At 36.2% G+C, this 121,896-nt stretch overlaps 1 protein-coding gene, 1 long non-coding RNA gene and 1 pseudogene across 3 annotated transcripts in view; all 3 read left to right on the top strand.

Moving 5' to 3' along the window:
* The first annotated feature begins 16,314 nt into the window (after nucleotides 1-16,314).
* Nucleotides 16,315-59,498, top strand: TRUB1 (TruB pseudouridine synthase family member 1). 2 transcript variants are annotated; one of them, XM_007478950.3, is made up of 8 exons: nucleotides 16,322-16,740; nucleotides 20,472-20,570; nucleotides 30,044-30,099; nucleotides 49,578-49,659; nucleotides 54,263-54,335; nucleotides 55,934-56,073; nucleotides 58,320-58,376; nucleotides 58,970-59,498. In XM_007478950.3, the coding sequence occupies exons 1-8, from the start codon at nucleotides 16,392-16,394 to the stop codon at nucleotides 59,224-59,226; spliced, it is 1,113 nt and encodes a 370-aa protein (XP_007479012.1). In that variant the 5' UTR covers nucleotides 16,322-16,391; the 3' UTR covers nucleotides 59,227-59,498. The 2 variants fall into 2 exon arrangements, 1 of the variants encoding a protein (XP_007479012.1); XR_460334.3 differs by lacking the exon at nucleotides 55,934-56,073 and having other exon boundaries at nucleotides 16,315-16,740; nucleotides 58,970-59,061.
* A 52,169-nt stretch (nucleotides 59,499-111,667) lies between these two features.
* Nucleotides 111,668-121,896, top strand: part of LOC130455177 (uncharacterized) — a 10,369-nt gene continuing 140 nt past the window's right edge. The window contains exons 1-4 of the long non-coding RNA XR_008913116.1: nucleotides 111,668-113,374; nucleotides 116,238-116,372; nucleotides 117,828-117,992; nucleotides 120,972-121,896. The exon at nucleotides 120,972-121,896 is cut by the window's right edge and continues 140 nt beyond it. This is a non-coding gene — a long non-coding RNA (uncharacterized LOC130455177). The remainder of the gene's footprint in view (nucleotides 113,375-116,237; nucleotides 116,373-117,827; nucleotides 117,993-120,971) is intronic.
* Nucleotides 116,467-116,615, top strand: LOC130456803 (U4 spliceosomal RNA; annotated as a pseudogene).

The following is a 121,896-nucleotide window of genomic DNA, read 5'->3' as shown; positions in this document are numbered from 1 at the left end:
AAAAAAGTCAAAGATGATCCCAATGTTTTAAAACTAGGTAGGAGAATGGTGGTGTAATTAAAAAAAAAAGTACAGACATTAGGAGAATGACTGTTTTTTGAGAGGATTATAAAAAGTTAAATTTTGGACATATTAAATTAGCTTATCAGCAGGACCTCCAGATGAATATACCAATAGGCTTTTGGAAATGAGAGACTGAAATTTAGGAGAGGAACCAGGAGATATAGATTATAGATGCAGGAAATAATAGATTTGGGAGTCATTTGCATTGAAATAGTAATTTAAAATATGTGAGTGAATAAGAGGAGGAAGAGGAGCTCCTGAAGAAGATGTAAAAAGAATAATTATAGAGGTAGGAAGAGAACTAGGAGAATATAGTGCCATGGAATACAAAAGCAAAAACATTAAGGAAGAAAAAGGGGTTATTATTAGTATTTAAATTCATTCAGTCTCTGGGGAACTATACTTTTGCATGTAAGACCCCCCAAAAACCTCCCCCAATGTCATAATCTCTATAGCTCTACATTCACTCTGTAAAAATGAATTTTTTATTCCTTTTTTAATTTACTAGGGGACCTGGAGGTCTTTTTACCATAGAGATGTGTAGGGATCAACTAGTCCACAGTGACAGGAAATAGAAACCATAGAGACAGGAAGGAGGAACCAGAGAGACAGGAAGTGAGGTAGGAAAAGGTTATAAAAGGGGGCTAGGGTAGTTGGTGGATCCATCAGTTGCTGACAAGGCTGGCAATTGTGGGGAAGTTGGCTGCTGGGTGTGTGTTGGGTTGGTGGTTGGCATTTAGTTATTGGAATATAAAAGGCAGGCCTGAGCTTACTGAGAGGGCTTTTTGACTTTAGCTTTTAGAGAGGTTTTTATCTTTGGGGGTTTTGGCTTTTGGTTTGGGATATTAGGTGTTTTTGTTTTTTTCTTTCTTGAACTTTTTTGGAAGGTGGCTAGTCTTCTTTGACAGACCTAATAGGGGTTGGATTAAACACTGATTGGGATGGATTGGGTTGGAACTTTATGAGGTGGTTGTTATTAGTGGTAGTTATAGGCAGTTATAGGTAGATATAGACAGTTTTAGGTAGTAATTATAGGTTGTTATAGGATAGCTAGTATAGACATTAGGGCATTTTCTTTATCTCTTTCCTATATTTCTCTCCTTTACTATATTCATTTTACTATATTCTTTTACTATCTCTATTTTAATTAAACTAAATTGTTAATTGTTAAAAGCTGCTAGAAGATTTCTCTGGCTTAAAGGGATAATATTAATTTATAATTCTACTATATTCTCATTAAAACTTAAATTATTAGAAGCTGCTCTCTTGTTTTATCAAAACTCCTAATTTAACCCTTACAACTCAAAAAACCTGAGTCATTATGAGCAACCACTAATGTGCTTACTTTTCCTGGCCAGGAAAAGAGGACATTATTAGTTGAAATAAAGGCATTTAATGAAATAGCATGTTAAAGAAAGTAGTAAAGGTATCTATTCTTGACTTCTCTCCTGCTTACACTGTATGAACACATGATCCCATGAATATACTTGCCATTCACAAGAAGAGTAGATAGAACTTGGGAATGCATGCTGAGAGGCACATATATAAGAAATACGTGGGGCCAGAGTATATGAATAGAGGTAGCAACTTATACTTACTACTTTTTTAGGCTTGTAGTGATGCTCTGGTGTTGGTCCTACTTGGTTTGTTCCCCAGTGGTCTCTTGCAAGGAATATCTCCTAGGAATATAATCTCTGCTGCATATATAAGTAGGGCAGGTAGTCAGTTTCTAGCAGGTATTATTCTCTGATTGTTTCATGTCAGCATTGACAGACAGAACTCTACTCTTCTCAAGCTTGTTTGAGCTTCTCTTTTGCTGTCTAGGCTTTATCCTTTTATGATGCAGGCCATCTTGTTTTCTGAGGAATAGGAAATAGAACATAGCCAAAGCTAGTTTTGGCTATTGTACTCTGGAAAGAGTCAAAAGACAGAGATGAGCTTCATTCTGAATTCTAAATTTCCTTCTTCCCAATAGGAAGATTCATGTCCTTGACATAAATTTCTATCTGACTTACAGTTAAAAAGTCTTTATACTTCTAACTTAATTCCCTTATGGAGATCTTGTGTATTGGGATCTTAATTCCCTTATGAAGCTCATTTTAGGGGTCTCTGCCAAAGAAACCAATAGAGCTATGTGTCTGAGCCATCATGTTTTGTTTTGTTCCTACTCCTCCACTAAAGCCCCTAAATTGTTTGGATTTCATCATGTACATATATTTGCACAACAAAGAGAAAAAGGTTATTGCCTTCCTTCTGTTAGGCTGAATTTGTGCTTTTACTGTGGCTTACAACAAGGCTCACAGACTTTTAGGCACCTTGTATTTATATAATTTTTAAAAAACTTTACAAAATGTTTTTCTTCACAATAATTCTGTACTTGACAATGTCTAGGAGGACTGAATTTGTTATTTACTATTTCTATTTATGGCAGCTAGGTGGCATAGTGGATAGAGTGCCAGGCCTGTAATCAGGAAGATTCATCTTTGTGAGTTCAAATCTGGCCTCAGACACTTACTAGCTGAGTCATTTAACCCTGTTTACCTCAGTTTCCTTATCTACAAAATGAGCTGAAGACAGAAATGGCAAACCACTCCAGGATCTTTGCCAAGAAAATCTCAAATGATGGCCCAAAGAATTGGACATTGCTGAGACAACTGCACAACCACACATTTCCATTTAATTCAACAGTAAAGATAAGATTAGTGACTTTGAAAAAAGCAGTTTTAGTAGAGTAATAAGCAAAGATGTCAGGTTGCAAGGATTTGAGGAGTAAGTAGACCCAATCAGCTATTTTATGACTTCCTCCAATATTGTTTGGTGGCAATGTATGGTATCAGGGTACATATATAAAGGTAAGGCAGAGATGGTAGATAGTGAAAATTAACTACCTGTGGTGTGGGCTACCCAAAAGAGTCAGAACAGCAAATGTCCAAGAGATGATGGAAAAAAGTGAAAAAGTAAATAATATTGAAATAGTTGTCTATAGAGTCAAGCCTATAGGGAGGAAAATGAATCCAAGAACAAAGTTGGTGTCCTGGCAAAAAGGTTAAATCAAGAAACCTGATGTCAGCCAGAGGGTAAAGAATATGATCTGGGGGAGTGAGTGAATAGAAGAGAAAGAAAGATAAGGAGATTGTGCGGTTCAAGGATGGAAATTTCTGAGTTAAGGATTGTGGAAATGGAACAATTGTGATTGATTATGAAGTCTAAAATTTAAAAAGAGTGAGAGAGAGAGAGAGAGAGGTCATTAACATGGAAGAAGTTGAAAAACTGAGAGTTAACAGAATGGGAAAAATGTAGTATATATGGGATCTAGAGCTACTCTTCCAACCTTTCCTTGCACTGGAGGTCCTCAGGGTTATCTACTGGTTTTAGAGAACTTTGAGATGCCTTGAGAGGAAGAAGGAGGGGTGTTTTCAATGTTCTATGTGGTAGATGAGCTCCTACCACTGTGTTTTCCTGATATCAATTAATCAACCAGATTTAATTAGCTTTTAGAAATGGTTATTTACTATGATAGCATAGTTAATATAAAATATCTCCCTAACCTGGCATAGTCTGCTAGGAAAATTGGTCTCATGCGAAGAGAGCATTGTAAACCTCAAAATTTCTTAGACTTATAAATGTTGGAAATTTCACCATTGGGAAATTTCATACTTGAAAAATTTCCTATTGATAGTGGGTCTTGACTATTGGAATGTGAACTCCATTGGCATGGGAGGTTCCTTCTCCTCCCTTCTTAAGATTACTTTAGGACAGAAACCTTTTGCTGAACAATGGAAAGGACTTTGACCTATGCTTAAGCATAGAACAGGAATTTCTTTGAGTCATGATTGATTTTAGAATTGATACAATGGAGATACTTGGAATCAATCTCCACCCTATTCAGTCCTAACAGGATTGAGTAAGGGCTGCAGCCTAGATCAAAATTTAATTATTCCAATCTCTACCCTACTCAGGTTAACAGGATTTAGAAAGGGCTGTAGCAAAGGAGCAAAGATTTAATCATTTGAAAATATGACCTTCAACAGACATGTGCAAAGCCAGAGACCTCTGGGCGGTCCTGGGTTAAGCTAGAGCCTCCATTGGCACAGGGAAATTGATGGACAGGTGATTGGTAGATGGGAGAACTGAGGGGAGGGAACTTGGAGGGTTTCCTTAAGGATAGGGGGGTCTGAAGAGGTGGTGGAGGAGTTTGTCGGAGTGGTTGCGGTGTGCTCTGAGAAGCTTGCGCTGAAGGAAGCTGAAGGTGGGGGCCCCGGAGACTGTTTCTCCATTTTTGGTCACGTGAGTAATAGGGACTGATCTCCTTTCATTGCCCCAGCTATCTAAGGGCTTGGGCCTTTTGGCCCAGCCTAAACAGAAGGGGTATTTAAGTCCTATTCCCTTCTCTCCCCTTTCTCTCTCCCTCTATCTCTCTATCTCTAATTCCTTTCTTCCTCCTGTTTGTAATTAAAACTCCAAAAAAGGCTGACGGCTGACTTGAGTTTTCATTAAGGAATTACATAGCTGAATTCCTTGGCGACCTTAAATTAATATATATCAGTCTTTTAAAAGTGATTTCCTTGTCACAGCACATGTGGCAAAAGGTGCTGCAGAGCTTCTGGAAATCCTTTTGCTATAATTCTGAAGATGTTCCCCTTATGCATGTTGCAACTTTTGTACTCAGCTCCTTGTAGGGGCTTGCATCTGCCTCTCCTCATCATGTTGTAAAGCCTTTGCTCCAGATGCAGATGCTGCCACCAACTGTTGCTATTCTAGGAACACTGCTTCTGAAAAAGACCAAATCTTCCAGGGCTCTGAATTTTATGTAGTCCTTCTCCAGTCAAAGCAAGGGTGAGGAGAGAAGGATTTGGGACGTTGCTCCTTGCCCCCTTCCCACTTGATTCCTTCTCAGAGATTTAACTAGAATGCTCTCTGTTCCCCAGTGCCAGACATTCAAATCTCTTGGATTCTGAACTGGTCTGCTCTTTAAAGAAAATCCACAAGACATGACCAAGTGTCTCAGCCAGTCTCAACAGGCTTCTTGTCCTACTTAGCTGACATGCCTTTTGATGACTGATCAATGTCCAGTCCTTGTTCAGACAGGATTCATACTTCTGATTGATTCAAATGAAATGTGTTCTTATCTGACAATATCTTCAGCTAATTTCTTGTCAATTACTTTAATTGAGATGGGGGGGTATTTGTCTAGGGCCAAGGGCTCTTAAAAGAAAGGTTAAGAATTCCTGTTCTATTGGCCATCACCTCTTCACAAGGAAAAATAAAATTTTGGGGGGTAAAGCAACATTTACTCCCTATTTCTTTTCCTAATTCTAGATTCTACATAGTCATTAGTATATAATTAGAAAGTAAAATAGTAAAAATCAATAAAATTTTTTAGCATTTCTGGTCTAAGATTTACTTCATTTAAAAATCCCACAAAACCACAAAAAGCAATAAAAGTTACAGAGATTCTTTGACTCAAACAGAAAAAAAAACATTATCTTTACGCTTAATGAAACATTTATATGTTTTTTAATTTGCTGAAGAGATATAAAATACAAAACAGAGTGAAGAAAGAATATAAATTACCTCCAGGCAAGTCTCAATTCCATATTTTAAAATTTAAGTTACTATTTTAAAAAAAGATTGTCTTTTTCTAAATTCAATTATGTAATGATTGAACAGGGTGAAGCCTTCAGCGGTTTGAAGACATCAAATAATAGGTTAGAGATTGTCTCTCTGCTTTCTAGCCCCTAAGCATAGTCCATGTTAAATAAGACAATTTTCATCCAGCTCCAAAATAAGAAATATAAATTGCTTTTGTAGTTTGGGGTAGTAGCTTTAAAACTGTGTGTTATATCTCATTAAAAGCTTGAAGGACATTTAAATGTGTATAATACATATATTTCCTATAAAAGTTTTTCTTTTTTATTATAATTAATGTATTTCCATTCCTGGGGACACAAGTTGTTAAAGAAACAAAGAATCTTCTTTGCCTTTGGAAGGTGATCATAGAATGGTTTTAGATAATTCTTTACCTCTACTGTTTTAAAAACTAAAGCAAATAGGGGGAGGAAAAGAAAATGATTTTTGTTTCCAATGAATAATGTTTGGAAATGATCAAATAAAATAATGTTTATTAAAAAAAAAGAAAAAAATTAAAGCAAATAGTGCTTTTGGCTATTTCAATCCATGGCCATGAAAATCTGTTATTTTATTATGGATTTGAGGTTTGTTTGCTCTTTCCTTTAACAGTAGGAATAATTGCAGTAATAGTTGCCTAATCCATCAAATCATCACATGGTCACTCTGATTTAGCTGTAAAATGACTAACAAAATAACTGCTGTGGCATACTTGGTTAATTTTGGCATGCTCAGTGACAAACTCTGATAGACTCTTCTGTACTTTAATCTGTGGTAGTGATTGCCCATTAACTAATTATGGATGGTAGATTCAATTAGGTCATTTATGCCTGACTACTATGCATGACTACATTTGGCTCAATAATTCAACAAACATTTGCTGAAGCCTTTGTATTAGGAGCCATGCCTGACTAGGTCATTGTAGGGAGAACCAAAAAATGAATAAGATACAGCACTTTCTCTTAAGGAGTTTTTAATACAGTAAAAGAGATAAGACATATTTCTCTAATACTCTATAATGTAGAAAGTGGTGCTATTACGTTGTACTATAAGGTGGAGAGAGAAAAGAACCATAAACAGGCACAAAGTATTAAAGGGAAAATGGGGAAGGAGGAGGCTGCTTTTAGTTGGTCCAAGAAAAGTTTGTGGAAGAGGTTCAAGATAGTTTTAAAGGATACAGAATTGCAGTGGGAAACAAGGGGAAGAAAAGGTATTCCTGATAGGATAAAAAACATTGAGGAAGGAAAAATACCAGACTTGCTTAGGAAATGGATTACAGTCTAGGGTAGCTGGAAGATAGGGTGTATTTGGGGAGTGGAATCCAGATGATAGAGGGGTTTGAATGGCATATGAATGAGTTTGGACTTTATTTTTGGAGTTTGTTTCCTAGGCAATGGGAGGTATTGCAGCTTTTGAGGCAAAGGAGCCACCTGATGAGAATTATACTTAAATATGATTGCTTTGATGGGCAAGCATTGTTCAAACTCCATTGGAATAGAGAAGGGAGAAAATGAAAATTAAATGAACAGTGAATAAGTTACTGCAATAATCCAGCAGAGAAGCAATGAAAGTTCTGAACTAGGGTACTAGAAGCAAGTCTCAGAGATTCAAGGTATTCTAGGGTAGTTAATGAAAGTAGGTCGAGCAGTCTTTGTGCATGAAGTTGTGAGGCACCTCCCTTGAGTCACTCAACAAGTATTTGTTACCATGTATGAGGTGCCATGTTAGAAGTGTGGCATGATAGAAAGAGCTCCCATCTAGTTTTCAGGCTCAATAAGGAAATGATCTGGGAGTATTTCAAGAGGGAACATATATAGAAAAGTAGCTTTGGGTGGTTTAAGTTTGAAGAAGTCAAGTAGTTGAGAGAAAATATTCTGTGTTGTGACAGGATTGAAAGGAAGGGATAAAATAGAGACTGTACATTTTATAGGACTTAGCGATATAGCATATAAGGGAGGGAGAAGACTCAAAACATATTTTGAATGGATATTGTCACAGGTCATGGGATTTGACCAAGGATGGGAAACTTAAAAGGTAGTTGATAGCATTTACATAGTCAACAAATATTTCTCTGTCTGTCTGTCTGTCTGTCTGTCTGTCTATTTTCCCATCCCCCTGCCCCCGCATCAAATAAGGCATCATCTGAGAGACAGACATGTTCATACAAATTATGTCTTTCGTGTTTTCACTTTTCAGATCACTCTCTGGAGGCAACATTCACAATTTATTCCCCAAGTTTTCAATCTGTAGCTGTGTATGATGTTTTCTTGGTTCTTTTCATTTTGCTATTCATTTATCTAATGTGGTTCTTTAGTTTTATTATTATAATTAACCTTTTTTTTCATTTGTTATGGCACAGAAGTATTCCATCACAATTAGATAACACAATTTATTTAGTCATTCCCCAATTGATGGGCATCCCCTCAATTTCTAGTTCTTTGCCACCACAAAGAGAGCTGCTATAAATATTTTGGAACATAAAGGTTCTTTTCCTTTATCCTGATCTCCTTGGGAAACAGAGTCAGCAATGGTATTGCTGGATCTAAGGATAGACAAAGTTTTATAAACTCTCTGGGTATAATTCCAAAATGCTCTCCAAAATGGTTAGATCAGTCCACAGCTCCACCAACAGTGCATTAGTGTTCCCATTTTCCCACATCTTCTCCAGAGTTTATCATGTTAGCCAATCTGATGAATATGAGATAAATCAGAATTGTTTTGGTTTGCATTTCTCTAATCAGTAGTTATTTAGAGCATTTTTTCAAATACCAATATACAGCTTTGATTTCTTCATCCAAAATTATCTGCGTATATCTTCTTGCCCATTTATTAATTGGGGATGGCTTTTATTCTTATAAATTTGATAAAAAATTTTTTATACACTTTAAATATGAGACCTTTAGCCAGCAGGCTATAAAATGTCCTCCCCCCCCCCCCCCCCCCAGTTTTTTGCTTTCCTTCCAATCTTGGCAACGTTTGTTTTATTTGTACAAAATTTTTCAAATTAAGGTACTCAAAATTATTCATTTTACATTTTACAATGCTGTCTATCTCTTGTTGACTCATAAATTCTTTTCCTATCCATAAATCTGGCAGGCAATATGTTCTCTGTTCTAATTTACTTAGGATCTCTCCGTTTATGGCTAGATCATATGTCCATTTTTATCTTATTTTTTTTAAACCCTTACATTCTGCCAAGGCAGAAGAATGGCAAGGGCTAGGCAATGGGCATCAAGTGACTTGCCCAGGGTCACACAGCTAGGAAGTGTCCTGAGGCCATATTTGAACCCAGGACTTCCGGTCCCTGGGTCTGACTCTCAATCCACTGAGCCACCTAGCTGTGCCCTCTTTCCAGTGATTTTTAATAGAAAAGAGTGTTGTTTTTGTCAAAGGCTTTTTTTCTGAATGTATGGATATAATAATAATGCTTTTATTATTTGTTATTAATATAATAAATTATGTTGATAGTTTTCTTTATATTATACCATCTCTGCATTTTTGTTATGAATCCTGTTTGCTAAAATATATAATCTTTGTTGTCTCCTAGTCTACTAACTAATATTTTATTTAGGATTTTTCCATTCATATTCATTAATAAAGTTGGTCCATAATTTTAGTTCTCCATTTTTATTCTTCCTGGTTTAGGTATGTCAACTAGAAAAAATGCAGAACTATTAAATAGTCAAAAATCACTCTTTAATCAAGGGAAAAGGGGTTAGCGCTACTAATACGACAACAGAGCTGCTTTCCAAGACTGCACAGAATCAAGACGCCCTGGTCACCAGCCCCTGGGAGTGCCACCGACTCAGGATGGACTCCGAGGAACAAAAGAACTTGGGGAACCTATATACCACTCTAGATGACCTGGGGGCTTGGAGAGGGACAGTTGATTGACTTTACAATGGTAAGAAAGGAAAATGAAGAGTTCCAGACAGGAATAATAGGGAGGGGCTGGGGCCCTACAATGGACGCAAAAGGGAAAGACTCAGCCCAGGGCTGGGACCTTAGCCTAGGGGGAGAAATCATTGGGTCAAAAGGGATGCTTAATATTGGATGGGATTAACTGTTCCCACCCAAACTACCAGGAAGTTCACTGTCTGGTGAAGAGAGACCTTCCCTCAGGGGGAAACCTCTCCTGTGACAAGGTCAAAACCTGGGGTTTCTACACTCAAACTAAATAAACTGGGGATCTCTAGATTTCCATGTTGACAGGTATCACCACTATATTTGATTCAGAAAAGGAATTTAGTAAACTCCTTCTTTCTTTCTTTCTTTCTTTCTTTCTTTCTTTCTTTCTTTCTTTCTTTCTTTCTTTCTTTCTTTCTTTCTCTTCTTTCTTTCTTTCTTTCTTTCTTTCTTTCTTTCTTTCTTTCTTTCTTTCTTTCTTTCTTTCTTTCTTTCTTTCTTTCTTTCTTTCTTTCTTTCTTTCTTTCTTCTTTCTTTCTTTCTTTCTTTCTTTCTTTCTTTCTTTCTTTCTTTCTTTCTTTCTTTCTTTCTTTCTTTCTTCTTCTTTCTTTCTTTCTTCTTTCTTCTTCTTTCTTTCTTTCTTTCTTTCTTTCTTTCTTTCTTTCTTCTTTCTTTCTTTCTTTCTTTCTTTCTTTCTTTCTTTCTTTCTTTCTTTCTTTCTTTCTTTCTTTCTTTCTTTCTTTCTTTCTTTCTTTCTTTCTTTCTTTCTTTCTTTCTTTCTTTCTTTCTTTCTTTCTTTCTTTCTTTCTTCTTTCTTTCTTTCTTTCTTCTTTCCCCAAGCCCAGACACCCTTTTCCTTTCTATCTTCAAGGCTAAAGACAAAAAAGACAACAGACTTCTTTCTGTCTTCAAAGTCAAGACCTCAGATTTCCTTTGGTCTCCCAAGCAAAGAGAGCCAGTTTCAGTTTATCCTGATCCTTTCCCAACTGTCCTTTATGGGCATCATTCCTCCCATGATTGGCCCATAATTGACTTAAGTATGTGATTGTCAAAAATTAGTTAAAATAGGAAGGTTCCAAAAGACTTTTAAAAAACTTAATTCTTATTGGGAAGGAAACAGTGAGCAGCTCCCTCAGCAATGACCTCATGACATCCTGGGTCTCTCTCTCACCCCAAGGATGTTTTATTCACCTCTAAGTAGACCCTTGGGGAAAGCCAGCAGGTAGGGATTAGAAAGGCAGTTTAAGTGACTTAATAGATAGATTGCTCATCTAGATAGCAGATAGAGTCATGGAGACCTGAGCTCAAATTGTCTCAGACACTTGCTAGCTCTGTGACTCTGGGAAAGTCTATCTTCTGTATCTTAATCCATTGGAGAAGGAAAATGGCAAACCATTCCAGTATCTTTGCTAAGAAAACCCACACTGGGTCACAAAGACATGATTAAATACCTGAACAACAATGACAGGTGTTGGAAAGAACAGGAATAGAGGAAAAGCCCAAGAAATTAGAGAATATAGTATTGCAGAAGTCAAGGGAGAAGGGTAGTTAATTGTATCAAAGGATGCTGAAAGAGGTTAAGAAGTGGGAAAGGTCATGGCTTATGGTGATTAGGAGGTAACAAATGAAAGAGTAATTAGGGAGGGTTGGAGAAAGCAGTGTTTCAAAGGTCCTTAGTACCATGATAATGATATTTTAGGCCAGGGCAGCTAGGTGATGCAGTGGTCCAAATACTGAGACTAGAGTTCGGAAAACTTGAGTTGGAATCTGGCCTTGACATTTACTATCTGTATGACTGCATCAGTTTCCCCAAATGGGGAATGGGAAAAGTAATAGCACCTGCCTCCTCAGGTTGTTGTGAGGATCAAATGAGATAATTGTAAAGTGTTTAGCACAGTTTCTGCTACAGAGTTGGCACTTATAAATACTTGTTTCTTTCTTTCCAGGAGCTCTTAACCTTTCTTTATCATAGACTCCTTTGAAAATCTGGACTATGGATTCCTTAGGATAATGTTTCTAAATACATAAAACAAAACACATAATTATTACAAAGGAAAGCAATTATACTGAAATATTTATCAAAATATTAAACAATAACAAATTCATCAACTCTGAGTTAAAGATCTCTGTCCTAAACTTTTCTCCCATGGTAAACTTGGGATAACATGAAATTTTAAGAATTACCCTGCTGCTCTTTTTTTGTTGTAGCAAAGAAATGGAATTAAAAAGAGTACTCGATGATTTGGGAATGGCTGAACAAATTATGGTATGTGAAAATTACTATACTATAAGAATGATGAAAGGGAAGGTTTCAGAGTAGCTTGGAAAAATTTCTATTAACTGATGCAGTAAAATGAACAGAAGCAAAAGCACAATTTATGCAGTGACCACAATGTTGTAAAGAAAAATAATTTGGAAACATAAAAACTGGGATCTGTGAAAAGACCAACCATGATAACAGAGAATAGATAAATGCAAAGTGGATATATTTTTGATTATGGTAAATGTATGGATTTGTTGAGGTGGAGAGAGAGAGAGAAAGAGAGCGAGAGAGAGAGAGAGAGAGAGAGAGAGAGAGAGAGAGAGAGACAGACAGACAGACAGACAGACAGACACACAGACACACAGACAGACAGACAGACAGACAGACAGATAGAGAGACAGAGAGAGAGATTGAAGCATCTTTTAAAATGTGTCAAAGGTAGGGACAGCGAGGTAGCTTGGTGGATTGAGAGCAATGTCTAGAGTTGGAAATTCCTAGGTTTAAATCTGACCTCAGACACTTTCCAGCTATGTGATCCTGGGCAAGTCATTTAACCCCAATTGTCTTGCCCTTACTTCTGCTCTGTAACCAATACTTAGTACTGATTTGAAGATGGAAGGTTAGGGTTTTAAAAAGTGTGCAAAAAGGAAGATCTGAGAAAGAGAGATTGGATAGTAGGGCAGCACTGAAAATAATAGGTTGACTTTATGATATAGGAGTATGTGTACCTATAAATTGTAATAGTGATATGTAATTTCACATATTTTCTTTTTAAGGAAGGAGGATCTTATGAAATTCTTTGTTTTTTTGCTAGAAGTGAATAGGGGGTAAGACTTGGAATCTCTATGCTTAGAACTGGTGTTAGGCAAAGGAAGACAGATTTAATTACATAGTGTAGTTTGAGGGGTGCCAGAAAAATCCCCTTGCTCAGAAGCATCTCTCCCACTGCCATTAAAGGGTATAATTGTTTACTATTAATTTTTTTTTTACATTTAGAGTTCATTATTTTATTAGACCTCATTTATTTGGACTCTTGGGTATCAGCCAGAGTCCTCTGAAAAGTATAGACCTTTTAGGTCTTAAAATAAGAATAAATCACATTTACTTCTTTTGGGACCCATATCCATAGTTACAAAATAAAATTAGGTTTCTTTTCTACCTTGGCTATTGTTTGTTTCTTTGTTCTTTGATGGTATTGGAAATTGTTTTATTTTGATCATATTTTATTACATACCCAAAGCTATCAAGAATTTTTCAAATTAAATTTGTGATTTACCCTACTATTCTTTAAAAATCTTTAAAATGATAGTTACTGTAAGTATGGAAAAGTTTTCTTTAATCTTAAATTTCAGTAGCATCTGGTATATGGAAAGATAAGAGATTCTAGAGCAATTGTCTAGATGAAAAAGGCTAATTGTGAAAAACAAATACAGCATTTATTCAACAAAGTTTAATATTTAGTTTTACCTTTTATAAAATAAAAAATAAAAGACAGCATGATATAGTGGATAAAGAAGCAGCCTCTCAGCCAGGAGAAGCTGGATTCAAGTCTTGCCCCTGACACATTGATTGTGATAACTCTCAACTTGATATAATGGTTGTATCCCTTTCTCAGTACGCTAGATAACTCTCTTAACACTCAGAAAAAGTTCCCATCTACCCACTGTTATGATTAAAATTCTCTATATCTTAATTTTATAATTATTTATTAAATAGCACAAAGGCTGCAGAGAAAGATAGAAAAGCTCCAGCCAAATGGCTGGTCATCTTCTCCACCTCAAGCAGACTGAATCAGAATGGTCATCTCCCTGAATCCCTGGTTCCAGGCAAAAATTTCAACTTCCTGTCCACCTATTCAATTTACACTCTGCCTGATGGTCCTTTCCTGAGCCTCTTTGATTGGAGGACTCACACCTCAATCAGGACAAAATGTTGGTCTTTTGAATGCCAGGAGTAACTCCTAGGAGAAGCATTGAGAATGGAGGCACAGCCCATGAGAATTTTTTTCCACATGCCTCTGCTTAGCTCATTTAAGTATATACCCACCCAGGAGACTTTTTATTATAGATAAACAAAGAACTTGTTTCTACCCTATCTCAGCTGGGTGCAGGAGCCAGTTTGTAGTTTCAGTCTAAGATCAAACTGAGCTTTAAAATAAAATATATCATTTTGAGGACCAAAACAGACTACAAATTAATATGAACTTGCCATGTTAAAGAATGGAATATTCCTCATATGAGAGTTCTATATGGATGGAATCATTCAATAACCATTTATTAAGCTCTTACTTAGCTGGGGATGCAAGAACAAATGTAAAAGACAATCCTTGCCTTGCAGAAGCTTACAATCGAGTGTGGGAAAGCAATACACAAAAAGAAGCTAAAAAGCAGGAGAGAGAGTGGAAAACACGTAGGAGGCATGATGGAGAAGGCCAGCAAACTCCAAAAGTGGAGAAACATTGGTGTGAAATGAGAAGACTATGCTGGGTTCCTTCTTTAAATAGAGGTTTCCTGTCCCTTGCCTTTTCATCAGAGGATCTGATCAGAGAGGGGACAGTACTGAGTGGATAGAGTACCAGGTCTAGAGTCAGGAAGACCTGAGTTCCTATCTGGCTTCAGATAGCTGTATGACGCTGGGCAAGTCACTTAACCCTATTTGCCTTAACATCATCATTTGTAAAATCAGCTAAGAAGGAGATGGCAAATCACTCCAGTATCTTTGTGGAGAAAATCCCAAATTGAGGTAGGAAGAGTTTGTAATGACTGAATAACAATATTGATAAAATGTGAATAGTTAGGTTGACTCAGTCATGGGAATGATCTCTATCCTTTAATTTATATTCTGCAACAATCTCTTAATTTTTTGAATATACTGAATGAGAATAAATTGCAAAAACAAAACAAAAAAAATCACCATTATTGCAAAATATACATATAATTGCTATAATTAATAGGAATCTAGAATCTCATTTATGGTAGGAGAATGTCAATGATAGTTTACTAATTTACATTGTGCTGGTTAAATAGTTTGACTTTTTAGCAAATTTTATATATTTCAAGATAGTCTTTTAATTTTGAACCCTTTCCTGATGCTCCCTCCAACTCTGTGTCTTACTTAATCCTTTAAATGAAATAACTTTTAAACCTTTGCGATTGATTCTAGGCCATAGTGTTATAAGATCTACCTATTGTGGAATTAAGGCTGAAACCCCATTTAGCAAAGTTCTGGGGACATGGAAGGCAAAAAGCCTGAGACCCTCAGAAAGGCTCAGGCCCTAGACCAGCTAATGTTACAGAGGCGAGTGTAACAATGGATTACATAAAGGACAGCTCTCTGAGAGGCAATAAGGGAGGAGTATTAGGAGAAATTTTAATGACATAAAAACAAAAAGCAACCTCTCCCCCTTTGAGACCAATAAAAATTCATCAAAAAACAATTACAGTGTTCTGAGGATCTTAGTGCAGTTTTGGACTTTAATAACTTCCTCAAGTATGGGTTAAAATTCTTTCTTCTACATGAATTCCTTCCCTATCAACCTTATTTCTAGTGCTTTCCTATGCTGATAATTGCCAGTTTATTCCCATTTATAACTTGTTTGTATATCCCCAGTTTAGCATGGTACTTGGCACATAATGGATATTTAATTAATGTTTACAAAAGAAAACTACTCAAATACTTTTGGATCACAAATGCATAGAGCCTTCAGGATGTAGAGAACTTTTGGGGGATGTTTGTTTCAGAAATAGAAAGACTGTCACTTTCACTGCTCCAGGATTTAAACTATGAGTCAAACTTTTCACTTGACTTTTAAAAAATTAGTCATTATTTGTTTAATTTTAACATTCTTTTTTTCGGAAAGTTTTAAGTTTTAAATTTTCTCTCACCTCCCTACCCTTCCTCTCCCAATGAGAAGGCAAGCGATATATCAAAAATATACCTGTGAAATTATTTGCGTCAAAATTCAAAGCATCAAAAATTAAATAATTTCAAAAAAGATGTGCGAATTTAATTTGTTTGGGGGAGATAATTAGTAGTTTGGGGGGTTAGTTTTAGTTATTTAGTAGTTATTAGTTTATTTATCACTGTGATTTTGTTACCTTTGACTAAAGTCTACTACTGTTTGCAGAAATAATGAATAGATTTACATGTGTGAAAAGTGTTAGGGGCAAAAATAAGGCATTTTAAGGGGAAAGATGAAGGGAAGCTTTTCCCACAGTCTGTTCAATGCATTTTCCCGCCAAATAGAGCCATTTGGTGGTGGAGTCTTCAGAAACCAATGAAAAACTACAATTCCCAGCAAACCACAGCGTTCGTGGCGGCTCTCCCAAGCCACCCTAGAGCAATGAGGGAGGTTTCGGGAATTCGCACTACAACTCCCAGCAGCCTCTGTGCCTACGGTCCTCTCCAGGAAGGTAAAGGAGTATAGTTTTGCCGAAACCTCTTTAGTTCAGTTGGTGGTGGGCGGGTCGCTTTTGGGATGCGTCATCAGTCTGCGCTTCCCACTTAAGGAGGAAGAGGTTTCGGTTGGAGCATGATGGCCGCCTGCGAGGCGGTGGCAGCATCAGCGACTCTGGCTACAGCGACAGAAAGGGCCGAAGAGGGGGCGAAAGCAGCCACCACGGGGACGGCCGCATCAGCGGCGGCCTCAGGCAAGGCCGCGGTGCCGTCTGCTGGAGGCACGACGGTGAAGGAAGCGGCAGCAGCGGTGACCGAGACGGTAGCTGTGACCACCACAACGGCCGCGATGGGAGGAGCGGGAGCCGCCCGATCGGCGGCGGCCGCCAAACTGCTGTCCCTGAGCGGTGTGTTCGCCGTGTACAAGCCCAAGGGCCCCACATCGGCCGAGCTACTGAACCAGCTGAAGGAGAAGCTCCTGGCAGGTAGCGCAGCTGGGGCTCGGGCGAGGCCAGGCGAGGCGGCGGCAACAGCGGCGGCCGAGGCCGAGGCGGCAAAGGAGGAGGCGGAGGCAGCGGCGGCAGCGGCGGCGTGTGGGGAAGGCGGAGGCGGGAACAGGGCTTTTCCTACATTAACCCTTTTTCCAAGTGCTCCTCCTTGAGGTGGGGGGGTTGCTCTCGTGGCCAGCCCCCTGGCGGCTCAGGCGCTAAGACAAAGGAGAAAATAAATAATAATAAACCATGAAAGGAAAAAGACCTCAGAACGAAAGGAAATGGAAGCCCACGGCCATCCTTCTGAACGAGGACCCTAGTCCTGGGAAATAATCCTTTATATCATAGGCATTTTATTTATATAGGCAATGCTTAAGAATCTGTAGTTTTTTCCACCTTGTCCGCACTTTCCCTTTTGTAATCTAGCCCACTAGAGCCTGTGGCCTTTAGTAATTAGCGTTGCCAAGTGCTCAAAAAAAAACAAGCCTAAAAGAAATGGACCTATTTCTCCAAAAGTTTGCATTCTTAGTTTAGATAGCATTTACTTATTATTTGTAACAGATTAAGACTCAGTCTTGAGTGGTTGGCATGTTTCATAGAACTATTTTTTTTCTGGCTTCATAAATATCATCATTCAAACTCAGGGTCCTGTGTTGCACAACGTAGTAGTATTGTAGTATTGCCTTGTGCATCTGGCATTGTTTTTTATAGAACCTATTTTTTCTGGCCGCATAAACACTTGAAAAATACCTTAATGGGTAAAATTCATGGTCCTATGTTACACAATTTACTGATACTGCCCATAGGCCATTACACTTAGTTTACAAAGCACTTTTGGTAATTGCTTTCTATGAGATTATCCCCACAGTAATATCTGACATTTGATATAGTACTTAGGCCCCATAGTTCTGGGAGGCAGGTACTATTATCCCTATTTTATAGTTAAGGAATTTGAATCAGACAGGTTTCTGTGACTTGCCCAGAGCTTTTGAAAGTTAGTTTTGAACCTAGGTCTTCCTGATTCCAGGCCCCAACACACCATAGTCACTGCTGTTTCTAACAGATATTTTGTAGGGATTCTATCCCCTTTTAATAGCAAATTATAGATGTATCAATAATGAATGTTTCTAATCCTCAAATTTTCTTGTAGTTTCAATTTGTATAACCTCTAATGATAATGTTTATCCAAAAATAAGACTTCTACAATTTACCTTTAAAGTACCATTCTCATCTTTAGATGCTAACAATACTTTTCTATGTGCTAAGGACAGAGAGAGATTCAAGAAATCATGAAAGTCTTTGTCCTCAATATTTTTATAAGTTGGAATGGAGATGTCATAGATATTAGCATTTTGAATCTTTTCTATACACTTTTGCATCCTACTTTGTGATGGATTTACTTGTATGTGGCTTCAGTATCAAAATTATAGGATCTTTGAATTGAAATACTTGAGGCCATTTTAGTCCAACCCATATCTGATCAAAAATCTCTAGTATTTCTGACAAGTGTGGTAGCATCTAGCTTTTGCTTGAAGATTTCTAAAAAGGTAGGACCCAGTATCTCCTAAAGCACCCCATTTCCCCCCATTAGGTGGTTAGGTTTTGGGGAACAAGAAGCATCTTATTCAACTTTGGGTCTTTCAGCATCTAGCAGAATGCCTTGTACATAGTATTTACTCAGTTAATGTTTATGGACTTAAAATACAAAGTAGGTTATCCTGTTAATACCAAGTAACCTGAGTTCAAATCCTGCTTCTGATATACATTAGCTTTGTAACCTAGTGACTTAACCCCCTCAGTGCTGCATTCAGTGATCTAAAACTGTTAAGGAAAGAGTTGTCACTCTACATCAGTGAAGGGAGTTTTGATACTGGTTGTTTCCCATACTGTTGAACTCACAGGTCCAAAGTACATTGTGCTAAAGTATATGAGAGGCATAAAAAAAGGTGGTTTAGAAGGAGAGATTTCTTTTATCTGGGAAGAGGTAATACTTTATAGGATCATAAATTTAGAACTGGAAAGGATCTTAAAGATCATCTATTGAGTAAGAGAGATTAAGTGACTTGTTTTGGGTTAATCAGATGGTAAGAGGAATAGCTAGAGTGAACCTGGGTAGTCCTCTTGAACTGAGCCTTGAAGGATGACTATGATGGGAAGAGAGAATAGGGAATTATAAGCATTGTAAAAAATGTGAATAGTGGAAAAGAACTTGGAAAGCATTTGATTTGTTTGAATTAGAGGGTGTGGTGGGATAGATGCAGGATGGTATAGTGGAAAGACATATTGCTTTTGATTAAAACCATTTAGTAATCATCAGTCCCATGAGGGTATTACTCTGGAAAATATTTTGGAATTAAGAAAAATCACTGAACTAGTCATAATCTAGAAATTTCATTCCTGGATTTATACCTTATGGAGGCCAAAATCAGAAATATATATGCCAAAATATTTATAGCAGGATTTCTTGTGATTGCAAAAAACTAGAAACAGAATAGTTGCCTGTCAATTGGGAAATGGTTGAACAATCACTTAAGTATTAAGCACTTATATGTTGAGCATTGGGGATAAAAAGGCAAAAAATCCCCCTCAGTATCTGTCCTTAAGATTATGTTATATTGGGGAAGCCTACATGTCTGGAAACACATTTATGAATATATGCAGTTAGGAAGGCTGCCAGTTATTCCTGAGTTAATCCAGTCACCTTGTTTTTCTTCTGCTGAATTCTTTGCCCTGAAGTTGATTGATTATTTAGGGAAAGAAGGCAGATAATTTGGGAGTAAGGGATACTTTGGGCTTAAAGGAGAAGTGGGTAAGCTTTTAGGTCTGCATGAAGATAGTAGGCATTTGGAAATTTGTGGAGAAGGTATGAGTGAGACCAAACAAGATCTGAGCTCCCTTCCAAATCTGATTCAATAGTTCAAGGCTTCTAAAAGGACAATTATTATAGTGTAATTACTATCCTACCTACAATATTTGCCAAACATATTCCTGACTCTCTCACAATAATAAGATAAAAGCAACATCTTAAGGGTGAAAATTTCTTAGCTTTCATTCAATATTAGTTTTGAGACTGTCTTTTCTTTGCATCTCTACCATCAAGGACATTTTTTCCCCCTAGGACTGGTAAAACAAAAAAAACAAAAACTTGCTTTGCCCTTGGGATTTGATGACCCCTCATTCTCAGAATGTCAAACTCAGCTACTTCTACTAAATACTAACGACAAACTTAGCCTTTCATTGTTATTTGGTAATGTATTAGGCAAATTCATGTGATATGTGCAATTATTAATTGGCTTTTTCCCCAGTGATATGTCTTTTGTGACTTTATGTTGAAATCTGGCAATTCTACATTAACCATATTATTGCAGAGAATATTAAAGTTCAGTGTGATTTATACCTTATAGTTGAGCTATATTATATTAAAATAGATTTGTGGAGAAATCTGGAAACTCAACAATTCTTTACAATAGTGTTTCTTTAGAAAAGTATCCCCAGGTTCATAGAACTGACTTTACAATTTAAGTTTTGGAATATTTTAATTTGATCACCTTTCTATTGTATTTGTGATCATCTTTTGCTAGTAGTGTGTATTATATTTTTGTTAGGATCGGTTGACTGTTGTTTTTAAATAACTTGTTTGGATTAATTGGGGAAGAAGCTCCTGTTGGTCTTTATATGAAGATACAGTGGGTAATTAACTTTTTTAATTCATTTTTCTTTAATAGAAGCTGGTATGCCTCCTCAAGATGGGAACAAGAGGAAGAAACAGGCATTAAAAATTGGTCATGGAGGAACTTTGGACAGTGCTGCCACAGGAGTTCTTGGTAATAGATAGAAACAGCATTTTAATATAATTTTATTTTTAACAATGGCTTTCTTAGGTTGGTAAGAGTTGTTTTAAAAGTAGATTCATTTAAGATAGTGTAGATTAATTTATGATTCATTCTTTGTTATTGTAGGACGCATTCCATTTTTTTGTTAAATAATAGAAAGGAAAAACAGCCATTTGTTTGCACAAATGGATCTTTAAAAATGATCTAACCTTTTTCTACCTAATCCAATTTTTGAAAAATAAAGTATTTCCTTCAATTAGCTTTTCTGTGTAGCAAGAACTACTTAGAGTTTTTGAAAGAAAGTCACTTTCTCTTATAGATACTCTGATTGAGTACATTATTTTTTGTTTAGAGAAGTCAGTAGAATTAATTGAAGGGGGGGAAAGTCATTAAAAGCTTTTTATTTCTTGTTCTGTTTCTTTTTTTTTTTTAAACCCTTACCTTCCATCTTAGAATCAATACTGTATATTAGGTTAAAGAAGAGTGGTAAGGGCTAGGTTAAGTGACTTGCCCAGGGTCACACAGCTAGGAAGTATCTGAGGCCTCCTGTCGCTGGGCCTGGCTTTCAATCCACTGAGCCACTTAGCTGCTCCTATTCTTGTTTTGTTTCTTGAAATTCGGTAGCCTATTCTGTGCATGTCTGTGGCTTGACAAAATATATTTGTATATACTATAGAAATAGTATATTTCTATTACAGCCATAAATACCTCAGAAGTTCAATGCCAAATGACAGTGACTTAAGAAGTAAAGCAAGAGTATACTAAGAAAAATTGGTGATAAAAAAATTTCAAATAGTTTTTAAAATGTGATTTTATACTTTTAAAAAAGCTAGCTGCAGTGGAAAAAAGTTATCACTGAAGTAGAAACTTTTGTTCTCATTTTAAATGAACCAACTCTTTTCTCTACTAGTCAGTTATTTAAACATTTCATTCCACTTCAAAATTAACCTTCTAGCTTATATACCTATTTCAGATATATTGCTTTTGATTAAAACCATTTAGTAATCATCAGTCCCATGAGGGTATTACTAAGATGCTGATACTAAAGATAGTGAAGGAGTCATAATTTTTGGATATTTACAAAAATAGTTTAGAAAGTAAAAATCTATTTTAAATGAATTATAAATCCTTGATAGGTATATTTTCACAAGTTGAAAAGTGTAATGTTTTGATCATACTATCTAGGTTAAAAGAAGACAATGGTTAAAATGCACTCATTTTTCTTTCTTTCTAAAACCCTTGCCTTCCGTCTTTGAATCAATACTGTGTATTGGTTCCAAGGCAGAAGAATGGAAGAGGCTAGGCAATGGGGGTTAAGTGACTTGCCCAAGGTCACACAGCTGGGACATGTCTGAGGCCAGATTTTGAACCCAGGACATCTTTTCTCTGGGCCTGGCTCTCCATCCACTGAGCTGCACCTCACACTTTCTATTTTAGATTAGATAAATTATTTCTACTTATAGTGCTATCTCCCATTATTCAGGAAATTGTGATAGATGTGATTCAGTTTAGTTCAATAACTTAAAAAAAAAGCATTTATTAAGCTCTCACTATGTGCCAATGGTTGTCCTTGATGGTAGAGATGCAAAGAAAAGACAGTCTCAAAACTAATATTGAATGAAAGCTAAGAAATTTTCACCCTTAAGATGTTGCTTTTATCTTATTGTGAGAGAGTAGAGTCAGGAATATGTTTGGCAAATATTGTAGGTAGGATAGTAATTACACTATAATAATTGTCCTTTTAGAAGCCTTGAACTATTGAATCAGATTTGGAAGGGAGCTCAGATCTCGTTTGGTCTCACTCATACCTAACATAACATTTCCAACAAGTGATCCACAAACGTTTAACATTTTTTTTAGTTAATGAGCATTTATTTTTCTTCCATCTTCACTCCCCCATCTACAGAGGGAAAAGTGATATTAATAAGTGGTTAAAAAAAGTCCTTGTAACAAATACGCATAGTCAAGCAAATCAAATCCCCCCCCCCCAAAAAAAATGTCTCATTCTGCACATTTACTCTGTCACCTACCTCTCTGTCATGATGTGAGTAGCATTCTTTATTTTTGGCCCTTTGGAATCATAGTTCATAACTGTGATGATCAGAATTAGAATTTCAAAATTGCTCATTTTTTCAATGTTAGAGTTTATATAGATCTCTTGGTTTTGCTCATTTCACTCTGTATAGCTTCATAGAAGTATTCCTGTTTCTCTTTTGTTTACTTTGTCTTTCTTTTGCTACCACAAAAATTGCTGCTGTAAATATTTTTGTATAGGTGTGTCATTTTTTTCTTTTTTTCATCTTGTGGAGTATAGGTCTTGAAGTGGGATTAAAGGTAACTTTTTGGGTCTAGCTGCAAATTGCTTTCCAGAATGACCATACTAATTCACAGTCACACCAACAGTGCATTACTGGTTTTGTTTCTTCAAAGTCCCTCTAGTATTTGCCATTTTCATTTTTTGATTAGTTTTGTCAATCTGAGGGATGGTAAGATGGAACCTCAGATTTGCTTTAGTTTGCATTTCTCTGCTAATGACTTGGAGCAGTTTTTAAAAATTGACTGTATATCTTGGATTTTTTTCTTTTACTGTTTATATACTTTGAACATTTACCAATTGAGGAATGACTTTTATTATGTTTTTGGATCAGTTCCCTGATTAGATATTGGAAATAAGAAATCAGAACTTGGAAATAAGACTCAGAAACTTTGTGCAAAGAGACTTTTCCCACTTGACTATTTATTTGACATTCTAGTCTTAGTTGCTTTGGATTTGTTTGTGTAAAACTTTTTAAAGATTTTATGTAATCAAAATTGTCCTGTAATCTCCTGTGATTCCCTCTATCCTTTGGTTATGGATCCTTTACCTATCCATAGATCCAAAAGCTAATTTCTTCCTTCCTACTCTAATTTGTTTACATGTAACCTTTTATATCTAGGACATATATCCCTTTGGAGTGATCAACAAACTCTTGCTTGCTGCGTTGCTGCTTCTCATTCCTCATCCTTTTGGGCCTCCCTTTCATCTTTGACACTGCCAACTATCCTCTCCTTCTGGATACTTCCTCATTTGACTTATGGCACTGTTGTTCCTAGGTTTTCCTCCTACCCATCTAATCATTCCTCCACCTCCTTATTTGGAACATTATCCCTCTTTTACCCATAAAGTATGGATGTCCCAAAGCCTCCATTTTGGGCTCTTTTTTCTCTGTTTCTCCTCTCTTTATTGGTATTCTAAGCAATTTCCATGGATTAAATTTTTGCTATGCAGATGATTCCTAGATCTATATATATGCTTCTAATTTTTCTCTTAAACTTCCTGCTACATATTACCAACTACTCTGTATATATGGTAGGTACATAGTTATTATATGTTAACATGTAATGGCATACAGAATACATTTAAAACATATAGAATGTAATCTTCCAAAGGGCAGGGACTGTTTTTACCTTACATTGTATCCCCAGCACTTGGAATAGTGCCAAGGAATTTATCATCTAATGACCAGCCTAGTGGTGATAAATCTCCCTGTATTTAGTTAGACAGGCAGCATAGGCTGTTACTGGAACCTTACTTGAAGGCTTTCAGCTTGGTAGCTCAGGGGTTGCTCCATGGCTATGATAAAGAATCAAAGTAGGATTTCTGTGGAACTTTTCAGCATTCCCCTTTCAGAAGGGAATACTGTACTTCTGATGTACAATTTAATAAGCTTGATTAGCATGTGCTCTTTGCAGAGCATTGTTTTAACTGTACCATCCAAGGAAGACATAGCCTCTGTTCTCATGGATGTTTTTGTCTAACAACTAGATCAGGTTTAGCATAGCATGACTTTAATCTCTTTTGTCCTAGATATTATGCATTGTAGCTTTAAGATGGTATTGACTTTTTTGACTTCATCAGAATGTTGTTTTATACTGAGCATGCAAGTTCCCTAAAATATCAAATTATCTTCTAAAATATATGTTTTATTGATAGCTTTAGTTTTTACATTGCTTAGTTTCTTCCCACATCATTCCTCCCCTCCCATAGTGCCATTTATTACAAAGATTTTTTATTTTTAAAATTTATGCTATTATAATTTTTTGAGTTTGAATAACCCTATCATGCCCAGCTGAAAGTGCAGTGGCTATTCTTGGGTCTTTGACATGAAGCTTTGACATGCTTAATTTTCAGTGTGAGCTGGTTTGGTGGTTCTTAGGTAGTCTCATGGCTCTGTCATTCCTCTCACATTGAGGTTGGAATTAGTGGAGATAGGAGTTTAATGTAGGGCATTAATGCTCAGAAATACTGAGCTTTTAGGGATTTACCATCCCTCAGTCTTTCCAGCTGTAGGGGTTATAGGTATGAACAACTACACCAGCAACAAAGACATTAAAAGGAAAAAAAATGGGAAGAGGAAAAAAATAAGTGAAGTAAAATGTCTGCATTGTTTCACACCAATGGATTCCAGTTGCCCCCAGGAAAGGCAGGGACATAATCTTCTAATATCTCTTTGGAGCTTAGGTTTTTCTTTACAATTTTGCAGCATTCAGTTCCAATTGTTTTGTGACTATTGGTCTTTCCATTTGCATTGTGGCAATCATTTTGTATGTTGTTTTCTTGGCTATGCTTACTTCACTTTACATTAGTTCATATAAATCTTCCCTTGCTTCTCTGTGTTTATCATGCTCTTCACTTGTTACTGCACAGTAATATTCCATTTCATTTATGTACTATAATTTGTTTAATCATTCCATAGTTTGTTGGCATTTGTTGGCATGGTAAAGAGATTGTGGAATTTAGAGTCAGGACAATCTGAGTTCAAATTCTGTGACCTTGGGCAAGTCAAAGAAAAATTTCTTATTTCTCAGTTTCCTCAGAGAACAAAGACTTTTAGGGGGACCTGGCAACAGGGAGAGTTGCTATTGATTCATCTCTTTTGCAGGATGGAGTTTTTGAAATTGGAAGAACAATGAGAAGACCAGTAAAAAATATCCAAACAGCTGCTAACTATTGCTATGATTAAAAAAGTTTTTAATGGGCAAGATAATGCAAAGACTGCAGTACTGAAGATTGGAAAAAGGTGATTTTTATTGATGAAACTCACTTTTTTATTTAGGACTATACCAAACTCATTGTTAGGAGAAATCTAGGTCAACTAATACTATGTAGACAGTTATATCAGATTCTAAAATATCCCCCCTCAAAAATGGGGGCCTTGGAAGTATTGTACTCAAGTAGAGAATGATGAATTCTGGTAAATATATTAATAATCAGAAGGATTGTTTAAAAAAATATAGGAATTTCCTCATCACAACTGGACTGTTGCAATATCCCTTTGATTGGTCTCTCTACTTCAGGTCTCTTCCCACTCCAGTCCATCCTTCACCCATCTGTGAAATTAATCTTATTGGAGACCAGATCTGGCCAAGTCAACCCCCACCTCCCCCAATTCATCCCCCTTAAAATAATCTCCACTTATTCCCTGTCACTTTCAGAATAAAATATGAAATCATTTATTTGATGTTTAAAGCCTTTCACAACTCTTTCCCCTCCTACCTGTCCATTCTTCTTATACCCTACCCTCAATTATTTCTGTGATCCAGTGATGCTGACCTCCGTGCTGTTCCTCCCTTATGTCACTCCATTACCCAACTCAGGGCATTTTTAGGCTCTTCTCATCTTTATCTCCTGGTTTCTCTAGCTTCTTTTAAGTCCCAGTTAAGACCCTAGCTTCTACAAGAAATCTTTTCTTATCCCCCATAATGCTGATGACTTCTTTATTGATTATCTCCAATTTATCCTTTGTATAGTTTGTTTGAACATAATTGTTTGCATGTTTTCTCTCTTAATAGACTGTGAGTGCCTTGAGAGCAGGGACTGCCTTTTTTGTAATATCTCCAGCACTTAGCACAGTTCCTGGGACATAAGAAGTGCTTAATAAATGCTAAGACTAAAAGATAGCAAAACACATCATGTTACATATCACTAAAAGTTATATAATTTATGCTGGAGATGGAAAGGAACATGCTTCAGTGGCCTGGGAGCTTGCCTGATTTAAACTTCATTGAAAACTTATGGGTTACAAACAAGGGTTGATTAGGAAAAATTGACTTTGTCAAGGGCTTAATATCCAATATGATAAAAGTTAGGTTTCATGATCAAGAATTAAAGCATATATATCAAAGTTTGTGAATTCAGTGTCAAATTATATAAAACAAGTGATTGCTTTGAAGGGAGAACATTGCATATTGAATTTTTTTAAAGTTGTAGGAAGTTATACGGTTTATTGTATTAAGTTTAATTTGCTTAGTTGATTTGCACAGCATTTTTAAGTACTTAAATGCCTACTGATTAAGTCTTGTCTCCAAAAAAAATTGTGTCTTTAGGGAAGGGCAATATCTAATGACAATGACAATATTCCCCTATTAATCCTTTTTTAGCCTGTATTATTTAACGTGAAGAGCATTCTTTTTGGCAGAGAAAACAAAATTGATTCATTGGTGAGATCATAGTGATTTTTTTTGTGTGATGACTTAACCATGATAACATATCAACCATTGTCCTAATTTCATCTGAATATCATTGCTAAGGTGATAGTGTTCATCATCAAGATAACTTGATTTCAAAGTCGTATATTTCTTAATGGAGTATTCCACAAAACAAAAAGACTAATGTTTGAATTTGGTTGTAGGAGGAGGCATTAGATATATGTGAGGTGATGGGAATTTCACTTTAAAATATTTCTGGATTGCTTTTGCCGATTTTCTCACAGGGCCAAAAGCAAAGATGTTATTAAAATTGAGCTAAGAGTTGATGATTCTGAATATTGATTTAATTATGTAGTTATCTCAAGTCCCAAAAAAATTTCTCATTCAAAACAAAATTAACTTTAATTTTACATTTGAAAAGAAATGTGTTTCTTTCTAATACCTTTATTGTGTGTGTGTGTGTGCGTGTGTGTGCGCGCGCACGCACATGTGGTCATAGTAGTAGCTATAAAATAACCAGATATCGTAACCCTACTTGCAAGCCTTCAATAGGCACTTTGCTAAATTTATTTAATACATGACTTTAGAATAGAAAAATGGGGATGACAAATGCTTTTATTAAAAGTTTTGAATATAAAGTATAAGCATTCTGAGATTCTATGCAGTTAAGTTGATTTGTAGAGAGAAAGAGTAGTTGCTACATTTGAAATTGGGTAAGATTGAAACTAACATTTTTACCCTCAAAGTTAACTCTCAGAATGGAGAGAATGCTCATTGGCAACAATTTTGGATTTTCTCTTACATAAACTGTTACCAGATTCATTTTCTCCCAACACCATGTAAATATTGTGTCTTACTGCTCAGAAACCTTCATTGGCTCTCCATTGATGGTGTGATGAAATCCAAATTCCCTATTTTATATATGGTATTCTCTGTAGTGTGCCCCTAAACTGCTTTTCTAGCCTGTTTCTAGCCTCAATATATTGGACAAACTGGTTTCTGCAGCATCTTGGGGACATTTGTTTTATGACACTTCTTTCTCCATTTATGCAACTCATAGCCTTTCTTTTAAGGTCTTGGTTCAAAATGGTGTTTTAGGAAAATTAACCTGGCAGTAGTATGTAGAAAGAATTGGGATACAGTGAGGGCAAAGCTTTCTTTCTGGCAAAGATACTTGATTGAAGACTAGCTTTAATACTGTAGACTATGAAATGGAAAGGGGCCATCAACATCATAAAGGAGGGAATTTGATTACTCTGGTTGTGGGGAGGAGAGAAAGAGAAAGGGAAGAATCATTGATTATTTAAGGTTTCATATCTAGGTGACTAGACAAATGGTGATTGATACTGTTGACAGAAATAGAGGGAGTAGCCAGAGTGAGTCCTTCCTGTTTGTCTTCTCTGTTAAGCAAGTTTATTATAAGCTCTAGATGTCTTTGTTTTAAATCTATAGGAGTATATTTTGTCATATCTTACATAAGGATTTATGTAAGACTTCACTCATGGAACTTATTTCTCCTTATATTTCTCATAAATCTGTTTGTACTGCTTGTCTTTATCTTCTATTCTTTTTCCCAACAGAATATCATTTTACCAAATTAATAACAAAAAGTACTTGGTTAAAGTGTAGAAATTATCAAAGTTTCTCCCCAGTCATACCTAACTTGACTATTGAAATGTGCTGGCATAAAGTGAACTGTTGTTTCAAATTGAAGAGCCTAATGAACTCTACCATACTTTTATATAGGGGTGGTGTCTAGGTGGTGCAGTGGATAGAGTACTGGACCTGGAGTCAGGAAGATGAGTTCAAATCTGTCTTCAAAGGCTTACTAGTTCTGTGACTGGGCAATTCATTTAACCTTTATTTGCCTCAGTTCCCTCATCTGTAAAATGGGGATGAACAGGGTTATTGTAAGGATCAAATGAAATATTTGAAAAACTATTTAAAGGATAGCCATCATGATTGTCATTCTTATTGTTATTTAGCACACTGGTTCTTAAAATGTAGTCTGAATTCTGGGGACCCCCTGAGACCCATTGGGGTATGACCTTTTAAGAGGTCAGAAATCTTTATTAAAATAGTAAGAATTTTTGTCTGTTGAAATAACTTCCTTGTCTTACTACCTAACGTTATGAGACTGGATTTTCTTCAGATACATAACCAAATAGATTGTAATAGATTGCAGAAGCAGATATGAGAATCTAGCTGTCTTCTATTAAGAGCCAGACATTTAAAAGATTTGGAAAAATGTGTAAAACAGTGCTACTCTTCTCACTTAAGTTTTTTGTTTTGTTAAATACAGTTATTTTCATAAAAGTATTTTTGTTAATATGTAAGGGGTTTATTTTTATTTTAAAATGAATAAATATTTTGAACATTTATACATTTTAATTTCTAATGAGGTAAATATTGAACAAATTAAATTGCATTTTAGAATGTAAAAAGAGAGAGTCTGAGAACCACTAATATAGTTTATAGCCTCTGTTTTTATATATTTGATCTGTAAAGTTGATTCCTCAAAGTGTTGCCTTTTTTCTTAATGGTTTACTTCTGGGCCCTAATAATTTTTAAATGGTCCATTAACTATGATGATGGTTTTGCATGCTTAATAATGAGCTCTGTAAAAGATGTCAAACAAACCCCAGATATTGCTTTGTTTGATATTCATAAGAAATTCTAGTAAGTCTTGGAAAATTTTTATTAGAACTTTTACTTATGTTAAATAGAATTATCTAAATTTAAGCCTCCATCATTTTAATATACATGAAAGATGAAAAAATTGCACACATCTTCCTGAAATAATTTCTCTCCCTTTTTGAAAAAGATTTTTTGTGGAATGACAAATTTAACTGATTGGGGTAATAGAAACTCTACCAAAATTGTGCTGAAATAGTGATCTTTTCAATTTAGTATAGTACATAAGAGACAGCAAGTGTAGATTTTAAAAAACAATTTCCACAAGAGAATATCATCATATTTTTTTCTTTGATTTGCAGTGGTTGGAATTGGAAAAGGAACAAAAATGTTGACCAGTATGTTATCAGGTTCCAAGGTAAGAATGATTAATTTTTATTAATTTTTAACTACTCTTTAATGATTTGTATTTATAATCTTTGATTAAAAATATATTAAGACTCTCTTGGACATTCTGGACAGAAAATGAATGATTGCATCCTTGAAAGCGTTTTTGATTACTTATTTAAAGCATCATAATTAAAAGATCCAGTTAGAAAAATGAGAAAAGCATTGTTCTCAAGAAGTTCTCATTTTAACAGTAGGATACATCACATTTAGGAGGGTTGCTACAAGGCATATGGGAAGGTCCAGTCATCCTTATGATACTGAGAGGCAAGGCAGATAATATGGACCCAGAGTCCTTAGGGTACACTGGGTTAGGCAGATGGTCTGAAGAGCAGGGGGATAAGGGGGGGGCGGCAGGCGTTGGGGCAGAGGAAGGGCAGATGGTTAGACACTGGTTCTCAGATAAGCATATGAATAGCATATATAGAAAAACCCAGTTTTAATTATTTAAATCTGTACAGTTGAAAAATAGTTACTATTTCAAAATATTATAAAATAGAGCTTTCTATTTCTGATAAACTATTTGATTGGAGTTTGGTGAAATCTTTGTTTTATCTTTATATTAAAGATAATATATTCAGTTATTAGAGTATCTTTTTAAAAAATAATTTAGATAGATAATAAAAATTTCATTTCTTTTGTAAACCTATTGTTTTGTATTTAGTAGTTGGAAAGGTAGTTTAAATACTTTAGTTCAGGGATAATTAACCTGGAGTTTGTGAAGTTTAAAAAAAATTGATAACTATTTTAGTATAATTGATTTCCTTTTTGATCCTAACTTGATTTTGTTTTATGAATTTAAAAATATTATTCTCAGATGGGGGCCATCAGACCAAAGTTAGTTATTTAAAAAAAAAAGTTAGTAACCTCCTCTGCCTTAGTACAATCCTCTAATTGGAGAAAATAATATTTACAATATCACAAATTAAATATAATAGACTAGTAAAATGCCTTTAAGAAATATTTGGTTTTGGGGGGCAACTGGGTAGCTCAGTGGATTGAGAACTAGGCCTAGAGATGGGAGGTCCTAGGTTCAAATCTGGCCTCAGCCACTTCCTAGCTGTGTGACCCTGGGCAAGTCACTTGACCCCCATTGCCTAGCCCTTACCACTCTTCTGCCTTGGAGCCAATAACCAGTATTGGCTCCAAGACAGAAGGTAAGGGTTAAAAAAAAAAAGAAAAAGAAATACTTGGTTTTCATTTTGAGTTCTTTAATTGGGGGTTGTTGGGTGGGTAGAGAGGGGGGGAGGCTGAGGCCCATGCAGTCATTTCATACTACTACCTAAGATGAATGGTCTTTGAAAGTTTAGGGATTTAGGAGCTATGGAATTGCTAATAGTGCTGATACTAATCAGGTGATTAGCATTTTTAAAGGACAAATATAAGAGGTAAAAATACTTTGAAGCCAACTTAAATGAATAATAAGGTTTGGCAGTTACTACACTTTGCTCACAATCAACTGATTTATTCTCTCACTCTCTGCTTATATATTCATAGCTCTTTCATTTCTTGTGGAGTTGTGTGTTTACTTGCTTCTTCCTTTCTCCATGCCCTCTCTCTTCCCTAATTTACCATGTTAAATTAGATTTTTAAAAAAATGTTAATTATATTTATTAAATTAAATTTTGTTTTCTTTGACAGTTTAGGCTTTCTGTAATCTGCTTTTATCTTTCCTCTTAATATACTGTTTCAGCCAAATTGCATTTTCATTCCTTACTGCCTCCTTTGCATATTCTCTTTCTTAAAAATGAAATATATTCTCTGTGTTTCTGTTGAATTTCTCTCCACCCTTTAAAAAGCACAGCTCAAATGACAACTTTTCCAGGAAACTTACCCTGATCTTTTTGGTCAGTAAGGACCCCTGATACATGTTGTTTCCTCCCTGCCTTAGGTCTCAGGTAACATTTGTTTTTACTATGCTCTAATGCATTTATCACATAATATTGTCCACTCTAACTTTGTAAACTTTAAAGAAATATGTAGATATGAGCTGTTCTTATTTTATTGTATTTGGACACTATAATAGCTCCTTATAAGTACACTTATATCTTGACTTCGTCTAAGAAGGATTTGAAAGCAACACAAAATGAAGTCCTAGTATTTTATCAGGGCCTCTAGGTTTTGTCAGAAGTACATATGTGTATTAGGACTGTGAATTTTAAAAATTATTCCACCCTACTGAGATAGTACTTTAGGGGAAGATAAAGTTGTAAACTCCTGATTGAACAATGAAGGTACTTAACTCTTACCTTATAGTGAAGCTAGAACTTTAAGCTAAGTCTGTTTTTAGATCTAATACAAAAAGATGTTAAGTACCTATAAAGGTTAAATTAATCACAAAAAGGTCAAGTAATTTACAAAAGGTGAACTTAACAAAGAAGTGTGAAATAGCTCAAAAGATAAAATCTAACCAGAGAAGGTGAGAACTGAAGAGTGGACAGTCCTGAAGAAAATCTAACCAAAGAAGATGAGAACTAAAGAATGGGCAGTTCTGGAGAAAAGCGTCTGCTGTGATTGGTAGATGTGAAAATTTAGGGGAGGTGACACAAGAGAAAAGATCTTTAAAAGGAGATCTAGATAGGCAGTTCACGCAGTTCAAAGGAGGAACTGAGCCTGGAGGATCTCCCTCAGACAGCTTCCTTGAGATGGTCTCCTGGTGTCATAAGTCACAAGACTGACTCCCTTTTCCTTGGGCTCAGGGAGGCCACTTTGGCCAAGGCCTTTAACTACTGCCTGGTTCAGCCTGAGCCGGAGCAGTTTAAATTAACTCTTTCCTCTTTCTCTTCTCCTTAATTCCTTCTCTCTATTAATTAAAATCACCATAATTTCCAGCTGACTTGGATAGTTTATTATTTGGGATTTTCCCTGGTGACCAATTTAGATTTTTTCAAGTCACAATGCTAAAATTATTCTTAGAGAACTAAGTAGGACAAAGGGCAAGTCATGCATGCTGTAAACTAAAAGCATTTGTTAGTATTTATCTTAGTTTTGATTTCTTAGATATAAATGAAACTTTAAAAAGTAAGAGCCAGAACCTATCACATGCCCTCAAGGACCTTACATTCTACTAGAGATCTATAGTCTTCAGCAATGAGAGAGCCACAGTTTATTGGTATAGTAGTTCTAGAAATACAGGTTATCACTTTCAGTTATATATAGCAACACAAAATAATGACTAGGGGAAAATTGCTAGTAAGATTATCTCCAGGCCTGGATCATTTGGAATTAAGATAGTTATTCTTTTGGAATTCAGCAAACATTTATTAAGCCACAACTTGTTCAAAGCATTATGCTAGGCAAGTGGTTTAAGTATTCCCAGGTGATTTTGTTTAGAATGTTAATTTGTTTAGTAAACATATTTTTAAAAGCATCATAGAAGTAAATTCTGGTAGAATTATAACATGAAGTTGAATTTTGGAGAAGTAAAAGTTTTCTTTTACTCTAGACTTAATGTAGCTGTTAAATCATTTGAGATTGTTAATTACCAGTAGGTAGAGCCAAGCAAAGAGTAATACTATACTGAACTTAGATTTGGGCCTTCACCTGGGGCAGGATTATTATAGCTTTAGTTCATAAACCTTGGGACTAAAAGTTGGTCTTTAAATGTAGTCTTGAGGTCTAGGGGCATAAGGAAGAGTACATAACACTGTTGCAAGGTGTTTACCCTTTTTTCTTCATGTGAGCTACTTTTTATGTCCCAAAAGCACATATTCAAGATTTAGTGGCATAGTGACTTAGTGTATAGATAGATGACTAGCTGTGGGATCAAGAAACTGTAGTTCATGATCTGCCCTTGAAGAGTCCTAACCATGTCATTTAACCTCTCACTACCCCCAAACAATTCTAAGACCTGTAAACTACTCTTGTTGCTATTGTAGTTTGGAGGGAGTTTTTGCTTCCCTTTGAGAATTCCCCAAATGAATAAAATCATGTCACTAAACAAAAAAAAAAATCCATCCACAACAAATAAGAGTGCTAATATGAGATAAAGTATTTTTTTCTGTGAACTTCAGAAAATGTACATTCTAAGGAGTCAACAGAACAACCTGGATTAAATAATAAGATAATGTGTATAAAGATACATAGTTGTATAAAGGTTAACTATTGATATAAACTATTACTGTCAACTATTTAAATTCCTCTGAACTAGATAATATATGAAAGGAAAGAAGAAACAGACTGGTATCTTTTGAAGGGAAATATGACTAGTGAAGGAGAGGGCATAAAAATATTGACTCCATTTTCTTTCTTTCCCACTCCATATGTAGTCTAGAAGATCACAAGGTATAACTGGATTTGAAAATGTTAGTTAATATTAAGTGATATTATTTTCATTTAGCTCTGCCAAAGTTAAGGGATGAATATTGAAGACCCTTAAAAATGAAGTTCTGAAGACATGAAGAAAAACAATTTTTTAAACTTGCATTTTAAATATTTTTTTCAAATATATGTAAAATTTTTTTTAACATTTATTTTAAAATTTTTTTGAGTTCTAAATTCACTCTCTTTCTCCATCCCTTTATTGGGAAGGCAATAATTTTATGTGTTATATTATGTGTAGTCATGTAAAACATTTCCATATTAGTTATGTTGTGAAAGAAAACACAGATATCCCCCCCAAAAAACCTAAGAAAAATAAAGTTTAAAAGAAAGTTTGCATTCAGACTCCATCAGTTCTTTGTTGATGAATAACCGTTTTAATCATAAGGCCATCAGAATTGTCTTATATCACTGTATTGCTGAGAATACTTGTTCTTCACAGTTGATCATTGTACAATATTGCTGTTAGTGTGTCCAATGTCCTCCTGGTTCTGATCACTTCATTTTGCATCATTTCATTTAAGCCTTTCTAGATTAAGAAAAATAGTTTTGAGTGGTAAAAAAAAAAAGGCTTTGATTCATGTACATAGAGAACTAATTGAGCAAACATTTTTCATCAGTGAATATTTGTACCTCTTTTTTTCTATGATCATTTCTACCTTTTAAGGAATTCTACTCTGATTCAGTTCTGATCCTGAGAATTGATTAGGATTCCTGAGTTAAGCAGTAAAGTTATCTAAAATAGGATTTTTTCTTCAATTTCCCCCAATTCCTTTATTCAAACCTAATTCATGGAGCTCATCTGAGTTAAACAATGGCAATTGCTTTCTAATGAGGCTGGAGTTTGTTTAGAGCTGCCTGACTACATGTAATAGTTTCAGGCTTTCCTTTGTTGACCTTAGTCTTGGCACCTTTCCAAGTCCACTTTGCTTATTTATGATTGAGAAAAAGCTTATGATTATAGGATTCAGCCTCAAGTCAGCCAATGAGATAATACTACCCCTACTCATAGGGCACCTTTGAAGTGGAGCATAAGCTCTTCCTATGTCACATTTTGGAAATATAAAATAGATTTTGGGGTCCTTTCCCTGTCCCTTATGTTCCTGTGTCCTACTACTGCTAATATTCTTCTGTCCTAAAGAAGTCATAGCTTATCTTTGGACATCAGAGCTATCCTTCCCCCAACTTTTAAATATCCACTTCCCTAAACTATAGTAGGTTAGAAGCATCTCCACCATCAAATACAGTAATAGAAGAGACTAATGATCTGGAAGGTGACACCAATGCTCACAGACCTTACTGGACCTTCAGTAGGCCCTCTACTAGGCTTGGTGCCAATTAGATTTTGAGGTACTAGCCTTCAGTTGTATAGCTTTTCAGAGCAAAGGAGTATGTTATGTATTCTTTATACAAAGAAGTATCAAAAAGTTTCCAAAAATATATCACTATTAGTAGCCATTTAAATATACTTTGAAGATTTTCCTTGGAGATTTTATTTAAAATGCTAGTCCTTTGTTGTCCTTTGCCACAGACACTTTCCCACTCCTGCCTTGGATTTTTCACAGATCTTCCCTCCTGTCTCTAATGTACCCCTTCTTCTCTACTTAAAGCATAGTCCAGCTGCAACCTGTGTGGTTTCATGAAATCTCTCCCTTTCCTTAAATTGTGAGTCCTCATTCTCTCTTGAAATTCTTTGTTTATATTTTGTATTTAATTACTTGTGCATATATTCCCTCCTTCTCCTGTCTCTTTCCCACATAATCTACTTTCTTTAAGGTCCTAGACGACTTTATATCCCCAGCTCTTAGCATAATGCCTTGTATATAATAAATATGAAGAGTTCCACCACTGGTCTAAGAAGTTCCATCAACATAGCAATAGTACTTTAAAGACTATTTTAGTGTCTTTTAAAGGGACCATCTTTCCCCAAGTATAGTACATTGTTTCTACATTAGTTTTTTTCAGTAGTACACTATGCACTTTTCTCAAGTTAGATTTCAAGATACATATTGGTCCAATTTGTATCTTTTTACATTTTGCTAATAGTTACGTTTTTATAAGCATATTGAAAATTTTGAAGTTTGTCTTTACAATATTGTTATTACCATATACATTATTTTCCTGGTTCTGCAAACTTTACTCTGCATTGTAAAAATGGAGATTTGAACCCCAGACTTCAATTCCCAGAAGTCCTTGGTAGTTCCCAGAATTCCCTGAAATCTCACTGGAGGTCCTCACCTGGGCTGAGAGCAAAAGGGGTATTTAAACTGACTGTACTGCCCAAACTCTCCCTGCTTCTGCTTCTAAGCACATGCTCAAGATGTAGAGTAAGTGAAATTGAATGGGCTTTTAGCCCTCCTAGGCACGTGCTTTCTTATTTTGTATTTTATTTATTTCTTAATTCTAATAATCTTTAATAAATCTCATAAAATGTAATACTTTTAGCAGAGAAACTAATTTTAATCTTAACAGCATCAATTCATGCAAGTCTTCCCAGGCCTTTCTGAAATTTTTTCTTATAATAATATTCCATTTCATTCATATACCAATTTATTTAGCCAATTCTCCGTTGTTGACTACTCCCTTAATTTTTACTTTTTTTGGCCATACAAAAAGCTGCTATAAACTTGTATGTTAAGATTCTCTTTAATGTCAGACCTAGAAGTAGTATCACTGGGTCAAAGAATATTCATAGTTTAATAACTTTGGCAGCAAAATTCCAAATTTCTTTCCAAAGTGGCTGGACCAGTTTTGAACCAATGACTTTAACAGACTAAATTAATCAAAGCCACTCTTAACATTCTTTTATTTCTCTCTTTTTTTTGGGGGGGGGTTCTCTTTGACAATGTGATAGAAATGAAGTAAAACCCCAGAGTTGCTTTAATTTGTAAGCAATAGATGAATGCTACTAATTAATTGTATTTAATTGATATTAATTTAAATGGCTACTGTCAATTATTAGTGATTTGGAGAATTTTGTAAACACCATTACATTCTATTCTGTTTTAGTAACAGCTCCAGCAAGAGCTAGCCAAACAAGTGACTTGCTCAGCTGGGAAGTACTGGAGGCTATATATGAACCTAGGTTCTCCTGATTCCATTCTGGTGCACTATTCATTGTGCCAACTAGCTTCCCCTGGAGTATTTTTTAAAATACCATATTAATAGCTTGACTGTTGATAGCATTTCTTCCTTTGAAAATTACCTGTTCATATCCTTTGACCATTTATTGGAATTTGCCACACATTTTTTGGTTTGGATGGAATGGCCAAAGGGATAAAGAACATTTATGTCTCCTTTCTGTAATATATTTCATTTTTTTCCACTTAAGATACAAAGATATTTTTGACAATTCTGTTTTCTTAATATCTGCCATGGAGGGGCTGTTAGGTGGCTCAGTGGGTTGAGAATCAAGCATAGAGATGGGAGGTACCTGGGTTCAAATCTTGCCTCAGACAAGTCCTAACTGTGTTAGGTGACTGGGCAAGTCACTTAACCCACATTGCTTAGCCCTTACCACTCTTCTGCCTTGGAACCAGTGCGCAGTATTGATTCTAAAAACGATGGTATAGGTAAATATATATATTTGCAGTGGGATTCAGAAAACATTTGAATGGTTCAAGAAGAGGTTTTTGCTATCAGACAAGGGGAAAAGTAATGATTGCGCCTACTTTCTGTAACATATTTAATTCTTTTCCACTGAAAACATAAGGATATTTTTGACAATTCTGTTTCTTACTATTTGCTGTGGGATAAAGAAAACATTTCAATGGTTCAAGAGGACATTTTCATTGTCTTAAATGTCAAAGTAGAAAGTTTCAACATTGTACCAGTTAAAAATCTTACAGTTGCTTTATTATAGTAGAATTTTGTTATAATTAAAACATTACTCAAACCCATTCCCAATTATTGGACTTGGAGGATAAACATTTTCTCTGCAGCAAACTGGAGAGTGACTAGAGGAGGATAACCACGGTGATCAAGGGAGGATAACCAGGGTGATCAAGGGAGGATAACCAGGGTGATCAAGGGTCTGTTGAAGAAACAGACTATGGTTAGCCTCTAGGAGAAAAATCCCAAGGGGACATGATAACTGAATTCAAGTATTTGAAGGATTGTCATATGGAAGAGAAATTGGAATTGTTCTGTCTAACCCCTAAAGGAAGTACTAGGATCAGTGGATCAGTGGATACAAGTTGCAGAGAAGCAGATTTAGGCTAGCTCTGGGGGGAAATTGCCTAATGTTGTATCCTATCTAAAAGAATAGTGAACTTGGTCTGGAGAGGTAATGAAAATCTCATTAAAAATATTGAAAAAAATTCTGGATGATCCCTTGTTATATATGTTACAGAGATGATTTCTTGTTCAATTATGGGGTATATAACCATATGGCCCTGAGGTTTCCCACCCGCCCCCCCCAGTTTTGATATGTCTTAATTCTCTGAAACAAAATACAAGTTTTAAACTCAGTAAAAAAATAAAAAAATAAAAAGGAAGACGTCACCTACACATTACTACTAATACTTTCTTTTTCCTGTTTGCTGTGTTTTTGATGGTAATGATGATGATTGTTTTGGTGAATAGATTGGGAAGTTGAATTGAAAGATAAATACTGTTAGCTGTCAAGATGGGAAGGAAGAAAATATTTTTCAATTTGCAATAAGATGAGGTTGTCAGGAAAACTAAGAATATTATAAAATGTTTCATTAAGCTATTTTTGGGAAAAGAGACCAAAGAGGGGATAAGAAAATGGAATAGCAGGTAATACAATGAAAATTGATGACAGAATTAAGAGCTGCTTAATTCTCATCTTGTTTCTATTTTCTTTGCTAACGAGGATAACTTCAGGCCTGGAAAAGACAACCAAAAATTAGGGAGTTGATACTCAATATAAATAAGGAGTAGTGAGAGAATACCTAGTTTTCCATGATAAATTCGAGATAGCTGACACAGATGAACTATATCCTCAGGTACTTAAAGAACTGATTGATGTCACTACTTACCTTTTGTCAGAGATATATGAAAGTTCATGGAGAATGGGAAAGTCACCACAATACTACATATAAGTAGGTAGGACACATTTTCCCAATTGTTAGTAAAAAGAAGGGAATATTTTATATGCTGTAGGCTAAATGAACTTAACTGATTCCTGGCAAAAGCTCTAGAATGTATTGTTAAAGAGATGATTACAAAGAGCCAGCATAATTTTGTCAGGAATAGTTTGGATAGAGTAACTATTTAGACCGGTGGGTCCTAGAGAATTCTTAGGCTCTAGGTTATATAGATTTTAGCAGTTTTGGGTAGACTATCTCATGTAATTCTTGTGGAAAGAATGAGAGAGAGAGTGAAATGGATTCCAGAGCAGGCCAGACTTAGAATCACTAATAGGTGATCACTAATCACTAATAAATTTGTGAAGTTTCCAGTGGACTGATTCAGGAATATGTGTTTAATGTTGTGAAATTTATAATTTTTATAGACTTAGATGGAATTGTTATCAAATTTATAGATGATGGGAGAGACAGCTAATGCACTGGATGACAGCCAAAAATATCTGACAGGCAGTGACATTCAGCTAAATACAAGACTGCTGAAGTAAGCTTGAACTAACTTACAGGTGCTGATTATTAAATTTTCACCTCAGAAATTAGCAAATAATACAAATCATGGTTTGAATGATTATTTTGTTGATTGTCTAGACTTATGAAAGTGATGGAGAAAATGTTAATATGAGATTAAATTTTAAAATGTGCCTTGCATATAGTTTCCCTGGAGTGCCAGTTATTAATCATCTGCTAGCATGTCATTATGTTAAATCTAATAGTTAAAATGTAATTTTTAAAACTTGGGTTTAAAGCAACTACTTTATAAGAAGATGGAGGAGATGTAGTTAGTGTTTCTGAAAAAGAGCTTGGGCATTTTAATGGACTTAATTAGTCACTTTGAGACAACCTTATGTTAGAAAAAAGCTAATGTGATCTTAGCCCACATCAAGAAAAGCATTAACTTCTGGTGGGAATGAGGAGGTCGTAGCTCATCTCTACCCACCTCTGTTCTGTGTATAATGTTTTTTCTGGTACTAATTTCAGAAAGGGCTTATTGAATTGGTGAGCATCCAGAGGAGGGTAACCAGAATGTTGAAAGGGCCTCTAGTCGGTTTCATATGTGAACTAATGTAGGCTGAGAAGAAAAGACATGGGGATTAAGGAAAGAACATTGATAGTTGTCTTTTAAGTATTGTTGGAGAAATATGTGGAGGAAGGATGATTTTTTTGTTGTTGTTGACACTATGGGGCTGAAGTAGAAATTGTAAAAAGCGACACATTTAGAATTGATATCAGAAAATATCCTAATAATTGGAGCTATCCAAAAGTGGAATAGACTGCCTCTCAGAAGTAATTGCTTCATCTCAATTGTCTTTAAACTGAGGCTAATATTCCAATTATTGGGTATGTTATAGTACATATTTTTTTTAGGGATGGGCTAGACTATGTGGCAGCTGAAGTTTCTACTACTTTTTAAATTCTGTGATTCATTTCTTGTGCCTATTCAATAAATACAAAACAAAACTACATCTGATATCTGATTATTGGTCATGATTTAGATGTGGATAAGGTGACACATTAGGTATCTGGATCTGGAAAATTTTAAGAAAATCTGAGTTCAAATCTTGCCTAAGTTGTGTGAACCTTCACAGAATACTTAAACTTTTCTAAGTCTCAATTTCTTCATATATGGTGGGTTTAATAAATAGCACCTAGTTCACAGGATTATTGTGAAGATCAAATGAGAATGTAAATGTAATATCTAATTATATTTCTATATTATGATAATTAACATTTACATCGACTTAAAGGTTTGTAATGATTTATGTGTATGTACATATGTATGATTATTGACAGATTTAAAGGTTTGCAAAGATTGTATATATTTCTATATATAATATATGCTGTATCAAATCATTCTCTGTGTGTGTATATATATATATGCATATATAATCTTTGCAAACCTTTAAGTCTATATGAATGTGAACTTTTCTATAGAAATATGGCTAATCTATAGAATTGTCTCAGTAACCTTCTTCATGGGGAGGAGGCCAAATAGTTTCCTTTTCTATATTTGAACATCTTGAACCTGTGGCAAATGTAAGAGAAGCATATGTATCAATATGATACTAGCCTTAAGAACTTAATAGTTTATTTCGTAGGAACATAGATTTAGGGTTGGAAGGGATCTGAGAGGCCATCTTAATTCATCTCCCTCATCTTGCATGAAGAAACTGAGATCAAAGGTTAGTTGACTTGCATTAGGTAATACAGGCAACAAATGCTAGATTTTAAATCCAGGTTTTATTCCAAAGCCAGTGCTAGTATAACTAAAATAGATGATGATAAATGATACCACATAATTGTTAAATGGATAATAGGCAATAGGGAAAATAAAATGAGAGTCTCTAGTAGGTCAAAAATATTTAGGAGATGTGTTGATTTATTTTCCCCCTCCAAAGTGAGTTCAGGTTTGCTAAGTAAAATGTCTGGTTAGAAGAGGGAAAGTAAAAGAAAATCATGTTATATTTGCCCAATATAGCTGTAGAAAGTGTTATAGAAGTTAGGACCCATTCAGCATGAACTCCTGGTCAGCATTTATCCATTCATTATCTCCCATATGTAAGACTGTTTAAATGCTAAGTAGGAGAAACAGGCATAATCCTGCCTTTAAATTGCTTCCAATCTAATAAGGGGTGATAAGATATAGAAACCTTCATTTAGGTCTCTTTCTCTTCCCCACTGTCACTTGAACCATTTGTATTATGTAATTCATTTTGTTATATATATTTGTATTCTACATAATAAGCAATAATACAATAATAAGCATAATAAGCAATAATACAGCAGAATCATAGCAGAAGATGGACATCCAAGATAAGACTAAAGGAAGTTATTGACAGTTTATTTTTGTCACTAATATTAACTTTTAAAAATTACAACACTAATCAAATCTTTCTGCTTGATATGTACAAAAGGAAAATCTTGAGCCATTTCATAATATGTACTGTGCAAACAAAGTACCTTGTATACATAGTACTACATATTTGATGAATTTAATTAAATTAGATGAAAGCGTGTGACACTGACAAAGCAGGTGTGGATTTTCTTACAGACTGTATAAAATGTAGACATTTTTATTGTAACAAAATGATTTCTAGACTTGGAATCAGAGAACCCAGACTCTCATCTCAGCTTGTATATTTACTACCTGAATGACCTGGGCTGAGGGAGGAGAAATTACTTTAGGAAACTTGGTTTTCTTATTTCTTCAAGAGTTGAATGAGGGGGCAGCTGGGTAGCTCAGTGGATTGGGAGCCAGGCCTAGAGACTGGAGGTCCTAGGTTCAAATCTGGCTTCAGACACTTCCCAGCTGTGTGACCCTGGGCAAGTCACTTAACCCCCATTTTCCTAGCCCTTACCACTCTTCTGCCTTGGAACCAGTACACAGTATTGATTCCAAGACAGAAGATAAGGGTTTAAAAAAAAAAAAGAAAAGAGTTGAAATCATATATTACATTTTCTTGTCATAGTGAAATTAATGAGAGATTTCTGAGAAATACAATTAATTTTGTCTTTTTCAAAATAGCTCTTTGGTATTTCTATAATGCCCTTTCATTGTATAAAACAAAAATATTTCAGATATAAACAAACAGAAGAATGAACAAAAATATACTGCAGTTTTTCTGGAATGACAAGTAGAGTTTTTGGTTAATAATTTACTAGGGATGAACTAGTTCTTCACTGGTAGTAACACAATTATTCTGATAAAAGTGAGATCTAGTAGAGATGAACACAAACCTAGCTTTTCTCCTTCAGAGATCAGAAAATATGGTCTTTATTTTTTTAAGGTATTAAATTTTATTTTATTTTCCCCCAATTGCATGTAAAAACAATTTCCAGCACTTTAAAAAAAATATTGAGTCTCAAATTCTTACCCTCCTTCCCCCCCAAACCTCTACCCCCTTTGAGATTGTAAGTGATCACATATAGATTTTACATGTACAATTATGTGAGACGTTTTTCCATATTGATTCTTTTGGGAAAGGAAATCATAGGAAAAAATTTATTTTGGTCTGGACTTAGACTCAATTCTTTTTCTCTGGAAGTATATGGGATTTTTTTTTTCTTAACATGAGTCCTTTGGGATAGTTTTGGATCATTGTATTGCTGAGAATAGCTGTTTATTATAGTTGTTCATTGTAAAGTATTCCTGTCATTGTACAATGCTCTCCTGGTTCTGCTTATTTCACATTGCTTCAGTTTGTATGAATCTTTCCAGATTTTTCTTAGCTCTTCCTGTTTGTTATTTCTTACAACATAATAGTATTCCATTACAATCATATACTATAACTTATTTAGGTATTCCTTAATTGATGGATATCCCCTTACTTTCTAAGTCTTTGCCCCCATAATTGAAGAACTGCTTTAAATGTTTTTTTGTATGTATAGATCTTTTGTCTTTTTGGAACACAAGACTAGTAAGTAATATTATTGCTGGGTCAAAGAATACGTTTCCTTTTATAGTCCTTTGGGCATAGTCCAAATTGCTTTCCTATTTGATTGAATCAGTTCACAACTCCCCAATACATTAATGTCCCAGCTTGAACATATCCTTTCCAAGTTTTATCATTTTCCTTTTTTGTCACAATAGCCAATGTGATAGGTTTAGGATGATACCTCTGAAGGGATTTTTTTTTCCCCCATTTCTCTAATATTGAGAACTGTCTGTTCATATCTTTTCATTATTTATCAATTGGGGAATGACTTGTATTCTTATATTCAACTCATTTCTCTACGTATTTAAGAAATTAAGCCCTTATTGGAGAGTTTTGTTAAAAAAAAAATTCCACCATTATGTTACTGTATATTACTTTCCATCCTATTTACCCCTATTTAGTTTTTGATCTCCACCTCCCCCAGTTTGTCTTCTTTTCTCTCTGCTCCAACCTCCCTTCTCTTATCCCCTTCCCCTCTTATTTTCCTATAGGAAAAGATAGCTTTCTATACCCATTTGATTGTGTATGTTTTTCCCCTATCGAGACAATTCTGATGAAAGTAAGATTCACATGCTCTTTTCTCCACCTCCCCCATCTTCCTCTTCACTGTAAATGCTCTTTCATGCCTCTTTTATGTGCATTAATTTACCCCCTTCTATTTTTCCTTTCCCCTTTTCCCAATGTATATCTCTTTCTCATGCTTTAATTTAATTTTTTTACATCATCCCATCATATTTAAATCACACCTGAGCTCTCTGTCTATGAATATTCCTTCCAACCACCCTAATACTGACAGAGTTCTTTGACATTACATGAATCATCTCCCCATGTAGGGATGTACACCATTTAATCTTATTGAATGTCTTTTTGATTTCTCTCCTATTTATCTTTTTATGCTTCTCTTGAGTCATATATGTGAGAGCCAGATTTTCCACTCAGCTCTGTTCTTTTCATCAGGAATTTTGAAAGTCCTCCATCCATTTCATTGAATACTCATTTTTTCCCCTGACGGATTGTGCTCAGTTTTGCTGGTAAGTGATTCTTGATTGAAGTCCTATCTCCTTTGCCCTCTGGAATATCATATTCCAAGCCTTCAGATCTTTTAATGTAGAAGCTACTTAGTCTTATGTTATGTAGCTCCATGATATTTGAATTGTTTCTTTTTGGCTTTCTTGACCTGGGAGTTTTGGAATTTGGCTACAATATTCCTGGAAATTATTCTTTTGGAATTTCTTTCAGGAGGTAATCAGTGTATTTTTTCCATTTCTATTTTGTCCTCTTTTTCTAGAATATGAGGATGGTTTTCTTTGATGGTTTCTTGAAAGATGATTTCTAAATTTAAAAAAATTTAATTTAATTTAATCTAAATTAATTAATTAAATTTAATTAATGGCTTTTAGGTAGTCTAATAATTCTTAAATTATATCTCCTGGATTTATTTTCCAGATCATTTGTTTTTCCTATGACATGGCTCACATTTTCTTTTTCTTTTTTTTATTCTTTTGATTTAGATTGTTTTTTCATGTCTCATAGAGTCATTAGCTTCTACCTACCCAGTTCTAATTTTTAAGGTATGATTTTGTTGAGTAATCTTTTGTTCCTTCTTTTCCCTTTGGCCAATTCTACTTTGTAAAGAGTTCTTTTCCTCAGAGAATTTTACCTCTTTTTCCAAAGGACTGATTCTGTCTCTCAAGAAGTTTTTCTCTTCATTGCATTTTTATACATCTTTTTCCATTTGACCAATCCTGCTTTTAAAAAATTAAATGTTTTCTAATAATTCAAAGATATTTTATTTTCCCAATTACATATAATAATAATCAGCTTGTGTTTCCCAAATTATAATACTCAAACCATCCCCTTGGAGATGGTAAGCAATTTGATTTGGTCCATACATATACTATCATGCAAAGCAGACTCCCATATTGGTCATTGTTGTTGTAAGAGCACACTTTTATAAAAAAACTAAACCCCAAAACACTGATATGAAAGATAGTATACATTGAGCTGCATCCATTTGACTCCCAACAGTTCTTTCTCTGGAGTTGGATAGCATTTCTCGTTATGAATTCTTAAGAATTGTCCCAGATCATTGCCATAGCCAGATTTTCACAGTTGATCGTTATTGTCACTGGGCACAATGTCCTCCTGGTTCTGCTTATTTTGCTCTGCATCAATTTATGAAGATCTTTCCAGCTTTTTCTGAAATCATCCTGCTTATCATTTCTTATAGCACAATAGTATTCCATCACCAACTGAACACAGTTTGTTCAGCCATTCCCCAGTTTATTGGATATCAAGCTAAATTTCTAATTTTGCCACCAAAAAAAGAGCTACTATAAATATCTTTGTAGGGGTGGGTTCTTTCCCTTTTTTATGATTTTTTTTTGGGATATGGAACAAGTAGTGATATTATAGTATCAAAGAGTATGTTCTGTTTTATGGCCCTTTGGGCATAGTTCTAAAATGTTTCCAGAATGGTTTGATCATTTCACAACTCCACCAAAAAGGCATTAGTGTCCCAATTTTATCACATTACCTCCAGCACTTATCACTTTTCTTTAATGTCATTTTGGCTGGTATGATAGGTATGAAGTAGCACTTCACTCAGCTTTGTTTTAATTTGCATTTTAAGAGTGATTTAGAAATTTCTTTCATGTGATTATTGATAGCTTTCATTTCTTCATCTGAAAATTGCTTGTTCATATCTTCTTTTTTGATCTGAGAAATTAGATCTTTGTCAGAAATTTGTTATCCCCCCCCCTTTGTTGTTTTCCTTCTATCTTGGTTACATTGGTTTTGTTTATACAAAAGCTTTTAAATTTAATATAGTCAAAATAATTTTATGTATTATAATGCTCTATCTCTTTTTGGTCATAAATCCTTCCCTTCTCCATAGACCTGCCAGGTAAACTATTGTGTTTCCTAATATATTTATGGTATCACTCTGTATTTAAATCCAATAATGCTTTTTTTTTTTTAACCCTTCTGTCTGAGAATCAATACTGGGTATTGGTTCTCAGACAGAAAAGTAGTAAAGACCAGGCAGTGGGGCTTAAGTGACTTGCCCAACATCACACAGCTAGGAAGTGTTTGAGGCCAAATTTGAACCTAGAACCTCCTGTCTCTAGGCCAGGCTCTCAATCTACTGAGCCACCCAGCTGCTTCCCAATTCTGTTTTTTAAGGAGTTCTGTTCATTGGATTTTTGTACCTCTTTTACCAATTGGCCTATTCCAGTTTTTAAGGTATTAATTTATTCAGTGTTTTTTTGTGCCTCTCTTACCAAGCTATTGACTCTTTTTTTCCATTATTTTCCTGTATCACCTGTATTGGAACCTTCAGGTGCTGCAGTATTGATTTTGTTTTCTTCTTCTGAGTTTGAGCCTACCTTGTCAACAAAACAACTTTCTATGTTGTTTCTTTTTTTTGTTGTTGTTGTTTCCTGATTTTCCTGCTTTTTCCTTTTCTTTTAGTTTAAAAAAACTTAAAATTGATCTCTGCAGCTGTGGTAAATAAAAGAAGCACTATTGCAAACTTCAGGTTCTTTGTGAAACTGCCTCAGAGCTGCCACTGGGGATCTATAAGTTTTCAATTATTCCAAGGTGGTATGATGGAAGGAAAAGTGTGTTTAATACTCCCTGGACCTTTGCTCTGGTCTGTGATTATGTTGTAACCCTAATTACTCTTTTACCCCTTGGAACTGTGGCCATGGGTCCCTTGCTCCCCTGTGACTGCAAGTGTTGAGGTTTGTTGGTGTTCTTCCTCACCTTAAGACTACTCCCCAGGAGTGCAAATTGAATGTGCAATGTGACAAGAGACCCCAGTTGTTTTGGCACCCAGAGCCAACAAAGAGACCCCAGTAATCACCTTCTGAGAAGTTGTTCTGACCCTCCTTTACATCTTATGACTCAAAGTTCTGGAAGCCTTGGCTGCTGTTTCAATTGCTTCCAAGGCCTTTGGCCTCAGTAGGTCTGCCCTAGTGCACTAGATCCCTTGTGCTGGCCTTCTAAGTTCTTTTGGGCTGAAAAAATTATTTCACCATGCCTTTTTGTGGGTTATTCTGCTTGAGATTTTGTTTTGAGGTGTTATAGCATTGCTTCTTGTAGGGTAATTTGGTAGAAATTAGATGAGTCCTTTACCTTTTATGCCATCTTGACTGCCCGAATATGATCTTTTTAAGAGAATATATATGCAATGTTCATGAATTAAGGTTGCTTTTCTATGTAGTTTCAGCTTTTTGTTCATGTTTTTAAGTTGTTTAAGCTTTTTTTAATACTCTCATTTGATTAATCAGATTAATTTTTGTCATGTTTAAAAAACCCTACAATACTGCAAGTTATCCATGATTTCACCACTGTGGACATTCCATCACCAAATGAAGATGCCAACACTTCAAACACATTCTAAACACTTTAATGAATTACCATGGTCAAAAGATGTGTCACTTAGGGGCATCTAAGTGGCTGAGTGGATAGAGAACCACGCCTAGAGATAGGAGGTCCTGGTTTCAAATCTGGCCTCAGACACAAGTCAATTAATTCCCAGCACCTAGCCCTTTCTGCTCTTCTGCCTTGGAATCAATAGACAGTATTAATTCTAAGATAGAAGGTAAGGGTTGTTAAAAAAAAATGTCACCTGATGGACCATCCTCTCTGATGATGAAGTCATATCAGCTTAACTTGGTTTTCACATGAAAGCTGTATGCATTAATTTTATATAATGTATTATCTTACCTCTACTCAAATGTTTTTCTGAGTAAGACCGTTCCATTCTTGGGCCACCTGCTGCTCTAAGAGTTTTGTCCTCACACCCTAAATTAATTTGCATATAATTTTCATTACATTGGAAACTTGGCAGAATGGAAAGAGGGTTGACCTTCAAATAAGTAAGACTGGGGTTCCTTGTTAAAGAACTAACCATATGACTTGGGGCAAGCTGCCCTCTCAGTACTCTGATCAACTCAGTAATTTTAGATATAGAGAGGCTACCAACATGCAGGATTGTTTTTATACTGGACTCCTCTAGACCATTGAAAGACACCCCCAACCCCCATCCCCCATTCTATTTTTTTATCTGGCTGCAGATTGAGGGCAGGGATGTGTGTGAGTGTGTGTGAGTGTGAGTGAGTGTGTGTGAGTGAGTGTGAGTGTGTGCGCGTGTGAGTGTGTGTGTGTGTGTGTGTGTGTGTGTGTGTGTGTGTGAGAGCCTTGCATTTATTAAATGCTTAATGAATTGAATTCTATTGTACTTCTCTGGGTTATAGTTTTCAAGAATACAGTGGCTGGCTCCTTGCATCAGAAAATGATTTTAAAAGTTGTCCATTACTATATTATTTTCTCATTCTATATCTTATTGTATATTTTTAGGCCTTAATTTTAGAAGTGGGTTTCAGAAAATTTTCATAAGTAAAATATTCTTATTTTATTTGAATGCATTTTTCAGAAAACAAATATATAATCATTGATTTCTGTCCTAATTTTGCATTAGGTTAATCATACTAGTTTAAATTAAAATAAAATTTTTGTGTGAACCTTGACGTTTATAAGTACCCTTCATTATAAGGTTTGCTTATTTCTTCTCCCTATAGAAGTATATTGCTACTGGAGAATTGGGGAAAGCCACTGATACACTGGATTCAACAGGGAAAATTACAGAAGAAAAACCTTACGGTAGGAAGTAAGCTTTATATTTTACCTACAAAGTTAAAATCTAAATTGCTTTGGTTTTAATAAATAGAAGAGAAAGGAAGGCTACATTGAACTCTTTCTAAATTTAACACCAATCTTAAAAAGTGATTTCAGTTTTCTAAACAATTTATATAAGCCAAAGAAGAATCAGTGGAAGAATCAGAGCCAGCTGGGTGGCTCAGTGGATTGAGAGCCAGGCCTAGAAACGGGAGGTCCTTGTTTCAGTTTTGACCCCAAACACTTCCTAGCTGTGTGACTCAGAGCAGGTCACGTAACTCCCATTGCCTAGCCCTTACTGTTCTTCTACCTTAGAATCAATAGATATTATAGAAGGCAAGTTTTTTTTTTTAAATTAAAATCAGTGGATTATATTCTTTTTGACCCTTACCTTTCATCCTAGAATTAATATCGTTTATTGGTTGTAAGGCAGAAGAGTGGTAATGGCTGGGCAATGGTGGTTAAGTGACTTGGCCAGGGTCACATAGCTAGGAAGTTTCTGAGGCCAACTTTGATGTGTGCTACATTTTAGATTGCTAGTTTCTTTAAAAAAGATATATATTTTTATCTCCTTCAGTGCTTAGTAGCTTAGTGCCTTGTATTTAATAAAGATTCAGTGAAATAATGTACATAAAAATCTTTGTAAACCTTGTATTATAAAAATTTCAGCTATTGTTAATAAAAATATTGTTCTTAAATATTTTAATGAATGAAAAAATGAATTGCATTATGTTCATTAACAATTTTTCATTGTAATTGCTTCATTTGAAGGAAATGCTGAGGGAAACCATTTTCCAATTACTTCCCCTAGTTTTCTTTTTTCCTTCATTCCAACTTTCTGCCAAAACCCTTTTATAGTTGTAATTTTGAATTTTTTTTTCATTTTTTAAAATGCCTTACAATTTCTGTTTTATAGACTACTTTGTACTACTTACATAAGCATGTCTACTAGTCTTTGTTCATAGGGTCATTATTTTAAAACTAAGTCTTCTTGGTTTTGGAACATGTAAACATATGGCAGAAAAAGAATAATTTCTCTTGGAAATAAAACAGAACTAATTGGGCCCCATCTTAATTTATCTACCATTTTTTTTCACTACTCCAAAAAAAAAGATAAATGAAATGGTCTCCTAGCAACCTTCATAGTGCTCATTCTATTTATAACAACGGTAGGTTTATACAGTAAGTTCACCCCCATTATCCTGTCACAAAGTGTGAATTATTTGTAGGGTTTCTGGGTTTTTTTTAACTCTTGCCTGTGGTTGATATTTTTCCACTTGATTCAGTTGCAGGAGGTAAATGCTTGTCTGGTCTTCCCTATGCACTTGTGTTGAGTTACCCTACTGCCCCGATAGGAGAGAGTTTAGGAACTGTTGGAACTCATTTACCTTCCTAGCTATTAGAACTTCAGTTTTTTTTTTTGCTTGTACTTTGAATGTCAGTCAGAAGTTTTAAAATGCACTGTTGTCTTCTTAGCCTTTCTTTTAAAGCAAAGCTTTTGAATGACATTAAAATTTGAAGCTTTAAAAAATTAATTTGTACACATATTTTGAAAAGATTATCAAGTCCCAATTAATTGAAAGCCAATCGGAATTTTTAAAAATATGCTCATCTCAAGAATTTATTAAATAGAAAATTAATTTATGCTCTGCCCCATGAATAATCAGCCCAAATCTCCTGTATCTGCATCTGTGGTATTGCAAAGAGAATTGATATGCAGATATTATTATGATCCTAAAGTGCTATGTCCATTACTATACTTTACTTAGGCAATATTATCACTGATATTTATTTGAAAATTTTCACAAGGCTTTAGAGAAAAAAATTTAAAAATAAACTCACTTAACTAGTCTAACTGGATCTATCCACAAAATAACAATTAAAACTGTAATTTGTATTTATTTAACATAGGTTAGGTAACTTTGGTAGTAGTGGAACATACATTACTATAGTTAAGGAGTGGCCAAATTTTGCAAAGCTTTGAATCTATGAAGCCAATAATATTGGGACTGATACAACATAGAAGGTTTCTGAGCATATCAAAAGGTTTCTGATACCATATAATAAAGGTTACTTAGAAGTTCCTTTTAATTGAGTTATTTTATGTTTTTATATTTCACATGTAAAAGTTTTGCTATAACAACTTCTCATGTGCATTTTTCCTTGTGTCCTTGACAAATTTATGAATCATCATTAATGGCACTTCTTTAAAGTAGCTGATGGGCAGTGTGGTAAGTGTCTGCCATATGTGTTTTGGAAATGTTCACTTGGAATAGCTAAGTTATTAACAGTAATTATGATCTGATGTTACAATGGAGATAAAAATTTCTTCATGGAATAAATCTTCCTGTATACATTGAGATCTGTTAAAGAAGAATTGGCAACAAAAGAAAAACACTTGAAGAACATAGAATAAAGCCTGCTAAATAAAAGTTTATTGTGAATAAAACTTACCTTTTTAAAAAAAAATTTATTTAAAATATTTTTTCATGGTTACATGATTCATGCACACCCCCACACCACCCACCCCCGCCATTTTCTCTTCCCCTTTCCCAAAGCTGACAAGCAGTTCCACTGGGTTAGAACGACTCTTTAACATCAAAACCTTAATCATGTCCCTATCACACTTATGTCATCGATCATGTATTTTTCTAATGCATTTCTGGTTCCACAGTTCTTTCTCTGGATGTGGATAACAAACTTACCTTTTAATGATGATAATATGAAAATATTCCTCTTTTTTTGAGGGGGGGGAATTGAGTCTACCTATCTTACCTAAGGTAGAAGTACAGTGGCCACTTAATGGGCCCCAATCCAGGTAGTGATCAGTATGGAAGATATAACCTGTTCCATTTTTCCCATATGGGTTGATTTGCCCGTCCTTAGGCAGCCTGATAGCTCTTATTCCCAGGGGCTCACCATTTTGGTTCTAGACTTAATGTAGACACTTAATTGTTTTTAACTCTATTGCAGCTGAGAACTCCCAAATTCAAGTGATCTACCATCCTTGATATCCCTCAGTAGTAAGGAGTATAGACATAAAACTCTTGTGAAGCACTTGATCACCGAAGTACTTAGTCTTATTTAGTATATCCCATGCTTTACATCTTTTCTGTTCCTATTTAAAGTCAATAGACTTTAGCTACCTATTCCTGTATAGTCTGTAAGGATCAAGGTCTATCTATTGCTATGTTAATTTTAAAAGTTTGATCATGGGATTTCCCATTTTTCTTTTTTTAAAGCTTCTATCTGTCTATGGGACTCATGATATGGGAAAGACTTTTATAAACTTTAGATATTAATCATAGTGCTTTTGTTTTCTATTTGCCATGTAAGATTTGTTATAACAAATTTATGCTAGAATAAAAATAATTAAGAAATAGTTCCCAAAAAATGTACGAAAGGAGAGTAGTGAGAGTATTGTGAGCCTGGAATATTGCTAACTGTGCCCACAAATTACATAACCTTTCTGTGATTTAAATTGCTAATCACTATTTGGAAATTAGTTCAAAGTCCTTAGAGCTCAACAGTTATGAAATCTCCAAAATTAATAAAAGTAACCATTGAGTTAAAGTTTACATTTAATTTTTGAAGCTCTTTAGTTACAGAAATGTAATTTGCATACTATTTTATTTGAAAAGTGTTAGGCCCAAAAAGAACTGAAAATAAACATCATGCCCTTGTTTCTCCATCAAATAAATTTGTTGTAAGTCAATTTGGAGATGGTGAAGTAAAATTCAGGAAAGGTGAGCAAAGCTAAACTTAGAAATGCAAAATTTATGCCCTTTTAGTTGTTTTCTGGGCATGGCAAGTGATAGGGTAAGGTAGAGGCTAAATCTCCAATGAAATGTTAAATGCTAGGCCCATAACAGTTTTTGATGCTACAGTATTTGATATACTTTGCAGTGTGCTTATCCTTTAACAGTTTTTGATGCTACAGTATTTGATATACTTTGCAGTGTGCTTATCCTTTTTATTTTGAAAGATGTTGATCATTGATACTACAGGACAGACTGCAGGATTTTTTCACCCCACATCTTCCAAAACATTAGTAAGGATTTACTAAATACTTAGAACAGTGTTGGCAAAATTTTTGTGTTCACATGCCTAAACTGCATCTTCTAGCTGTCTGTGAGCTCTCTACATTACTCCAGAGAGTGGAGAGAGGAAGTTCTTGCTTTGGGCAGCTGGACAGAGGAGTAGGACATGCATAAAATGCCCTTGGGTGCTGGGAAGAGGGAATGGAGCAGCTCCCCCAGTGCCAGCTCTGGTACACATACCCACACCTCACTAATGCTGACTTAGAAGGTCATTGGCCGTTTTTTTTTTTCATGGAAACTAGGACAAAAGAAAATTTTAGCTTAAAAAAAAAAAGATATACTGTTTTCTTCCCACTTCTCATAGCATAATTTATTTTGCTGTTTCATGTTTCTAGAAATAAGACATTAGTGAGTAAAGTGTATTTCATACTGCAGTTTTAAAAAAATATAACGATACATTTTTAGAGCTACATCAGTATAATGAAAATGACATGTGTTTCTTTGGCCATGTTTTAGTGTCAATATTTGCTTTCTTTCCCATTTGGCAGATCAGATAAAGCAAGAAGATATTGAAGGCATTCTCCAGAAATTCACAGGAAATATAATGCAAGTGCCCCCTCTGTAAGTTAATATTAAATAATAGTAAACTTTTAATGCTTTTTCATAATAAAAATCACATTAGTTCCTTTTATACTGTAATATATTATCAGCAAGGCATCCATTAACCATGACAGTGAATGATCAGATGCATATGATATTTAGTCAGGATGCTTTGAACATTTTGATAGTCTCTAAGATATGCTATCATGCCATAAAAAACATAGGAAGTAGTCTATCATCTTGGCTTAGTTGTCAACATAATCTATTATATGAGTGAACATTAAGTTTCAAGATTATATTTACTATATTTACTATCACCTAGACCTCTTTTCTAACAGGATCTTCAGGGAAGAGCTGCCCTAAAGGTCATTTGGACTGATTCAGGGATATATGTCAGAGGCATCGGAGAGCCTGATGTACATTAGAGTGACTGAATAACAGATTATGGGCTATGCATTCAAAGTCTAGCACACTTTGCATTTCTCCATATTTCTAAAACAAAAAAGACCAGGGATGTGGCACATAGGAGACAAGGATGTTTCCTTATTTACTAATGAGGTCTCTTGAGTACATGGACATATATACATAAGATTGAATGGATAATAGTTAATTATGTTGATTAACATTTCTGTTTGAATGTATTACCCATTGATTTATTGGCTAGTTTTCAAAAGGACAACCCAAGTCTATGTAAAAAGTATTCTAAATGACTTTAAAAATACTAAATTCACAGTAACTTAGTCCTTTATTTCATTAGGTTATTAAAAAGATGTTTGTATTATAAAATAAAAATGTAGCCAAACAGGGGTTAGTCCTGAAATACACTAAATTGGTTTCCCTTATTTAAAGGGAAAGAATATTTGGAAGGCACAATTTGACGTGACAAATAATAAAAGTTGGCTGAAATATGACTTCAAAAAATTAAATTGATTTTAAAAAATGCTAGTTTTATAGGCAGGAACAACATTAGTTGTTCTTTGGACCCTAATAATTACATATTTATTTTTGGGATTTAAATAAGGCTGCTTTTAGAATTTTCTTCATGGTAGTTAGTTGCTTCAAGGCTTTTCTGTTTTAATTGTAACCTTGACTAAACAGATTTCTTAAATGGACCTTTTATTTGTTTCTTAATAGCATTAAACAAATCTTAAAACATGAAAATGAAGCAATTTCATTAATTGAGAAGTCATGAATCATTATCACTATTTTAGTAGAATTTGTCATTGTCTCTGGGACATCTTACCTAGTTCTTGCACTGTACTCCACCCTGTTCTCCATTATTTCATTTGCCTGAATTCTGAAGTTTGGGGCATTGGTTCCAGGGGCCACAGAGAACTGAACCAAATTTACCAAGGAATTGACTGAAGATTAGAAGTGGACCATTGTTCAGTAAATTCCTGAATAAGATATGTTAGCTTAAAAGAGGTTTAGGAAATTCTTGTTGATCCCCTGATACCATTTGTGATATGAAAAGTCTATAGTCTATTTTATCAAAAGTAAAATTTAAGTTTGATAAGGTAGAATGATTTGCTTCAATTAATGCTAGTTTAATACAGGTCTATCAGTTATTTCTATACTACATTAATATCTGATGAGATTTTCCCCCCCACTTTTGTTAGCTATTCTGCTTTAAAGAAAGATGGACAGAGACTTTCAACTTTGATGAAGAAAGGTGAAGTAGTAGAGGCAAAACCTGCCAGACCAGTCACAGTTTATAGCCTCTCCCTTCAAAAATTCCAGCCACCTTTATTTACATTAGGTAAGGGAAGAAGCTTAAAATGCTAATGATTCAATTTTACATGCATTTTATTTCATTGTTTGGATTCAATTCAAAGTGATCCATGGAATATAATGAAGAATTATATGTTTGATTATTAGACAGAATTTTTAATAGGCCGAAATTTTCTAATTTCATTGCTCTTGATAACATAGTTAAGGAGACAGTCACCATTATGTGAAGGCTCATAAATGCTTTTTCTAAATAGGCTGTTTTTAATTTATAAAATATCAATAAATAAAATTGGGATTATTGGTCATGATATCTAATTTTGTATCATCAAAATTTATATTTAATGACTGTCCCCTTTCTGTTGGTACCAACTATTTCTATACTTCTCATTTAGAATTAATTGGTATGAAATTTATCTTTGGGGAAAGGGGCTTTCTGAGATTGGTACAGTATAATATTTATTGGTTTTGGAGTCCAAAAATAGAGATTTGAATCCTGGCTCTGCCACATCCTTTCATTGTAAATACATGACACTTCTCTGGGCTTATTCTGTCTCATTGGCAAAATAAGTTTGTATCAATTAACTTAGAACATCCTTTCTTGCCCTAAATCTGTGATCCTGTGTAGTTATCAAAATGAAGATAATTTCTTTCTTCATTTACAATGGAATATTCCTGGTAATAAATAAAGAGGAAATGGAAAATAAAATGTCTGCTTAGGAACATCAGATTTAAATTCAGGTTATTATTTAATTTTTTCTTTATTATGCCTTTCTTTAAAAAATAATTCATATAATCTAAGTTTTAAATTTTTTGGGGGGGATGGAAATAATTGTTTATCTTTGCCTGAGAAATTTATGCACATTTCATAGTCTTCCTGCCTACAGTGAGACTGATGTATGAAACTTGAAATCTACTTGATTTTTGAAGAGATAAGGATTTAATCATTCTTAGTCTCTAGACCCTCTTTTATTTTATAGTCAGTTCACAAGGCATCTTGGAAAAGATTCTTTAAGAAATATTCTCCCAATTGGTTTTTGTTCTAAATTTCATTTTCTTTTCTGTTAGCATTATTCTACACCTTATGTGTCTACAGGGGATTATACCTAATAGTTCAAAATTATTTTCATCCTTAAGAGTCCCTGATTCTAAAACAATTTGAGGAATATATAAGAAATACAAAAATGACCAATTCTTAAAAAAATTATTTCATGGAAATGTAATAGATGTTTGGTTGGAAGAAAAGATATCTTTTAAAATAACATATTAAAACATGAGAAAACCTAGATGCACATGAATTTTAAAGATTTTTGTAGAATAAAGGACATAATAGTTTTGACCGCCTATGAATGTAAATGTGATGTTAGAATTCCATTACCTTTCTTTGGTCTTGAGGATCATTTTTAGCGCTAGGAATAATAAAGGTTACTGTTATATAGAAAGAAATGACCCTTTATGACTTCAGAACACAGTATCAGTTTATTATAAGATAAAAATAGTAAAATTACCATGTTTATATTTACTCTCTACGTGACTAGAATACTATATATTAATTAAGACTAGAAAAAAAAGTAGACTGTAACTTCTTCCATTTGAACTTTAGGGACCATTTACAAGAGATGCTTTGTTGATAGATGAAGCTTGTAATGAAAATTGTGATCTCTATACTCAGATACTGATTGACTTATTGTCTTCTCTTCAACATATAAGGCTTTTAGTGTTAAGGAAAAAAGTTTTGGTATGTGCTTAATTCCCATAGTTTCTCTAATTTATTAGTTGTTTTATAAATACTTGTTAACAGCTATTGGCCAGTCACCAAAAGAAACTTTTAAAAATGTCCTATCTTGAGGTGTAGCACGTTTTTCCAGAACACAATTGTGATCATTTGGGAAAAGATCTTAACCTGCTTGGAATTTCTAAGTCTGATACCATTTACATTAAAAAATCCCTGCCTTTCAGCATTGTAAAGCAGAGATATTTAACCTTTTGAAACCTTTTAAATGAATTAGGCTACAGTTTTTATTAAAATGCCATGACTTGCTAGTTAATTTAAAATGTGTTCATTGGGTTGCTTCTGTTTGCTTTCCCAGTACTCTGACTTTGCAATCTCTCACACACATATGCTTCAAGATGAATAATTTATCTTGTATGCCATAAATATTTCATCACTTGATTGTTTGCATAGTGCATTTTTACATTTGTTTAGAGGCATCATTTCTATGTAAAGTAGATTTCATGGGGTGTTGGCAATTTACCATGTCACTGTTAACATTCCAGATGTTGAATGTGGAGGAGGTTTTTATATCAGAAGCTTGGTCAGTGACATTGGCAAAGGTAAGGATGGATGAAAAAGAATTGCTATTTAGGGAGCTATATTCTTTTTTCAGCATTCTGTTTTTCAACTTCTCTGAGTACCAGCCCTATGTATTGAATTCCTTTGCTAGCTTCCATTGCATTACTGTTAGGTTTTATGGCCAACAATTTCTAAACATCAGCAGTGGCAGTGAAATGCTTGTGCTAAGATAAGGAGAAGAAGATAAAAAGTGAACAGAAAAATAAGTATTAGAAAATACTAGTACAGACTTTTTTTTTTAAATATGGGAGTACCTGACTACAATTATGATTCAGAAAAAATATATAAACATCCCTTTAAAATTTTTTTGGCGGGGAGGGTTCCATTTTAAAGAAGTAGAAAACAAAATCTCCTAGACCGGCTGAAATATATTTCTCCATGGTGGGGGGACTTTTCCTATTGCGAAAATGTTATTTTTAATCCCAGTTGTCTTTGTTGTCATTTGTTCTTCTGGATTATTCCATTAAAATTTTTAAGTTAGATACATATATGTGTGATTTACATCTTTATCTTATGTAAAGCATTATAAAATGTAAAATAAAAACTTGTCTTATGGGTTGTTTTATCCCTTTAGAACTTTCTTCCTGTGCCACTGTGCAAGAACTGACCCGAACTAAACAGGGACCATTTACACTAGAGGAGCATGCCCTTCGAGAAGACAAATGGACAATTGATGGAATAGCACAATCCTTAGAGCATTGCATGCCTCTTCTCTCAGTAGAACCTTCTGTTAAAAAATTAAAAACTGAAGATTCTAAAGTACAAGCTGTGAGCTCTGAAGATAAAACAAGTCAGGTTAAGGAAAAAGATGGAGTGATTGGAACATCTTAAAATTGGACTGGGATTGTTATGTTTTCCTAGTTGAATTTATAATCTTTTGTGTGCAAAATGACAAGCTGCATTGTGAAAAAAAAAAGAAAGAAAGAATTTTCTCTCTGCATGGAGAAAAAGTCCATAATTTCTTATTTCTACAACATGCTATTCATCTAATACATTGTATTATAAATGGGTTTGTCAGTACTCTAAATTCTTTGCTGTATTCTAAAGGAACTTTTAGAATGTTTTTGTGTTACCATATTGACAATAAAAATTTTAAATCAAAATTTCAGAAAATTTAATTTTCTAAATTTAGTCACTCATCATTATACCAGTAAATAAGTTAAAATGTATTTTCTAATCTAATGAAAACAAAATTGGGGTTGTAATTTATTTTGTTCTCTGAAATTCAGAGTGTATAATTTTATTTATTGGACTACACAGAGAAATGTTAATGATAATCCACTTAGGACAGCATCATGCTGAATTATTATAATATTTTAATTTTAATCCTTACCTTCCCTCTTAGAATCAATACAGTGTATTGGTTCTAAAGCAGAGAAGTAGTAAGAGGTAGACAATTGGGGTTAAATGACTTGTCCAGAGTCACACAGCTAGGAGGTATCTGAGGTCAGATTTGGACCCAGGACCTTTTATCTATGGGCCTGTCTCTCAATCTACTGAACTACTTCACTGCCCCCCACTGATTATTTTTTAAATAGAGCTTAAAATGATCCTTTATGTAACTCAGTTGCTTTGTGAACATAAAATTAAAAAAACATTGTTTAGACCAGACTACATCTACCTTTAATAATATATTTGTTAATCTGCGAACCATTTAGTTGCAATAAAGATCTATAAATGATTCCAATTATCATTACCTACTGCTCCCACTAATTTGGTAAAGTTGATAATTTACTCTTTATACTTATCTCATGATTATTCCAAATAAAGGATAAAGTAATTAAGGCTTATGAATTGGTAGATAGCAAATGGACCCTTTTGTGTTAATAGTTGGGTCAGCAGTGCTATAGCCTTTTGACCTCTTCTAATTCATTACCTAATGTAATATGCCCATCATATTTTCCTTTTATATTGGGAGTGGGGAATAGGGAAGATTAGTCTTTTTTTATTTTCTTTTTTTTTGCTAAGGTATTTATCTTTCTCAAAACAAAATTTTATTTCTACCTATGCCTTTTTTTTTTTGCTTCTATCTGTCATTGCTTCAGGTGATACTTACTGGTTTTGACCAAGGTGGCTTCATTAAATTTCCAGGTATGCTTCTTCTCTAAATGATCTGCCTTGATTATTATGCTTTTTTCTTTGGGTTCTACTGAGAAATTCAACTTTCTATGCCACTTAAGCTACATCATTTAGAAAGTATAGTCATTCACAAATATTTGAGTTTATAGATGCTACTAGGGGCTTCATTTTTTAATTTCTAGGAAATTATAATGTACAATTCTGCTTTTAATATAGTCTCTTGTTATATGTTCTTATAGTTCAAAAGCAAGACCATTAAAAGTTTCTTGAAATAATAATTTTAAGTTGTTTTAACCTCTAAAACATGTTTAATTATAATTCTACATTAAAAATAGAGAATATACATTAATTTTAGTTAATTTTGATTATAGTTATTTGAACCTCTAATATTATAGTATATAGAGTATAATGTAAACCCATGTGTAATCAGTTTTTTATTAATTTTTAGAATTAAACATTCATTTTTTTCTTCCTATCTCCACTGGGGAAACAAATCCTTTTTATTTATTTCTATTTTTGTAATATTTTATTTTCCACCAATTACATGTAAAAACAATTTTTCCAATTTAAAAAAAAATTAACAAGTTCCAGATTCTTTCTCTCTCTCCCCTTCCTCTCTCCCTGAGAAGGTAAGCACTCCAGTATAGATTTTACATATGCAATCATGTAAAAAAAGTTCTTCCATATTAGTCATTTTGTGAAAGAGAACTTTAAAACTAAAAAAGAATGAAGTAACATATAGTATGTTTCAGTCTGCATTCAGACCCCATCAATTTTTTCTCTGGTGGATAACAATTTTTATCATGAGTCTTTTGGGACATTCTTTGATCACTGTATTGCTGAGAATATCTAAGTCACAACTGTTCGTTGTATAATGTTATTGTTATTGTGTACAGTGTTCCTCCTGTTCTTATTCATGTTGCAAGAGTTCATGCAAGTCTTTCCAGGTTTTTCTGAGTTCATCCTGCCTGTTATTTTTTATAACACAATTGTATTTTATTACAGTCATATGCCACAACTTGTTCAGTTGGACATCCCCTCAATTTACAATTCTTTACCACCCACAAAAGAGCCGCTATAATTATTTGCATTCAAAAAGATCCTTTTCCCCTTTTAAAAAATTTTTCTTTGGTATAGAGACCTGGTTGTGGTTTTGCTAGGTCAAATAGTATATACCGTTTTAGAGCCCTTGAGGCATAGTTCCTTCCATATTGCTCTCTGGAATGGTTTGAGTTAACCCTCCCAACATTTGTCATTTTCCTTTTTTATCATATTGGTCAATCTGATAGGTATTGAGGTGGTACCTCAGAATTGACAAACCCTTTTAAACAGGTTTGCATAGTAAAAAAATTTTTTTTCATGTTATGAAAAAATGCTTCATTCTACATATTTAATCTTAGCTTCTTTTTCTTAGCAAGTAGTATTCTTTACTGTTAGTCCTCTGAAATCTTGGTTTATTACATTGATCAGAGTTAATAAATTTTTACAACAGTGTCACAAGATTAACAAGAAATGGTTTTAATGATACTATAATAGCAAAATAATTTTTGAACTACAAATTAAAAATTTCTAATTTGAATTTAACCAAATTTAATACCCTACAACTTGTAAGTAAAAACTAGTGGAAGTATACATTTCCATGAGAGTTGATAGTATTAATTCATGCAATGACTGACTTTAAATTATTTCTCCCCCTAATATTTAGGTGACAGGAATTGAGCATTTCACTTTTATAAATTTCAGTGTTCAAAATGACAGTTGTTTTGTGTTCTGATTAAATTGTGAGAATGAACTGCCTAATTTAGTAGTTCTAGAGTCTCGTGTCTATGTTTCTATTATTTATATTTTAACTACATTCTTTCCAGTCTTCCTTTAAGGAAAAGATTTTACATTTATCCTGAAAAAAATGGTAAGGGAGTCTTTTGTATTTATTTTAAATTCATATATTAAAAAAAAAAACCCTTATCTTCTTAGTATTTCTAAGTAATTCTAAGACAACAACATCAAGAGCTAAGCAGTTGGAGGTTAAGTGATTTGGGTCTAGAGTCAGGTCTAGAGCTAGGAAATATCTGATGCCAGATTTGAACCTAGGTATCATCTCCACTGTGCTACACCTAGCTGCTCCCCTCCGCTTACCTTTAAATCCTGATACACATTCTAAGAAGAGCAACAAGGGCTAGGTAATGGGGTTAAGTGACTTGCCCAGAAATTTGTAGGCTTAAAGTTGAAAAAAGGATCTCAGAGGTAATTTGGTTACCATATTGTGACTAGGACTACCAGCTACAAAATTCTGAACGTTCACTTTAAATAGCTTTCCAGCATTCACGTGAAATGGAATTCACATTCCATTTTTAGACAATTCTTTGTTGAGGTTTTCCTTTTGTTAACCTGAAATCTCCCTGTGCAAACGACTCCTGTTTTTTCATAGTTCTATTTCCAGGAGCCAAGAGCTCTTTATGATCATACAGGCCCAACCTTTCAAATTAAAGCCTTTCAAATACTTGAAGATGATTGTGTTTCCTTCTCAAACCTTTCCTTCATCAGTCTTTTCCAGATTTATCAGATTCTTAGTTTCTTAAAGCATCTTTTATAGTTTCAATTCTCATTTTCTTGGTTACCATCCTTTGGATTCCCTACATCATGTCCAACATGGTGTATTACAGAGAACATTGGATTTGAAGCCAAAAGACCCGAGATCACCGGTGATCATATCTAGAGAATTGTGGTCTTGGTCTTTTTGGCTGCCAGGCCTCAATTAGTTCATGTTGAGCTTTTATAAAAGTCCACCGAAGCTCTCGGCTCCTTTTAATGTGAACCAAAGTATAGGTCTTTACATTTATCCTATTAAGTTCCGTCTTAACTAGGCTTGGTTGCATGGTCCGAGATCATCCGGCTCTTTGGATCCCAGATCTGTCATTCAACTATTAAAGATTCTTCCAGCTTGTGCCACACAAATTTAATAAACATCCTATCCATAGGTACTCCTCTAGTGGTGTTTTTATCAGCCTCCTATCCTTGCCTGTAGCTAGAGACTTCCTTCTGAATTTATAAAGATACACTCTTTTGGGTCTACTTCAACCAATTCCTGAATCTAAAATTACCATTTCACATTAGTGGTACCTTGAGACACACGAGTTTAATTCGTTCTATGGCAAGCTCGTAACTCAATTTGCTCCTGTGTCAAATTGAATTTCCCCATTTAAATGAATGGAAATGCAATTAATCCATTATGGCCCCCAAACACATGAGTTTTTTGTTTTATGTGCTTTTAAATATGAAAATATATGTTACAAATAAATATCAATAATAAGAAAGAATGTAAAGGAATAAACTTGCTTAGGAAATGTCATTTACCTTCCAGGTCGGATGAAGCTGCTGGTGGAGGTTTTCATTTTGTGCTCTGCACAATCAACCTTACTATTACTTATGATATGTAACTATTGCTAAACTTAATGGCTATTTTTTTACTTCTAAGTAATTTTCACTTTCTTCATTGAATTTTAGCTGTTTTGCTACACTTTCCTCCATTTTACTTTCAGGCTGTTTCAACAAAAACCTTTCCATGGAAGTTTGTTTCTTCCACCCTTTCAGAATGTTTCAATAATGTGTAAAACACATGTCATAACAAGTCCAAACGCAGGGCCTGTTGCAACTTTTTCTGGTTGTGTCTTTTCAATAAACTTTAATTTTTTCCCAAATCCTCAACTTTTCCTTAATCTCTTGTACTGATTACCTCATCCACCTCGGGCTCCTCCCAGGGGCGAAAGTTACTGATTCAATGGTCTCCTGTGCCTTAAAGCAAAAGCTGGATCTTGACTGCTCATATCTAAATTTCTTGTGACTCGAGGCACTCATGTATCAAGGTACCACTGAATCTTCATCTTGTCCACAGGGAGGAATCAGTTTTTCACATGCTTTCCTGGGTATACCATGCCAGGAATCCCCCTGATTTCAATCTAGTAATGACTACCAATGTTTCTTTTCCATCCTCCCCCCCTCCCCATCAAAGGATTTTTTCCCCCCAATCATTAAGATTAGGTTCTGATATCTTAAAAAAGATATTGAAGTGTTCCTGATAGAAAAGATTTCCCAAAATGTGTTATAAAAGGGAAAATTCGACATAATTTTATTTGGGCACTAAAGTGTTTTTCTGTTTGCTTTGAGAATTATAAAAAGCTAGTGCATCTTCATTTATTATGTTTCAGATTGATCATAAGGTAGAATTTAAATCATTTACACTTCCCTGATTTAGAGTGTCAACAAAACTCGATTTAACTAACATTTATTACTATCTATTATGTACCAAGTGCTGGGGATACAAAAACATAATTGCCTTTGTCTTTAAGGAGTTCTCCCTCTGGGTGGGTTGGTGGGGAGGCTAAATAAATATAAAGTGTATTCTAAGTTATGCCAAGTTACTTTAAGAGAAAGCTGGGTTAAAGTTTTACTGTTTCTTGGTATAGGCCTATCCTGACAAACTAGGCCAAGTTTTCTAACCAGACTACCTTTGAACTGAAGTTTTTATTCTCCATTTGGGTTGTTGAATATCACAGAGAAATGGCTAATGCTTTATACGAACTTGCCCTAATTGGTCACAAAGATGTCTTCACAAAGACACCAAATTCATGATTCCACCCAAACTGCTTCTCTAAGATAAAGGAAAAGAGAACAGGGGAAACAAATACCCAGTTTCTGAGTCCAGTGACCATGTAGTGGTTTTCTTACTCATCTGTTTTTATTTCATTTCTGTATCTTCTGGCAGCTACCATAATGCTTGAACGTATTAGATACTTAATAAATATTTTTTTTAATGAGATGGAAAAAGTCAGGAAAATTGGCTTCTGAACTCTCAAATTCCTCATCTATTCTATTACTCCCTGGCACATTGCCGTTGAGCTCCCTTCCTTTGCATGGCTTATGTACCTTCCTTATGGTAATACCCTTGGGTTGGGATGTTTTTCTGGTGGTATTTTAAAAAAGGTAGTTGCTAAATTTGAATTGTCCTTTCAATATCTAAGTATCATAACATAGCCCTGCCCTCTACTCATTATTGTCTATTAAATTTTCAGGCTTCTACTACAAAGATACTTTCTAAAAAAAATTTTTTTTAAACCCTTACCTTCCTTCTTAGAATCACTACTATGTGTTGGCTCCAAGGCAGAAGAATGGTAAGGGCTAGGCAATGGGGGTCAAGTGACTTGTCCAGGGTCACCCAGCTGGGAAGTGTCCAAGGCCAGATTTGAACCTAGGATATGGTCTAAATTTGACCAAATAAAATCACCCCCCCCCCAATTTGAAGAATTTGCCCTGATCCATCAACATCTATGCTAGCAGTTGCATCTATTCCTAAGAAAACAAATATTGGTCTAATTAGATCCTTCTAATTTGAGAGTTAGAAAAGATCAGAACAGCCAAGTAATTCAGCTCCAATGCCAAAGGAACCTCCACCACATAGCCTCTTCACCAAGACTTTCTTTGGATGGGAACCTACTACCTCTTGAGGCATCATCTCATTCCACTTTTAGGAGACTTAATTGTTAGGAACCTGTTCCTGACATCAAGCCTAAAGTTGCCTCCTTGTGATTTCAATCCAATGTTCCTAGTTCTGGGGCCAAGTGTAAATCCTCCGTTGGGACAGTTTTCAAGTATTTAAAGACGAATATGTCCTCCCTGAGTAATCTCTTGGCCAGGTCTGTGATCCCAGAGTCAAGTGAAGTTTTCTTGTGATTATGCTATAGAGATCTAATGCCGTGAGACCTGGAGGGGGCGTATTCAAGATGCCTAAGAAAATAACCCTTCTTAAAGACTTAAAAAGTCTCCATTTATATACTAGCATGCCAACGACATCATTCCAACTTATTCACTAGTTTCTAAGAATTTTGGACACTAGTTCGTTAGTCTAATTGTAGTTGGCATAAATTACATTTTTATTTCTCCAACACTTGTTTTCCAATTTAGATTTTTTTTTCACGATTCCATGTCACACTCATTTGTCTCAATTAGTGAGGATTGTGTATATTCTTGGATTTTCTCTTTATATAAGTATATTTTGAACCAGATGGAGCACTAATGAGTCAAAGGGGTGGTATTTCAGGCATGCTTTTGTCTTGTAGTCAAATCAATAGTCAACAATTTGGGGCAGATTAAATTTGGGGCATTTAAAGGTTGTGCTTGTCTTTGGTGAATTGTTCAGTTTCAAAATGAAGCAAGCAATCTGACTCATAACAGTATGAGGAGGAATAGAAAGCCAGAATTTTTAAACTTCAATTTCTTTTCTTTTTAAACCCTTATTTCTGCCTTATTAACAACTTTTAAGACAAAAGGGCAAGGGTCAGGCAAATGGGGCTAAGGGAATTGCCCAGGGTCACCCAGCTCGATTTGAACCCAGGTCCTCCTGACTCCACCACGGTGCCACCTAACTGTCCCAACACTTCATTTTCAAAAGAACAGCATTGTAGATAGTTCTGAGTTTTATGTCCCTAGAGCCTGTGGCCATACTTCCCTGTGGCTATCCTGAAGTGACTAAGTTTTGTCATTTTAGCAGTCCTGGTTTGCCTTGTTAACCAGAAAGCTAATTATGATAAACCATATTTTAATTTCTACATTACATCCTCCAAAAATCACTAACTCCTAAATGCCATTTGAAATAACTAAAAGTGACAACTAAAAGTGTCTTTTTAAGTCCAGGATTTTCCAATGTAGCAGGTTAAGCGTAATTGCCCTGGATGTGAGTCGGTTTTATTCTCTTGGTTCAGTCCCTCCTCATGGAAACTCCTAATTAGATTCAGCTTTTGAAACTAACTTAGACTTCCTATCATAATAAAGTGACACAATTTAATTAGATTAGGGGAAGTGCGGTATATCAAAAAGCATCCAACAAAGATAATGTAATGCTTTCATTTCAGTCCAATATGATCTCATCCGCCCCTAGGCTAGAGCCTGATCTCCCCCTACCTCTGCTTCCGCATGGCATGCACCAGAGTGGGAACCAGGCAATTCCCTCCCCGCTTTAGAAGCTTGCTGGTCTGCCAGCGCAGCAGGAAAGGGGAATAATAGGTCAATCGTTGACGGAAGTGGCTAGGGAAGCTGGCAGCGGCTGCTGGGGCACGCTGGCTCCTCATACCGCACTGATCATCATTGATCGCTCTGGCTCAGCAGGCTTTGCAGCGCTGGAGAGATGCCTGCCGACGGTGCCCCGGCCCCAGAGAGGGAAGGCGCACGTTCACAGCCATGTTCTTTCTGCTCTTCTTTCCAAATCCCTCTGTCTCCCCCGAGCACCGAGCACCGAGTATCCTGAAAAGAAGTTGCAGCAGAAGCTTTCCACTAGAAAACCCGGGAGCATCGCTATTCCGATGTCATCACGATAAGAAGAGCTCCCATTTGTAGAGCACTTAAGGGTTGGCAGAGAGCCCTGTCTACATTAACTCTTTGATCTGTACAATCCTGTGAAGCAGGTGCTATCGTTATCTCCATTTTGAAGATGAAGAAATAGGCATTGAGCCATCACACAGCTAGTAACTGTCTGAGGGAAGATTCAAACTCAGGCCGTCCTGACTCCAGTCTCTGAATTCTCTCTTTTTTTTTTCATTTTTATATTAATTTATGAATGAATTTAGAATATTTTCCAGTGGTTTCGTGATTCATGTTCTCCCCTCCCGGAGCCAAAGAGCAATTCCACTGGGTTTTACATGTATCATTGTTCAACACCTATTTCCATATTACTATTTGCAATAGAGTGATCATCTAGAGTCTACATTCCCAATCATATTCCGATGGAACCATGTGATCAATCATATGATCAAACCATGTGCTCAATCATATGTTTTTCTTCCGCATTTCTGCTCCCACAGTTCTTTCTCTGAATTCTCTTGTCTGTACCTTGGGTAAGAATGTCAGGTAAACTCCTTTCATCGAAGTTATTTCATTCAAAAAGAGTAGTTATAGTAAGTAGTTAAACTCAACTGATTCATTTGAACTAGTCAAGTAAATTTAGTGTTTTGGGCTATGAAAATGCTGCTGCCAAACTAATAAATGTAGAAGCTTCTAAAAATAAATGGAAATTCAAGCTACAGAGTCTCTGAGCAAAGTATTAGTAGAGTCAAGATTGGCTTCCAGATAGTCAAAGTTCTTATCATTCTCATATCTCTTGAAAATAAAGAATAGTTTTCTTCAGATATACATTCAGATTATAATATGATACTTCAAATTCAGAAAATGGCAATCAGATGGTTACAAAGTACAAATCTTTCTAGGTATAGTAAAATGAAATGGGTTCTGACATTATAATTGGGGACACCATATATGTAACTACAATCAGGACAGGTAAGTAGCACAGAGGATAGAGTGCTGGTCCTGGAGTTAGGAAGACTCATCTTCCCGAGTTCAAATCTGGTGTCAGACACTTACTAGCTGTGTGACTGGGCAAGTCACTTATCCCTGTTTGCCTCGGTTCCTCATCTGTAAGAAATAATGGCAAGAAGGAAATGGTAAACTATTTCAGTATCTTTGCCAGGACAACCCCAAATGCAATCATGAAGAGTTGGACATAATTAAAACAAGTGAATTAACAACATGCCTATACACATACAATGATAACCACCAATTCAAAGTTGTGTATTATTGCCCAAATGAATTAGACACTATGTCATATGAGATATGTCATATCAAGAAAAGGACAGGATAGAGGAGGAACATGAGTTAGGTTTTAAATTACATACAGAAATTGTGTAATGGGGAGAATATTCTATTTAGGTAGGAGTAACAGGTAAAAGCTGTTAAGGAATAGAGGCAAGAATGTGCAAAAATTGTTCAAGGAACCATTAGTTTAAGTAGGAAAAGTGTGGAAGGTAAGGTTGGAACTTTAGGTCTAGTTTAGATCATAGAGAGCCTTAGATGCTAGTTTGGGGATTTTGGACTTTACTTTGTAAACAATAAATGCTTTTTTCTTAAATGTAGCAAAATGATGGAAGTGGTATTTTAGAAAGCATAATCTAGAAGTGATATTCAGACAGATTAATGTAGGGAGCAACTAGATGCAAGAGATTATGAAATTGTTTTAGCATGAGGTGATAAAACCCTAAAGTAAGAGAGTAAGGATACCACTGGAAAGAGATGAATGTGAGTAACAGTTTTTAAAAAGAATCAACGATGTAGTGACTTACTGGATCTAAGTGGGAAAGGGACAAGGAAGAGGCAGAATATTAATAATTATCATTAAAGGTAATGAAGATTAAATGAAACAATTAGTAACAAATAAACTTTTATACTAATATAGGATTTTAGAGCTAAAAATGTTTTGAGATTATTTCTTTATACTGTCATCAGATTTAGGGATTTAGGTAGATAAAGAATTTATTAAGGACTTACTAAATTCCAGGCACTATGCTAAGCACTGGGGATACAACAAAATCAAACAGGATGATCCCTATCCTCAAGGAATTTACATTTTACTAGGTGAAGACAAAATATAAAGAACTGGAAAGGTGTAGGGGAGGGAAAGAATGGAACCTTCTTGCAAGAAAGTAAGTGGAACAGTTCTGAATGATGCTAGAAAGTGAGTGTTAGAAAGGACCTTAGAGATCAGCATCTAGTCCAAACCACCCTTCCCCCCCCCCCCCCCCAATTTTACCAATGAGGGCATTGATGACCAGGGAGGTTAAATGAATTGCCTAAAGTCATATGAATACTAAATGAATTAGGATTTGAACATAGGCCCTCTGATAGTAAATCTGGCACTTTATCCAGTCTACCCACTTTACAGATTAAGAAACTGAGGCCAGAGGGGTTAAATGACTTGCTCATTACATTAAATAAATAGCAATTAGAATTCAAATCCAGTGATTTTTACTCTAAATCCAGTTTTCTCTCCACTATCAACATTCAACTATTATTATTTTAGCTAGGAAACTTAAATTCAGTTTCTAAAGTGCTTTTTGTTCAAGGGCATACACTTGGCTAAATATTTAGGTCAGGACTCAAACCCAGGTCTTCTAACCACAGGTCCAGTCTTGAAACCATATTATGAGTTAGCCAAATAGTATGACTGCTTATGACAGTGGCTATCTACTGTTAGAAGACTGAATACTTAAAAATGTAGTGTTACACTGGTGTAGTACTGTAATTAGTAATAGCTTGTTAAATATTAGCTATTTAATAAAGTCTGTCAGGGTTAGCTTCCCTGAAATGCAAGAACACTTGGGTCAATGACCCTGGATTGAATGGATGACTTTCTTAAAAAGGCAGAGCAGTCTCCCTCTGACTGCAATTTGATACATCCCTTAAGGGGCAGTATCATACTAGATAATACAATACACCCACCAACATTTATTGGTCTCTTATTCTGTGCATGACAATGTACTAGGCACTAGTGAAAGGTTAAGAAGGATGCAACACCCACTCCCAAAGTAGGAGTCTGGCAGCAGGGAGAAGACAAGCAAATTTTTAAAAATGTGGCAGTAAGTTCAATAGAGAATTGTGTAATTGGAAAAATCTTGGACCTTTGGACTCCATCTCCCAGAATGCAAAAGGTGAACCTTATGGAGAAGGCGCCACAAAGATGTCTACATAGACCATACGCTGCACCAGAAGATCCAGAGTGAACTTTGAGAAATGGTGAAATTGAACTTTGTGGGGGTTGAATGCATTTATTTTGAATGTACACTCTTATTCCAAAGGGACTGCCCTCTAATTGGCTTTTTAATCAATGTACCTAATACTGGTTCTGTTCTTTTTTCTCTTTTATTTTCCTCTTATCCCCAAATTATTGTAATTTCCCTTTAAAAACTGTGATATTTGTATATATCTCTAGTTAAAGTTATAAGTTAGTTAGGTTTCCATGATCCCTTTGGGGAGACTGGTTTCCCAAAGGATCACAGGGAGATGTGCAATTGGAAAATCTTAGACCTTTGGACTCCATCTCCCAGAATTCCTTTCTTGTCTCAAGAATCCTTTCCCCTTAATTCATGTTAGCTACATTACATTGTTGTTTTTAAGCTGTGGGAAATGCCTTCCTTGCTCTTTTTTTCACCTGTGAGGTTGGTGAGCTCTCTCTGTTTCTCTAGCCTTTTATTTTCCTTTACTTCAAGTTTTATTATTAATAAATCTTATAAATATAATACTTGGAATATTAATTTTTAAAATTCACAGAATAGAAAATTCTTGGAGAGATCTGAGGGGGAGAGCTTTATCTGAAATGAATCTAGAATTCTAGCACCTGGGTCAAATTCATTTAGCTAGGGGAAGGGGAAAGGGCAAGTCCCCAAGGGGAGCCTATGGTGTAACTACTACTGTGCAAGGCTGAAGTACTTTACTCACCATCCATCTTTTTGCTTCCTGGACTAGAGTCCATAGCCTAGAATCCTCAGTGTCAGAACTCCTGCTCTTGCTGTTCTGATTGGTGAATGCCTCAGGTAGCTTATGTCTAGGCTGTTCCCAGCAAAGTTTCACTTTCCTCTCTGACCATTTTCTTGCCAATTGCCTTGCCTCATGCTCTCCACCCTTAACTCATCCCCCTTTCTTTTCTTTTTTTTTAAACATTATTTTATTTGGTCATTTCCAAACATTATTAATTGGAAACAAAAATCATTTTTTCCCTCCCCCCCCACCTCTCCCATAGCCAACGCTCATCCCCTTTTCTTTCTCCTCTAAGACCAGCTTCTCTTGTCCCCTAATTCTAGAACCATAATCAAATCAATATTGTCATTGTTATGTGAAAGGGGCGGCCAGTCTACTGGCTCAACTTAACTTAATTTTCAAACTGGCTGCCACTTTTCCATTTGTGTTGGCTCCTATTAGAATGCAATTCTGGACTTAAGAATTTTACGGGACATCCCACTGGAGATCTACAAGAGACAGCTATAAGTGCAAGAAATGAATTCAGGAGAGAAGTTAGAGCTAGATAATGTAGATCTGGGATGCAGCTCTATAGAGATGATAACTGAACACACCGGAGCTATTAAGATCAACAAAATGGAAGGATAATATGGAAGGAAAAGAGGAGAGGGTTCAGGAAAGACCCTTAGGGAATACCCACAGTTAGGAGAAGTAAGTTAGTTGAAGATACAGCAAAGGATCCAGAGAAGTAGTTAAGCAGGTAGAAGTCCTGAGAGAGGGTCACAAAAACCCAGCAAGGCAAGAGAACTGGGAAGACACTGATTAAGTGTCAAAGGCTGAGAGCTCAAGATGATGAGGACTGAAGAAAAGACCATTAGATTTGGTAACTAAAAGATCCATCACTGGTAACTTTGGAAAGAGCTGCTTCAGCTGGATGATAAAGTTAGATGCTAGAATGAGTGAGAGAAGAGAACACCAGTTGAAGATGGCTTTCTGAAGGAGTTTAATCACAAAAAGGAGAAAAGATATGGGATAAATGATGGGATCAAGTGGTGTTTTTTTTAAGGATAGGGAACACATGGTCATTGATTATAAACATTAATGAATCGAACAGTGGGCATGCAGACAATGAAGGCTTATGAGCGGCTTGGAGATAGTAGAAGGGGCAATTGGAAGAAATGTGATAGAGTGTAGACAGGTTTTCCATAGCAATGTGATCTTGAGCTGTATTAAGAGAGGGATCTCTTCTATGAATGAAATAATTTCTTTCCCCTCTACTCTCATCTGGAGCTACTTCTTTTGACTCTGGGTACCATAGTTCAAGGACAATGATTTGCTGAGAGTTCACAAGAAGGAAATAAGAGTGGTAAAGGGCTTTGAGTACTGATCATATGGGGAAATTAGGGATGTTTAGCCAGAGTGAAGAATAGTGATTGGCCCATGATAGCCTTGATCAATTATCTTAAGAGCCATTATGTGGAAGATAGATTAATCTTATTCTGTTTGGCCCCAGAATAATGTGTGCAAGTTGCAAAGAAGAACATTTAAGCTTGCTGTTAATAAAAAAGTTTTTAATAATTAGAGATATCCCAAAGTGAAATGAGTTGCCTTCAATTTGGAGAGTGGGGTTCCTTCTCTACCCCACTTCTCTACATTGCAAATCTTCAGGCAGAGACTGAATGGCTACTTGTAATATATCTTAAAATGGCGATTACTTTAGAATATAGGTTGGTAATGGCCATTTAAGACTTTTCAATTCTTTAATTTTGTGGGGAAAGTGTTATGAATATTTTGGTAGACACAGCTCCCTTCTTTAGTCATCAGTCTTTAACTTTCTTAAAAAGGTTGACTTTTAAAGCTATAACATGTGGCTTTCAGAAGGCATTTGGCAGGAATTTAGCAGGGACCATGTTGGCTTTGAAAAGAGAGCAAGGCTTTTCCAAGTTGGTTTGCCACTTTTATTTACTTCCCTTCTAAAAGTGAGATGCCCAGAGCTTCTTTCTGTCTTCCTTTCCCAGGAAGCCGAATAATTATTTTCTAAGAACTGGGGGCCCTACAGGAACTTTTCTTTCTTTCTTTTTTTAAGCCTAGGCGTTCATTTTTGTGTTTGGCTTAAGTGTGTAGGTGTCTGAAAATGAAGAGTGGACTAAGGTGACTTCTTTTATTCCTTCCAGTCTGGTGTTTAATGAAATAGCTCTGGATTTGGAATTAGAAGAACTGGCTTTGAATCCCAGCCTTTCCACTACCACAGTAAAAATTAGAATTTAATCTCAAATAATAAAAATATTATAGTTTAGGAGGTTTATTAAATGATCATTAGCAATCAAGGAATAAAGAGGATATAAACTAAAAAAACAGGTGCTCATGGCTGGTTAGACATTTTCAGCCACCCCCACTCACCACCATCACTGCTGATTGATTGTTGCCCCCAAGAAAGGACGTGAGAGGAGTTACCACCAGTCAAATACCAATAATATGATCCTGCCAAAGTGGAGATGCAGGAGAAATTATAGGGGATTTTGGGAAACACTAAGGACTTCTGGAGAATGAAGTCAAAGGTTCAAAATCTCCATTTATACACCTCAGAACCTTGGTTTTCTCATTTGTAGAAGAAGGATGGGCTGGATGACCTCTGGGGTCTCTTCCTAATCTAGATCTGTGATGCTACGAAAGAGTTTGTATCCCCAGTGAAAGACTATAAACAAGGATATAACTTGTTTCCTCAGCCATGATATGAGTGTTGAGAAGGGTGTTGTGAAGATCAAAGGAGATGACATTTTAAGAAATTATCATAGTGCCTGGCATAGAGTAGGTACTTCATAAATGATTGATCTCTATCCCTCTCCCACTAATTTACAAAATAGAAACAAAATCATAAAGAATGTATGTTATAATAATGAAAACATTCCTGGTAAGATAGTGCAATTCCCTTTAGGTTTAGCACCTTGTTTATGGTAGATGATCAATAAATTCCTATTAAATTGAAGAGTAGATACATAGAATTTGACAAAACAAGGTTGATTCTCTATTGCATCCTTCCGAGATTATTTGAAGCAGATGTGGCTGATTTGAGGGACTCTCTCTTTATGAAGTCAGTACCAATTTCTGGCTCTATTTATGCCATCGGAGATGGTAGCAAGGCTGGGATTCAAAGCTAGTTCTTCTAATTCCAAATTCAGAGCTATTTCATTATATCATATCATTGTGTTACAGAATCATAAAGATGCTAGACTGGAAAGAACAACAGAACTTACCTTGGTCCACTCTTCGTTTTCAGGCACCTGCACACTTTTGTCAACCAAGATAAGAACTCCTAGACTTAAAAAAAGAAAGAAAAATTTCTATAGGGCCCACAGTTCTTAGAAACCATATAAAATACTATATATATATGTATAAATATATAATACTTGTTACTTTTCCATAAGAAGTTATTGTAATGATAACAATATAATAATGAAATCAATAACTTTAGCCTTGCAAAGCACTTAGGTGGGACCTCATCTCAAATAATCATTTTCAGGTACACACACTGTTGGCTTTACCTCCTCACATCTTCTTCCTTTAATGATCAGATTTCTAGACCACAGTGCCATGTTCTGCAGTAATTGGAAGAAAACAGATAGTGGGAAAATGGCTTTTTTTTCATACTGTGATTTAAAAAAAATTCTTACATTCTGTCTTGGAATCAATAATAAGTATTGTTTCCAATGCAGAAAAGTGATATGGGCTTAGTGACTGGGATGAAGTGACTTTCCCAGGGTGAAACAGTGAGGAAATTTCTGAGGTCATATTTGAACCCAGGACCTCCCATCTCTAGGCCTGGCTCTCTGCCCACTGAGTCTGATGATTCTTTCAACATTCTGAAACTCATAAAGTTGTAACCTTGTTTGTTCCATCTCCAAAAACTCATTTACTTATAATTGGAAATAAATAAACACAACAGGAAGAAACAGCAGTGTCATGTATTCATTTAGTTGGATGGGAAGATAAGATAGACAAGGTGGGGGGGAGAGGAGAGAAAGAAAGAGGGAGACAGGGAGACAGACACAGGCACAGAGACAGAGAGAGACAATGAGAGACAGAGAGATGATGAGAAAGAGAGGAGAGAAAGGAGAGAAGCGAGGGAGGGAGAGAGAAAACAAGAGAGAGAGAAAGCAAGAGAGGGAGAGAGAGAGAAAGCAAGAGAGAGATAATGAGAAACAGAGAGGAGAGAAAGGAGAGAAGGGAGGGAGAGAGAGACAGAGAGACAGAGAGAGAGGCAGAGAGATAATGAAAACAGGAGAGAAAGGAGAGAAGGGAGGGAGAGAGAGAAAGAGAGAAAGCAAGGAAAAGAGAGAAAGCAAGAGAGAGGGAGAGAGAGAGAAAAAGAGGAGAGGAGAGAGAGAGAGAGAGGAGAGAGAGAGAGAGAGGAAGGGAGAGACAGGGAGAGAGGGAGGGAGAGACAGGGAGAGAGGGAGGGAGAGGCAGGGAGAGAGGGAAGGAGAGAGAGGGAGAGGGAGAGAGAGACAGAGAGAGAGACAGAGAGAGAGAGAGAGACAGAGAGAGACAGAGAGAGACAGAGAGAGAGAGAGAGGGAGGGAGAGAGGGGAGAGGGAGAGGGAGACAGAGACAGAGACACACACACAGAGAGAGAGAGAGAGAGAGAGAGAGAGAGAGAGAGAGAGAGAGAGAGAGAGAGAGACAGAGACAGAGACAGAGACAGAGACAGAGACAGAGAGAGGAGAGAAGGGAGAGAGTTCCTTTGTTCAAGCCTATTTTATGTACATTTAATTCTGTCTCAGCAGCCAATAAAACGGTGCTTCATCACCATGCAGAATGTTGACAGGAGGCAGTTAGAGAATATCTACTTGAGTTGTGAAAGGGCTCCTCCCACATTTCAGGAAGCAGATTCATCAAATGTTTCATGCAATGAGAGGTGAAGGATATTGTGCATCCTCAAAGGATTGGACCCTCAATGGTCTTTCCTCTCATTTCACACACACACACATTTTTGGTTTTTTGTTTTGTTTTTGCTCTCTTCACCTTTGCATGCTATACAGAAGTGCCTCACTTGCTGTGCCCCTGTTGGGGCACTTCTTCCCACCTTCTGAAGAAATGGGCACATTTATCTCTCTCTTCAAATTTTTATTTAAAAAATGAATTTGACTGAGAATCCAGTAGGAAGTAGAAAGCTTTGTATGGGTAACAAACAAAGGACTAAGAATGAAAATCATGAATGCATCTAAATGTGGGCTTTGTGTACAGGAATCCAAACAAAAGATGGGCTTGATTTCACACTTCCCTTTATCAATGAATCACACTGTGGATTAAAGAGTAAGTTAATGAAATCAGTATATAAAACCAAATTGGAATGTACTGCAAATACTTTTTAAGGACAGCTGAGCTATATAAAGAATGCTGGATGATTTAGAAATATAAGCAAGACAGACAAATGCGATGCAATCGTACATCTGGGGGAAAAAGATCAGAAACACAGATGTTCAGGGGGAGGCAGAGACTAAAGTTGAAATGCCAATAAAGAACTAGGAATGAGAGTGGAGAGCAAGATGTTTGTTTTTATTACGGCACTGCAGAAAAAAAAAGGCTCATATGGTTTGGGACCTACACAAGATAAAGAAATGGTGACCTCTTCTTGCTCTGTTCCATTTGGGTGAGATGTACTCGGAAAACTTCACCCAGATTTGGACATCTCTCTTAGGCTTTCGGAAACCAACTGGAGCAAGTTCAAAGAACAACAACAATGTGATTAAGGGGCTGAAGGGATTGATTTATAAGGGAAGATTAAAAGAATTAAATATGTATAGCTTAGCTAAGCAAAGACTAAGGAGGGACAAGCTAAATGTCTCCAAATATCTGGAATGTGTAAACATTAAAGAGAGAGAGATTAATTATTCAGTATGGTCCAAAGCAATAAAATAAGCAGTAATAGGATGAAAGTTTAGGCTGAGCAGAAAGCAAAACTCCCTGACAAAGGTATTTATTAGGTTGTAGTTTCCTTCCCTGTCACATTTTACCCTACTCCCCAGACTATGGAAACCCCATCCCTTATGATGTTTCAAACTACTAGATCAAACTAGGAAGTATGTTGTAATAAACCAAGTGACTTAGAGGGAGGGAGGAAGATGGTTAGGATAAAGGGGGTCCTGGAAGAAATGTGATAATCAAGTTCCGCTTTCTACTGCCTTTGGGCTACATCTCCCTATTGATCCAGGAAATCTTGAATCAATAGGGAAAGGTAGCACAAAGGTAAAAAAGTGAGATGCTGATTCCAATTCTTTTGTTTTGCCTTTGAAGAGCAGGTCTAAAGATACTCTGTACAGTTAAATGATCTACATGGAAAATTCCTGTTAAATTAAGATCATGAGAGGGTTGCTATAGCGAGGGAGAAACTTAGAAGCATGACTGCTAGAAACAATTGTTTTCCAAAATTGTGATGGTCTGTGATTTTAGAAGAATTCAGTGATAGTAAATAGTAAAAAAAAAAAAAAAAGCTGTTTTTTATTTTATTTATTTATTTATTTATTTATTTATTTATGGAAAGAGTAGGCTATAGTCACTAGTGTGCTGGAGTCAAGTTACTTATGAGCTGATTGTTAAATTTTCAGTGTGAGCTTTCACATCCCAGAAATTGGCAAACTACAAATCAAGGTATGATTTGTTTTGTTCATTGTTTAGACTTGAAAAGCAATAGAGAAAATGTCAATAATAATGTAGATTAAACTGAAATGTGTGTCATGTTTACTTTTTTTTTTTTCCTGGAGAGCCAGTTGTTAAACTTTTATCAGCACATCCCTGGCTATAGTGCAGAGCAATGAACAAATGTCCAAGTGTCCTTTATTTAAAAAAAAATACAAAGAAGCAAACCTATCCCTAGTCTGTTAAATAATTAAATGAGCAATATTTTATCAGATTTTCTTTTTTTATATGTATTTAAAATCAAGATGAATGTTTTACAGACTCAGAACATTTATACAGTTTTGTTGAAAAATAGTATTCACGATTATAAGGCTAAAGAAGATCTTTAAAAATCATTTGACCAGGAGCAGATTGGGCAAAATAGAGAAAATATCAATAATGTAGATTAAACTGAAATGTGTGTCATGTTTACTTTTTTTCCTGGAGAGCCAGTTGTTAAACTTTTATCAGCACATCCCTGGCTAAAGTGCAGAGCAATGAACAAATGCCCAAGTGTCCTTTATTTTAAAAAAATCCAAAGAAGCAAACCTATACCTAGTCTGTTAAATAGTTAAATGAGCAATATTTTATCTGATTTTCTCTTTTTTGTATGTATTTAAAATCAAGATGAATGTTTTACAGACTCAGAACATTTATACAGTTTTGTTGAAAAATAGTATTTAGGGGGCAGCTGGGTGGCTCAGGGGGTTGAGAACCAGGCCTAGAGATGGGAGCTCCTGAGTTCAAATTTGGCCTCAGATACTAACTAGCTGTGTGACCCTGGGCAAGTCACTTAACCCCCATCGCCTAGCCCTTACCACTCTTCTGTCTTACAGAAGGCAAGGGTTTTTAAAAAAAAAAGAAAAGAAAAATAGTATTCACAATTATAAAACTAAAGAAGATCTTTAAAAATCATTTGGTCAGGAGTAGATTGGTGGCTCAGTGGATAGAGAGTTCTCAATGGGGGTTCAAATCAGACCTCAGACACTTCCTAACTGTGTAACCCTGGACAAGTCACTTAATCCCAATTGTCTGACTCTTATTATTCTTCTGCCTTGGAGCCAAAATGTCAGGGTTTTGTTGTTTTTTTTAAAGCATCGAATCTAGGGAAATAATATATAAAAGGACAACCCAAAAAATTGAAAAACACAGTGAGACTCAATGCTGTGTAATTAGAATGATCAAGCATGGCCCCAAAGAAAATAGGGATAGGGAGTAGATAAGGAAGTCTCTGAGTATGAGTATGCATCTACCATTAGACCTAGTTCATGTGGTAATGGTGAGTTTTGCTGAAAGGTTTTTTCCCCCTTTTTATTTCTTGTTAAGTAATGAATGACTCTCTTGGGAAGAGAAAGCAGGACATATCTATATACTGTACATACCTTTGTGTATATGTAGGTATAGGAATATAGGGCCATTATAGAGCACCCACACTTCTCCCATGGGTGTGTGGATCCCTCCTCTATTTCTCCACTTTCACGCCACCCTCATCGCACAGTAGCAAGTCTAAGTTCTGAGAGGGACCATCAATCACCCTGTGGTGAGGTTCAAATTCTCTCCAATTTTTAGTCATGTCCTTATTGTAGCCCACACTGCCTGGGCTCATTTCTGTTGACACCACTTAGAACCATGGTGCTTTTATATCTTCAACATCAGCATTGAACCATCAGGCAAAATGAATAATAATATCAGGGACTCCTCTATGGAAACAAATGCAAAAATAATAATCACATCCCAAACCACATAGAGAGCAGGATTAAGCTCATTAGTCCATTCATTCAGAATCTACTAAGGATAGTTCACACACACATACACACACACGTACACACACGCACACATGCACACACTCACACACACCAAGGAAGAACATGTGTGAGAAAAATCCACGAGATCAGGGTAGCTCCCAATTCTGGAACTGTCAGCTTAAATGTCATCTTTTCTGTCTCAGCAAATGATCACAAAAGTTCCTTGACGAATGCGGTGTCTATAGAATAGATGCTTCTATTGCTAAACTGAGTTGATTTCCGTGACCATTGACTAACACTTCCCTGTGTATAATGTCACAGCCTAACTAGTGGATCTACCATTGGTCAGCTTCTAAATTGCTCTTCTGTTCTACCAGATTTATTCCTTATCATCTCTTTCTCTTTTAGTTTAGGTGATACTGTTCTGAAATCTATCCTTTTACTTCATCCCTCTCCCTTTCTTTTATCTTTCAGGATTCAGGCTATAATTGAAAAAAATTACTTTGTCTCCTAATCATATAACAGTTCTGGAGCTCATGTCTTCCTAGTTTACTACTGTTTATTACAGTCAAATGCAGTAAATAACAGTTTCAGAATTCTGAGTTCAACAATAACTGCTTCAGCAATCTTTCAATTCAGAGCAGTTGACTCAAGTTAATCACTTAACTCTGAAACATAACTAAAGGAAAAAGTGCATCACATAAGGAAATAAAAGCAAGACAGGAACTAAATATGTCAATAAAATGTTTAAAATTAAATTATCTGAGGGTAGCTGGGTGGCTCAGTGGATTGGATACAGGGGGTCCTGGGTTCAAATGTGACCTTAGACACTTTCTAGCTGTGTGACCCTGGGCAAGTCACTTAACCCTGTGAACTTGGAAATTACTCCACCCTACTCAGACAGTGCCTTAGGGGAAGATAAAGTTGTAAACTCCTGATTGAACAATGAATGTCCCCAACTCATACCTTATAGTAAAGCTAGAACCTTAAGCTAGGTCTATTTTTAGATTTAACACAAAAAGGTGTTAAGTATCTGTAAAGGTTAAATTAGTACCTAAAAAGGTCAAGTAACTTACAAAAGGAAAGCTTAACAAAGAGGTGTGAAGTACTCAGAAGATTTAATCTAACCAGAGAAGGTGAGAACCAAAGAAGGTGAAAACTAAGAATGGGCAGTCCTGGAAAAAAGCGTCTACTGTGATTAGTAGATGTGAAAAATTAGGGGAGGTGACATAAGAGAAAATTTCTTTAAAAGGAAGGGGTAAAAAGTCAGGAGACAATTGAATTCAGTTTGGATTGGAAGCTCAGGCTCAGCCTGAGCCAGAGCAGTTTAAATTAATTCTCTCTCTCTTTCTCTCTCTCTCTCTCTCTCTCTCTCCTTCCCTTAATTCCTTCTTTCTTTATTAATTAAAATCTCCACAAATCCCAGCTGACTTGGGTATTTTCATATTTGGGAATTTCTCATGGCAGCCACTTATTTTAGATTTTAAGTCGAAACACTAAAATTATCCTTATAGTTTTGGCATTTACAATCTCCATTGCCTGGCCCTTACCATGCTTTTGCCTTAGAACCAATACACACTATGGATTCTAAGATGGAAGGTAAGGGCATAAAAAAATTAAATTACCTGGTCTATTTCTATTCTCTAGGTATGTATTTCCTAACTCATCTTAAAAAATGAGTAACTACTCATTTATCAAACATTTATCTTGTCCTGAATTTCCAAGGAAGGATATTTGGAGAATAACTGAAGCTTTAATTGTCATAAATAAGCTGTCTATTTTTTAGGAAATGATCAAGAGCCAAGAATAAACACAGTCCAAACATCTGAAAAGCTGCTATTTGAAGAGAAAGTAGACACAGCTAGTGCTTTTCCAGAAGATATAGTCTGGGACCTATGGGTAGAAGTTATAGGGAGGCCTATTTGAACTCAATATAAGGGCATGGACCAGAATTGTGTAGGATGAAGCTATTTAGATCTAAAATGTGAGAACTCTACTTAGATCAGAAATGGGAAGACCTCTACTCCACCTGTACTTAAGACTGCTTTAGGGAAGAAAACTCCTTGCAGAACAATGAAAAGTACTTAAACCCATACTTAAGCCATGCCTATTTTTAGAATTATTACAAAGGGGTGCTAAGTACCTAAAAAGGTCAGGCAACTTGTGAACTTAAAAGGAGCAAAGAGGAAAAAACTTACACAGAGATTCTAACCTACTCAGGTGTGGATTACTAAAAGGATTAATCTACTCAGGTGTGAATTCAGAATGGGCTGTCCTTTGGAAAATGTCTACTGTGATTGGTAGATGGAAGAACTTAGGGGAGGTAACATAGGAGAAAACCTGCTATATAAGAAAAAGGACAGACTGTTGAAAAGGCTCTTGAGATATACAGGCTCTTGAGAGACAATATCTAAGGAGGTCTTTCAAGGGAGGCTGACTCTGGCTGGAACTCCCTCTGGGGAGACTCTGTCCCCCTGAATCCTCACTTGAACAGATCTTATGGTGAGTGATAACTGACTGATCTTTTCTTTAAGGGCTTAGGCCTGGGTTGGCCAGGGCTGCCTGGGCTGGCCTATTCTTTTCTCATTTATTTCCTTTCTCTCTCTCTCTCTCTCTCTCTCTCTCTCTCTCTCTTTCTCTCTCTCTCTCTCTCTCTCTCTCTCTCTCTCTCTCTCTCTCTCTCTCTCTCTCTCTCTTTGATTCCTCATTGTATTATTAATTAAATTCTCTATAAAACCCAGTTGACTTGGGTATATTCATAATTGGGAATATTTCCCTGGCGACCACCTTATATTTGATTTAAAACAAGACACTGTAGTGAAAACATATTTTCTGCGGTCACAATTTACTCACCCACTCTTATATCTACTACAATTTAAGCCTTCCACTAATTTTAATCACTACAGTTTACAACCTCAACCATTTTAACTCTTACAGTTCATGTCTCCCACTCTTTTAAATGCCACATGAGAAAGAATGGGTGATATGAGCTGCACCCAGAGAGATGTTACCTCCACTGATGAGATCATCATTCAGTCAATCAACAATCATTTCTTAATTAATTAATAAACTTTGTCTTAAAAATATTTTAATTAATAAACTATTTGTCAGGTCCATCAAAATATCAAAGAAATAAATTTAATAAACAAATTCAAAAGATTTAAATTTAAAAAATAAATTCAAGCTAACAGTGGGACAACCTGCCTTAGAAAGCGGCAGAATCATGAACAGGTCCAGTCATTCTGGAAAACAATTTAGAACTCTTCGAAAAGAGTAACTAACTGTGTCTATATACCCTTTTAATCTGACAGCACCACTACTATTAATATACCCTAAAGAAGTCAAAGACAGAGGGAAATAACCAATGTATACAAAACAGTTTATAATAGTACTCTTTGTTGGAGCAAAGAAATGCAAACAAAATGGGTACCCATCAATAGGGAAATAACCAAATGAATCATGGCACATAAATGCTATGTCAATATGGTCATAAGAAATAATGAGTGGGGTAGATTCAGAGAAATCTGGGAAGTCTCATATGATCTTTTGCAGAGTGAAGTAAATAGAACCAGTAGAACAAATTATACAATGATTAGAATAATATAAAGGGAGCCAACTTTTAAAGACTTAAATACTCTGAGACAGGCAATTATCAATAATTTTTCCAGAATACTCATAATGAAGGATTCTTCTACTTTTTCAGCAGGGAAGTGATGAACTAGAGATATTTAGAATGAGATGGCATAACCAATTCATGGATTTGTTTTGTTTGACTATAAATGGAAGGATTTTATTTGGGGAAAGAGAATTAAAGAGTATAAGTTGGTAGCTAGCAATAGTAACACAAAAAGGAAAAAATAAAAAAGTATGGTAATAAGATACTAAAAATATACAGAAAAGAGCCAAAGACAGTTAAGAAGGGGAAATAGAAAAGGAGGGCAGTTTTGTTAATACTGAGTTAAATTTAATATGCATTTTTAAAAAGTACACATAACAAATTCAGTTTCATATGCTTTTATATGCTTATTTCTGTTCTCTGTATATTATAATGTTCATATTCATTAAATTCATAATAAAAAATTTAAAGTTAAAAAAGTAATGAACTCTCTGTTACTAGAATTGTTGAAATAGAGGCTAGATAACTATGTGGGAGAGATGTTCCAGAGTAGATTCATGCCTCAGGTGGAATGTTGCTCCAGATGACCTCTAAAATTCCTTCATGTTCTAAGCTTGTACAGTTCAATGAAGAAATAAGTTCTTACATAACTTGCTTTTATTCATGGTTATTTTCCACTTCTCTCTCTCTGTCTCTCTGTCTCTCTGTCTCTGTCTCTCTCTGTCTCTCTGTCTCTCTCGCCGCCCCCCCCCCCCCACCGCTTTTTAGAAGGGATAGATGTAGGCTTTTCTTCTCTGTTTGGATTAGTTTTTCCATTTTCCATTTCAGTAAAAAAGTACCTTAATATAACTAACCAACCTGGACATCTGTCCCCATAAAAAAAATGCTACTTTTGATCATTGCTAAATTGTACAGATTCCAATCTGTCTGCTTTGAATACATTTGCATTAATAAAAGCAGAACCAGCTTAAACGTTATTCTAATAGAATCCTCAAAATGCATAAACTATTAGATTGCTTTCCCCATTGGGTTATGCATTGCTAATGGCTTAAAGAATCATGGATTTGAATTATTTAAAAAGAAACAACCCCCAAACAACAGTTTTTTGGGATCCCTTTAGATTTTCTTTACATTAGATCTAATTTTTTCTTTGAAAATAAGAACTTAAAGGTAGTTATACTAAGACCCAAAGCCCTGAATTTTTACTGATTTTTTAAACAACCCAGGAAATTCTAAATTACAGTGTTCCTTGGTACTGAACTCTACAAATGAAAATTCATTTGAACATGGCAATGTAAATGTTAACATACTTTCCCTAAACATTGCATGCTTTGTTTTTGCTATTGTCAATACATCTCTAAATAGCTTTCTAATTCATAAAAAAAGAATTTTTAAAAATGTTGACCTAGTTTTTTTTTCTTTTAGAAACATAAGAGGGATTTAAATTAAATGCAGGGAACATAGTGCTGCCCTTTAACTTTGGCCCTTTTCCATCATGTAATTTAAACTGTTTGATTTCACTTCCTTTTCTTGTCTATTCGATAGGCCATTTCCCCCTGGGGAAACACAATTATTTCATAGAGACAGAGCCTTGTAATGTCCTGTCTGTGTGAATGGACCCCCTCTGGTTTGTACTACATTTAGAGAGCTGGCCACAGGATAAAATCCCTTTGTGATGTATATCCCATATATGGAAACCTCATAATAAATCAATGATTATCTTATTTAATCCATTGCATGGTACACTGCGTGGACCAGCTACAGAAATGGAAATACTGTCTACCTAAGACCAGCATGATGGCTAAATGGGGAAATTAATGAGGTGGGGGATGAACTATGAAGCTTGCCTCTACTATCAAAGGCTGCTCTCTCCTGCATACATTGTAGCTCTTGTATGAAGCGCCTTTGTTGGGGGTTATTCTAAGGTATTAACACGGCTCTGTTCCAAGAAGCACTGTAATAGAAATACTAATGAATTATGCAGCACAGCAACTGCTAGGATTGGTAGAAAATCAGGGGATATATTAGAACCAGAAAAAAAAGGCAATAGAGATTTCACAATATACGTAAACATTGCCTAATAACAAACCTACAGTGGCTAGAAGTAGATTTTTGCTCTTGGCTAAACATCTCCCTTAATAAATCAACTAAATTTAGCTTTTCCAGGAGGACTCAGGAATCGATACCCTGGGGGTGAAGGCTGGAATTTGGGATGCTGAAGGCTTTGATTCTAGAATCAGAAATATTCACCAAGGATGCAGGTTATTAAAGTCAGTTTCCATTGTTACATGCCACGGGATGCTGCCACTACTCTCTTGCCCTTTCTAGTAATTTGTTCTGAATTGAAATTTAGCTGTCATTTCCCCACCCTGTGAGAGGAGTTGTTCCTGGAGTCTTTAGGAAAGAGATTCTTTTATAAGTTGTCTTACTCTTCTTCCCTTTGCAATTATAATCACCTTCGAGCAATATTGCTGGGAAATAATCATACAATACTGCCAGGAAATGGGGTTGGTTGGGGAGATAGGCAGAGCACTTCCTGAGAGAACTATTTTCTCTCTTAAACTAGAGCACTGGACAGAAAACCGATATGTAAAGACCTGTCTCCCATGTCCCCTAGCGAACCTGTCAATCGAATAGTGTGTGTAGTCTCTAGGAAGGCAGGAGAACCCAATGGAGCCGATTCTGTTAGAATCTGTCAGCGGAAGAATCCCAGGACTGCGCCGGATCCAAGCCAAACTTAGAACCCAGGTGGGTTTGGTTGAGGCTGTTATTTTCTTCCTGCAGCCTCTAAGGTCCCCGCATTTTCAAATGTTTCTCTTCTACTGTTCCAGCATTGATTAAGCGGAAGGAGAGAGAGAGCAAATGCTATCAAGGCGGTACAATTATTCACTGCTCTTGCAGTGTAGGTGGCTAATAGCTCATGGGTGGAGAGATCTATCTGGGGATGTCGGCGGAGTTATCTTTCTTAAAGCAGTTGGACGAAAGCATTCTTCTGCGGGGAAAACGATAATAGCCACATTGGGGTTATCTGGCCTCAAACAAGTCTGCAAAGGAAACCTCTTAACCCTTACAATAAATCTCGTTTCTTATGTCGGTTACCTGTTCCCCGCCACCCCCCAGTTTCTTTTCCCAAATCCCTTGTATGGCACTGGCATTGCCATTCAGATGGGAAGTCAAGAAAGGGCAGTAAAGTGAAAGCCAGCCCATTTTATGTATGCTTTGATCTTGAATGTGCCCCAACCCTGAGAAGATTGCATAAATAACATCATTCTTCCATTCTCCCCCTCTCTCTAAATTCTTCCCTTTTCCAAATAAGTCTAATAGAAAGAGTAGTGAGCTTACAGTCAGAAGACTTGGGTTTTCCAGTGGAATTAACCATTGGCTATGGAAGAGAGGGTGGGAGGAGAGGAGGGAAAGAATATGAATCATGTAACCCTGGGAAAATTTTCTTAATCAATAAAATTAAATAAAAAAAAAAAGAAGACTTGGGTTTTAGTCAGAGATGGAACTTGGGCAGGTGTAAAGATTAAAATTAGGGAATATGGGGAGATTGAGGCAGGTAGAAATTAGTTTCTCTCTGCAAGGAGTATTATATTTTTTTAGAGGTTTATTAAAGGTTAAAGATTAAAGAATATACAAGTAAGAAACATGTGCCTAGGCCAGAGGCCTAGACAAAATAACTTCACATCACGGAAGAGACACTTCTGCTCCAAAACAGAAGTCCAAAAGAGAGACGAGAGAGACCCCAAAAACCTTTGCCACCAGCTTAAATCCTTCCTTGATCTCGGCCCACCTCAGAATTCCCGTGAGATTACAAAGCATTTTGGGGAAGTGGAGGAAAGGCTTGTGGGGATTGTGGTCCTGTATTCGAGTCTATTTTTTACGCAGGGCAATCAGGGCTTTTCTATAGGGTAAGACAATTTATTTTTTATTTTAAAAAAACCCTTACCTTCCGTCTTAGAGTCAATACTGTGTATTGGTTCCAAGGCAGAAGAGTGGTAAGGGCTTGGCAATGGGGGTCAAGTGACTTGCCCAGGGTCACACAGCTGGGAAGTGTCTGAGGCTAGATTTGAACCTAGGACCTCCTGTCTGTAGGCCTGGCTCTCAATCCACTGAGCTACCCAGCTGCTCCCTGGCACTACAATTTATGGGATACCAACAGCAGAAACAATTCAATTCAATATACTTTTTTGCATGTCTCTCATATGTTTCATGATGCTAGGCTCTCAGATGAAAAATTATCCATAGTTGCCTTCAAGGAACTTAGATTCTACTGAAAGAAAATAAGATATATATTATATAATGCAAATGTAAAGGGACACCTATGCATAGAAAGTCTGTCTGCATGTATCAAACTCAGGAGGTCCCAGAAGCAATTAAGATAATTCAACTCAGACTTAATTTATCAGACCTTCCTTCCACAACAGGAACCTACCTTGGTGCTGGTTCTCCCTAATGCTAGTGTGAACAAGAATCTCTTTTGCTAGTTAGCTAGTGCCCTGTGTGTTAGAGTTAGTAAGGACCCCCCTTCATAGCCTCACATAAGATCAATGCTGAGGTCAGTGGTGGCACTTAGACTCAGAGATCTCAGCTGGTTTTTGACTCCTCATAGTCACTGGCAGTCTGGATTGAGCTATCCCTTTTTGCCCATGCTTCCAGTTCCTCTGTATTCACTACTTGCCTTAGAAAAATTTCCCAGAGGCAACATCCTGCTATCACAGTCTCATTTCAGAGAGGAAAAATAGCTGTGGCATCAGAAGGGAAGGGGATAAGCATTTATATAGTGCCAAGAACTGTGCTAAGTGTCTTACAAATATTATCTCCTCTTTAGGCAGCTCTGTGAGAGATATGTTGTTATTATTTCCATTATATAGTTGAGGAAACTGAGACAAATAGAAGTTGAGAAATTACCCAGGGTCCCATGGTTACTGTCTAAGCCTGGGTTTGAGCACAGGACTTTCTGATTCCAGGTCCAGGGCTCTATCCATTGCCTCCACTTAGAAATAGATTCTCTGTACTGAAACCATATTGCCTTTTGTACAAAGGTAAATGCATTATCCTTGACTGAGTCAAGGATTTTAGAGTCAAGGAATTTAGAGTCAAGAAGTCCTGTCCTCAGATCCTGCCTCAGACATTTACTGACAATGTAATCGGAGACAATTGATTTCATCTCTCTAGGGCTTAGCTTCCTCAACTGTAAAAATGAAGTAACTAAGTCCAGTAGTCTCTAAGGTCCCTTCCATCTTGAAATCTATTATCCTCCCCAAATTCCTGGGTTTGGGCTACACTCTATGTAGTTTCCACTGCAGCCTTTTGATTTCTTTTTTTCATCTCTTTGATATGCTGACCTCCAGAAGCTTTAGGGACAGTATTAACCAGAGGTACAGGAGTGACAGCCCATCAACAGAGTATATAGACCTCTTGCATATTAGAATTGTTTGTATTAGTGGAAATTGAATTATAATAATGAGGCAATATGACCCAAAGACAATGCTCTTGAACGGAAATCAGAATATGTGATTTGGATTCTGTCTCAGGAACTTCCTAGCTGGTGACAGTGATTTACTCATTTAACCTTTCCAAGACATAGTTGTTTCATCTATAAAAATGAGGAAATAAAATACTTTGCAGTACCCTCCTCATTGGGTTGTTAAGAGTAAATTACTTTGGAAACCATAGGGCTCTCTATAAAAAATGTCCATTGTAAGTCAAGGACTGTATATAGGAGAAGTATTTTCATTCCCAAACTGGGAAGTTGAGCAATGAAAGCCAAATGCAAAAGCTCGTCTTGTGCTTCTTAGAGAACGTGTAAAAATAACTTGTGCAGTCTTAGGGGGGCAGAAGGTGGGAACATACTTCCATGAAAAGGGAATATGTATCTTACAGAGTATGCATTCTGATATAGATATATTCAAAAATAATTTTACATTTCTTCTTTCTCTTCCTTTAATCCATTTGTTTTTTATCTCCTGGTATTTAAAAATCTCTTTCAACACAGAAACTTGTAAAACCTCATTAGAAGAATTTCCCCAATCATACCTTAGGGAGATGCCTCACAGTCCTGATAAGAAACATATTGATTTCTGCAGGCACATGTGAGTAGAGATATGAGACGATGATATGAACCCCACAGCTGGGGATGTCCTTCCTCTCTGAGAAATGTTTTGTTAGTTTTACACAGATTGGAAATATTTTTCAAGCTTCCATTTCTTCCTTCTCACTTGTACCATATTAGCGGAAGGAGTAGCAAATGGAAATATAGTTGAAAAAAGTGGGTGTATTTTGGTGATTTTCCGGCTCCTTGCAAAGCATGTTAAATATGGTTCATTGGCTGTGTTTCTAAACTTATTCATTTTTCTTCCTTGAAAATTATTTAAAGTAGAGCATCTTTGATTTTCACCAAATGTCCTTTTACTTCCTTATCATTTCTGCTTCTGGACTCATTCCATTCCCTTCTTAGTTTATATCAATAATCTCTATATCTTACATTATTATATTATCTTTCAGGTATAATTGATTGGTCTCTGGAGTGTTTAACAGCCATATTTCCATCACCTTCAGGTCCTATCAGTGTGGGTATTACGCTGCTTTAACGAGCACTGTTTTGTGTGTGTGTGTGTGTGTGTGTGTGTGTGTGTGTGTGTGTGTGTGTTCCATAATTCTCAATAAAGAGCCCTCTAAACATGCTCTTGGTCTTGCTGAAACTAATGTCTTTATTCTCAGCCATTAAAAAACATATAGCTAGCTCTCTGGTATATCGTATGTAAAAAGAAAGGTTACAAATTCATGTTTTCCCCTGAAAAACTTCAGATTCTTATTGGCCAATCCTTTCTATTCCTTGTGTAAATTTGACAGCTGGGTCAGCACAGAGGACAGCTCTGCTGGTTGGGTGGAATTGAAGTCCTCTGGAGTCATGACTGCTCATGGCATTGATGAGAGTTCTTCAGTCATTCAAACATTGGTTTCCTTCCCATTATTGTGACAATTTTGTAAATGATTTTCCAAGTTCTGTGAATTAATTCTGTATTGCTTTATACAAGTCTTTGCCTCTGAATTGTTCAGATTCTTCACTTCTATGGTACAGTAACCTATTATATTCATGTCACATTTCCTTCAGCCATTTCCTCATCAATTGTCACTCACTTTCCTACCCATTCCTTGATATTATAAAGGGCACTGCTATGAATAATTAAAAAATATATAAAAACTTTCTCATTTTTTACCTCTTTGGGAGAGAAATATATATATGAAATAAATATATATTTATATACGTATACATACATCTTCATCTAATAGTGAGATCACTAGATCAAAGAGTATTATACACAGTTTGATAATACTTTTAGAATAATTCCACAGAGTTTTCCATAACAGTTGGACTAATTCACAGCTCCACCAACACAGCATATTAGCAGTCCGCCTATCTTCCCACAGATGCTCTAACATTTTTCATTTTTGCCTTTTATCGTCTTTGCATGTTTGATGGGTCTAAGTTGTCTTAATTTCTATTTCTTTTATTATTAGTCATCTGGTACATTTGTTTTTACATGGTAGCTGATATTTTGCTTTTCTTCTCTTGAAAATTAACACATGTTTTGTCTATTTACTCATTAGGGAATGGCTCTCATGTCTGTATACTTATATCAATTCCTTTCATAAATAAGATATCAGATATATTTACTGCAATGGTTTTCCTCTATTAACTGTTTTTCTTCTAAATCTAACTGCATGGATTTTATTAATAAAAAACCTTTAAAGTTTTATATAATTGATATTATCTCTTTTATCTGAGCAAGTCATAACTTCTGTTGAATTCCACTCTTATGCTTCTATGCTTTCTTCTCTGTATTCATATTGGTGGGTTTTGTGACTCTCCAATTCTTGATTATCCTCATAAACCCTTTTGTCTAACAGGCCTTGTTGAGTAGTGGCATGGTATAGTGGATTTTGAATCAGAGAACTTGTTCAAATTCCATTTCTGCCACTTAAAAACTGCTTGACTTCAGTCAAGTCATTTTTAACCTCAGTTTCCCTATTCTTAAAATGAAAGGATCTGACTAGATCAGTGGTGTCAAGCTCAAATAGAAATGGGGTCACTAATCCATAAATAAGGGTCCTTCTACACTTCATATTGACTTAGAAAACTACCTATTGGCATTTCTGTTCTATTGTATCTTTATTTCATTTTATTGATTATTTCCCAATTTCATTTCAGTAGTATAATGGGTACTTGACCTAGATGATTTCCATGGTCTCTTTCAGTTCTACATTCTATGATTCTATGACTCCTGATGCCTCCATATTAACTCATTTTAATCTATTGGACTGGTGTAGACCTGATGCATATCTGGATTTGCCACAAAATGACGAGTGATAAATGTCATAGATTTTTCTTTAGCAAAAATTTTTTATTTTCCAAATGTTTCATCTTTTCCCTTTAAAAACTGAGAAGATGTTTTGATCAAATCAAGGAACTTAAATTCTCAGTTTGGCAGGTTTACCCATTCATGTACTGAAGTCTATGTACTTGCAATTATCCACAAAAAAACTGTCTGATTTATGTGTGCCAGGAAAACATACACTATTGTTCATGTGGTTTTCATTGGGAAAATTCCTAAAATTATTTAAATCCTCTTTCAAGAACACCTGCTGAAGCCATCCATGATGCTATTTCAGTTTTTAAAAATGCTAAGAAACAGGCCAATTTTCCAAAGCATTTTTGCTTTTTTTTGAAAAGCATTCAATTTTTCATGAATTATGCAAGAAAAGAAAGACAGAACCCAGAGGAGAATTAATATAGGATTTGACCTCTGAAATCACTTCATATTAAATACAGTATTTAATCTCCAAATTTCCTGGTATTTCATAGAACAATTCCTCATATTTAGGAACTTAATGGACCAATGTTCTTGGTCTCGCTCAAGATAAACCCTTATGAAGCTATTGCTGGGAGATTGATATTTCTCTATGTATGTGACACAGTTGGAGTCTTTGAACTTCCAATATTCATTAGAAAGCAGCAGGTTGATAGATATTCCTTCATTGACATTTTCAACATCACATCTGTTTAAAATAATAACTTCTGTTCTTCTCACACTAAAATAGTGCTGGTTACACTGTGGCAAAATAGTACATTGAGTTTATATTTATTCCACCCCCCCCCCATCCTTCTATCCTCGTTCAAATCTGATTTTGTTTTGTTTTGTTTTTTTTGTTTTTAATACAATGTTAATGATTTAAGATTCTCTAATAAGGAAAGCAGGCATCAGTTCCTCACACAAATCAGTAGGTGGAAAATATATTCGTATTGACATAATATGCAAGTATGTAGACATTTTTGTTCATCTGGGGATGACTTAGCCATTTGTATGATTTCTGTTAATATCACCAAATTTGATCTGGAAAGGAGACCCCTATTTTATGGTTGAGAAAACTGAGGCTCAGAGAAGTTATGTGTAAGGCTTGAGATCACATAGTCTGTAAGTACGAGACATAAAGTTTGACCTTAGGTTCTTCTTTAGAGCAAATGTTTTTCCCCTTTTGTTGGTGTGTCATGACCTGCTTTGATGGACTGCTGAAGAAGACCACTTAGAATAATGTTTTTGATGCACAAAATAAAACCTAGAGGATTACAAAAAAACTCAATTATGCTAAAATGCAACTATCAAAATATTAAAAAAATTCATGGGGGCAGCAAGGGGGCTCAGTGGATTGAGCCCTTGGGTTCAATTCTGGCCTCAGACAATTCTTAGCTGTGTGACCTTGGGCAAGTCACTTAAACCCAGTTTCCTACTCACCACTCTTCTGCCTTAGAACCAGTACTTAGTATTGATTCTAATACAGATGGTAAGGGTTAAAAAAATTCATAGGAGTTAAGAATTCTTCCTTCATAGACAGCCAGTGTTTTTTTCATTATACCAAAAAAAAAATGATCAAGTGTTAGCACGTGACCAATAAGATCCTAGGAAGAATGCTAACTATTGAGTCATGCATGCTCAATTTTTTAGCAGTTTCCTTGAAATGAATAGGATCTGTATCTATGATTAGGGATAGGGGATATGCCTAGGGTATAGGGGTATAGATTAGGTATAGGAAACTCCCAGGTGAAGAAATACCCTCTAATAATATAGGTGGATACCATTGACATTTATAATCTTAGTAGCGTAGGGCATTTAGAGGATGTGACTTGCCCAGGGTAACACAGCCAGGATGTGCCAGATGTGGGGGGGCTTAAACCCAGCTCAGTATAGATTTGAAGCAGCTTCTCTATTCCCTCTTCCACAGTGCCTCTTCTTTAAAAGAGGTTAGATAAATATTTTCAGTCTTTCCCCCCCTAATGTTGCAACAGCTTAAACCATGTTCTGATGTAATAAACATTTCCATTTTCTGTGCCCACTGGAAAAACTGTTGCTTAGCCTTCTTCCAGATGACTAATTGGCTAAGCATGAGCATTTTTCCAGGTAAAACATATTCCATGATATATCTGAAGCTGCTGCCTTATTTAAGATAATTGTCCAATTAGGAGCCTTATGTTTACATTCTAGGAACTCAGTTTTCATCAACTGTGTCTCAAAGTTTCAAAAGTATGGCTTTAATCACTGAGAACATTTAACTTGACAGTCATCATCTAAAAAACTCTTTTCTTCTATATGAACTCTTCCCCCGGTTTAAGAACATGTTCTCTGATTACCACCATTCTAAAAAAATCTTTCTCTGAACCCTTTAATCCTCTCAAGCATCTCCCTTATCTCTCTCCTTTTCAGGACCATGTTTCTTCAAGGAATATTCTAGGCTTACTTGCCTCCACTTCTTTGACTCCCATTTCTTTTTCAGACTCTAACATGATTAAAACTTTTCTCTCCAAAGTCCCCAGTTCTCTCCTGATCTGCAAATCTAATAGACTTTTCTCAGTCTTTGGTATTATTGACCTCCCGCTTGTGGACCATTGCCATTGCCTGTGAACCTTCATTTCCTTTAACATCTCCGATTCTGAACTTTGGTGGTTTTCTTCTTATGTCTCAAATTCCACCTTGTCCATCTTTTTGGTTAGCTTCTCCCTAAATTTAGGGGGTCCCCAAAAGTCTTCATGCAGCTTTAAACTATTAGAGGTTGAATGCTATTTATAGCTTGAGACTCTATATATTCCCTAAGTCTTTTTTTAACCCTCTTATCTCCTTTTCTCATGCTTTCTTCCTTAGAAATTTTATTCATTTTAATTTTTATTTATTCCATAATACTTTGTATTTCTTTTATGACATTTGTGATATCCTTCCTTCTATTGAAATTATTTTTACATCTGTCTTATTTCCCCTGAGTGTATAGAACCTCCTTGGGGGATGTAACTGTTATATCATTTGTTCCAGGGGTTCTTAATCTTTTTTTTTTTGTATCATGGTCCCCTTTAGAGACAGTCTGGTGAAGTCAAGGACTCTATAAAGAAAATAAATCATATTGAAATACTGTTATCTCCATAAATATATCCACATACACACACATGTAAATTGACAGAACCCTGATCTTTTATGCCTAGTAAAAACTATTCATTTATTGGAATTGAAGATGAGTCATTCATTCACTTTTTTCTCTTAATGCCTGTTCTAGGTAATGGGAATTCAATAATTTAAAAAAAAAGTAGTTCTTGCCCTCAAGGAACTGGCATTTTCCTGGATCTCCTAGTAAGAGCTCTCTAAATATCTATTAAGTAAATGAATTAAAAAAAACAACAACTTTGTAAGCAATTGTACTCTTTAAAGACTGCGTGCTTCTTCAAAATTGAAAAGAAAAACCTTGGATCTGTTCGTTTTCTTGCTCCTAACTGGAATTAGTAAGAACAAAATGTGAAGGTAGAGGACAAGATGAAAGAGGAAAAAATAGAAGATAGGGATGTAAAGTAGATAACCTACTTTATCTCTCTCGCTAATTAGCATCTGAGAAGCTAGACACAGTGAACAGTAGTCATGTTTTACTTGATATTTAATAGTGCCTTCCTTTGGAGGAACTAACAGCAGGAGACATTATCTCATTAATTCTGACAATATCCCTAGGAGATAGGTAGAGGTTATTATTAACCTCATTATATCAATGGAGAAACATGTTCCCAGGGAGCACTAGTGACTTACCCAAGGTCACATGGGGAAGCAGAAGAAATTGAAGTTTTAAAACAATTCCAGTTTTCTCTTTCCCAGTCAGTGCCTCTCACCTTTGACTCACATTCCCTATTTATAGAATCCTAGAATTGCTAAATTGTCCTGCTGAAAGGGCCCATAGAGATAATTTAATACAGCTCCTCCATTGTACAGGTAAGGAAACTAAAGACCAGGAAGGACTTCCCTGAGATCAGGTAGCTTGTGAGTGGCTAAGATGGAACTGAATTTCACATCTTCTAAACCGCTGTCCAGCATTTCCTCTATTATATCATATGAGAATCATTGCCACATTAGTTTTCTGGTATACTCAAGGCAAAGGGCTCTATTTCAAACCTCTCCAAGAATTCAAAACCACTTATTAGTTGATATTTATGAATATCCACTTCTAGAAGCATACGCATACTCAAACACAGAGACATCAGAGGCTCACTCATTACAATTTGGAGAAGTTTTCACATATTTCAGCAATTGATGATAGCTTGTATTTCTCCATTTAAAAATGTCTTATTTGGGGGCAGCTAAGTGGCTCAATGGATAGGGAGACAGACTTGGATGTGAGAGGACCTGGGTTCAAATCTAACCTGATACTTCCTAATTGTGTGATGCTGGGCAAGTCACTTAATCTTCAGTTGCCTAGCTTTTCCTGCTCTTCTGCCTTGGAATATATAGTATTGATTCTAAGACAGAAGATAAGGGTTTAAAAAACAAAAACCTCCTGTTCATATTGACAGTTCATCTATTGAAGAATGGCTCTTGTTCTTCTATGCTATGCTGGGGTCAGTTTCCTATCTCTCTCTCTCTCTCTTTCTCTCTCTCTCTCTCTCTTTCTCTCTCTCTCTCTCTCTTTCTCTCTCTCTCTCTCTCTCTATCTGTCTGTCTGTCTGTTTGTGTGTGTGTGTCTATCTATCTATCTATCTATCTATCTATCTATCTATCTATCTATCAGTCTGTCTGTCTATCTATCTGTATGTATCTATCAATCTGTTTATTTATTTGTCTATCTGTCTCTCTGTCTATCTATCTGTCTGTCTATTAGTCTATCTGTGTTTATCAGTCTGTTTATCTATTTTTCTATCTATACATCTCTCTCCACATCTGTCTCTATTATTTATCATCTATATCTATCTCTATGTATTTGGCTAACTATATCTCTATGCATGTATCTCTATTTATCTGTCTATCAACCTGTCTACTTCCCTCCTTATCTCTTTACTTATCTAAATCTCTTCCTACTTAGGAGGCAACTCGGTATCAGAGTGGATAGGCTGTTGGCTCAGAGTTAGGAAAACTTAAGTTCAAATCCTGCATCAGACGTGTTCCATCGATGAGATCCTGGAAAAACCTCTCAACCTCAGTTTCCTCATTTGTAAAATGGGGCTAATAATTGCACCAATTTCACAGGCTCTTGTGAGGAACAAATGAGATAACCAATGTAAAGCCCTTGGCGGGCCATAAAATGCCACACAGATTTTGACTATTACCTGGCTATCATTCCTCTCTCTTCATATAGTAGCCATTACCCAAACCAAGGCATTCCATCTCGTCTCCTTGCTATCGTTGGACTGCTTTCCGTAGCTGGCATGTTCTCTTTCCTCACCTGTGTACATGCTGTGTCTCTCTAGTAGAATGTTAGCTTAAAGTAGTCATTGTTTCATTTTGTCTCTTGAGCTCCTAGCACACTGCCCTGTACACAGGGTCTTAGGTTTAGAGCTGAAAGGGCCATAGAGGTCACCTAATGGTTCTTCCTTTACAGATTAGAAAACGGAAGGTCAGGAAGGTTAAATGACATAAAAGGTGCTTAATTAATGTCTGTTAAATAGAATTTGCCCTTCTATTTCATATTGGTTTTGCTGATAAAAAAATCATTAGCTTTAAAATTGACCCATACATATGGCTTGTCTATTTTCATTTGTTCCCTTAATCGACATTCCTTCTTTATTTATCATTCATCTCCCCCAGACAAATCCCAGATCTGTGATATCTGAAGTTATAAAGCATCTTTGTTGGTCCTTTAAAGGAATCATTGTTGGAATAGGGCACTGGAATTCCCTGTTACTCAATACAGGAGGTTTACATAGTCCCTCCCTGTCTCACTGAGGATTTTACAGCATGGTAGTTTGAAGGGTAAAGACTAGAAAGTAAATTCTTTACTTACCTTCTTCTCTTAAAAATATTCAATATTTGTATAATTAAAGCAAACTCTTCCTGGAAAAGATGACAGCCTGAATCATCTAAAATGTACCTGTAAAGTAAGGCTGTCAGAATGCCATTCCTCTTTGGAGTCATTTTCTTAAAGGTTTCTTTTTCCCATTCTCGATTTCTTGTAATCTTTGAAGGTTATGTCATGGCTGACTTCAAATCACTTTGAAAATTATTATGGCTGCCTTCAAATGTATATTCCTAGGGGCAAGGAGCCAGCTTAATCTCCTCTAGGCCATAGCCCAAGTCTAACATAGTCCTACCCAGCATTTATTGTATTTCCACAAAAATTTTGAATCATGATTCCTAAAAGACTAGAAGAACCCAATAAGACCCAATCCTGAGCCCAAAGGAGCAGTCTGACTCGAGACTTGGAAGTATGAGGGTGAGAAAGAAAAAAATTCTTCCTAAATTTTTGTAATTTTTACCCAAACAAGAATTGAATTTTACTAAATACTTTCATCTGTAAGTATAATCCTATGGTTTTATTATTTACATAATTTATTGTGGTCAAAATCATTTCTCCAAATAAATGCCAGATAATAATAAAAACATAATATTGCATATTACATCTTGTCTACTATGGCTCTGTTTGATATTTTCCCTTATGGAAGAGGTATGTTTTTCTGAAAACATGAATCTGAAATGGTAAATCCATCCAGAGAAAATCTGGATTGTATGTCTGTCTTATATAGTGAATATTCTTAGAATCTTCTTTAGGCTAGAGCAGAGGGCGAGCCAGAGATTTAAATACAGTTTTTTTTAAAGAGTTAAACAGATTCCCAGGTCAACTGATCATAGCTAGACTAATAGGAACTTCTTCTCTGGGGGAAGAAGGAGGGTGGTTGTATAACAGAGAAGGAGCTAGACTTATACACATAGTCAAGAAACCTGGGTTCTGATTCTAATTCTGACACTTATTAGCTGTGTGACTCTAGGTTAGTCACTTAACTGAGGCTACTAAGACATGGAGATCTACACAGAGGGACTGGACTCCATGCTGACCAGATCATCTTCCCAGAGGTTGGGGATGGGGGAAGTAGCAGTGACTCATTTTTTTGCTTTTGATTTGACACATTGAACATTTGATGAACTCATTATACAGAAGTCTCCCAGCCTTCAGAGAAGCTGGGCAGGTAGCTATAACTTGTGTCTTAGAAGTATCTGGCTTCATAATGATTATCTCAAGGATCTTTTTTGGTTTGTTCTTCCAGCTTTAATTCCTGATTTGTGTAAAGGTTAGACTTTGGTATTACTGGGGATTCTTCTGGGGATTACTGGGGTCTTCTATGATCCTAATCTTTATTATCTAGGGTCCTGCTGCTCTGTTTTCTCAGTATTTTATGGTGTGTTCTTCAAAGATCTCATGGGATCATGAGGCCAAGGAGCCCAAACTTTCAGTGGACCTTAAGCAATTTGATGGAGGGCACAGTATGCTCTCTGCCCTTCTGGTATGAGCTTTTCAGGTCCTCCTCCCACCACTTTGGGTCTGGGTCAAACATCTGCAGACTAGCCTCTGGTTGGAACTTCAAAAAATAGTTGCTGGCACCAGCTGCTGTGAGCTAGCTGGAACTCTCTGCAGTTTCAGAGAGACAGAAATGTAGGCTTCCTCCTAGTCGGCAGCCCCTGCTCTGGTCCCTCATCCCTGGGCTGAGTCTGACATCCTGCTATGAGGTCAGAACAACAGAAATGTAGATCTACTTCTGGTCACTTGCTTCTCAGATATAAGGCCAGATAGATCATGCTTGTCAGATCTAATTTCCAGGCTGGAAAAATGATCGACCAGGTTTCTCTTTGGCTTTTCTGATCAATACTCAGTTTGGTGCCCCTCCTCAATCTTTGTTGAAGTCATTGTGGGAAAGATCTGGTCTGTACTGCTTGCTCTATCTTTGCCACTGCCTTTGCCAGGCCCTCTAGCCACTCTCCACTTCTCTTTGAAGCTATAACTTCAAGTTGATGCACTAATTTCCCACTATATCAAGATATCATCCCATGATGTTATTGGTCATCTTCAAAATGAAGGGCAAACAGCAATGTTAACACAGAGGCAGTAAATATTCTACTTGGGCCAAAGGGCACCAAGAAAGATGAGGATGCATTAGATCAAAAATTAAATTAATAAAAGATTGATTAATTAATAATTAGATGAATATGAAGGTGGAAACTCAAAATTGGCATTAGCTCATTTTAAGGAAGATGGAATAATAATGACAAGATTAGTTATTAGTTGATGTTTATCTATTCTTTAAGGTTTGAAAAGTATTTTAGCAACATCATCTCATTTAAGCCTCACCACAATCTTGTGAAGGAGATTCTATTGTATCATTGCCTTCCTTTTAAAGACAAAGAAACTAAGGCTCAGAGAGATTGAGACATGGCTATGGCCTCAGAGCTAGTAGGTAGATGGAACATTTCTGAATCCACCATAAAACAATTATTCAATCTCCTTTTCCTTTCCTCTTCTACCTTAGTTTCCTGATAGTTAAATCTTCCACACAGCCCTCTTCCCTTCCTTAGCTCTTAAAGTAAAAATTTTGGGAACTTTCAAGGACTTTCTGCTGAGCATTGGAGCAGAGAGCTTGCACAGTGGGCACAGTTTTAGGACTGAATTCAGGAAGATTTATTTCCACTAGTCCAAATCTTGCCTCAGACATTTCCTAGCTGTGTTGACCCTAGGCAAGTCACGTACCTCTATTTGTCTCAGTTTTCTTATCCATAAAATGTGTTGGAGAAGATTTGGCAAGCCACTCCAGTAATTTTGCCAAGATACCAAATGGGGTCATGAAGAGTTGGACATGACTGAAAAAACAACTGAACAACAAAGAATTTCATTGAGCATATAAAGTATTAACAGATACTTTCAAACTTCTTAACCTAAACTGGATTTTACTACATTGTCACATATTGGATAAGATACTAAAAGAAAAAAAAAGACAATTCCAAATCTAGGAAGAACAAAAAGCAGATGGAACTTAAAAAAAAAAACCTGATTCCTCACTAATATGGACCAAGCCCAAGTCTAAAAGTAACTCATGTACTATTCATTGCCCTCTCTGCTGCCTTTTACTGCTTTTACTTTATTAGGAAAGTAAAGGTGTCCCAGGTTATCTGGTAAAATTTCCAGTTCATCCCACAAGATTTGTTATGCCCTGTTTTAGGGCTCTGAACAAACAGCAAGGATTATTTGCAGGTTTATTGCTTTTCTGAACCCTGAATTATTATCTGAAGGAATTCACAGTTCTAGAAAGGGTTAGAAGACAATTAATAGGACCGTAGAACTGCTAATGACCCCATTTGTCAAGAGTCACCTGAAACCCAGAGAAATGACATGACTTAGCCAAGGTCACATTAAAGAGTTTCTGGCCAGAATAGTTAGTACTTAGGCTCAGGTGTTACCATAAAATTTGAGGCTCTTCCCATTTCCCTGTGGTGCCCTAGGTTTTTGTAAATAACTTTGGAGTAACAGGAGGTAAGTTCAAATCCCAGGACTGCCACTTATTACCTGTGTGACCTTGGTTGATCCAGTGACTTCCTCTCTGGGCCTCTAAGATTCTTCCCCTCAGCTCAAAATCTGTCATCCTATGAGAGTCTTAGCTGCTGTATGGAAAGTGCTAATCTGTCTTGAGCATATCCTTGTTGTGTCCAGCTGGGAGATCTTACTGAACCCACGAAATGCTTGGTAGGGTGTTACAGTGTTCATTGCCACCACAGGCCATTCCTTTATCCTCTGGGTTTCTAGGAAAGGTTAGAAATGTTATTCATTTTCTGAATACTCTTCACAGAGCTGCCCTTCATTGATTTAGCCTTCAAGCTAGGACATCTACCCCTGGAGGAAAAGCCTAGAATGACTCTGAATGAAACATACCCCTTCATTTCAAGTTGATTTTAGGACTACTTCTCTGAGAATATTTATCTGAGAGTTAGAGAGCCCTGTCTTTTAATTATCCATGAATTAGAATTGAATAATTAGCAAATTCAAGAAGGAAGGGTGGAACTGGTGGACCCACCCTAGTGATATTGGGCTGCCCCTCCATGTTGTTATTCAGTCATATCTGACCATTTGTGAACTCCTGGACCTTACTGTCCATTGGGTTTTCTTGGCAAAGATACTGAAATGGTCTGCCATTTCCTTCTCCAGTGTTCCTCTAATTAATTTCCCCTTCTTCACTGCCCCCAGCTATCACTATCATCCCTTGATGATTACCCTGCCACCTTTATTTATGTGCCCCCCCTAATAACTGTCCTCCCCAAAAAGAAAATCGGAAAGACATTTAAATCTGGAAGAATTTGTTTGTTTGGGTGGAGAGATGACAGATGTCTGTGTGTGGCTTTGGAAGATTAATTGAGGGTTGCAAATTCAGATGTCTTCACCATTCACTTGGAGTCCTCCAAATTAAGTTAATTGGCTTGAGCTGTAATTAGTAAGCAGTAGGCATTGTTCTTGTTTTCAAGGAGACATTCTGGTATGGTAGAACAGAATGACTGGTGTGTGGTCTTGGGATCAGAAGAACTGTCTTTGTATTTCAGCCTTGATGTTTACTAACTATGTCTTTGAGTAAATTATTTGACCTCTGCCTCAGTTTCTTCTTCTGTAAAATGGATCATATTTTCATTCTTTATATTTCAAACGATATTTTCATTCCTAATAATATTTTCATTATCTCACAAGGTTGTTATGAGAAAAGGATTTTATGACCTCCTTTCCACTAAATGTTAATGCCTTTCCCTATGAATACCATGTATTTAATTATCTTGTATTTATTTGTATATATTCTCTTTACATTTACTCTGTATATACTTATATATTTATTAGTCTCCCACAATAGGACAGAAGATCCTGGAGAAGAGAGCTTGTTTCAGTCTTGATACTTATATCTCCAGCACTTGGCATGGTGCCTGACACATTGTAATTGCTCAATTAATGCTTATTGGTTGAGATCTAGCGTCACCTAAGAAAGGCAGCTCCATCACTAGCTTGGCCTTTATAGTAAGTCCGGGAGGACAGTTCTATTTCTGGAATTTGTAAGACCTGGGTTCGAATCCAATAACTGACATTTACTAGCTATGTAAATTATTTCCCTCTCTCTGAATCTGTTTCCTCTTGTGTAAAATGGAGAATACAATGCCTTTCATTCCTCATTCTCACAGGGTTGTTGTGAGACTCAAAGGGGAGCCTGAATGAGAAGCCTTTATTTGAGCATTTTAAAGTGGCTGGCTGTATAAATGCCAGCTATGATGATTTAATCCTTTACAGATGCCATTGAGGGTTTTTACAAAACATGCAGTGAGGTGATAGAAAAACTAAACCAGCTGCCAAAATAATATTGCTGACGACGACCACTTCAGAAACGTACGTCTATATTGCAGGCGGAAGCTCCCAAAGGCGGGTGGTTACAGTTTTCAGGGTTGTGTGTGTGTGTTCTTAAAAGGAGATTTCCCCTTGAGAAGGCGGGCGACAATAATACTGCTTATTAGGATCTCAGCAGCCCCTACCACCTTCCGTTCAGTGGGACTATTTGCCTGTGGAGGAAAGAAAAGATTGAGAATGTGATTAACATCCTGGCATTTTCTTTATTTTGTACTCCAATATGGATGGACTTCTTTCCTACCCACAGCCTCCTTAGGTCACATCAAAAGGATGGGAGGTAGGCAGGGGAAGGCTAGTTTCTGGGTTTTCAATTTTCTACCAAAAAGGGAACAAAATGCCAGCACATTTTGTTCTGCTCTAATTAGTAGGAGAGCTAGCTCATGAGTCGGAGAGCAGACAGATGCTTTGAAGGAAGAGCAATGCAGATTTTCATTCATCTTCTGTGGCCCAGGATTCGTGTCCGGATGGGAAGTAATGGCTGGGGAAGATGAGCAGCCACAAGGCTTCTAAACAACTTAAACTGGCTTTCCCACAGGGCAAGATGAGGTCAATAGGAAAAAACCCCAAACCCCAAACCCTGCTTTCCACAGTCTCCCACTGCCTTCTGGTCTCTCAGGTAGTAGCTGCCAGATTGGCCTTTTAATTGGAATTCACAAATTCAGAACTTTCCTTCTGATGTCATGGAGGAGCTGAATTGTAAAGACATTAAGTGTGGAAGCACTTGGATTAAATTTGGCTAAAGTTCCTCCAGAGGAAACCAGGGCAAAAATTTAAAATAAAAACAACTAGGGACCAATGGGGCTAATGATGCTATTAATAGTGGGCATTTTTATAGCATTTTCAGGTTTATAAAACATTTTACATGCATCTGTGTGGTATATTGGAAAGGACACTGGAATCCAAGGACCTGGGTTTGAATTTCAGCTCTGCCTCTGACAATGATTTGGGGGCAAATTGCCTCAACATTCTGAATTGAGGTTCAGTTAACTCATCTATAAAAGGACAGGGTTCAACTAGATGGTCTGAGAGGTCCCCTTTAGCTCTCAATCTAGGACCCAGGGATCCCTGAGAACTCAGATCCACTGAAGAATGAGGTATGCCATCTCATTACCTTCTCGCTTCCTTCAAGGCTGATTTCAAGGAGTGAAATTTTTCCTGACCCTGCCAAGGTGCAAGTACTCTCTCTTCAAATGATTTATCTTATATTTTGTGGTTGTTTAGTTATCTCTACTCCTTGTGACCCCATTTGAAGTTTTCTCAGCAAAGATATTGAGGTAGCTTGCCATTTTCTCCTCTGGTTCATTGTACAGATAAAGAAAACAAGGCAAACAATGTTAAGTGACTTTTCCAAGGTCATACAGCTAGTAAGTTTCTGAGACTAGACTTGAATTTAGGAAGATGAGTCTTTCTGACTCCAGATCCTGCACTCTATCCACTGTACCAATTTACTTATTGGCATATTTGCAGTATACCCTCTGTTGAACACATTTCAGTTTCGTATTCATATTCTCAGGCTCTTACCTATACAATAGTAGTCAGCTTAAAAAATATTTATTCAGTTGAATTGAAACTTCCAGATAGAAGGAAACTGAGGCTCAGAGTGATATTAAAATGACTTGTTCAAGATTGTACAGTTAGTAAGTGTCCAAGATGTAACTTTAGTCAAGCTGGGGCTTACGAGTTTTGTTTTGCTTGTTTTCATAAATCATGAATTTAGTTCTGCAAAGGATTTTAGAAACCATCTAATCTAGCCCTTTCATTTTATAAATGGGAAAGTTGAGGCTCAAGGAGGCAAGTGACTTGCCCAAGGTGGTAAGCATTGGGATTTGAACACAGGCAGATCTTCTTTCTGGAGTCTTCATTCTTTCTACTTCATTGCTTTCTCCTCAAACTGAAACATAGAATCATTCTCATTTTGCAGATCAGGAAACTGAGGTCTGGAAAAATTAAATACTTTATTTAAGGTCATACTAATAATTGAGCTAGGATTTGAATCTGATTCCATTACTCTGAATTCAATTATCTTTATATTATACTAGTCTTTAATTAAATGGGATAAAAACTACAAAGCATTTAACACAGTGCTTGGCACATAATAAGCATCATAAAATGTTAGCTATTATTAATAATATTATTGTTCAATGAATTGACATCAAATGAGCTAACATGTGAAGGGCATTACATACTTTAAAGTACTAGGTAAATGCTATTATTATTATTATTATTATTATTATTCATACCTTCTGATTCTAAGCCCAGGTCTCTCTACTATCCTACCTTCTATCTCTCTTCACTCTCGTCCTAATGTTTTAGCTCACATTCTACATCAAACACTCAGTGTGAATCGGTCTTTTATTGTAAACATCCTTAAGATACATGGACTGTTGTGAGTTCTTCAGGGTAGATTTTAATTAAAAACGGTAATATTTATGATTTGCGTCTCAAGGAGTGGATGTATCAGTTTGGGCACCCAGCTCAAGGCTGAGATGATTTAGGAGAGTATTGTTCCTGGGCAATAAAGAATTCCCTTTGAAAGCTAGGAAGAACATATCAAAAGCCACATTAAAAAGTGCCTGGCTTCAGCCAAGCATTAGCAAATTCAGTAGATTTCAGAACATTTTACGTAAATGAGGTGGAAAAATTATAAGGGAAGAGAAGTAGTCCAATCCCAGAGAGGACTGAGTGCATAAGGACAAGGTTATTTCTTTAAAAGATTGTTGTTTTAACAGGAAGGAATAGAGGAGGAAATAAGTAAACTGTAAATGATGGATCGCAGCTAGGAATGCTTTTCCTCCTCACCTCTGCCTCTAAAACTCAACTTAAACCTGAGTCCTTTCTTATTTTTCCCAAGATGCTTGTGCATTCATCTTTAAAGACTGCCTTGCATTTATTTTGTATTTAGCTACAGATGCATATTTTGTGTCCTCCATAGAATCTAAGCTCTTTGAGGGCAGGAATTCCTGCTTTTTGTCTCCGTGTTTCCAACACCAAGCACAGAGAATGGTAGATAGTGATATGTGTGGATGGATTCTCAGAAGGGAACATAATAAAAATGTCACCTATGTTATAGGGATGCAGAATGGTTATGATGAGATTTGATGAATGGGATTTAAGGGCTTAGGGAATAGATTCAGAATTCAGATTCACAGGGAACTTAACTACTTTTAATATATTGCTATCTAAGTAAAGACCACATTAAGGGTACATATGCCATTTTCTAAGTTACCCAGGTTTCTTTTGTCCTGATTTTAGGACAGGCCATGGTACGTGTGAATTGCAACAAGAAGTTGGACAATAATTTCAGGACTATAAACGGAACACGAGTGACTCTCTGCTGATGAGAGATGTATATTCTATAAAGTGGAAATAATAAATAGCACCCAATCATGGGGTTATTGTGAGGATTAAAAGAGTTAAAATATATAAAGTGTTTTGTAAACCTCAAAGAACTGTAGAAACACTGCTATTGCTACGTCTACTCTTTTATACTTTAGTCAAACAAGGAGAGACTATTTCCAGGTCTTCTATAGGAAATACAGTGATTTTGGTTAAGAGCTGGTGTAGATGATGGAAAGATAAGCCAAAGGCTGGAAGCTTTTCTGTTTTTTTTTCTCCTGAGTTGTTCTGCATGGAAACTAGGTGTTTCAAGGGATTAAAAAAGACTCTCCACCCCATCTTCTTCTACAGTTTTTGTAGTTTTGCTAGGTAGGGTCCCTAGAATGATTTAGAGAGGATTCAGGCCAAGGAGACAGGATTATGATGGAAATTTAAAGGAATTTGATATGTAACTCAAAGAAGTGTTTAGACTAAGATGGGTAGTCCTGATGGGTAGTCCTGATGGGTAGCTAAAGGAAAGGAGTTCAAAAACCAGACTTTAAAAGGTCTAAGGGCTTCTGTAGTTAGCTCATTAGGTGGAGTTTGTATCACGATTTCATATAACTCTATAAATTAAAGAGATTTTCCCTTATGAGGAAGAAGTTATATTAGACCTGAAGGTCAGCTGGTGGCAGCAGAGAACAATTGCAGTAAGGAAGTTATATCTAGAGATTAACCAAGATGGTGGGAGAGAGCAGCAGCTGTGTAGGAGCTGCAGGATAACTTTTGAGAGGCAGATGGAAACAGAGAGCCTCAGTGGAGATGCCCTGCAGAAAGTGATAGTGACTCCCTTGACATGTCTGGCAGAGGACAGACAATTCTATCACCAGAGAACAATCACAAGTTCTGGAGCAGCTAAGTTGTCAGGTGTACCAGCCATGAATGTTCTTTGGTGACAAATATTCTCTATGCATGTGATTGAATCAGTTTATTGTAGGCACTTAATATACTTGCTGGCTTGACCTTCGATGTAAATCTGGTCATGGGCATCCCCTGTATATGTGCCCCCTTTTGCATTGTTGTTATGGTAACCAAGGGAAAATGTATCTCATTGTGTAGGAGGAAACCATTTATGCAACTTGCTTTGTTCTATGGTTTGGTTAAATGTATCTCTCTTTTTTCAAGCCCTTACCTTCTGTCTTAGAACAGTTACTAAATATCAGTTCTAAGGCAGAAAAGTAGTAAGGGCTGGGCAGTTGGGTTAAGTGACTTGCCCAGGGTCACATAGCTAGGAAGTATCTGACCTCAATTTGAACCAGGACCCCTTCTCTCCAGGTCTGACTCTCTATCCATTGAGTCACCTAACTGCCTTTTGATTAAATGTCTTTTGCTTTGAACTAATGGATCTTCTGGTCAGCCAAAGAAAATTCATGGGTGGAGGCTTAGGACTAATAGTTTTGAGTAGCTGCTGCCCTGAATCTGCAGTAGTCTTTACATATGAGGGAGACTTCAGATACTATAAAACATGACACCAGATACCTTAGAGTATTTCATTAAGAAATAGGCCAGATAGGGGGGCAAGCTCGGGCTGGTTCTATTTTTTTCTCTATGCCTATGTGTTTACCAGTCACTCTGGCTGTTTCTGTGGGTGGAGGAAGGAGACAAGTTTACTGGACAGTCTTAATGGTTTAGTAGGAAAAGCACAAAACTGGAAGCCAAACAATCTAGGTTCTAGTCCAGGCTTCTGCCACTACCTAACTGTGTGACCTTGGGCTTCTAGCTACTTCCTTAGGCTCTAGTTTCGTCCATGGTCTAGTAGAATTAGATGAAATCCATGATATTTACAAGACTCAAATTCTATATTTTTCCAAATGAAATGTGGCAGTAGATTTCAGAACTGGTATCAAGGAAATAACAATGAGCCATTTCTTGTTTTTTCAGACTGCTGTAAGATTCAAGAACAGTAACGGTTTCAAACAGGAAAAGGGATTTCTGTAAAGAGAAGAAAGGCCTTGACTACTTAACTCCTGAAGGAAAAGTAGAAATATTATTGTGTTGAGGACTCCCAGATCATTCCACTATATGTGCTGAATTTATGAAAATCAGTATTGAATTAGAACTATCAATCAGCCAGCACTTATTTAGTGCCTGCTATATGTCAGGCACTCTGCAGGACATGGAGGGAACAAAGACAGAAGTGTAGAAGTCCTTGCCCTCAGGAAAGATAACAGATACATGGGGCTTTGGAAGGAGAGGACACTGGCCTCTGGGAGCTTGGGAAAGGCCTCTTATAGAAGATGGCTTGATCTAAATCTTGAAGAAGACTGGGGATTCTAAAGGGTGGGGGTGAGGAGGGAGCACATTCCAAGCCTGGAAATAGGAAATCAAGTGTCATTTTTTAGGAAATGTAAGAAGGCCAATTGTTTGAACCATAAAGTGCATGAAGTACATGAAGAAGAGTTAAGGCTGGAGAAGGGAGTTTGGGACCACATTCCAAAGGATTTTAAATCCTAGAAGTAATAATAATAATATACTTATAATAATAGATTAGAGTCTTTTGAGAGGGTAGTGACATGGTTAAATCTGTACTTCAGGAAAACATAATCTCTCTTTACCCTTTGAGATGCAGGAAGGGTGACTAAAAACCATCCTGACTACAAAGAGAAAAAAAATATTAGGTCCACGCCTTCCCCCCCTTATCCTTCCATATCCCATGTCTTCATTTCCTTTTGATCTAGGCTACCCCAAGGATGATGAGCTTGTAGTCCTCATAACTTTCACATTCTGTGTAAACTCCATGCATCTGCTCAGTTATCTAGGCTAAAGACCTTGGTCTTCTTTGACTTTCCATTATCTTGCAGAGTCAATTAGTTGCCAAATGGTATCATTATTTTCTTCCTAAAATATCTTGCATCCTTTTTTTCCTCTTATTCCACCCTCCCCCCCTTAAAGTCAGACTTTTTTCCACCTGACACTCGGACTTCAACACAGCCCTGAAAGTTATCCTAGAACATGTTGCCAGATTGAGTTTACTAAAACATTAGTTTGTTATATCATCAGCCTGATCAAAATTCCTCAGTGGCTCCCCATTGCCCACTAGATACAACTCCAGGCCTTTTTCCTTCCTCCCTCCCTTCCTTCCTTCCTTCCAAAATTAGTATTGGATAGTCTCTATTTCAATTTCAAAAAAATGTAGCAATTCAAGGACTCATGGAAGTACATAAACAATAAATAAAACACATAAAGGATGCATAGTAGTCCATAAATAGTCAATATAATCCTCTTACCTCTTGGGTAACTCCTATTTCTCCTCAGTATCTAAAAGTTTTCCATACCAATAGCAATATCCAGTGATTTTTGACTCTTTTAAAAGGACAATGTTCTAAGAGTTGCTAGATAGTCTGTCCTCTCTCCTATTTGTCTCAAATATTTGACTAATTCATGATGTTAGCAGAGCGCAAGGTCCAGTTTCCTTGCTTCCCTGCGGTGGGTGGTTTTAAGGTCTTTTTCTTAGTCTGAATTTCAAGTCTCCACAATCTAGCCCCAAACTGTCTTTCCAATTTTGTTTCCCACCACCATACTCCCCTGTAAGGAACTCTCTATTCCAGCCAGGATGATCTACCTCTTATCTTTGTTCATGCCATTGCCTACACCTGGCATACTTCTCCTTCCTTTTTAGCTAATATTTAAATTCTCGAATTTTTCTTTCAAGGACCAGGAGATATCTCACCTCTATAAAACCGTCATTGACCCAATTCCAGCCTACCGTGATCTTAACCCACCTCTGAATTCCTGAACTGAAGAGCTATAGCACTTAATATCAATTAGCATTTATTATCTCATATGGTAAACTAACTAATTATGGCAGAATGGCAACAGAAAGAAAAGGACTTGGGTAGGTTTTGGGCTGTGTGCACAGTAACCAGATCAGATTCATGGAAGTATTTTGAATTAGTTTTTCATGTGAATGTTTTTTCTCCTTAAATCTCTTCCAGTACTTCCCAGCCCAGTACTTTACACATAGTAGAAGCTTAATAAATATTTGATTATTTCTAATCCAACAACCACTTAGATGGATGTCTAACCCAAGACTTCACCTGGAGGAATGGGCAGATGAGAACAATTTGTTCCAGTGGCCATGAAGGCAGCTGAAGTAAGTAGTGTGGAACTTGTAGAGCTTGGTCAGACATCAGATCTGTCAAGGTCACCCATAGCAACCCAGACCATTGCCAATCTTCCTGTTTTTGTCTTGCCAATGGACATAGATGACTCTTGGAGAGAGAACTCTGCCTCACTTAACCCCAACTCACTAATATGTCAAGACATCATCTCCTCATCTCCTTGGTCCTCTTTGAAAATGAAGAACTACCAACAACAAGAAACAAACACACAAACAAAAATTTTTCTGAGTACTGGAAATATAAAGAGAACTAAAACTGTCTTAGAAAGGAATTTACTTTCTATAGAGGGAGCAAGATACAATATGTAAACAGTTGGGTATATGCATGATTTTTTATAGAAAAGGGAGAGAGGATTTATTAATACTTAGAGCAGGGGTCCCCAAACTTTTTACACGGGGGGGGGCAGTTCACTGTCCCCCAGACTGTTGGAGGGCTGGACTATAAAAAACAAACTATAAACAAATCCCTATGCTTACTGCACATATCTTATTTTAAAGTAAAAAAGAAAAGGGAACAAATACAATATTTAAAATAAAGAACAAGTAAATTTAAATCAACAAACTGACCAGTATTTCTTTTTTTTTTTTTTTTTTTTTTTTGGCAGGGAAGGTACAGGAAGCCATTTTATTTCTACGAAATTACCTTCCAAAAAGCTATGACATAATGTCACAAAATGAATTCAGAAGCATCACAACACACCAAAAGACAAGGTGAAATAATTGTTTAACTCAAAACTTAGAAAGAAGGCCAGTCTAAGAGATCTACTGCACCAGGGTGGAAGTGGAACACAGTGTGCCAGAGCAAGCCCTAGGAAGCTGACCAGTATTTCAATGGGAAACATGGGCCTGCTTTTGGCTAATGAGATGGTCAATGTTTCATTTTTGTCACTGCTAACCATAACAAGTGATGCAAGTGTGCAACAGTTAATCTAGATCTGGTTGGAGATTTCAGATATTTCATTCTGGAAAATGTCTGTTCACAGAAATAAGTGCTGCCACAGATGGTTGCCATTTTGAGTGAAAGGTTCCTGAGATTAGGGTATGTCTCATGCATCCTGTGCTCCTTTCACTGACCACCAATGAACTACATGCCCCTTCAGGAAGTGGGGACCAGATAAATGGCCTCAGGGGTCCTCATGGGGCCTGAGGGCAGTAGTTTGGAGACCCCAAATTAGAATGATCAGAAAAGCATACCATAGAAGATTTTAAATGAGCTGAGCCTTGAAAGAAGCTAATGATTTTAAGTTGTTCAGGTGAGGGATTGTCTTCCAAAACAGGGGCAGGCTATACAAAGGCATTGAGGTGGGAAATGGGATGCTGAATCTGGAAAGACAAACTGGTTAGTTCGGCCAGAAAGTAAAGAATGGGAAGGAGAGTAATGTGAATAGACCTGGAAAGGAAAGTTGAAATCATCATGGGAAGATTTTAAATGCTCAGCTTAGGAGTTTTAATCTTGTTCTAAAACAGGGATTCTTAACCTGGCTTGTTTAATATTTTGATAACTGTATTTCAACATAATTGGTTTCTTTTGTAATCCTATATCTTTTACACATTGGAAAAATATTTTTCTGAGAAGGGGTTTATAGACTTCACCAGATTAATGAAAGCTGTGACATACAACAAAGGTTAAGAACATCTGTTCTAATGGCAATAGATTCTTAAAGGTTTTCTAGTAGTGATAAGGTCAGATTTTTGCTTTGAGAAAATATGTTGGCAGTTTGGAGAATGAATTGGAGAAGGGAGAGACCAGGAACTAGGAGTTCAGGTACAAGGCTGCTAGTATTAAAGGTGAGGATGGCCAAGATAGGGTGTTGGCTTTGGAAGAGGAGAGATTTGAGAGTATTGTAGAAGTAGAATAAGTAATTTTTGGCAACCTCTTGATTGACAGCTATGCCACTGATATTTATTTCTCAGAGCTAACCAATATGCCATACCCAGAGTCAGGACCTCCTACAAGTATGTAGAATTATATATTACAATTATTATTACAATAATAACAAAAATAAATGTTATAATTACAGTAGAAGTCTGAACCTCTTTTGCACAAGAGGAAAATGGGACTTGGTGCTTGCTAAAACATGAATACTCATAAAGATTTTTTCTCCTTTCTTCCCTCCCTCCTTCCCTCTTCCCTTTCTTTTTTCATAGAATTTCAAGAGTTAGAAGGCACCTTTTTAATAGATGCTAATACTAGGAGATTTATGGTAATAGGACAGGGACAGCAGGAAACCAGCTAGGGACAAGGCTGGATCTTATACTCCACCCCCCACCCCCACTACTTCCTGTCTCTTTCTTAACTGAATCTAAAGGCTCTTCTCAAAAATGGTAAGCTTCAAGGGTTTCTCCAATAACCAATCCCACAATTTAGATCTTTTAACTACAGGAGTTTATTCTTTAAGGTAAAGGAAGTAGGGAGATGGGAGGGGGGTGAGAGGGAAATAGGTTTCCCTAATCTCCTATGATTTCCTGTTGATTGAAGATTTTCACAAGGTATTCAACTCAGGAAACAAAGTTAATTTCTCTAAAGGGAGATATTGTCAGGGAAAAGGTTTGACTAAGTTTCTTCTGAGCTAGGCTTCAAAAGTCGTCTTAGCACTCAATCAGGTGAACAATCAATGACCAAGAGAATAGGTTTCACCTTACTCCCTTAACAGTTAGAGAGAAAAGACCTAGGTCCAAGCAGCTGGGCTCCTAACTGCCCCCTGTCCAGATTCTGTTGGAATCTTGTCTTCCTCTGGTTGATTGGCAGTTCACCAAAGTTCCAATCTCTTGCTTTTTCTTGCAAATCCATCTTGTGTTGCAATCTCTTCCTTACACTTTTGAGATCATCTAACATTCTCATTTTAGAGATAAGCTAACCAGAGATGCAAAGTCTTTGGTCAATCAAAGTTCCATACCTTGGAACAGAGCTCAATTCTGTCAAACCAACTGTGACGCCTGTGTATTAGTTCCTGCATTGGGTAGGAGAATAGAGAAAAATTCTAGATCCCCGCCATTGCTGTTCTTAGCAAACAATCTTCAGTTTGGTTGAAGAGGCAGAACAATGTATTTAAGAATTAATTTAGTGATAGAAGCAAACAGTAAATACCCATGGGTGTTGTAAGGAGATTAGAAATAGAACCCCTGATTGAACAATATTTAGTATCAGGGGATTGGGGGAGGAAGGGGTGCTTCTTAAAAAAACCCCAATTCAGCATATTTATTCCTAAAAAGTAAATTCATGTTTTCTTCTCTTTTTTTCAGTGTTCCTTATGCTTGCATGTGACATATATTTTTAGGATCTGCTGTTGACAAGTGTATTTTTGTGTGGCTGAGTGGGAGAGTGGTGAAAGGTTTGTGCTGCTGCATACACATAAAAATCAAGGGTTCACAACTGAATAAAAATCCCCCATTGTAGAATCTCTGTCATCAAAGGTTTCTGTAAAACCACCCAGAGATGTGTTCTTAACTCATGATTTCTGTGGACATTCCCAGATGAATGACTAGTTCCAGGTATTGTTAAAGTGTCTTCAATGACCCACTTCCAGTAGAGCACAAAATAATTGACTGTGCACAGGGGATGGAGAGAAATTCGAAAAGGGTCCACATCAGAAAGATACTTAAACAGTAGCAGAAAACAGTATGATTGAACACTATTGTGTGTGTGTGCAGCAGATGGCTGACCACTAGGTGGGCTCCCTTACAGTGTCCAGTGTAATTGGTTTCTTCAGAGTGGTTTTTTTCCTGGGCTGGATAACTTTGATTACATTTTTTCCTAATGGACTCTCTAGCTTGGTCCTGTCACCTGAATGTTCACTTAAGATGAAGAGATCTCTTGATTTGTCACATGAACCAAGAAGGCTTTTATTTTTTTTTTAATGTGTTTTCCTTGAAAACCCTTTCTGGATATAACAACTAAGTTAAAGGTAATTAAAGACTGTGTTTCCTACCAGGCTTTCTCTCCTGCATGTGCAATTATCTGCAGACGTAAAATTGTCTACTCTGATAATTGTACCCTCCAAATGAGGGGCAAGTGGCTAATTATGCCCACATGCAGCCGATTGCACTCTCCATTAGCCAATTATGGGCACAATTATTTGTGCACATAAATAATTGCAGCCATGGAAAATAGAGGCAGAGTCTCATTGCAAATCCTCTTGGCCTAGAGTGGTTAATAGAGAGTAATTGCTGCACTAGGAATCTAGGTACTTTCTGGAAAGCAAAATAGTATCTAATACCAGAGAAATGATAATGTCACCAGAAGTATGCCAACGTACCACATAGGGGAGCCTCGTTTAGATGTTAGCATCTATATCTAACGCAGTAATTGATATCTTTTGAACAGAGGATTGATTGAAGGGCAGGAAGCTTGGGTGTTAGTATTAATTTGGTCACTTAGTTTAAGGGGTAGCTAGGTAATATAATGGATCTAGTGCCAAGCCTGGAGTCAGGGAATTTGTTATTGTTTTTCAGTCATTTTCATATGTGTCCAACTCTTTGTGACCCCATTTGGGGTTTTCTTTGCAAAGATACTGGAGTGATTTGTCTTTTCCTTCTCCAACTCATTTTACAGATGAAAAAAAAACAGAGTTAAGTGACTTGCCTGAGATCACACAGCCAGTCAGTGTCTGAGGTTTGGGATTTAAATTCAAGAAAGCAAGTCTTCCTGATTCCAATCCCAGTGCAATATTCACTTCTCCACAAAGCTGCCTAGAGTCAGGAAAACCCGAGTTCAAATTCAATCTGAGACACGTCTTAGCTATGTACTCCCTGGGCAAGTTATTTAACCCTTGTTTACCTTAGTTTCTTCACCTGTTTCTTCAACGTACCTTTTGTGGTAGCCTCATTTTATGGTACTTATTTCAGGGTAGTCTCATTAGTTATGAGGATTGAATGAGATAATAATTATAAAGCTCTTTAGCACAGTACTTGGCACATAGTAAGTGCTAAATAAATGTTTGCTATTATTAACTAACATTGTGACCCTGGGCAAGAAATTTAGCCTCTTTTTAGTGCTACCAATTGCCCATAGATAAAAGAGATGCTGCTGAAGCCCTATTTCTCCTGAAAATTATGAAGATGAATCTGATAAAATAAGAGATTACATCAATTCAAGGCATTATCTTGGTAACTAAACACTTGCTAATTCCAAGACAAGGACTACAACTCCAGGCAGGAAAACATTATTAAAGAGAAATTGATTTCTTAGATCTCAAGGGCTTCTGGTATGACGTATTTGTGACCAAGAGGACCAGCTGCTCCATCCCACTTAGGAGTCTGAACAAGAGTCTGGCACAACTCCAAGGCAAGACCTGAGATGAGGATGCTGGGAACCTTCTCAAAGGTGAGGGAAAAAGACAGTTTAGGCTGGGAGACTGCTTTGTCATCAGGGTACACTGCCAAAGAGGAGACTAAAACTCTCTTCCTGTACTTTTAAAAGCTTTGTGCAGTGGCAGTACTGTAGCCATTGAGGTTTATCTGAAGCTTGATTATTACTAATTGAAAACTGTATGCTTTTAAGACTTCTGGTAGCTGTAGACAGGTAATAGAACATTCAGGGACTGTCTATTCTCCTGGTGGAAGAGAAATCAAGTTTATTCTTCTTCTTGGCCCCAGAAGGCAGAAACAAAATCAATGGGATGAAGTTATGGGAAATCTGATTTTACCTTGATATAATGAAGAATGTCCTAAAAACCAGAGCTTTCTAAAAATAAAATGAGATGCTCTAGAGTTTCATAATTTACTTATCTTCCATGGTTTTAAAGCTGAGGATGGATGCCCACTTATAGAGACGATTCCAACTTCTTGTAGGGATTGGACCTGATAACCTCTCAAGGTTTGTTTTTTTTTCCAAATCTAAGATTCTATGATAGAAATTGGAATTTGATATGGCTGAAAAACCAATCATCTAACTGTTCTGTCATTTACTGGGTAGTCTGGTAAGCTCTCTGAAAATGGCACGGAATCATATGGAGTGCTCAAATGGGTATTGTCCAAAGGTCCCTAGTGGAGTCCGATCTGTTTCAGCATTTCTAATGAGTTGATTTGATAAACAAGGGAAGCATCACATTATTCCCTGGAAATGTTTGGAAGAGCTTCATATTTTGGTGAATGAAAAAAAAGTAGAATGGTGGAAGTGGACAGCATGCTGGACTAGAGAGGAGAACTATTCACGTGTGTGCGTGTGTGCGTGCGTGTGTGTGTGTGTGTGTGTGTGTGTTGGGGAGGGATTAAGAGGACAGTGGGGAGAAGATGGTGGGAATTTACCTTAAGATGGAGAGAGGAGTATCTTAGATGAGGAAGTGGCCATCAAGTTTAATCCAACATGGATGAAAAGAGAAAACTTATTGGAGAAAAGCAATACATAAAGCCATCACATAACCACCATTTAACAAATGTCCTGGCAGATATGACAAGAAAAGCTCATTTCTAAGGGAAGCTTAAAAGTGGCCATCGTGGCTGATCTTTTCTAGGACTGATGCTATTTTTAGAAGTTTGCTTTATTTATTTAGTGAGTGAATGAGGGAGGGTGACAGGCAGTGAGAAGTCAGTCAGGCCACTGAACACCAGCTTCCTCAGAGCCAGGTCTGGGTGTGTGCTGGGCTGTGGACATGTGAATTGTGTTGATTTAGAAATTTGCATTTGGCAGCTTTCTCTTCAGAGTCCTTTGCCAGTCTTTATTAGGAAGCAAGCTTTACTTGGGGACTTTTTGGACAGGAACACTTTATTAGGAGATGAGTTGCATTTCTTTAATTCCATAAACAAGAATAACACAATCATAAACATCTGCACTTTGCAGGGACAAAGCACCAAGGCTAAAGCCTCCTATAGGCTCCAGGTGGCTCACAGACAGCTGGCTGAAATAGATGAGCATTTTGGCTGCAGTGCAGAAATCCAGAGCTGCTGGATGCTCTCCATTTTTCAAATAGGGATTTGTATCACTTTCAATACATTAATGCTCAAGGTAAGTGGTTCTTTAAAATGTCCGTGTTTCCACTTAGTCCTCTTAAATGAGACCATTTTAATATAAAGGTAGAGGGCAAATTTGGAGTCAGAAGACCTGACTTCAAATCCTGCCTCTGAAACTCACTAGCTGTGTGTCCACAGGCAAATTCCTCAACCTTTCTGAACCTTAGTTTGATCATCAACAAAGTACTTAACAAAATTACTTACAATACTTACCAAAAAAGGACAAAATGAAATGATATTTGAAAAATACTTAACACTGCCTGGCACACAGTAGGCACTTAATAAATGTTGAAAAAAATCACATGACTGTAAAAAATATCTATAGCAGTTTGTGTGTGTGTATGTGTGTGTGGTGGCAAAGAATCGGAAATAAAGGGATCCCCTCAATTGGGGAATGACTGAACATATACATGGTATATGATGGTGATGGAATACTATTGTGCTATAAGGAATGATGAACAGGATGATTTCAGAAAGACCTACATGAACTGATGCAGAGTGAAATAAGCAGAACCAAGAAAACATTATATATAGTAACAGCAATATAGACTTTGCAATACAGTGATCTAGGATAATTCTGAAGGAATATGAAAATGAATGCTATCCAGCTCCAGAGAAAGAGCTGTTGGAGTCACAATGCAGATGAAAGCGTGTGATTTATCACTTGTTTATTTAGGTATATGTTTCGAGGTTTTGGCTTTATAAGATTATTCATTTACAAAAATGAATAATATGGAACTTTGTGTAGTGTGATAATACATGTATAACCCATACTGAATTGCTTGCCAGCTTCAGGAGTGGGGAGAGAAAAAGTGAAGAAGACAGTTTGGATTATATAATTTCAGAAAACTTAAGGGGAAATTCATTATTAAAATAAAAAATAATAAACTCTTAGGGAATGAAAAGTAAAAACAATCACATGGGGTGCTTGTGAGGCTTCAAATGAGATCATCTATGTGAGGAGTTATGCAAACTTAAAAGTGTTGTCTAAATAAATGCCAGTTTTTATTTTAATAGCGGATAAATTGAGAATTGCTGGACCTAGTATAATAGTTAGCCTGCAACTGCTTCCTCCACTGTGGAAGGAACAAGCAGATGGGAGGCTTGATGTATTTCATAACACCCACAAAGGTCCAAATGCAAATACTAATAGTTGAGAGAATACCATGGATACAGGACACTTTCAAAATGTTTTATTGGCATAAATAGAAATGTTGATCACTTGGAATGAAAATCATTTTGCTTATGTACTATAGAGAGAGATTTAGAGAATCTTAGCATTGGAGTGGATCTTGGAGTCCATCTGGAGTCATTTTACAGATGAGGAAACAAAGGGAGAGTTAAGTATCTTCTTTAAGATCACTGAATGCATTAATGGCAAGCATGTAGTGGATGGAATACTGAACTTGGAGTCAGACCCCCTCTGATGCTTCCTGTGTGATCTACTCCAGGGCCTTAGTTTTCTCTTCTGTAAGATGAAAGGGGTGAGCTAGAAGATCTCTAAAGCCTCCCTTAGCACAATTGAGTACTCATTCTATGATTTTATTTTATTTCATTTTTATTTTTAAAAATCCCCTACCTTCTGTTTTAGAATAAATCTTGTGTATCAGTCCCAAGGCAGAAAAGGAGTAAGAACTAGGCAGTGGGGGTTAAGTGACTTGCCCAGGGTCATACAGCTAGGAAGTGTCTGGGACCACATTTGAACCCAGGATACCATATGATTTTAAAAGAAATTAAGACATTTTCTTCAGGACAACACTCTGAATCTTCAGAAAGGTCAGAAAGGTTCTGTATCCATTAATTAATTAATTGATGATGATGATGATGATGATGATGATGATGATACTGGATAGTTAACATTGCTTGATAATAAGGCACTTAGGTAGCATGGTGGATAGAGTGCTGGACCTAAAGTCAAGAACTTTAAATAAGAATTCAAACTCTCCTCAGACGCTTATTAGCTGTGTGATTGAGCGAACTACTCAACCACTATCTCCCTCAGTTTCCTCATTTCTAAAATGAGGATAATAATATCACCTACTTCTTTGAGAGGGTAAAATAATATTTGTAAAGTATTTTGTATATCTTAAATCAATATATGAATGACAAGTATTATTATTAGAGTCTATAGCATTTTATAGTTAGTTTTGTACACATACATTCATTTGATATTGACCACATTTTTATGAGTCAGGCATACTGTACCCATTTTATAGAGGAGGAAAGTGAAGATCAGAGGAGTTGTTTTGAGATCCCATGACTAATAAGAGAGGGAACCATGACTTGATCCCCAGGCCTTTGGACTGCCAAGTTTAAGGGTGTTTTCAGCCTCAAAACACTGCTTTTGAGCACTATATTTTGGAATATGTTGAAATAGATTTTATACACACACATAGGTGTGTGTGTAACTCAGTGGGAGGATAGTCAAAGAATTTTGTATTTGACTTTGACACCAAACATGCAATTCTGATTCATATTAGACCTGTCAATGTTTCAGAATTCTGTGATCTACTGATGTAAGCTAGGAATAGCCACAACGGAATATTACCATATAGTAAAAGGAGAAGTCATTCAAGTTAAATATTGAAAGGATGGGAAAACTGATAAGAGCATAAGAAATAGAAGTTTCTCTCTTTTATGGACTTAATGCTTTTATGAAAAATTAGAATTGAGATGAATTTTTGATATGCTTTTTTATCAAAGACAGAACCTGGATTTTTATCAGAATTAAATATTTATTTCATTATTCAGGACTTCATACACCAATCACTTAAATTGAACAGATATTTATTGGCCATATTCCACAGGAGAATAATGCATCATTTTTAGTACATACTGAATAAAATTCAATAATTCACTTCATTATTAAGTGTCTATTGTGTGCAAAGTGAAAATTCCTCAAACTGGTATTCAAGGTCTATCACAATAGCTTCCTATTTCCTTTCCAGGCTTATTTCATATTATTCTCTTTCAGGCATTCAATGGTACAGTCACATGGGACTACCCATCATTTCTTAGAAATGTCTCATTTCTTTCTTCTCTGTAAGTAAATTCTGTATCCCTGCATCTCTGCTTGTCGGAATCCTTCCTACACTATGAAGCCCAGCTCAAACATGGTCTCTTCCATGATATAATGCCCATCCCATCAGAAACCACTTTTAAAATCCATTGAACTCTTATACTCCCTCCCTTAAGTACTTAGCATATTATACATTCATGTAGATATTTATCCCACTTCCTAGACCATAAAGATGTCAGATTCTTCTTAATGGCCTGAAGGTTATGTTGAAAAAATTCTTGAAAATTTTGTTATTTGAGTATAAGCTTTGGGATGTCTAACTAAGGCAGAAAGACCAAATAACATACTGACTATTATTATCTAGCTAAGTTTGAGAAGTTCTTTATTATGTTCAGCAATTTTGACAAATGTTGATTAAGAATACTCTTTTCTTTCACTCTACTGCAAATATGAATAACATGGAAATAGGTTTTGATCAATGATACATGTATAACCTGGTGGAATTGCTTGTTAGCTTCAGGAAGGGGGAGGAAAGAGCAGGGGGGGAATCATGAATCATGTAACCATGGAAAAATATTCTAAATAAGAAAAAAACTAAAAAAAAAGAATATTCTTTTCTCATGAGGGGATGTTCTTCAAGGGGAATGGCTGAAAAAATTGTGGTCTATGATGCTGATGGAATACTATTGTGCTATAAGGAATGGTGAAATGATGGACTTCTATAAGAACTTCCAGATCTACATGAACTGATGCTCAGTGAAATAATCAGAACCCAGAGAACATTATGCATGGAGACTATAACATAGTGGGATGATCAAATGTAATTGACTTTGCTACTAAAAGCAATGCAATGATCCAGGACAATTCAGTAGAACTTATG

The sequence above is a fragment of the Monodelphis domestica genome, chromosome 1 (genome assembly GCF_027887165.1).
Source record: "Monodelphis domestica isolate mMonDom1 chromosome 1, mMonDom1.pri, whole genome shotgun sequence".
NCBI classification, from domain to species: domain Eukaryota; kingdom Metazoa; phylum Chordata; class Mammalia; order Didelphimorphia; family Didelphidae; genus Monodelphis; species Monodelphis domestica.
Note: the sequence above shows the minus strand (reverse complement) of the source record. Positions and strands in the feature narration are given on the sequence as shown.

Excerpts from the sequence above, each read along its gene's own strand:
- TRUB1 (XM_007478950.3), top strand. The coding sequence starts at position 16,392 with ATGATGGCCGCCTGCGAGGCGGTGGCAGCATCAGCGACTCTGGCTACA. Across the intron at positions 20,571-30,043 it reads TGCTGCCACAGGAGTTCTTG|TGGTTGGAATTGGAAAAGGA; the intron begins GTAATAGATAGA and ends TTTGATTTGCAG. Across the intron at positions 56,074-58,319 it reads GCCACCTTTATTTACATTAG|ATGTTGAATGTGGAGGAGGT; the intron begins GTAAGGGAAGAA and ends TTAACATTCCAG.